Consider the following 144,179-nt stretch of genomic DNA (forward strand, 5'->3'; position numbering starts at 1 on the left):
CATCAGTAAATCAAATCATTTGGAAAATGTTGCTTAACAGTGGCTAAGTCAGCATTAATGCTGACCTCTACCATGCACAACCACTCCCAGTGTTTTAAGATGAAAAACGTGTCCTCCGTGATGTATCTGATGTCTCATTAACTAAGAACTTGCTCCGTGGTTCTAGAGAAAATTTCAAGTTTAGTCTTTGATTTTATTTATTTATTTACTATTTATTTATAAGTCTGTGTGTGCACGATGCATGTGCTGTCTGCATGTTCAGATGCCTATAGACAAGTGGGGTCAGCAGAAAACTCTCCTTCCAGCGAGGGGGTCCCAGGAATTGAACTCACGTCAGCAGACTAGGCAGCAAGCATCTTTACTCAATGGCCCACAATCACTTCTCTTGAATCTTCTAAAAATGCTTGAGAGAAATGTATTGGTGGAATAGAAAGGTTTGACCTGTGTATATTAATTTTATGGAATTGCTTTATTCAACTTCATTGTATCTTTACTGCTTCCATCCCTTTGGGGGGTTGCTGATAGTGAGGAGCCCTGGAACTTTTGTCTGCCCCCATTTGTTGCATGTGTAAGATACACTGAGAATCAGGACTTTGAAACTGGCATTTTACAGTTTCTGGAAGCTCTGAGGTTGGCAGGTTTGTCCTACAGCACAATTGCATGGGACTTGAGGACTAAGTTCTCAATGAGGGAACTTGTCTCTGATCCTTGATCCCCGTGTCCCCCATGATGACTTTATCAGTATCTGTTCTTGCCTGTTATGGTTTTTACTAGGCACACTTCTTAAAATCCTCTGATGAGATTTTGTGTGTTAAAAAGGAGAGCTGGGGCTTGCGAGATGGTTCAGCAAGTCAAAGTGCTGGCTGCAAAAGCCTGATGACTAGAGTTTGATCCCCTGAGCCCACATAAGGTGGAAGGAGAGAGCCAATGCCACAAAGTTGTCCCCTGAACTCCACAGTCCCACATACACACACAGACACAATAATACTAAACTAAATTTAGAAAACGAGACCGAGGGTCTGGGGGTATAGCTCAGTTGGTAGAGTCCTTGCCTGGTATGCTAAGGCATGAGACCCTAGATTTAATCCCAACACTACAGACTCTGGGCTGACCTCAGACTCATGGGAGATTACATGTCCTGGGAATCCATGTGTGCAACTACACATGGCTTATTGTGTATTTCCTTTGAAAGTTTTCTTCATCATCTCAGACAATAAGAGCATTTAATCATGCAGTTTTACCACACAAAAAGGATGGCAAGACTAGGCTGGGAAGGTGGCTCGGTGCCAACATAGAAAGTCAGGCATGTCATCAGCTGTCATCCCAGCACTGGGAAGAGGGACACAGGAGGATGCCTAGAGCTCACTGGCTAGCCAGTTAGCCCAGCAGAATTGGTAAGGTCCATATTTAATGGGGGACCTTGGCTCAAATTCTAATGTGAAGGAAGATTGAGGAAGATACTCGAGGCCTCCACATGTATGCACACACATCCATGCATGCTGCCTCCACATGGACACATCAAAATACACACACACACACACACACACACACACACACACACACACACACACACACAAGAGAAAAAGATGCAGGGACAACTTAATAGTAATTCAATGCCCAGTGTCTGTGTAGGTGGCTCTCACATTCTCTTGGTTGTAAAAATGTAATGTTAGAATCTAGGCTCCTCTCTGGTGCTCTCACGGGCATCTTACTGAGACATTTGTGTGTGAGCCTTCAGCTAAAGGGTCAGCATCCCTCACTTGGTGAGATGATTTTACACCAAAGGGGTATCAGAGGCCACACTTCCTGCTTGCTGCTATTTCCCTGCCTCCAGCTTGGGAGTCAGAGACTGTGAAACTTCCCCCCTCCTCAGGAAACTGTAAGAACAGACTCCCACTTCTGCACCGCGTGGGCTCTGATCTTTCTTCAGAGACCCTGCCACACTGTCTTGATGATATGGCCTGGACTCTTCTCATAGCCCCTGCTATTCTGTTGCCTCTCTATCTGTTCACAATGTTACTAATCCACAGCAGTCTCGCTCAGTGCCCTCTTGAATCCATCCTCCACCAGAAATCTAACACTCCCCTTCTCACAAAATGGATGCTGAAACTGCAGATGTCTCATCCATAAATGGAAGGAGAAAAGGCCACCTAAGTACTCTCTTTATCAAAAAGGAACATACCTCCCCCAGAAGCTTCACAAGACCCCCTGATATTTTGTTGGCCAGGCTTATTCATGTGCCTACCCCTAGGCCAATCAGCAGCAGCAATCAAGGGATTGTCTTGTTTCATCTTGTGGACCAAGTTTTGCTGCCATTCTTGTGGGAAAGGAACCGTCCATGCTACTGGCAACAACAGTAGGCACTGCAGACATTAAAAATGTGAGGTCAGCACCAGGTTCACAGCTGTCATCACTCATCAACTTTTTCGCTCACTTCTTCCACGTTGTTCAGTCTGTTTTGTTTTCTTGGCTGGGGTATTTTCTGCGGAATATTTTTCAGTCAGGGTGGTGCACAGGTGGTTGACACTTTTATAGTGTCTTATCTGAACTATCTTGATAAGAAACTGAATTTTGTGTAACAGACATTTCCTCTCAAAATTCCATGGCAATGACTTTGTGGTCTTTGGCATTTATCTGACAGACATCAGTATAAGTTTCATTTGGAAGCGCCCTGATTCTTCTTCCCCATAGTCCCCTACAGAGCAGAAGGGCTCATCCAATGTCAGGTGCCCAGGACACAACCAGCTGGAAGTGAAAGCTGTGTCACAAAGATGAGAGAGCACAGTGGAGGGGTTGTTGCCTGCACAGACTCCTACCACAGTAACTCCGAACATTCCTGGGTTCCTGGCAGCACCCCTCTCATCATGAACTGGAAGACTGCCAAGCCTTTTCTCCAGCTGCCCTTAAGGGCACTAGTGTCTGATGTGCCCTCCTCTCTCTGCTTTGGTCAGTGTCACAGCCCCACTCTGTCATTATGTCCCTTGTACTCCTTGTGGAGTTTGGAAGTTGACTGTGAGGGCATACTTGCCTGTCACAGAGTGTAGATATGTCCTTGTGTTTGCAGAATGTCCTTGAACAAGATTTCCATCTTCCATAGAGCTGTGGGGTGCAACTCTCCCCTCCTTCCCATTCCCTCTGGTATGGAACAGAGACCAGATTCTCCTCTGTCAACCTCTGCTGTGGTCCTGAGCATCCTGTTAAAAATATTTTGACTATCCTTGTCTTTCTCTGTCTTCTGTCTTATCTGTCCTGTTTTGTTTTTATTGTTGTTTCCCCTTTCCTCTGACCTTGGGGAGAATTTATTGAGTTTATCAAGCAGTTAGATACATCATTGAAAAGTAAATGAGTGAGTCCCATTTGCCTTGATTTCTCTTTCCTTTATTCAGTGTGTGTGTGTGTGTGTGTGTGTGTGTGTGTGTGTGTGTGTGTGTATTCTGGAGATGGGTTTTGGATCTTCACACTTGCATAGCAAGTGCTTTCCCACCTGAGCCATCTCTCCCATCCTCTTCATTTTTCCTCTCTCCTCCCTTTTCACTTCTGAGCACCACTGTTTCTGTCAGCATCCTTAGCTGAGACTGCTTTAGGGTTTCTGGACACTGGATTTGGGACTTTCCCATAGGAACTGTGTAAGAGTTCCAGATGCCATCCTCTCAGTCTCCAGAAAGGTGTGACAGTGTATTCAAGACTACTAGGGGACAGCAGCAAAGAGAGTGGACCCATAACTGGATGTCCAATGAATTATTCTTCTACCTCTGTGCATGCTTGGAGAGAAGCTTGGTGTCTTCCACATAGTGTGCCAGCATAGATTCACCTGCACTGCATCCAGGTCCCTAGAAAGTTCCCAAGATGTTTTGGATGACAATGCCTCTGCTGTGGCAGCCATTGGTGTTCTAGAGCTCTAGAGCATCCAACCCAGTGCCTTGACCAGCTTGCACCACCTATGGGTGCATTAACACCCAAGCTTCCATCTCATGTTTTGGGGACATTGTAGTCTAGGGTGGAAGGATTTGAGGTAATTCACATGTCCAGTGTCCACATCTGAGGTCAGCTGAGCACCAGGTATGAGGCAGGAAGCAGGAGCCACACCAATTCTGAACAGCACAGGCAATGAAAATCACTCTGGTGCCGAAGGTAAAAGGCCTTCCCCATCCATGAAAGGAAGACTCAGATGAACCCAGCATGAGTCCCTCTTCTTTGTCCTCCCCTAGAGCTGGGACATACTGACAGCTGAGGCCTCTGTGGGGCTAAAACTTAGACAATTCATCACGTTCCAACCACCTCTCTCTCTAAATCCCTTGTTGTGGTAGAATCTCCTCATTCCACCAAAATTCAGTTCTCAGCATCCCCTAAAAGGGTCCCTCATGACCAATGGCTTCTGACCTTTGCCTCTGTCAACCCTTCTCCCCTTGTTAAGGGAAAGTCCTGCATGTGCTGGAGCCAGCAGGTCACTGGCTCTGAGATTGGCACATGGGAGCCACCTTCCCTCTCACATCCATAGCTGTATTTCCTCCTCGAGACCTTCTAGAAGCATCTAAGGCCATTCATTCAAGGCCAGGCCAGCTGGCTGAGTGCTAGGTGAAAGCACTAGGGCCTGTGACTTCCCCATAACCAGGAATGAGGGGAGGCTGGGGGAAGATGGGGAAAGGACCCCCTACCCACACCCTCAGAATTTGGATAGAAGCTCCCTGGGCTGTGACTAGCCTCTGCCCTAGCCCTACCAGTATTCTCTTGTTTGCTCAGGGACAGGGATGATTGGCTCTACAAAGTGAATCACCCTTGCTCCATCCAGGGTGTAATCCTGTAAGGAGGGCTCCGTGTGCACACGGGAATGGAGCCTGGAGGATGCATGGGATAGGTGCGGTCTGCAGGGGAAGGACACTGAGTCTCCTTGCAGTCTCAAGGACACCACTGGGATCCACTCAGCTCAGAGAGCAATGGATTCTGTACAGCTGCAACATGAGTATGTATGGGTGCATATTCAGGTGTACATGTGTGTATGTGCACTCATGGAAACTGGCATGGAATGATTAAGCAAGGACAGAGTCGGGAACACGGAAGGGAGAGGCAAGCTCACAACGGGGAACTTTAATAACTAACTTTGCTCATATGAAACAGTTAAGCAGACAGACTCTGGCACCTAATTCTCCTACAGCCCGATAAGTTAAGTATTATCTTCAATAAAATGTGGGAAACTGAGGCAGTGGAGCAGAGAGACCTTGGAACAAATTTTGTTTCCAACACCACTTTTGTCATTTGCTTCCAAAACCTGATCTCAAACAAAATAAACTGGAAGGAATCTGGGGAGACGGCTCCATGGCTAAAGGACTTGCCACACAAGCAAAGACTGGCGTTCAGAGCCCCAGAATCCACATAAACACTGGGTGGCATGAAAACCTACCTGAAATTCCAACCTTGGGAGGCAGGGGAAGGGGATCCCAAGGACAAGCTGACTAGCAGATAGCCCAATCAGTGAGTTCTGGGTTCAATTAAAAGACCTTACCTCAATGAACAAATGAGGTAGAAGGACAGCAGATGATGATTTAACCTCTGACCTCCACAAGCATGCACAGATGTGCACAGACACCCACACACATGCAAACATGCATACACACATAAGCATACCACACAGACACACACACACACACACACACACACACACACACTCACACACACTCACATGAATGAATGAACGAATAAAAAAATAAACTGGAATGTTCTAAAACATTGCACCAGCTCAAGAAAATCTTGGAAGAGAATGAGTGATTTTCAAGTATTAGAATGTACTCTAAGCCAGGAATGGCTTCTGTTGTCCCAGCACTGAAGAGGCTGGGGTAGGATAATTGAAAAGTCCCAGCTGTATAATGAGACCCTGCTCCAGAAAAGAAAGACAGAGAGGGAAAGAGAAGAAAGGAAGGAAAGAGGAAAGAAGGGAGTAAAAACAGAAAGAATGTACTTTGAGTAGTCTACTTTTGAGTTTGAAAATTGGCAAATCATCTTTTTTCCTGTTAAAGAAAGTTTTTTTTTAATTTATTTATTAGTTCTAATTAGGAAACAAGCTTGTTTCACATGTAATTCCCTTCTCCCTCTCCCTCTCCCTCCCCTCACCCCCATCCCTCCTCCCCCAGCCTACCCCCACCCCATCCACCCACCACTCCCCAGGCAGGGTAGGGCCCTCAACGGGGGCTCTGCAAAGTCCACCAAATCTTCCTGTGCTGTCCTGGGCCCTTCCCCATGTGTCCAGGGCTAGAGTGTAACCCTTCACATGGGATGGGCTCTCAAAGTCCCTTCTTGCACCAGGGAAAAATACTGATCCACCACCAGAGGCTCCCTGGAGTGCAGAGGCCTCCTCATTGACATCCATGTTCAGGGGTCTGGATCAGTCTTGTACTGGCCTCCCCGACAGCATCTCCAACCTGGTACAGACCCCTTCGCTCTTCATTCCTCCCTCTCTTCAACTAGATTCCAGATTTCAGCTCAGTGTCTATCTGTGGATGCCTGTCTCTGCTTCCATCAGCCACTGGATGAGGGCTCTAGGATGGCATAAAGAGAAGTCATCAATCTCATTTTAGGGGAAGGGCTTTTAGGTTATCCTCTCCACCATTGCCTGGATTGTCAGATCGTGTCATCCTTGTAGGTCTCTGGAGATCTCCCTGGTTCCAGATCTCTTCTCGGACCTATAGTGGCTCCCTCTGATATGGTATCTCTCATCCTGCTCTCTCTCCTCTATTCTTCCCCCAACTCAATATTTCTGCCCCTCCATTTCCTCTCCTCTACTCCTCTTCTCTTGCTCTTATTGTAGCAGCTCCTTCCCCCCTACCCTCATGCTCCCAATTATTTCAGGAGTTCATGCCACTTCCATTCCTGGGGACCATTTATCCCTTAGAGTCCTTCATGTTTCCTAGTTTCTTTGGTGAAGAGAATTATAGGCTGGTAATCCTTTGCTCTATGTCTAAAATTCATATATGAGTGAGTACATGCCATGTTTGTCTTTTTGTGACTGGGTTACCTCACTCAGGGTGGTTTCTTCTAGTTCCATCCATTTGCCTGTGAATTTCAAGATCCCATTGCTTTTTTTCTGCTGAGTAGTACTCCATTGTATAAATGTACCACATTTTCTCAATCCATTCTTCAGTTGAGGGGCATCTAGGTTGCTTCCAGGTTCTGGCTATTACAAACAATGCTGCTATGAACATGGTTGAACATATGTCCTTGTTGTATGGACATGCACTATTTGGGTATATACCCAAGAGAGGAATGGCTGGATCTTGAGGTACATCCATTCCCACTTTTCTGAGCAACTGCCATACTGATTTCCAGAGTGGTCTTACAAGTTTGCATTCCCACCAGCAATGGAGGAGTGTTCCTTTTTCTCAACATCCTCTCCAGCATAGATTGTCATTGGTATTTTTGATTTTAGCCATTCTGACAGATGTGAGATGGTATCTCAGAGTTGTTTTGAGTTGCATTTCTAAAGAAAGTTTTTAAAGTTAGATTTATTCATTTTATTGCATTGCGTTTTGCCTGCATTTATGTATACGTATCATGTGCATGCTTAGTGCCCACAGAGTTCAGAAGAGGGTATTGGATCCTCTAGAACTGGAGCTATGGATTCTTTTGAACCACTATGTGGGTGCTGAGAATTGAACTCTGGTCCAAAACAAAAAACAAAAAACAAAAACAAAACAAAAAACAAAAAAACAGTGCTCTTAACCTCAGAGCCGTCTTTACAGCCCCACAAATTATCTTTTGATTAAAAATATTTTCCAGCCCTTCAGGGGGCCAGCCCACTTGCTAGATTCAGCCAGCCCCAACAGTGTGTGGGCAGTGGGCAGAGGACCAGGATAGTCTGATTCCCAGACAGCTGGCAGCCAACCACAGCCTTTGCTACTCTGCACGTGTTCCAGCAAGAACACAGCCAGTCCCCAAACCTGATTCCTTGCCTCTTGTAGCCAAAAAATCAGGTGAGCCCCAGGGCAGGTCCAGGTCAAGCTGAAGGCCATAGCAAGGATATATGCAGTGGGTGTCGGGAATGGCTGACAGGGACCCTTACCAGTCATAGCATTAAGGGATAAAGGAAGTCAATGTAGGAAAGGGGTGGTTTTCTGTACAGATTCACACCCCTTTCAAAGTGCCTTTTTCTAATGGAACAGCCTATATGTTATGGTTCAGTTATTAAATTCCTCCTCCAACCTCAGTGATTAAGAGCACTAGTTACTCTTGCAGAGATTCTGAGTTTAGTTCCCTGCATATGTTAGTGCATAAGCATCCGTAACTCCAGTTGCAGACGTCAGCCAGACATGCATGTAGTACACACATGTATACACACACGTACATACAGTCAAAACACACAAATCTGTTTTCAAAAAAAGGCTCTTGGAACTGGGTATAGCTGTGCATACCTTTAATCTCAGTACTTTAGAGGTAGAAGCAGGTAGAGTTTAAGGCCAGACAGGGGTACACAATGAGACCCTGTCTCCAAAGGAAAAAAAACAATCAATTAATTAAAACAAAAAAAGATGCTTGGTTTAACACCCCTTTTCATAAAAACTCATTTGTTGCTTGCTTGGGCCCCCAGTGGGCGGCGCTAGTGAGAGATGGTGGAAACCAGTAGTTTGGCCACTATTGGAAGAAGTTAGGTCAATGGGAGTGTACCTTTGAAGGGAATATTGGAACCCCCTTCCTTGCTTTTGGACTGGCATATGCTCCCCACTGTGAAGTCCTTCCTCTTCAGACCGAAGCTATAGGGCCAAGTGACGAACTAGAACAGAAACCCAAATCTCTCGTTTTAAGTTCCCTATCGCATGCATTTTTGTCATAGCAACCGAAAGATGACTAACACAGTAGCCACACGTTGAGTTCAATGGCTTGGGCCTCCTTTTTAATCCTGAGACTTTGAGCATCCAGTTAAGGAGACAGCAAGAGAATCCCAAAACCAACACACCTTACTACCAACGTTCCACCTCCAAGGACAATGGGACCTCTTCTGGGGCAGCTAGGTGGCAGGAAGCAAGAGGTGGTCTGTCTGACAACAATGACTAGTCTCTTTGGGGTACTGTTCCCCATGGATGGTCCCCAAACACGCATGAGCCATCCTTTCTCCACCCAGAAGCTCTTCCCTTCTTGTGTTCCCCTCTCGTGGTCCAGCAATCAGGGGTCAGCTCCAAACCACAAACCCTAAAAGGGCCAACTAGCTGACTTCACCACCCACTCCTCCTGTACTAAACCGCATGACAGCCAGCTCTTGTTCATGCTTCCGCACCCCCGAAGCAGTGGGGCAGTGGGGTTGACGCGTGTTTAAATTCACGGATGATAGAGTCCCTCATCTTCACACTGTATCTGGGGACGGAGGGTGACTTTGGCCCTGGTTGACGCAGACGACCCAAAGCCAGCAAGGATGGGGGCACAGGTGGGAATTCCAGTTTGATGGGTGTTTGGCTGACTATGGAGACAAGCGCTTTTCTTGGGTCAGGCCCTGCCGGGTGACTGGCTAAGGTCTCCAGGCTCCTGCTCCGGAGTGTCTTGGAGCAGCCCCTGGCGCAGGTGACTAGATCCTTGGCGACTCCGCTCCGCCGCCTACAGCCTGGACGCGGCTACTGCGCAGGGGACTCGGGCGGCTACTGCGCAGGGGACTCGGGCGGCGACCCTGGGCAAGAGCACTGCGGGGAGGTGTCTGAAGCCTGGCGCTTCCTGCCTGGCCCTTGGCCCGGGGTGGTGACTGGCTGTCGCGATCGGGGTGCGGGTCCCCGCCCCCGGCTCCCAGTCCCCACCCCTGCGCCCTCGGGGGCGCCCCATCAGGGGAGGGTGGTCCGCCGCGCCCTGGGTCGCCTAGGGGCGGAGAGGTGGCGGGAACCTCCTTCCCGTTTCCGCCGCGGGCAGCGTGCCGGCCAGTGCCACCGGGAGGCGCGGTCGTCCCTCCGCCCGCGCGCCGGGGGCCGGCCCTGCCGCCTGCGCCTTTTTCCCCGCGCTCACCGCGGCGGCGCGCGGCCACTAGCCAACCGCAGGGAGCGCGGTGGCTGCAGCGCCCTGCGCTCGGAAGATGGTCCCCGCGGCCGGACAGCTCGTTCTGCTAGCGCTGGGTACGTAGGCGACACCCGGTGTCCCCGGGCCCGCTCCAGACTGCTCTCTGCGCTGTTCCGGAGTCCGCTTGGGAGAGGGGAAGAGAGGCGGGTGTTTGAAGTGGGTGGGAGCGTGAGAGCCACCGGGAGTCACTAAGAACTGTGAAGCGGGGGACAGTGCTGGCGAGGTGGCCGCCCGGCGGTGAGATCCGGCTTGAACTTTACTCTGCGGCGTCGGCTCGCCGGTGCCCACGCCCTCCTGCCTACCTGGCTGTCGGGGAGCCGCCTGAGCGCTGGTTGTCTGAGTGCGACCCTGGTTGGCCCTGGCTTGAGCCCCTTTCTCTTCCCAGGGGGAGGGGGTCCGGGAGCCCACGTTGTGCACCCACACCCTCTGCCTTCGACTTCAAGCTCTCCTAGGCGTTAGGGTGGGTTTGGGCTTTTTGTGCGGATTAATTTAATTGTTTTGTTAATGAGCGTCCCTGGAAGCCATGGTGTCCCTGTCAGAAGAGGCAGAAGTGACACCTGAGCGTGACCAGTTTTCTCAGAGTTGGTTCTTGGACAAAAACGGGGGTGGGGGAGGGGACACGCGTCCCCGCGTGTCTGAGTGGCAGGAGAGATTTCCCTCTGCGAAGCTCGCAGATGTGTGCTCTGGAGACTGGTCTGTCCTTGATATGTGTGTTCCCAAATTCAGTGTCCACCCTCATATGTGCGAGGTCTGTGATGTTTGACAGGGTGGACTGAACTACCCAGGTGCCCCGGTCGGTCACTGCTGCCGCCTTGTGAATCTTTCCTGACATCTTCAGCATTTAAAAACCCGGTGAAGAGGTTGAGGCTATAGGCCAGTTGGGTAAAGTACTTGTCTAGTAGGCACCAAGCCTGGGAAGGATCCCCAGCACCATGTAAAGCTGGGCTTGTGGCCCCAGCGCTCGGAAGGCAGAGGCAGTAGGGTCATAAATTCAATACCACTCTCAGCTACATAGCGAGTTTGAGACCAGCCTGAGCTCATGAGAATCTGGTTCTAATTAATTATTAATAATTAAAGTCCCGTAAAACAAGATGCTTGCTCCAGGGTCAATAGTGCCCAGAGGGAAGTTTGGAACTCCTCTCTGCAAAATATGCACAGAGCTGTAGCCTGCCACAGCCAAGATGAGGGAGGGTTCACAGGTCCCCCCCCCCCTCAATCTTGTCCTGGAAAGACTAGTCCAGTTCTGCGGCAGGAGGGGATGGATTGAGACGCTCCTAGTTGCACCCTCACCTGAAGTGACAGTGATGTCAGTTTTCCTTACGTTTTACAAAAACCACCTTTTGGGTTTTCTTTTCAAATACATACATTGTCGTGAAACGTGGAGGTGCTGGGAAGCCTGCATGCCCTTTACCCATCCCTCCCCCAAATAGTATTTACTAGCTAGAACACCGCAAGTGCTTGCCTGGTGTTGCCAAGCAGTTCTAATTCCTTCACTCATTTGGCTTGTACACCCACCTGATGAAGGAGCCATCCCTGTTCCCGTTTTACAGAGGGAGAAAGGACAGTGCAAAGAGCCTGGGTGGACCAGACTCATTAAACAGCACGGAGTGCCAGTGTGGAAAGCATCTCACTTGTGCTCAACATCCCAGTCCTCTCTCTGGGATTCCGCTAGGGCTTTGACGAGAGATGGTATAGAAAACTCTAGAACTCGCTATTCGGTTTCTTTGTGGTTGAGCTCTAGGATGGCAAGGTTGCATATCCGTGAAAATGAGAGGCACAAGCGCCTCCCGCCTCCCACCTCCCGCCTCCCCGCCTCCCCGCCTCCCTGCAGCTGTTGACAGCTGTGCTCCCCCAGCCCCTTAGCGCACCCAGCATGGAGCAGCACTCACGCTGTAATTTTCTCCTTGCCTGAGTGCTCTATTCAGCTTCTTCTCTGCTTCCTTGAGACAGAAAAAAAAAATTATAAACATAAGATTAACCAATCTATAAAAGCTAGCTTGTACTGTTCCAAGAGGAGTAGCTTAAAAAAATTGCATGTGGATGGGGGATTAATTTACACCAATGAGGATTTTTTTTTATTTAATACTCTTGAAAAGGAAAAAGAAAAAAAACCACAGCCCCTAGGTCTGTGCCTTCACTCAAAGGCTGCCTCCACGTGTCTTTAATTTTCAGTATTTCTTCTGAAGCTGCCTTCCTCTCTGATTTTTCTTAGACAGCTCCAGGCAAATCAGCCAGTGTTTCATCGATAAACACGGTCCAGAAAGCCTAGACTGGCCTGACAGACCTGACTGTTAGTGCTGCCATAGAGGCTTGGATCCCTATACGTATCAACTTTCTGGAGGACAGAGTGTGGGGAATATGGCCCAGATGGCAACTTTAAAAACGAGATACAGGTCCCTGCAATGACTGCCATCCCAGTCAGGGTTCTCCTCCTGGGCATGGCACCTCCTATGTGTCCAGGGAACAAGACATTAAGTTGTGGGCATAGATTGCCTTCCTGTGCCTTGTTTTTCTTCTCTGTAAAATGGGAATGTTAGGAGGGCTACTGGATAGACTTGATGCCTGCAGACTAATGTCTGGTATGTAGTAAGAGCTTAGTTAACCTTGATGCCACCCATGCCCTTGTTGTTAGTACTCGGAGCGCCAGAGAATTCAGGATGTCATGGCAGGTTATGTGGGTTCTATGACCCACAGGTCACCACCTGAGCTTGCCTCAAGCTTCTCACTCAAGCTGTCTCTGCCAGAAAGCCTACCCGAGTGATTTCTAGTCAGTTTCACCCGGCAGACAGCAAACTCAAGTAAACCTAGACACTCTTCCGTACATTACAAACCATTTCATTTTTTATACCAAGCATTGTGTCTGCTCTTTAGTACTCAGTGGCCAGTTGTTTTCTCTTCTGTAAAGTGGAGATAATAAAGCCAGCCCCGCCTTCTTAGTTGTTATGAAAGCAGATGAGATGGTCAACAGATTTAAAAACCATAAAAATAATTAGGCTGGGGATGCAGCTCAGGGTAAAGCCATTTACCTGGCATGCCCAAAGCCCCACCGCTGCAAAGGAAATAAATAAAAGCTACACTGAAAATAAAATTGATTTTGTGGCAGAGGTGGCCTTTATAACACAGAGATAAAGCCTGTTTTGGCAGCACTTCCATGGGGGAGGGGGGTGGGCAGTGATTGGTGACCTTGTTTTGGATTCGTGCTGAGGGTTCATTAGGGGAGTTCTCCATCATATGGAAATGTCATCTTTCAGGCCTCCACTGTCTACCTTTCATGAGTCCTTCAGGACTCATGCCTTCCATCCTGGGCAGTTAGGGTGTGCTCACTGGGAGTGAGGCCTGGAGGGGTGGAGGTAGATGTTGGTAAGGTTGCTGACCCTATTTTCTCTTCCGACATTTGGTTTCCTCAGGACAAGGTGATCTTTTTGTAAGTAAAGCCTCTTGCAAGGGAGACTTTTCTTATAGGAGCAAATGATGCTTTGCACTATTGTTACTATGGCAACACATGACAAACAGATGACTTTTCCATTGGATGGATCTCCAAGGACCTTTGCAATATGTGTTTGGAACAAGGCCCTCGTCACCACACTGCCCTCTAAAGCAAGCAGGCATCAGGTCATCCCACACTAAAAACCTTGCTAGCATGTTCTAGCTTATGTCCAAACCATCTGGAGGTCTGGTGAACACAGGTGTGGAGCGGGGGGTTGCATGCTCAGCAAGGCTTCAGGTGTGACCTTGTGGCTGGAGGGGTGCCTCAAGCACCCCTGGCTGTGGGGACCTTCTGCCTTAACCAACTGCTCTGTGCCTCAAAGCCATTCTCCCTATGGATCGACCCTAAGTGTGGCTGATGACTCGGGAGCTGCCATTAAAGCCGCTTCAGCCTGTGCTGCTGGCCATGAGTTGGAACCTTGCGGAGAGTTCACAGTTCTGCTTTGCCTACAGCCTGTGTTACCAAACATCAGCTTACAAGCTAACCATTTCATGCCTTCTGTTTTTAAAGTTTTATTTATTTTTAGCCTATGAGTGTTTTGCTGGTGTGTATGCCTGAGCACCACATGTGCCCAAGGAGGCCACAAGGGTGTCACATGACCAAATGGGTGCTGGGAATTGAACCCGTATCCTCTGCAAGAACAGTCAGTGCTCTTAATCTCTGAGCCATCTTTCCTGCCCCATGTTACATTTTGTTGTTAATTTTGAAAATGACTTAATATGTAGCTTTTTCAAATATTCCTGAGCATATGATTTTAAGATATAAACTATATATATATATATATATATATATATATATATATATATATCTCACATATATATAATTGTTTCTACTGGCTTTGGTTTAGGTTATATTTTTGTTAAAATTTTTAAAAAGTGTGTGCGTGTGTGTGTATGTGTGTGTGTGTGTAGATTTGTGCACATGAGTGAAGTGCCCACAGAGGCCAGAACACAGTATCAAATCCCCTGGAGCCAGAGTCACAGGTAGTTGTGAGCCACTCATTGTGTTGACTGGAAACTGAACTCACGTCCCCTGTAAGAGCAGTGAGCTCTTTTAACTGCTGAGCCATCATCTCTCCAGCCCTTTGGTTAGCTGTGTAATGTCTTCTGGGGCAAATGGCAAATACAAAAATCTTTCCTAAAATCAGAAAAGCCAGAAATCTAGCTGGCAGGACCACCTCTCAACAACAACTCAAAGCAAGGGAGTGTGCTCCCTTGACCCACAGGCTCATGTCTAGGCAACCCGTCCCTCCCTCTCCAGGGTGCAACTCACTATGTAGACAAGGCTGGCCTTGAACTCACAGAGATCTGCCGGCTTAAAGGCATGTGCCATCACCCTGCCTAGGCCAATTCTTTTGAAGCATCATGAATTAAACAAGACTTAAGAAATAAAAACTGTTAACCTGGGATTAGGAAAAGCCAGACGCTTATTGAAACCTAATTGTGCTCCATCTAACACTGGTTTATTTGTTATATGCTAGAGGAAGCATTTTTTTTGACATAGAGTCATATCCTAGTCTACTGAATTCTGTGCTCTACTATATCTAATATTTTTGGAGAGATAGAATGAGACAGGATCTTTGTGCTCAGTCCAGAAATGCACCATCCTCCTGCCTCAGCCTCCTGGAGGCCAGAATTACAAATGCTGCATGCTGCCCAGAAGGACTCTGTTTTCCGAACTTGGCTTTTCAATTACACAATATGGTACAGGCTACAGCAGGAAGGGTTTGGACGTGGAGCTCCTTTAGGTTGCTGGTGTTGGCTGTTGATTTCCGTCTTCTGGCACTCACCTTTCCTACCTCAGAGTCCGCCATGGATAGGCTCGCCAGTGCCAAATTCCTCTCTTCTGCGGTTTTCCGGCTCCGTGTTCTTCATCTCTGCCTTGAGAACCTGTCAGCATGACCTCATGAAGTGTCTACCTAGGGCACTCTAAATATACCTCAGTTGCCAAACACCAGCCGGTGTTGTCAGCATTCATCCCAGACAGTTCTTTATTTCATAATCAAGGGTGGGGTGGTTGCATGCAAATTCCCATGTCACTAGTGCCACTCTTCTTTGGGATGTTGTTTTCTTGTTTTAAAAAATGGGTTATGAGCCGGGCATTGGTGGCACACGCCTTTAATCCCAGCACTCGGGAGGCAGAGGCAGGCGGATCTCTGTGAGTTCGAGGCCAGCCTGGTCGCCAGAGGGAGTGCCAGGATAGGCTCCAAAGCTACACAGAGAAACCCTTTCTCGAAAAAACCAAAAAAAAAAAAAAAAAAAAAAAAAAAAAGGGTTTTGGGGCCAGTGAGATGGATCAGTAGGTAAAAGTGACTGCTTCGAAAGTTTGATGAACTGAGTTCAATTCCCCAAACCCACACAAAGATGGAAGGAGAGAAATGGTTTTTGAAAGTTTTGGTTTTGTTTTGCATGCACACACATATGCAGTAATAATAAATAAAACATTTTAAAATGTGAAAAGTAGATTTCGAACTAGGAGGATGGCTCAGTGAGTAAGTAGAGCACGTGTCTTACTAGTATGAGAACCCAAGTCCAGTCCCCAGATCTTATGTAGCATGAGCAGAGTAAGCTTGTGATGTTAGCCCTCGTGAGGCTGGACTAAGCGGCTCCTGTGGGCTGTGTCCAGCCATCCGCACCAACTTGGTAAGTGCCAGGCCAGTGAGAGACCCTGTCTGATGGGGATATGTGGTGCCCTGGGGATGACACCTTGGGCTTCCACATGCTCACACACACACACACACACACACACACACACACACACACACGCACGCACGCACGCACGCACGCACGCACGCACGCACGCACACGCACAGGCACAGGCTCACACGCATTGATACTATAACATAGCCAGCTTGGCAGGGCTTTGACCTCATGGATTACCTCCTATCACTCACTGTTAACAAAGAATCCACATGTTTGTGTTGGGAATATCAACCGATACAACACTTCTCAGAAATCACTGTGGCCATAGTGTCTAGTCAGTTACAAGTGGGCATAACTTGAGGATACACCTGGTCCACTTTTCCTCCTGTGCTACAGAAATGCTTGTAAGGATACAGGAAGAGACACGTGAGAGATGCTGCTTGTTGAATTGCCGTGATGCTGGAGTTGTTTGAGTGAGTCCTCTTTGTCGTCACCGGGGTGATTTACTAGGAAGCTGGTTAATGAGAATTTTCATAATACACTCAAACTTGAAAGGCAAATTCCTGAGCTAAATATATTGTGCACTGCTTTGGCTTAAAAATTTTGTGGTCGTGAGGACTGGACCCGGGGCCTCGTGCTCACATCCTCAGGTATTGGTTAACTTTTTTTATAGCAATCATACATTAAATTTATTAAACTGATAATGTCTAAAATCTAGAAAATCGGAGCTGGAGAGATGACTCAGGGGTTAAGATTATTTGTGGCTCTTCCTGAGGACCAGAGTTCAGTTCCCAGCACACACATCAAGCAGCTCACAGCCACCTATAACTCCTATAGCCCCAGCTCAAGGGCTCCAACATCCTTTTCTGGCCTCTGTGCACATACCCACACAGAAATACACACATATGTATAAATCAAAGAACCTCACCATACAACAGGCATGTTTGTACAGAAATGCTGGATTCATCTTTGATTGTTTCATATAAATTCCCAGAAATTCGCCTTGCTTCCAACTTGTTCCCAGATACGCACTTTCTTCAGTCTTCTAGAACACCACACATTAGATCTAACATTTGACAAGCTTGTCGGAGAAAAAGATCTCAGCTGAGTTCTCAGATTTGCCATTTAGTAGGGTAAATTCATGCATTCATACACTTAACATTTTTCAAGAGTCTTTGAATTGGTTCATCATTCTCTCCATGTCTTTGAACTGGTCCATCATTCTCCCCATGGGGCTCTAGGAGAAAGCATTTTACCAGCGATGTATAACAGCGGTCTCCTCCATTGATTATCCCTTGCTGTTCTGATGAGGGCATCTTTGTAAATCTACAGTCTGCTTTTCCCTGTGATGCTCCAGTTGAATTTTTAGAAGAAAAAAAAAAAAAAAAAAAAAAAAACCTTCCTAAGTCCTAAGATAACGCAAGTATTTTCTTACTTTTCCCTTCAAGTTCTGTGGTGGAATCATACATTTGGTTGAAATATTTGATCTTGAACTTATTCTATGGTAGGGTATAGGATGTGAGAGTATGACTCATCTTCTATTTATTTATTTACTTGTTTGTTTGTTTGTTTATTTTTTGAGACAAGGTCTCATGTAGCCCAGGCTAGCCTCAAACTTGATATGTAGCCAAGGGTAACTTTGAACTCCTGATCCTCCAGCCTCCACCTCCCAAGTGTTTGGGATTACCTCTGTCTGCTACCACACCTGATTTCATATTTCATCTTTTAAAAAACAGCAGAGCAGTTATTTTGATTTACACTTTTTATCATAATCCACCTTGAAAGATCATTATTTAAATCATTTAGTAAAATGCTTTCAAGCACACACATCAAACCGAAATTTCTGATTAACTCCATAACATTTACATTCTTACCCTAACTGCAAACTTTTATTCTGTTTACCAGTATGCGTTCTGACGGGGCCCAAGATCAGCCACGAGGAAGACAGGTCCTATACTCCCATCCTTGAGTTACAGCAGTGAGGTATTTCCCTGCTGTCTACTGTGACTCATAAGAGCTTTTGTTCCCTTCATTTTGTGTTTTAACAGACTTTGACGATTCTAAGATGCTTTCAGTTGATTCATTTAGAGTTTCAAGTAGAGGATAATACATTCTTGAATAATGTCTTCCAGCATTCTTATCTGTTGCTTCTATCTTTTTTTAACATATAGTACCAACTCAAATTTTAAGAAATTTATGCTCACCTGACAGATTTGAATGTGGAAGTCAGAGGACAACTTGAAGTCAGTTTCTCTCACCGTGTGGATCCTGGGGACCAAACTCAGCTTTTTGGGCTTGGTAGTAAGCACTTTTACCCACTGAGCCATCTCTCTCACCCTGAAAAGCAACATTTTTTTAAAGCAATAGATATTCTTGGGTATTTTTCCCATGGGTTTACTAATAGTATTTATGCATTTAACAGTTAAATATAGGGATTAATTTTTGTTTTATATATGTCTGTGTATAAATATAAAATTCACTTTTTATAACCCACTAAGGTTCAGCATCTTTTTTTCTTGGTTTCCAAAGCAAGAGGAGATAATTTGAGGTGAAGTTCAAGTGTTTTTAGGACACTTAATTCAATTATGTTAAAGCAATCTTTCAAATCTTGAAATAAACATTACCATCAGTATGACATTATTCTCTGTAAATATTGCTAGTTTTGATCCACTGTGAGGCATCTGTGCATAGCTTCATTTTTTAAAGGTTTATTTGTGTTTTTATTTGTGTGTGTGTGTGTGTGTGTGTGTGTGTGTGTGTGTGTGTGTGTGTATGCCATATATGCAGTACCCATAGGGACCAGAAGAGGGCATCAGGTAGCCTGACCCTGCCGTCACAGGCAGTCATGAGCTGATGTGTGTGCTGGCAACTGAACTCAAGTCCTCTTCAAGAGCAGCCAGTGCTCTTAACTACTGAGCCTGCTCTCCAGCCTCACACCCCCACTTGTTTCTTTTCTTACAATTTGCCATTAGCTTTGAGTGAACTTTATGAAGCAATGTTTTAATGATTCCATGTTTTTATGTTGAAGGTTGAAATATTGTAGGAAGTGACAATCTCATGAAAGAGTGAAGTAAATGGCAGATGTGGCTCTGGGCCTTTTTTTAGTTACTGGTTCCAGGTTCCCATCTGTGGGGGTTATGGCCACCATAAGCTCATATATTAATGCTTAGTCACCAGGGAGCAGAACTGTTTGAAGGACTAGAAGAATTAGAAGGTGCAGTCTTGTTGGAGGAGTGTGTGGTAGTGGTGAGGGGGGCTTTCAAGTTTCAAAAGCTCATACCAGGCCCAGACTCTGACTCTGACTCTGACTCTCTCTCTCTCTCTCTCTCTCTCTCTCTCCCTCTCCTGTCCCCTTCCCCCACCTGTGGGGCAGGAAGCAGCTCTCAGCTACTGCTCCAACACCGTGAGTGTCATCTCTCACCATGGCCCCACTGTGATGATAATAGACTAACTCTCTGAAATTTGTAAGCAAGTCCCCCAATTAAATGCTTTATTTTATAAGAGTTGTCTTGGTCATGATGTCTCTCCACAGCAACAGAATAGTGACAAAGACACTAATTATTGAGTCAGTGTTGATAATCATGACTTTTGCTTAGAATCTATTCAGCTCCAGTTTCTAAAACTTTAGGATAGATTTACAAGTAGTCTTTTACAGAGTAAAACAAAGTGAGCACCAGGGCCCCCAAATAAAACAGATTTTAAAATTTGTTTCTCTTGATGATATTGGGGGAGGAAATTTCTTTTAAATCATCAAATAAAATTCAAGGGAAATTTTCATAATTGGTGCTCTTCCCACAAGTCCAGGAAAATGATTTTGCTTGTAGAAAGTACTTACTGGAGTTATCAGAACACTGCCTCTGATTTGGAGGGTGTCTGGCATGATTTCCAGCCAAGATTGGCAAATAACATCTAGATGCTTCTTGAAGCCAATGTGTCTATGGAACATGTGGAGATCAAAGATCACCTTTGGTATCATTTCTTAGGTGCCATCTACCTTTTTTTAAGTTCTGTGTTTTTTTTGTTTTGTTTTGTTTTTTGTTGGTTTTTTTGTTTTTGTTTTTCAAGACAGGGTTTCTCTGTGGCTTTGGAGGCTGTCCTGGAACTAGCTCTTGTAGACCAAGCTGGTCTCAAACTCACAGAGATTCACCTGCCTCTGCCTCCCAAGGACTGGGGTTAAAGGTATGTGCCAACACTGCCAAGATTTTGTTTTTTATCTTCTGGTATAAGTGTGTACCTACCTGAATGTATGTATACCACATGTGTGCATTGCCTGCCAAGGCCAGAAGGGGGCATCATATCCCCCTGGAACTAGATTTACAGATGGTTGTGACTGTCACTTTGGTGCAGGGAACTGAACCTGGATCCTCTGGAAGAAAACAAATGCTCTTAATTGCTGAGCCATCCTTCTAGCCCTCACCTTATATTTTGAGACAGAATCTCTCTCACTGTCCTGATGCTCACTGATTACGCTGGGATGGCTAACCAATAAGCTCCAGGGGTCCTCCTGCCTCTACCTCCCCATTACCGGAATTACAGGTGTGCATTACCATGCCTGGCTGTTTTTCAGTGGGTGTTCTTGATTGAATTCAAGTCTTCATGCTTGCAAGGCAGGCACTTTGCCAACTAAACCATCTTCTCAGTCCCACCTTAAGCTTTAAATAGGTGGTATCCTCTCTGAATGCTTCTGTGTCTATTAGATGCCACAATTACACAGCTGGGGCTGGGATGTGAGGCTATTGCTTACTTGTTTAATTTCTTTTATTTTTCTGACCAGTACTTCCAGATGCAAATATTAGGTTCTTGAAGCAAGAGCCTGTCTTCAGTTTGGGTTCTTTGGGGCCTTTAATCCAAGTCTGAATGAGGTAAATCAGCAGTTCTCTGGGCACCAAGAGGATAGCAGTGTCTTCGCCAGTCATTAGTCATCATGCCCAAGCTAAAGCATTTTCCGTTTCATTACTGTGTCCCTGAGAGATCCCAAGGATTAACTGGCTAAATGGAACTCATAACACAGTGACACAGGACCTGCCATCATTGATGAATGAGAGGTTGGCTGAGGTACACCACTCCCTTCCCAGTGCTGGGCATTGACAACTGACGGGGAACATACAGAGTTAGGGGAATTTTGTTGGGTTTAAAGAGAACAAGAGATTGTTGGGTTCAATCCTTCATCTACCCCACAGGCCTAACAGCAGAACAGGACCGATTCACTGACTTGCCACCAAGCTTGACTGGAAGCTTCAGGTTTGAATGCTTCCTGCTAGTGCTGGTTTCTGACCCACTGGTCTTGCACTGGGGAAAGGCGACCTCAGGCCTGAAGGCGACAGTCACTCCTGCAGCAGATTTAAACAATGACAGATGTTTTTTGGCACACTGCAGACTTGGGTGTTATAATTAAGTAGTTTAGGGGGATGAGTCATGGGTCCCTACACTGGGATGAAAGCCGGCCTGGAGCCTGAGCATTTTTCAGGGTTGTGAGGTCAACTCATAGATCATCCATGCCCTCTAGAGGAAACCCCTCAAACACATACACACACCTCTGGTGCTATCGATGGTGCAGGCCACTTCCGATCCATGGTACTCATGTCCCTGTGGCTGTTACCTCCCAAGGTGGGCAGGCCAGGACCTCTCCTCTGCCATCCTCATTAAATCCTGCTGAGTCTTTTTCCAAAAGGAAACAGAGACAGGAACCCACAAACAAGGGAATGTAAAAACTCCCAATGTGACTCTACAGAGACCCCAGCTTACTGCGCTTTTCTATATGCCCTTCTCCTGGATACCAGTGGAGATATTTGTAAATTCATTTTTTTCCATCAAAAATGGCACCTGGAAGATTCTATTTTAAAATCTGTCACTCACAAGGCATAAGGGCAATACTACTGCAGATGCATAAACACATCACTGTGTCCATTTGATGGCTATCGGGTATGCTATCACTTTAATCATTTAATTATCTGCCCCTTATTGATGGACATGAGGTTCTTTGGAAGCTTTTAAATCTGCAGACCTGGAAGTTCTCGCAGTTAATCTGTGAGCACTGGGCGCCCAACATAGGTCCTCTGCAAGAGCAACAAAAGGTTTTTAACTGCTCAGCCATTTCTCCAGTCCCCAAGATTCACACTTTTTCCTGTTGAAATGATTTGAAAACCTGGTTACCTGAAAAGCTGAACAAAGGTACTTTTCCTTCACCTACGTGGTTCTCAGCCAACCTGTCTGGGGTGAGCACTATCATTTTCTAAACATGTGAAGTGTTACCAAGTTGTCTTCTTTGATATGTGTTGGATTTTAGCACGGTTCATTTTCTGATGTCCATGATGGGGTTGGTTAGTTATTTTCTTGTTGGCCTGTAAACAGTTTTCTAAACCATGCATTGTTTCTGCCATCTTGCCTTTCAGACTCATGTGTTCTATTTAGACTTACAAATATGTGGCTTCATTCTTATTTTGTTTTACGGGGGCTTGGAATCTTCTCATGATTTCTGAGTGCTTCTGCTTTGGTGAAGCTTAGGGCTAAGGGTAGGAAGAGGTTTCCTATGGTTCTTCTGTGTCATTTTCTCATGGACTTTTATGATGTTCATTTGCTGGTCTGAATCTTAATTCTTTTGGAGAATGTGTTTGGATTTGAGGTCAAAGTCTAATTTTTTTTTCATTTTTGTCAAATACTGTCTCAGCTGTTCTTTGGTTGATGGATAATTTCTTCTGCATTTATTGGTTTCAAATTCCACTTTGCCAATTCATTCGTAGGAGATGTGGGTCTGTCTGTGGTGTTTGTTCTGTCCCACAATTCTGAGGATTGGGGCTATAATGCACCACCCTTGTAGGGACTAGAGTGTATGATTGCTCCTGGGAACTGGGACAGGACTGAGAACCGGAAGGTCACAGTGTGTCATAGAGGATGCCCTTCCTTTCTCACTCCGGTGACCAGAGTTCCATCTCCTAACGCCTCTGTGGTGTTGGAGGGCTGCTTCCATTCTTCTCTTCCTAGAGTGAGGAAGATCACTTTACCCTGTTACTTAACAGAATCTGGTGGGCATTGCCCTGAAAGACCCAAAGAGCCTGCTTACATCCCTGATGGTCATTCTCAACTTTGGGTTTTCTGGGAATTGGAAGTCATATGGCAGGCCTGCCATCCTCCTTGGGACATTCAGGAGAATGGAGACTGTCTTCCTTCTCATTTCCTCCTCAGCTGAGAGCATATGGTGTCTGCCCTGGCATACTTGGGACCCCAGTCCCAACCTGGTACATCTTGCTGGAACATGGATAAATTGGGAATTCAAAGGAAACTTAAGTGGCCTAAGTTCTTTCATGTCTCAAGTCATGACACTGTTTTCTATGTTAAAACAACTCAGACAGGGTGGTTATGATGCACGCCTTTAATCACAGCTCTCAGGAGGCGGAGGCAGGTAGCTCTCTGTGAGTTCAAGACCAGCCTGGTCTACAGAGTGAGTTCCTGTCTTGAAAACAAAGTAAAGTAAGATAAAATAAAAAATAAATTTAAAAATTACTAAAAACAAACCAACAAACAAACCTCAGATACATTAGTAAATGGAAAGCAAGACTGAAAACATTACGTTTTCCGTGTTTTAACTTGTTTTAGGTTAAAACAAGACTTCAGAAAAATTGTCATCTCCCTCCCTAGCCAGTTAGTTACAGGACTCAGGGGGGTAGACATAACCCTATCTCTTTGCAATTTGGGGTGTGTTGGTGGAAATTTAGGAGAAATTTCATCCCACATGAATGGCTAATTTTCAGAAATTTATGGGGAAATGCTAACCAAAACAAGGTAATAATTCTTCTGTTCATTTCATTTAGAATTCTCTCTCTCTCTCTCTCTCTCTCTCTCTCTCTCTCTCTCTCTCTCTCTCTCTCTCTCTCTCCCTCCCTCCCTTCCTCCCTCCCTCCCTCCCTTCCTCTCTCACTTTATGAGAGGAAAGCCTGGAATATAGCTTTACATCTTCCTTTGTGGGATGTGCAGGCATTTCCCTCTGAGTACTGCATTTGCTACATCCTACAAACTCAATGAGCTAAGTCTTCAGAACCTGCTTAGCTCCTCTCCACAACTCTTCTTTGACCCATGCTTTGTTTAGGAACGTGATGTTCAATCTCCAGGAATTTGGAGCTATTAAATCCCAGCTATTAAAAATATTTTTATCAGTTTTAATTATGTATATATAGGAGGTGTGCACATGAGTGCTATGCCCACAGAGGCTAGAGGGGTAGGATATCCCGGGGCTGGAGTTACAGGCTCTGGGAGCCAAACTCAGGTCCTCCGCAAGAGCAGCAAGCACTCTTAACCACTGAGCCATCTCTCCAGCCCCTGGCTATTTTTCTGTTGTTGATTTCTAGTTCCATTGGGTTGTGATCTAAAAGCACACACTCTGATTTCCAGTCCTTCTCATGGGTTGTATTTAATGTCTCAGAATGTGCTCCCTCTTGGTGAATGCTCCACATAAGCTGGAGAAGGTTGTGTGTCTAGCTGCTGTGTTCAGCATCATCTATAGATGCTCATTATACCAACTGATTGATGGTAGCTTTTTTGGGGGGTGGGGGCGGGAGGAGGAGACAGAGTCTCGAGTAGCCCAAGCTAGCATTGAATCTGTTAGGTAGCTGAGGATGGGCTTGAACTTCTGACCCTCCTGCCTCCATCTCCTTCTCAAATGCAGAGAGGACAGCAAGCACCAGCACAGCAGGTTTATTCAGAACTGGGAACAAAATCAAGGATTCACCATGTTAGGCAAGCACTCTGTCAAGAGAGCTACATCTCCAGCCTGACTGGTGATATTTTTTAGATCAACACTGTTGATTTCTAGTCTAGGATTTTTGAAGTGTCCAACAGCCACAGTAACTTCTACTTCCCCTCTCAGTCTACATGAGTTTTTGCTACATGGACTCCGACACTGCTGTTAGGCACATGACAATATTAGGGACTGTGTGATTTTATCCTTCAAATGACTCAGGGGCTCTTTTAGGGTCTGTCAGAGCTGAGTTCTACCCATATTGCACGTCCCCACAGTCACCTGTGGGTGGGAATTCCAGTGAGTTGAGTTCCCTCCTCTATTATATTTTTATGTTTATTGTGGAGAAAGAAAAAAAAAGGAACAAAGGGTTTTATTCCAACTTCCTGGACTAAGGCTCTATTCAGGTTAAGGTAGCGGGATAACGGACCAGTTCTGCACCAGTGAACCACTTGAAAGCTGAGAGACGCACCCTTAGGAAAACAACATCAACTGGTTATGTAATGTGAGCTTGGCTTCCTGTGAACGGCCTCTTTCCCATAGTGTGCAACGAGGGAAAATAAACAAAACAGCCCTTTCAACTAAATTGGCTTTTCTGGACTTCAGATTAAAGGGAAGCAATGGGCTCGCACAGCTCCCACCCCAGGTGGGATTCATCTACATGATCAAGCAGCCTTTGTGATTTTTGTGGCCCAATTCTAATGCGCCATTGGGTACTTAATTTACCCAACATAGCTATTTCATCCACGGTGTGTTATAACACCAACGGCGTAATAAGGAACATACAGCCAGTCAGCATGAAGCAAGGGAGGCCTCTCTTCAGGTTATCTCGTGGGTTATCACTGTAGTTGGCATATAACTGTGTTGGGCTGGGCTTGGTGATGTTGCAAAGGGAACCATGACCTAGCCCTGTCCTCGGCCATGAAATTTCTTGCGGAAAGTGACTTAGGTGGACAAAGGGGCCTTTACAAAAAAGGTCGTAAGGTATAGAGTGGACCTTGGGCTCAGAAGAGTGTTGCAATAGTACTGAGGAGACAACACCCTGCCTTTGAAGTCCTCGAAGTGCCTTAGCTGTCATACAGAACCCTCTGACCCCACCTGGCAGTTCTGTGAGACATGTTGAGACTCCCAGTTTCATAGATGGGGAATCGGAGGCACAAAAATATTAGGTAGCTTGCTCAAACTCCTGCAGCCAGCAAGTGCCAGAACCCAGAATCAGGATTTGGATCAAGAAGTCTTGTCCTCTGCTCTGCCCCATAACCACTGCTTCCAGTTCTCTGTATCAAGTCACAGAAGGCCATGCAGGCTGAGGCCCTGGGCACTGAAGGCTGTGGGGCTCAGGCACTGACATGGAACGCTGTAGGGACCAAGCCACAGGTCATATGTGAGGTGTTTGGTCATGCGTGAGGAGCCATTGTTTGGCTGACTTGGTTTGTGTGGTCAGGCTTGTAGGCTGCCATTCCCTGCATTTGCACCCAATTGGAGTAACTCAGCTGAAGGTCACCACGCTAGCTAAGAAGGACAGTGGCCCTGCTCTAGGCTGGAGAATATTATAAACAGGCACTGCAGAAGCTTTCTCCTGCTGTCAGGAGTTCAGTTTCAAATGGCACCTGAGATTGTGCCCAGGAATCTTGAGCAAATTTGTTAGTGGGATCCTGTTTGCAGTTCTACCCTGAATTTTTCAAGGGGTGTTTGTTTGAAAGGGGTGTTCTCTTCCACTGGCTTATACACTCTGTCCCCCAGGAATGACAACAAAATTCACAGGGTGTGACCTGCATGCAGGCCTTGTGCTGCAGGCCTGGCCTTCCCTCTCCTCCCCCAACCCCTACAACTTTAATCAATGCTTCCTCAAATCACAGTGGAAGCTAGAAGAAACTCCAACACCTTCACATGAGCACTTGCAGTTCTTCACAGGCCAACTAAAGATAGAGCCTGTGTTAGCAGGTTTGCTAATAGCTACCTTCCTCTCAGAGTCTCCACCCCAGCTATGCCATGCGCCCTGCAAAAGCACAGGCACTGCTGTTGACTTGAGCAGCAGATGAGAACAAAGGAACAGTTGCTGCTCACGCCTACATGGGAGCCTCGTCCAGCTGGTGGCTTTTTTATTTTTTTATTTATTTACTTTTTTTTTCTTTTGGACAGGCTTTGCATATCAGAATAGACAGACAGACACTGCAGTATCTGATTCAGGTCAGGGCCCCGTGTAGGCATTCTACAAATGTTTGTTAAAAGTGTTTAGGTTTTTGGCTTTGGCTTTGTTTTTTTGTTGTTGTTGTTGTTTCTTTTAAGCACACATTGGCAAATCATTGATTATACACAAACCCACTGGTGGGATGGACCTCTTCACAATGAGCAAACGTCTGATGAAACCTGAGGTTTTTACAAATCTGAATCTTGGGACAGGAGAGATGGCTCAGCAGTTAAGAGCGCACACTGATGTTCAGATCTCTAGGCACCGTATCAGGTGGCTTACACTGGCCTTACCTCCAGTTCCAGGGGATCTGACGCCCTCTTCTGGCTTCCACAGGCAGTGCACTCACAGGCACATACCCATACACACAGAAACACACACACAATTTAAAAATAATAAAAAATAAATCATTTTTTTAAAGTATTGATCTTTGGACCTAGTAATCTATTTCTCGCAAGTTAAACTATAGGAAAATATTAGAATTTGTCAATAATGATGCTCATACATGCCCTTGGACATACGCATACTCATTGTCTTAGGGTTTCTATTGCTTCCATGAAACACCATGACCAAAAAGCAAGTTGGAGAGAAAAGGGTTTATTTGGCTTACACTTCCACATCACTGTTCATCACTGAAGGAAGTCAGGACAGGAACTCAAACAGGGCAGGAACCTGGAGGCAGGAGCTGATGCAGAAGCCATGGAGGAGTGTTGCCTACTGGCTTTTTCCTCATGATTTGTTCAAGCTATTTTCTTATAGAATCCAAGACCATGGGCTGGGTCCTTCCCCATTGATCCCTATTTGAGAAAATGCCTTACAACTAGATCTCATGGAGGCATTTCCTCAACAGAAGCTCCTTCCTCTCTGATGACTCTAGCTTGTGTCAGGTAAACACAAAACCAACCAGTACACACATTAAATAAACCTTTAAGATTCTAGTCTTGTATATGTTTGTCATCCTAGCACTGAGGAGGCTGAGAAAAGAGTATAATCAGTTTAAGGCTAACCTGGGCTACATAGTAAGACCTTCCATCTCATAAAAGGTTTATATAGTATTTAAAGGACCTTATCAGGGCATCAGTTTCCAGAACATTATCTCTTTAAGTTATGCACTTAGTTAAGGTAGGCTGTGTCTACTGCAGAGGTAATAAGTTGGCTTTGCTGGTGACTGAGGACAGAGTCCACCCTGCTGGTCTAGCCTGAGCACACAGACAGTATTTCCTTCTAAGATGCCATTGTGCCAGAGCAGGGGTCTCCCCTGACCCCCTCCATCTCATCTCATGGGTGACCCTGTCAACATCCATGGTCTTCATTTGGATCTATGCATTTCTTTATGGTTCATACCCTGTCACTTGTCCCTAACCCAAATGACACATCTTCTTAGAGGGGAGTTTAACTTTTTGGAATAGAACAGCCCTGTTAGTTGAAGCCTTTCATCATTTTGGCTGATACTTCTGAGCCCAAATAGCACAAGGCTGGTGACTACTAAGAAGGAGAGAAGGCCTGCTGAAATCAGCCTTGCTTTCCAATAGGAAGGAAAGACACCAGGCTTCATAGCTATGATGCTTGAAAGTTCAAGAACACAGCTTCCCTGCTGGTTCCTGTCCTCTGTGGGGAATGCCCGAGGCCAGAGAGCAGCCTGCAGCCAGACACAGTCAGTAGGCCAAGGACAGAGACGGGATGTCCAAGGACAGACCTTTTATCTGAGCCCTCAGCCTTGAGAACTGGATTCCAGTCACGTGGGGGTTCATTTCTCATCCCTCATATATGACGTGATACATGTCTTCCCTTGTGTGTACTTCCTCACCCAAGGAAGGCACAGTTTGTGCTTGTGAGTGGGCCTAGTGTCTAACTGGCAGTTTGCCCCATCCCAAGCAGTCTGGTCCTCTTCCCTGGGGTTGCCAATCACCCCCACCCCCACCCCACCGACTGGGGTTGGCCTAGCCAAGGATGCTTTCTGGAGTGGTGACGACCTCTGCCTCAGCTGAGAGTAGCCAGAAGTGGACAAGTGGCCTTCCCATTGGCCTTGAAGATAACATCGTTTGTGGAAATGCATGTTTAGCTCCAGGAAGATGATTTCAAAGCACAGAGCAGTGGTGCTGCTCACTCTCTCTGAGTCTACTTTCTCCATTTTGTGCATAAATGGTTCAGGTGCCGCTTCATCTCTGCTGATTGTCACCTGAGGAGCTATTTTCAGAGATCCTTTGAGAAGATGAAATCAGCATGAAACACTGTTGATATTCAACCCCAGTGCTCTCTGTATTGGGGTGGGGTTAGAAGAATCCTCTTTCAGTTTGCAGTTATACTGACAGGTGTCTGGAAGATCCAGTCTGTCTGAGAAGGGGAGGGATAAGTGACTTTGCTTCTTTTTCTAGTCTCAGCTATCATGGCAATATTTCACAGCTGGCCGTCATTTACCTCCAGAGGCTCTCTTCATCTGTCCCCTTCCTTTCCCCCTCCATCTCTGACTCTCTTCCCACTAGCATAGCAGCAAATTATGGGGGGGTGTTTTTTTGTTTTGTTTGTTGTTTGCTTTTTGTCTTGGCACACTTGGGAAACAGTTTCATCTTCTAGGCCAACTATTATCTCTTGGAAGTGACTGTTTAAATGACTCTGAGAGCTGTAGTTGAATTCAGTGGCATTCACTGAATTCTGTGATTGATTAGTGATGTCTGCTGGGGGATCTAGCATAGAGTTGCTCTATGAGTGCAACCTATTTATATTAACGCTCAAGATGATGGCCCATTTTTCTTAGAGTGAGAAAATGATGTATTTCCTAGGACTGAAGGTATTGTTACTTGTGCTTTTAATTTTTCATGCTTTCCTTGTTTGTTTCTCTGTTGCTATGATTAAACACTGACCAAAACTTGAGGAGGAAGGAGTTTATTTGGCCTATACTTTCTGATCACAGTCTATCACTGAGAGAAGTCAAGGCAGGAACTCAAAACAATCAGAGATGACAAAGGAATACTTCCTAATGTCTTGCTCCTTGAAGTTTGCTCAAATCCCTTTCTTCTATAGCCCAGGCCCACTGCCCAGGGATTATATAGGCCACAGTGAGATGGGCCCTCCTACATCAATCAGCAATCAAGAAAACTCGCCCCAGACAGTCCTACAGGCCAGTCTGATGGAGACAATTCCCAGTTGAGATTACCTCTTACCATATGTGTGTAGGCTTTGGGTTGGCATCTTCTTCCAGAGGGAATCTGGCCTGGTTGTCCCTGGGGATCTCACAGGACAGAGAAGGTGGCAGAAGTCTCATGGCTATGGTTCATATTTTGATGAAAGCTGTGTGGGGTGTCCACTCAGGAGCCTTCTCACAGCAGCTGAAAGACAAGGGGATGACTAGCCCCTATCCCACTATCCTTTGTCACATGGAGTTGGAAGTTTTTCTCTGCCTCTCCTGATCCCACTGGACTGGCTTCTCTCCCACCTACCATGTCCCAGCATGCACTTATAAAATAGCAAACACTATGAGGCTAATGTTAACTATAATTGTTTGGCCAATGACTCAGACATATTACTGGCTATCTCTCTCTTATAAATTAACCCATTTCTATTAATCTATGTATTGTCACGAGGCTTACTGGTAATGCTCTGGTATGTTATTCTTTTGGCAGTTGCATGTCATCTCCTGACTCCGCCTACTTTGTCTCTGTATTTTTGATTTCCTGCCTGGCTATATTCTCCCTGGCCTTTAGCCAAATCAGCTTTATTTATCAACCAATAAAAGCAAAACATATTTCCAGCATACAGAAAGACATCCCATATCAGTTACATCGTGATAACAACAAACATAAAGTGCTGACTAGATCCTGAGAAGGAATGTGTCTAACATCCTCCAGTGTGTGGTGTGAAAGGCCACAGGAGCAAGATCTGTGGCCTTGGACCAGGATGCTGGATTACCTCAGTGTATCCAAGGCTGCTAGGGTACCTGTCTGTGCCTGTCAGCCTCCACATTGGAAGGCTTCTCCGAGAGACTCCTTGCACACACATCTGCCCCGTCTCCCCCTAGCCTCTGATGCCTTTTCTGTGCCCTCTGTCCCCAGGGATTGGGGTTTTTCTCTGCTCCCTCTTCTGACATGTTCTGTGATTAAGACTGAGTGTGGGGATGGGTGATCCTGACAATGGAGATGAGTCACCAGCTGAAGCTTGCCATTGCTTGTTGCCAGGATCCCCCACAGCAGCAGCTTGCTGAACACAGCCTCCAAAGTGGCCCAGGACTGACAGCAGGTGCCCCAGCCTTGCTCGCTGTTCACTGTTCAATGCCAGGTAGCATCTAGGCATAGCTCAGGCTGGCCTGTCTCCACCTTCACAGTCAGGGAGCCAATGGTCCAAGATGCTTCAGGAGCTCCCCTGAAGCTCAGTATGGTCTCTTCCTATCTGGAAAAGCCCACCCAACTCTTCAGGATATAGCAGAGAGGGGCATTTTGCCTGAACATAGGACTAGAGCAACTAGACAATTAGAAGGGAGGGGAGTCCCCTTCATCATGCTATCATTACCAATGGATGTTTTTGCTTGGTGGGGTTTATAATTTAATAAGCTATTATTTAGAACAGTCTCAGGTTTAAAGAAAAATGGAGCAACAATCTAGAGTTCCCGAATGCTTTCTGGTCTCTCCCCCTTTCATTCACTGGTGTGTGTGCTGCAGCTGACATGCCAATGCTGACATGTTGTTACTAAGTTAATAGTGTCTAGAGTGTCTAGCTAAAACTGCCTTAATGATCTATTTTAGTGTGTGTGTGTGTGTGTGTGTGTGTGTGTGTGTGTGTGTATGCAGTGCCCTTAGAGACCAGAAGAAGGAATTATAAACAGTTGTGAGCTGCCGATGGGGTGCTGAGAAACAAACTCAGGTCCTCTATAAGAGCAGTGTGCACTAAGCCACCTCTCCACCGCCAATTTAACTACAATTAAATATAAGTTACAAGGCCTTCGTCTACATTAAGTAAGCTTCACACAGGGTGTTATATGTTGCTAGGGCCATTAAAGCACCATTCAATGTGGGTTCAAGGCCTCAGAAGTCCCCTGTCTCCTACTCCCCTTCCTAACTTTTTAGCCACCATGGATTTTTTTTTCAGACATCTACACTTGTCTTTCTTGGTTCATGTAGGGATTCCCAGCCCAGTTTCTTTTACTTCTGGAACCTTATGGTGTTTAGCCTCCCCTGCCTCTTGGTAGCTTCATGACCTATTTGTTTTCATTGCTATATAATGCCCTGCTCTGTGACCACACCACCATTTATCACTTACCTATGAGGGACATCACAGTGGTGTCTAGGTTCCAGCAGTTAATGGACAGCGTCTACAGACACTCTGGTGAAGGTTCATTTTCACCTCTGATATGCAGTAAGGGGAGCTATGGCTTGACCCCATGGCAGGACACAGGTGCCCAGACTGTCCTCTGGAGTGGCTCTATCTCCTTGGCTTCTCTGAGATGGCTCTGGCTCTAGCTATTCGACTGTACTCCAGAGCACTCCGAACAGGGTCTATCCAAGATCCTTGTCCCATTGTACCCTTCTCTGGGACTTCAACATGGAGTCCTATCTTCTTTTTCCCAAGAGCTCCCTGTTATCGTGAGATTTGAACCTTGTCGGCAGCAGGCATCCTAGTCTTTTCTTTCTGCTCTTCCCCAACAGAAGTTGAAGGGGTGAATGTAGAGAAGGGGTGGGGAAGCTGGCAGGAAGCTCCTGCCCCACCCTCCGTGATGTCTTCCATAAACCTGAAGTATCCCAACTCTTAACTCTGTTTTTCTTTTCAGTGTTCTGAAGTGTCATTAACAAAAGGCACATGACATCATCTGTCCCCAAACTGAGTGGCCAGTGTGCCCAGTTCCCTACCAGTATCTCCAGGGTCCACAAATGAGACTTGGAGAGCATGTAAGGCACCAAACAGTGTTGCTGCATGTGGCCATGACAACCCAAGTGGCCTGAGGACAATACACCAGGGTCCCCAAGCTGGGCTGTGGACTACAAGAGCAGAATTTTATGTCCCTTGAGAATCCAATAGCCTCTGGAATGGCCTTTGCTTCTGGCTAGTTAGCCTCGATACTATACAGGCAGGCTTTGTGCTTTTCAACCCAGATGCTTTTGGTTCATGAAAAAAAGTCAGACAGACAGGTGCAGATAGATGGATATGAGACGGGGTCAGCACTGGGAGGAGCAGGGGTAGCCCATGCCCTCCCCATAGTCCCAGTCTAACTTCTGGGAGACCATTTGCCAGGTTATGTGAGGGACTTGTCAGCTCATGGGACTGTCCTAGCTCCTTTCCACTGGGTGCTGGCTATTTCTGCTCAGGCACTGTTCAGGGCTAACTGGACCAGAATGAAAGGATTCTCCCCTTGGGGGGTCTAGAATGTCTCAGCTACAAGTATCAATCGCATCCTGAGAGGAGCAAAGTCCCAGACACTACAGAAATTTAGTACTCTTGGCCCATCCACTAAATACCAAGAGTGGCCCTTGCCATTGCCACAGTAATGAAACCTCTGTGGGGTTCAGAATACCCTGATGGGATGTATTGCCAGTGGGAAGAAGCCCTGGCTGGAAGGGGGGCTTGCTGGTTAGAGTCTTCTAGTGAAAGGCAGTAAGCCAGCCATTCTCCCAATCCACTCTTCCTTTTAGCCCTGGGCTTTTCTCTCCTGTTCTTTCCTTTCTCTTCTGGGCCATTCCTGCCCCTCACTTATGGGACCCTGCCAGACTGCAGTGTAAAGTGAAACCCCAGAGCTTCAGGGTGCTCTCTACAAGCGGGTGGCCTTCTAGGGATTGTTTCTTCCTCTCTGTGACCATGCTTCCTAATCAGCCACTTAACTCATTGTCCCTTCCTCCCAATTGCCTTCATGCCCAGCCTAACACTACGTTGATCTTAATACTGCCAAGTGACACTTGGATCTGTTTTGGCCTGAAACACCTTCTGCAGGGTGGTGCCAGGGTGTCCTGAGTCTTGGGCAGTGGTGGCAAGAAATGTGTTTGTTGCTCACTTGGGAAATGGAGCAGAGTTCAGGGACTGTTTGCACATTCTTAAGGACTTCCAAGCCCCTGGCCAGGTGGGATATCTACACATGGGCTAGCCACCAAAAAGGAAATATGCCCAGCCAGCTTGAAGCTGGCAATAGGCTAATTATGTTGGTTGGTGTCAGGGTCAAAGGATGATTTGAATTGCCATAGGCCAGGGGGCTGTGAAGTCCCAGTGGACCACATAGATGGAGAAGGGATTTATACCATCCCTGTGAACCTAAAGACTGGCAATGGTTTCCACATTTGCTGGCAGCAAGTATTCTCTGTCTATAGCAGCAGGGAATAGAACAACTCCACTCTCAGAAGGCCAAGAGGGTCTCTTCATCTTTCAATTCAGGTGAAGCAAGATTTTCAGGGTGAGCCAGGATGAAGCAGAACTGAGATTTTAAAAGATATTTTAAAATATAGACTTTTAAGTACCATAGTTAAGAGAAGGGTGCTCACGAAAAGACACATCTGAGAATGGGGGTATGGGCTTCTCTGAGAGAGAGAGATAGAGATAGATAGAGAGAGAGAGAGAGACCTTTCCTTTCATGATTTTTACAGTAGTCATATGTAGAATTTGTGTGTTTTTGAAGTTGTTATCTTCAAATGGCTAAGGAACCATAGTAAGGTCACATGTGGTTCTCAAAGACAAGATCAAACTTGATAAAGGAGAAGTCTAGATCACAGGGCTGTAGGAAGGTAGGCTATCGCCAGGAAAAGTCTAGCTCACAAGGAAGGTAGGCTATCGCCACTGTAAACAAATAGACTTGTTAGAGATTCCCAGAAAATGGAAGAGTAGTACAGCCCTGCCCAAATCATACATGTTCAGACCATAAGCCTGGCTCACTGCTCTATTTGCTGATGTTATAAACCTCTCAGCAATGTTCATTGTGCTGGAATGCTTGCTTCTCGCCTGGCCAGAGGTTTCTGATGCTGGAGCAAAGGTCTCCTATCTATCCAGCCTCATTCTTTGCCTGTTTCAGGCTTCAAGGCCCTGGGCCCCATGCCTGGTACCCCTTGAACCCCATCCCTGTGTCAGCCCAACCCCCAGGCTGTTCTTCATCCTTCTAGGACCCTTTCCAGAGGCACCTTGAGGTCTGAATCAATGGCAGTCAGCTGCCACAGGCTTTCAGAGTACTCAGTGTAGTACAGTGTCTTTGCCATTCTGTCCTGGTAGAGCCTGTTGGTGACTCAGCATCTGAGGACTCCAGCCAGCCCTGATACCTTACAGTTCCAGGAACTCAGAAGGGGGTGGCTGGAGGGGCCCCTGAGGAAGAGGAAGCTTGACTCAGGAGCCATCCCAGACCTAGAGATGGGCTCCCTCCTGGCAGAGAAGGGTGTGGCACAGATCTGGCAGATCTTGCCAAGGGGCTTCCTTGCTCCAGGACACACACAGCTCTGAATCCTGGCAAGTAACTGATGAGCCAGAGCTGTGTCTCAGTGGGACAGGGTGGATTTCCTGCAAGCACCTCTCTGGCTTTCTCACTAGCTGGTTTTCACTGTTTATTTACCTTGGGAGCTTTCCAGCAAGTTAGGATGCACCACCTCCTTCTGCAATCAGGTCGACTCTCTGCCAACCTCCTGTCTGTGATGTCAGTTTTAGGCATTTATTAATTAGGATCTAAACTCTCAATGGCTAAAAGTACTCTATAAACATTCACACTTAACCTTTGACACAGGGAAAGACAATTACTAGTAGCTTTTATAAATCTGAGACTAGGAGGCCTAGGATGTGAGAGGGGGAGAGAAACTGGGAACCCCAGATGGTCCAAGGGCATGATCCAAGTGGGATCCATCACTGGTCCTGGTTATGAGCAGCCAGGAGTTCAGGGAAATCAAAGGACCTGCCTGAAGGAGTGATGGACTCGTGGTAAGAAGTAAGCATCTAGCTGGGCTTAGAAATCTGGCTGGGATCATGTCATGGGAAGCAATTGAGCTAGTGTATTTAGGCAACTTGGACCAGCTGGATGCCATTAGGAGAAAGTATGAAGAGTGAGCCTCATCCACTTGGCAGGAATGCCTCTGATGCTTCAACTGTGGTCCCCTTCTATGAGGGACCTTCTTTTGCTTAAGGAGCCTGGGCACACACTGGTCACACTAGCTTCCATAGGATATGTTCGGGACTCCTGAAAACTACTCAAGTGAGCCAAGAAACTTCCCTGGGAAGATCTGGGGTCCCCAAGCAGAGACCTCTTCATCATGATTTTCAATGAGACAACTTAACACCATTGAGTTGCAGACACATTCATTTGAATTTCTACCCAGCAGTAGGTTTTATCTGTGGCTGGTCAGCCTAGTCACCCAACAGGCAGTACAAAGACTTAAACAGGCACAGATGGATGGATGGATGGATGGATGGATGTTTGGATGGATAGATGTGGCATAGTGGGAAGAGCTGTCAGGAAGAGCGGCTCCACTGAGGCAGACAGATCACCTCACACCCCCTTGAGGTCTTCAGAGACCATTTCTAGTGTTCACTGTGATGATGGAAAGGTGGCTTCTTATGGGAAACGGACTGTGTGGGTTGTGAGTGATAGGCTTCTTTGTCCCCCATCTCTCCAACACTTAATTGGCCACAGTAATAGATACTCAGTCACCACTTGAATGAATGAATGAATGGTCAAATTTTAAGTGTGTTCCATTTCCCTGAAATCTGAATAAGAAAGAAACTCTAGAAATGTAAGAAGAAAGGAATCTAAGCAGACACCAGGCTTTAGGCCAAGTATGGGGATAGTGGACACAGGAAACACCACCACACCACTGGGACAGACAGGTAAGTGGGAAAATCTTAAAGCCACAAGGTGGAATAGAAGGAGTGAACTGGAAAAGGCGTTATTGTTTCCCACATATGAGCTGGATTTCAAAAGGCAGACATGATTTCCACAGGAGGGTGAGGAATACTTTAAAGACAATGTACTGTCCATGCATGTATACAAGTCACATGCATTTCAGGACACAATGTGATGTTTTGAAGTGTGTATCAGCTGTGATCCGGGTGATTAGCAATCCATTGACCTAAGCAACCATTGGTAAGAGCAGTCAAGTGTGGTGGGGCAAGCCTGAGATCCAAGTGTTAGGGAGATGGAGGCAGGAGGAGCTGGAATTCAAGGTCATCCTTGTCCACATAGTAAGTTGAAGGTCAGTCTGGGCTACATTAATTAAACCCTGTCTCTAAAATAAAATAAATGGGAAGAAACTCTCACTCAGTGCCCTGCAGGTTTCCAACAAATCCCCTAATTCTTGTGTTAAAATGATTTTGTCCAGGGGATGGAATCTGTGCCCTTTTACGATGAAGGAAAAGAGAGTTCGACAGTTCCACAGAGGTTAGAGTTGCAAGGACCCCAATCACTGTGCTGAGTTGGCAGCTGGGTTAGGCAGTAGGAATCTGAGCACTAAAGTGAGGAGGCAGGGGTGTTTGGGTGCAGTACCTCTGGGGGCCTGGTGTGTGTGTGTGTGTGTGTGTGTGTGTGTGTGTGTGTGTGTGTGTAGATTTGGAGGTTGCTGTTTGTTTGGGAGAGGCTGGCCTTAAAAACTCACAGTGTAGCAGAATGAGTTCAATCAACTGTGTGTGTGTGTGTGTGTGTGTGTGTGTGTGTGTGTGTGTGTGTGTGTGTGTATGTATGTGTTTGGAGATTTGGAAGGAAAGCGTTGCTGTTTGTTTGGGAGAGGCTGGCCTTAAAAACTCACAATGTAGCAGAGTGAGTTCAATCAACCTTGAAGCAGGATGATTCTCTTTCAACCTCCAGTCCTGCACCACCATGCCTGGCTTTTCAGGCTGTGTTTCAATCTGGCTCAGGACTCCAGCCTGGTTGAGTTGGGGAAGGAACTGGTCCAGAGTGCTGGCTCCTTTGCCCTCTCTCAATGGCTCCAGCAGCCAGAGCAAAGGAGGGAAGGCCTTGACAGAAGAACCGGTTTGGCAACTGCTGTGCTGCCTAGAGAGGTGCTGAGGCCTGGACTGGGGAGGCTGGGATACAGGGATGGATGAAGTGTCTGTGTGGGGGCTGGCTGCTTAGGAGGGCTTGGCTAGGATTGCAAAGTAGAGGGAGGGGCGGACCTGGTCTTCAGCCCTGCTTAGGACAGGAGGAGGCGGAGGAGGACATGAGTTTATTTTTGACCTTGTGACTTGGGGAGCAGGCTCTGGTAGAGGGTGGGGCTAGAGATGGTGTTTGGGATGGTCTCAGTGGTGACTTCAACAGCTCACATCATTGGCCTCTGCTGCATCGTGATAATAGGGATACTGCCACTGCCCCGTGTGTCTCGGTTATTTAGTACAGATCAGAGATCAGATTTCCTTCCTTCCTTCTCTTTTTTCTTTCTTCCTTTCTTCTTCTTTCTAAAGACTTATGTTTTTTAATTGTGTGTGTGTGTGTGTGTGTGTGTGTGTGTGTGTGTGTGTGTGTGTGTGTGTGAAGCAGAGTGCAGGTACCCAGGTGCCCTTGGATCTCTTGGAGCTGGAGTTACAGGAGACTGTGAACCACCAATGGTGTGAGTGATGGGAACTCTGAAAGCAGTGCACGCTCTTAACCCCTGTACCATCTCCAGGACCACGGCCCTTCCTCCTACCTTTCTTTTTCTTTCTCTTTCCCTCCCAATCTGATTCTCTTCCTTCTTGTTACGTAGGTGTTTGCTCAATATTTGACTCATTAATATAAGTAGCTGGTGCCCTTTTAAATCCTCAAAAGCAAGGTCAGTGCCCTGAGTTCCCCGTGGGCTTTAGCCTCGTGACCCTGGATCTTACTTAGTCCCTTGTTGAAGTCCTTCAGGTGGCCTGAGGGAGAACAGGGTGAGCAACTGTTGCTTCTCTGATTTCTGGGGAGTGATATCAGGTAAAGCAGCATCTGCTGCCAGGCTCAGTAGGCACATTGTATTCTAAGGATGCGACATACCCACTTCACCTTTGCCATAGTCCTGTGAGGAGATCCTATTCTTGTTTGACAGAGGAGTTCAAGGCTCAGTGAGCTTAGAGTGTGTCAAAGTCTCCCGGTTACTGACTGACAAGGCCACAAACCCAGGTCTGTGGCAAAGTCAAGGCACACTTCAATCAGAATTAAGAAGTGACAGAAGCTACTGTGTCCAACCCCTCTGCCGTTTCTCCGTCTCCCTGTCCCTGAGGGATGGTGGGAACCCTCTTTGACCTAGAGGGATGTGGAAAATTCCTATGAGCTTTCCATGATGCTGGAGGATGAGCTGTAACACCAATGCCATACAGTCACCAGAAGGTCACCCGGAGATATTGCCTTAGACCTGACAATGTGAAATTAGCAGCTTGAGGGACCCCAGAGGTCAGTAGGACAGGCATCTGAGGGACCCAAGCTCACTGTCACGGGTTAGGACTTCTGGATAGCCATCAAGTCTGTATTGAAGATGTAGAAGTGAGAAGTACCCTGATTTGATATCTCATCCAGAGCCTGACAATTTGTGTAATTCCATGTAAAATTATCATAGAGCACCCCTTGCTGAGACTATGTGCAGGCAGTTATTATGCCTGATCCCCAATTCCAGGCAGAGGACTTACTCAGAAGATGTCAGAATGTGGTCTGTTGCCCCAGCTAGCTGGCTGAGAAGGTGGGCAGCCTCTATCTTCATAGTCACCTGTAAGCTGGAGACTCAACCAAGTCTGCTGTCTAAAGACAATGCCCAAGGTTGAAAAGATGAAACTGGCCCAGGCATGGTGGCGCATGCTTGTAATGCCAGCTAAGAGGCTGAGACAGGAGGATTGCTGTGAATTCAAGACCTGCCTGAACTACATGGCAGTAAAGAAGGAGGAGGGAGAAGGAGAAGAAAAGGACTTTAAAAAAAAGTCCTAGACAAAACTAGGCTCTGGAGTCCTGTCTGCCTGCATTGCCCATACTGAGCATGCCTGGCCTTAGTCAAAGGGGAAAGGGAGGGGGCTTTGTGGTTTGGGTTTTTGTGGGGAGTGTTCTTTGGGGACATGGTCTCAAGCAGCCCATCTGTCCTAGAACTCCCTGTGTAGCTGAGGATGGCCTTGAACCTCTGATGCTGTCACCTCCACTTCCTGAGTTTGGGGGCTACAGGTGTGTGCTGCCACACCTGGTTTTATGTAGTGTTTGGAATGGAACCCATGGCCTGGTGCTCTGCTGGCATCTTCTCACCTCCAAAACAGGAGCATCACACAGGCTGCACACCCCTAGACTGAAAACCTGCAGTCCAAAACTGCAGTGTTTTGAGCGCCTATGTGAGGCTTCAAGCAGAAGATTTCACACCTGACCTTCTGGAATGGGTCACGGTCACCAGGAAGGTACCCTAAAATTACTAAGCCCAATGACACTGAGTCTATTCATAAGACATACATATGAAGCAAATTAATTTTCTGTTTGGACTTTGCTCCTGTTCTCAAAATATTTCAATGTCTACATATAAATATTCCAAAATAAAATTCCAAAATTAAAAAAATATATTGGACTGGGGATATTGCTTGATCATTACAGTGGTTGCCTTGCAAGTATAAAGACCTGAATTTGACCCCCCAGAATCCATGAAAAAAGCCAGGTCCAATGGTGTGTGCTTGTAATCCCAGCACAGGGAGGTGGAGTCAGGCTCCTGGAACTCACTGGAGTTCCAGGCCAGGAAAAGAACCTATGTCCACACAAACTAACAAGGGGCTGGAGAGATGCCTCAGCAGTGAAGAGCATGTCTTAATCAGGGTTTCTATTGCTGTGATGAAACACCATGACCAGAAAGCAAGTTGGAGAAGAAAGGGTTTATTCAGCTTACACTTCCACATCACTGTTCATCACTTAAGGAAGTCAGGACAGGAACTTAAACAGGGCAGGAACCTGGAGGCAGGAGCTGGTGCAGAGGCTATGGGGAGGAGGGTGGCAGGGTGCTGCTTACTGGTTTGCTTCCCTTGGCTTGCTCAGCCTGCTTTCTTATAGAACCCAGAACCAGCAGCCCAGGGATGACACCATCACCATGGGCTGGACCCTCCCCCCATTGATCATTAAATGAGAAAATGCCTTATAGCTGGATCTCATGGCAGCATCTCAACTAAGGGTCCTTCCTCTGATGACTCTGACTTGTGTCAAGTTGACACAAAAATGGCCAGTACCCGACACCTGGTGCTCTTCCAGAGGACCCGGCTTCCAATCCTAGGACCCACTTGGCAGCTCACAACCATCCATAACTCCAGTTCCACTCTGTAACAGGACCCATCTCCTGACACAGCACTGACCTTTGCCAGTGAGTTTCCCACCAAATTCTCCTCCTGCATTTGGAAGAGTGCTCTAGAGGTAGAGTGGTTATGGAAAGAGCCTTGTGTTCCATGGGGCCATCTGTCTAGTGACTCATTCCTGGGTCTCTTGTCTTTCCAAACACCTTGCCTCACTGTCCCCAGACTTCTCCCTGTCCTGTCTGGCCAGTTCTTCCAAGACTCCTCTGAAGCTTTGCCTGGTGTCCTCTGATGCTTGTGTACAGCCCCTCTGGGAGCAGGGCCAAGTGTAAATTGACACCTCTTCCCAGGAGAGACTAGGGAATTTGTGAGGCAAAACACTTACTGGTCTATGCCAGCAGGGCCTAGGACCTGGTCACCGGTTCACAAGAATTCTCATGCCACTGGGAACCTTGCAGACCTGGCCACCAAACTGCAGGGCCTCACAGGAGGTTACTAACCTCTTCCTTGGCTCCTTCTCTGTTCCTTATGGCTCTTCACCTCCAGTGAGATAGAGAAGAAGAGAGGGAGGCTAGCAGCAGTCCCCAAGGGCTCATGCATCCTTCTGTCCAACTCTAGTCCAGCCCCTGCCACCCCTCCCTGGAACCTGCTGTGACCATGACCCACCGTCCACATCTTCCTTCAGCAACAGAACTTCACTCAGTCTTGTCCTTCCAGGCATAGAGGTCCAAACAGACAACCTGTGGGGCTCTTGCTAGGTTCCCACTGAGCCATTCAGTGGAAGAGACAGGAGCCTAGGAGCAAACACAGGCTGCAACAGAGGCCAGGGTAGGACACACTCACCTCAGCTGGTGCAGCCAGGAGCCTAAAGATGCCTCCCTCAGGCCTGGCACTACAGACGAATGTCCCCATAGGAAGTGATGGGCAATTGAAGACAGAGGGTTCTGTCTCAGGCTCAAAGCCCAGCTTGGGTCCCTACCCAGCACTCTATCTCATTCAGGAGTGGGCCTGAAGTGTAGATGCCCCTGCTCTGGGACCCAAGGGAACAGGTGTGCCCAGCCTCTCTCAATAGCCTATCCCACTTTTCCATCACAGATAGACTTGGAGGTGTCCACTCCCATGCAAACTCCAAAGCATGGGTTAGCCTTCTTTATCACCTTGTTTCTATCTGAAATTTCTGAGTGGCAGACAGCTGTGTTACAAGCATCGTGAGTTCACTCTGCCTTGAGGGCAGGCCTGGGTCCTGGCTCACATATACTCTTCCATTGTGTGTGGCTTTTCCCTCACCACCACCCACAGCCCTCCTTTTCTTTTTGAAGTCTACAGTCCAGGGTTTCCCACTTTGGAGCTATTTAGACAGCCATGGGAATGAGACCCTACTAGGACAGCCTTGAAAGTATGCCTGTCCCCAAGGGAGGAGTGCTGGCTGGGTGGCCCCACAGCCTGACTTCCCATCTCCAGGACCAGAGCCAGGTGGTTTTGACACTCAGCCTAGAGGGACTCATGGCTCCTGCCTGCTGCTGAGCCTGAGCCTGGACTGTATCCTTCTGAGCCCTGGTGGTGACAAGCCAGCTCTGTGGTGGCCCCTTGGCTTCTCAGAGCCTCGTGTCTGCCAAGGCCACATGTTCCTAAAAGGCCTTCAGACACCAGGCCATATGCAGTTGGAGCAGCCCAGGCCTGACTTATAGGGAAACTGAGGACAAGGAGAAAAATCCCAGGAGGTGAGTTGTAGCCTCTGGGAGACCTCTGGGCCTGCTATGTTAAGCCAAGAGGGTCATACCAGGTGGAAACATATCTGCTGGTATGCCGTGACCAGCCAGGCACATTCACGCAACAGTGTGCTGCACATTGCGAGTGGGTAGACCCAAGTTTCATTGTAGTATAGGAGTTTGAGCAGATTTCTGGAACTTTAAGTCTCAGTTACCTGGGCATCCCCACAGGCAGGGAGACTGGCAGGAACTTGCTTCTAGGGTCATGAAAAGAACACGATGATGTTGAGAATGTCTGCAGAAACCTGTGCAGGTTGTGGAACTGTGGCACACTGCACCTAAGAGGAGAGGCTGAGCCTCGTTCTGCCTGGCTCAGGCCCATAGCAGCTAGAGTGAAGCCAGGACATCGTGGGAAGTGAGGGGACAGAAGGAAAATATTATTCTTACCTTTCTAGAATCATAAATAAAAACAAAGTGTTGTTCTTTCCTCAGAGGAACATGCGTTCTTTGTAGCAATTAATTACTTCCTGAAATGCCTTCATGAGTTTGGCAATTGGCAGCTGACAGGTGAGAAGGAGAAGGATGCAGGGGCTTTGTGCCAGGTGGGGAACTGGTACAGTTCCCCAGTGCAAACCCGATCTCCTGCCTTTGCTCCAGAGGCTGGCAGGGCCAGGCTCAGTGCTGGGTTTGTGCTATTTGTCCTGACAGGCTGGGTTCAGGCAGGGAGGAGGCATAAGGATCACTCAGTGGTTTGGGGACAGTTGCTGACAGGCTGGTCATGCTCTCTGTCCTGAGGTATGCCAGGCATCTCCATGTCAGCCTTGACTGATTACGGGTCACTGACCGACTTCAGCCGGAGTGGTTTGTGGCAATGCCCACAGCATCAGGACGTGACTGTGCCATAGCTCCAAGGGCACAACCCCCAACCTTTTCTGGCTCTGGCAGGAATGGACCCCTGGGTGTGTATGTGGCAGATGTGTCTGAAGACTCCTATGAACATGTGGACTGTAGGAAGGAAACACTTCCTCTGAGAAACAGGAGTCCACTGTTGAACCTCAAAGGTCACATGGCCTCTGTGCTGCAGTAGAGGGGCAGATAAGACCTACCTTGATTTCTGCAGTGACTGAGGGGATCCGCCTTCTAGAATAGTCTGCCTGGGGCCTAGCCTCCTCTTCAGGGCTGCCTGAGGCATCTCTCTGCCTTTCAGGTCGGGGAAGTTAATTCATGATGATGGCAAAACTCTGAAGAACTTCCTTCTTTGCCAGAGCTTTCTGCTCTGTTTTTGGAAATATCCACCACTGTGACATGAGGGCATATACGGGTCACCTCTTGGCTTTATGGATCACAGAGAGGCCCTGCATGTGGACCTGGCTATGCTGTCTTGGAGTCTGTGTCTCATGAGGAAAGTCAATGGGAGCCTTAGTTCCCAGGGTCCTGCCTGCTGCCATCACGAGGCTTCCATTGACCAGTCATTGACCCTCTCATGCTCTGTACCTAACGAGACCATACCAGAATACACCCATGACACAGCAAAGAAGAGTATGGTGACAGTTCTTCCCAACTATCCTCAGCCAGGCTCCTCACATATCCTGGCTGTGGCGGTGCAATGCTCTTTGGGGGTCACCATCCTCCTTGACTGGAGGCAGCCTGTCCCAGGGAAACAGAAATACCTTACCAGACCCCAGCTATGTCTCAGCACATTGCTTCAGCTACTGCCTAGAGGGATGCCTATCTGTCCCTATGTGAATATGGGGGCTGTACTCAACCTGTGAGTAGCCTCACACCCAAAAGAAAGCAACAACATACCCAGCAAACAGAAAACTCCACAACACATGAAAAGAAACTGAAGCCAGAGAAAATACTATTGATAGTTCCCTGTGTACCACGACCCCACCACGAGCATATGTTCCCCAGTCTTGGAACAAGGGGCCCCTTGTTTCATTTTGCACTGAGCCCCTAAAAGAAGGTAGCCAGACACACTTGTTGGCCCCTTAATAAAATCCTGAAGTCTTTGCCTGTCCTCCAAGGAAGTAATTTTCTGAGGAGATACTTACCCATGCTCTCTGCTTCCCCACAGGTATCGTGTTAGCTGTGTGCCAGGCTCTGGAGAACAGCACATCCCCCCTGAGTGGTGAGTCCATCTTCCCTGGGTGTTAGGGTATGGGTCCTGGGTATGGGTCTCACATCTGGAGAGCTCCCTCCTGGGGACACTTGCCTGTCCTTGAACCCTCTCATCTCCTCTGGGCAGAAGGGAGAATACCAGAAGGTCTTCACCATGGCCCAAGGGGACTGTGTATGTTTTCCCTCGGGGGTAGCCCATTCAGAGTCCTTCACCTGTTTAGACAACCAACGTGGCAGGTAAAATGGGGCCTGCTGAGCTTGAAGCTGTCCATGCTTTACCAACCACGTGACGATTAGATTTCCAAAGCTCCTGTCCGTTTCTGCCCAGTGGCCTTGTGACCTTTGCTTAGTTATTCCCACCCCAACCATTTCTGCCCTCTCTCTCAATACTAATGAGTGTCTCAGGGAAACCCCTCCTGTTTCATAGGTTCCTAGCTAGTGTTTGCACACCGTAATGGTTGTCTTAATGATTTTGATTCCTGCTTTTCTGTGTGTTGGGACAGGGGTGTGTGCCTGTACTCAGGTACTGGTGTTTGTGTGACAGGCACTTACCCACTAAGCCATCTGGCAAGTACCAGACGACATTGCAACACTTACAGCCTGGGCTTGAGGGTACTTAGACATGAGGCCAGGCAGGAGTCACACTTGTTCTGGTACCTGATGGGAGTACCTCCAGGCAGCTTTGGGAGGCTGAGACACCACTGGCTGTGTGACCCTGCTGTGCCTTGCACCCTTCTAAACTAAACTGTGCACCTGAAACATGCAGGCTTTGGGGCTGTGTCAGCCAGGGGGAATGGAGACCTGCTGGCTACTGAGTCACTCTCTTGAGACAAGTTGGAATGGTGGCAAATGCTGATGTCACTATCAGTGGGAAGGATGCCCTTGACTATGTTACCTTTCATACAGACAGTCTGGCGATATCCTGCTTGAGTCTGCTCCCTCGGGGCCCTGGAGTGGCTCCCGCTGAGCCTCTTTGGAGCGCTGTAGGCCCTCTTGGAAGACCTGATCCTTCAGCCAGAAAATCACAGGCTCTACCCTGTCTGAAGCCTTTCCCTTCTGAATTTCCTCCTGAGGGAATTGCCCCTTCTCACACAGAGGCCCCCAAATCAAGTCTGTCCCCTGCTATGCTGCCTGGACTCTGTAATGACTGAGCACCCATGAAAGCTCAGGATGGCAGGCCAGAACAGAGGCATACTGCACTGTACAGAAGGCCCCAAGCCATTTCCCCTCTGGGGACAAGGGAGGTGGCTACTTATCTGAACTCTGACTGCTCTCGGTAGGGTGAATGATTAGAGGTGGGACTGGCTCTCTTTGGTTTTGCACACTCTAGAACCTGGGTCCTAGGACTCAGGGGGAGGGGCCAGGAGTTAAGTTCAAACAGTGGTGACTATGTCATGGTCAACTCTCCAAAGGCCAAGGCTGAGTGACTAAGCAGAGCTTGCCAGCCTTACTTTCTCTTCCTTTCGGCGACCTTTACCGATAGGACTGCTCAGTCTATTCCACCTCTTTCTGCCACCCCCAGGGCTGAAATCTTGGGGTGGGGGCAGCTCAAATGTGCCCAGCAACAGCTTTGGATGACATCCTTGGTAACACGGTCCATCCTTTTAGAGATAGGGTCTCAATGTTTTGGAGTACATCAGTTAGGCTAGACTGGTTGGCCAGCGAGCCCCAGAGATCCTCCTTCCTCTGCCTCAGAGCACTTGGATCAAAAGCACTCAGCAACATCCTTCTTTTTAACTTGGGTTCCGGGGCTTGAACTCAGATCCTCATGCCTGGACACCAGGCAATTTACTGACTGAGCCATCTTCCCAGCCCTCAGTATTAATTTGTGATTTTGGTGTTTTCTTCTGTTGCCCGGTAAGTATAATTTTTTTTCAGGTGAACTCTGTTTTGGAAATTTTATTCATTGTGTCCTGAGCTCTCCCCGCCCTCCTCTCCTGCACCCCCCCATGCCCTAGGTATTAGTGGGCTCCTATACTGAATTCCAGAAGCATCCATTAGGGTTAGGATGAGGAATTTCAGGACAGTAACAAATGGACACAGCTGTCCACTTTGTTGATCAGAACTAGATGCCAATGGATCTACATTTGGTTTAATACATCCCTAGAGTGACAATGGTGCCACAAGGGCCTCTGCAGACCTGGGGTAAAGCCCCAGCATTACAGAACATGGTGGAGAGAAAATTTTAGGTTCCAGGTGCCAATCAAGGGTGGGACTCCAAGCTCAGAAGAACACGGGGTTTGTCCTTTTTTTTTCCCCCTTTGGATTAGGGGAAGCATCAGTGTCATTAGAGCAGGCGAGCAGTTGCCCTGGGCCTTTCTTGGTAAGATCTTATTTTGTTTCATTCTCTTCGATCCCCAAATATGGAGGGTGGAGGGTGCCAGAGGTGTGGGAAACTGGGTTGCATCAGTAAAGGCTTCTCAAGCATTTACTTTGGGTGGAACAGTGGAGAACATGGGGCCTCAGGGAGGAGACCAGGATCCTGCAGTGGGGCCCGCTTGGTTTCAGACTTTCCAAGTTCCTGAGCAGGTTAGTCCTCAAGCGTCTGCTTAGATTGGTTTCCTCATCTGTGGGACTGAGCAAGGGATGGCCTGAGAATCTCCACCTGGATGTCCTGATGAACAAGGAGAGACCATGGAGCCTGGGAGGGAGATTCTGAGGATGCCTTCAGGTTTTTAGGGAGCGTTGCAGTCAGCGATCACTGATGCCTGTCCTGAGCAGGGCAGGGAATGGTGGTGTGATTGCCGGGCAGAGTTGTCCCTCCATATCTACAGGTTCTGCATCTTAGCAGTCAAAAGGCAAGCATACTAAATATGTATAGACTTTGCATCCCCAAGATGTTTACAACAACAATATGGCACTGTTCATACTTTGTTTTGCATATTATAGTAATGCAGAGGTAATTTAAAATATGTGGGAGGGGCTAGGGAAATGGCTTGGTGGAATTGTGAAGATCAGACTTCAGATCCTCAGAACCTACATATAAAATGGACAGTCATGGTGGTTCCCTTTAATCCCAGCACTTAGGAGGGGAAGATGGCTGATTCCTGAGGCAAGCTGGCTAGCTAAACTAGCTGGGAGATCTTGCCTCAATAAATACAGTGAAGAACAATCCAGGAAGACATCTGATGTCAACTTTGAGCCTACACACACACACACACACACACACACACACACACACACACACACTAAAAAAAAATGTGTGGGAACATGAGTGTGGCTTCAGTGTATAACCTACACTATTTCCTGTAAGGACTTGAGCATCTTTGGGTTTCATTATGGACTCGTCCTTCCCTACTGGATACAGAGGCACAGCTGCGTCTGATTCTCTTGGGATGTTGCATCTCAAGGATGCTCTTGTATCTTTAGATCTCAACCCTCTGGTTGCCAAAATCCTATAAAGAATTGGACATCTCTGCCTGGCCCTCCAGGAGCCCACACAGACAAGTGACGACATAATCTGTGAACCTTTCTTGGGAGTGTCACTGGCTGCTCCGTGTGCCATTTCAACCATAGACTACCACAGAAGTGAAATCAGTGCTCTGAAGTTTGGAGCCTAAACTTTAATCCTTATTGGGTATCTGTTTATAAAACTCAAAGGGAAACATCATCTGGAGGCAGGTGAGGGCGTCGGCACCCACAGCTTAGAACACTGGCTACACCCTCCTCAGGACCTATATTCAAAATATATATTCACTCTTGGATGCCCCCTTTAAAAGGGACAGAATGAACCCAGTCATGAAGCTGTTGGGCAGCCCTTTGCCTCGCCCTCAGCAACGCTGCACATTCCCAGGCCGCTCATCTGGTTCTTTTCTCATGAAACTTGCTGTAATGACCAAGAAGGTGTGGTGAGGGCCCCTCTGGGCCCCTGGAAGCCAGGCTCCTGCCACTGGCACATTCCTCAGAGTGGCTCTCTCTACTTCAGATTCCTCATCTTTCACCTTTGGCCAGTGCCTATGGACACCCACCTGGCTTCACGTGTTTAATTTAGTATCTGGAAGACTATTCAAAAATGATGAACACAGAAACTTCAGTGTGGGGGTTCCTTGTAGGGTGTGTCCCCATTCTCACTTGCTTGGGGAGATAGTGGCCAGGTCAGGCATCACTGGGCACTGTAGACTCCAGTTTGTTGAGATGAGAGTTGTAGCTGGGCTGGACAGGAGGGCAAGTCGGATTAGAGGGGAAAGCCTTGGAAGACTTTTCTTGTTTACAAAGCAGGCTGAAACGTGGGTCTGCCAGCCAGCCAGCCAGCCAGCCAGGACTCTCCTCATTGCTCACCTCCTTTAACAAAAGCTTTTCAGAACTTCAAACTGCTTCCCCGTTCCATTGTCTACAGTTTTCCCACATGTGAAGCTGAAGTCATTCTAAAATTAGAAGGCTCACGTGTTTGAACCAGGTACATGGTTCACCTGTTTCAAATCAGTGCCTCGCACACAAGAGGCTTGCTGTGCCGCAGTTCAGGGTAAACCGCACACACCTGTGTGTGGTTGCCTAGTTCTTGCGTAGAGGAGCCGAGGGATGGAATGAAAGTCTTCCTGCCTTCCAGGGTGTGTCCTTGTCATCTACTTCCTCATTTTATCTGCTACTTGTTCGTATATGTGTGGAGTACATGCCTGTACAGGTGTGTATGTACTTGTGTACTTGTACACATTGAGACTAAAGACTGACTAACATACATGGTCTTCCTCAATTGTTTGCCACCTTTTTTTCCTTTTCTTTTTAACTTAAATTAGAAACAAGCTTGTTCTACATGTCAATCCCAGCTACCTCTCCCTCCTCCCTTCCTCCACTACCTTTTTTTTTTTTTTTTAAGATTTTCTCTTAATTTTTGCGTATGTGCCTGCCTGTGTGTGTATAGGAGTTTGAAGAATCCAGAAGAGGTATCAATCCCCTGGAACTGGAGTTACAGGTGATTGTGAAGCCACCATGTGGGTGCTGGAAACTGAACCCTAACTTTAACCCCAGTCCTCTACAAGACTGTAAGCAACTTTAAATGCTGAGCCATCCACCTTATTTTTGAGACAAAGTCTCTCACTGAGCCAAGAGCTTGCTGATGTGGCTAGGCTGGCTGGCCAGCAAGCACCAGGGATCTTCCTGTCCCTGCATCCCCGAGGATTGCAGGTTTGTGCCTCTATGTCTGACTTTTTGTGTGGGTGCTGAGGATCAGGAACTCAGGTGACCAGGCTTTCACAGCAAGCACTTTACTATTTAAGCCATGTCCTGGCCCCTACCTGCTACCTGCAAATTGTGTCTGTTGCTTTTCAAATGGAGACTTCTCTGGGAGAAAAACAGAACACAAAACATGGAAATGGATTGCTCCCCAGACTCACTGGCTAAGAGACAATTACAGAACCCTTAACTCTCCCTGTACCTTGGTTTCCTATCAGTAGGGGCATGGACAGCATTTCTAAAGCATTCATGGAATCCCTAGAGGCATTCAGGATGCAGTGCAAGGACTGGGTGTCAGTCCTTGTCTGACACAGGGTCTCTTGCTTTTTCTCTGCTGTGTGCCAGGCTAACTGACCTGTATGCTTTCAAGGATTCTCCTGTGTCTGTCTCCCATTTCCCCCACATAGAAACACAACAGCAGATCACTTTTGACATGCTCCTCTTCATCAGGCCTTTCCAAAACCCTAAACTCAAAGAGACAGTAGCTCTCCTTCCGTGCAGATATTTCATTAATTTACATAATATATAATTAAATTACGCAAATGCAATAATGAGTACAACTAACTTAAACAGGTTTGAGCACAAACACAATGGCCACTTGGTAAACATATAATCTAACTGGTAAGAACAGAAATAGGCTGTCAACTATGGAAGCCGCCTACCTGAGCTTGTGCTGGCTAATGGCCTTGATCCAATGGTGCCAGGGGAGCTGGAAGGGCAGCCATCATCTTTGGAGGAAGCAAGGCAAGTGATAAAATTCATAGGATTTTCGAATCTAGGCCCGAAGAAGCCTACTATATTGCTGTTTTTAGTGTTTAACATTTATTTCCCACACACTTTTGAGAACATTTTGTGGACCAGGCATTGTATGCAGCCCTGAAGAGAACTAAGTGTGAACCCTACCAGGTTGGGATCATGATTGGTTTGATCTGGTCTGGTCTGGTTTTTGGAGATGTGTCATGTACAGCCCAAACTGACCTTGACCTTTGGCTCGATATGTACTTGAGAGTGGCCTTGAACTCTTGATCCTTCTGCCTCTCCCAAGAACTGGGATTACAGGGATGTGCCATCATGCCTGGCCAATGGTGATGATTGTGACATCCCAAACACAGGCAAAGCCAGAACACACCATGATAGACTTCTCTCAAGAAAGTCACACTTGTAAACTATGAAGACTCAGTGTTCTTAACCTAAGTTCCCAAATGAATAGTTTTCATCCATTGCATTCAGGTGCACCTTGCTAAACTGGGTACTAAGCTGGCTTCCCATCCGATTGGCTACTCTCCCCAGCTGTGGCTGTGATATGGCCAAAGAGAGCATCTCTTAGGCAGCCATCCTGCCAAAACAGAACCCATGTCCTACAGAAACAGCACCTTCCCTCGGTCCACCTGTGCATACTGTGGCTGCTAGATAGAGTTGGCCCCAGAGTCCTGTTGGGAAAGTGCTGGATGCCCCAGCTGGCCCTAGGAGCACAGGCATCCAGACACATGTAGAGACCCAGAGGTCACACATGGGCTGGGTCATTACTCTGTCTTCAATGAAGAACATCCTAAGACCAGCCATCCTGTGTCTGCCTTGGTGAAGTCTGGAAAAGAATCTGATTGCCTTGATCCTTGGAGCTACAGAAGCAGGACAGGAAACCTCTAGGGTGATTAGAAGGCAGTGAGGCCTGAGGAAGAAGGTAGATTTCCTAGTCAGACCTGGAAGAGAGGAGCCTGGTATCCAAAGTCCAAAATGACCTGGGAACCATTCTACATAGCATATATTTGTTGAGCAATTTGCTAGCTTCCAGGCCCTGATGTCAATTGGACACAGCCTAGAATTATCTGAAAATAACTTCAGTTGGGTAATTGTCTTTATTAGGTTGGTCTGTGGGCATGTTTGTGAGGGCTTGTTTTGATTATTAATTGACACAGGAGGGCCCAGCCTACTGCAGACAGCACCATCCCTAGGCCAGTGGTCCTGGAGTATATAAGAAAGCTAGCTAAGCATGAGCCACTGAGCAAGCCAGCAAGCAGTGTTCCTCTATGGCCTCTGCTTCCTGTTCTCATTTGCATTCCCCCAATGATGGACTGTGATCTGGAAGTGTAAAATGAAGTAAACGCTTTCTTCAAGTATTTTCTAGAATGATAGTAGAGTTTGAGACATCTTGTGTTTGTGTCATGGGAGGATGGCAGCATCGATTGCCAATGGGTGTGGAAGCCAGTGTGACCTTTCTGAGATTGACAGATTGTGGCAGGGTCTTCCTATGTAGCCCAGGCTGGCCCTTGAGAACAGCTTAGTATTAGCCCATAAAGAAGAACTTTAACGTTGTGCACACCCTAAGGCCCCACAATGGCCCTTCTAGGGATCTGTGTTATAAAAACAATGAGAGGAGTTAGGTTGCTCCCCACTGGAGCAAAAGGAGTCTTTAAGTGTCTGAAAAGGAGAAGCAGTGGCCTTCAAAACTATGCTGATGAGGGGATGGAGACATGATCCTGGTTGATAGCACTGCTTCAGAGAACCTGACTTCAATTCTAGTACCCATGTGGCAGCTCACAAACCCTGGGAACTTCAGTCCCCAGGCTCCAACACCCTCCTCTGGCCTCTGGGGGCACTACATGCCTGTGGTACACATAAATGCAGGCAAAACACCTGTACACATACGTTTTTGTTTTAAATTTTTGTCTTATTGAGTCAGACATGGTGGTTCATGCCTGCAATTCCAGCAATTGGGAAGCTGAAGCAAGCCTTGGGTACATAAGAAAACCCTGCCACACAAAAAAAAATCACATTGGTTGTTTTTCAGGCAGTCTCATATAGTCCAGGCTAGCCTCAAACTCACTATGTAGATGAGGATGACCTTGAACTCCTGGTTTTCCTGCCTCCACCTCCCAAATTCCAGGGTTAGAAATAAGCTTTTAAAAATTCCACTGATGAAGAAATGAAATGTGCAATGATAAAGGAAGATGCACATGATGTTTGTGTAGGAAAAAAATGAAATTGAAAGATATACCTCTGATTTACAAATGTATGACCAGATGCAAAAAATAAAGGGCAACCAAGCTTACAGTAATCATGTCTAGTTGATGAACTTGTCATGCCTTTTTGTCCTGGTTGTCTAGCAGCTTTGGTGAACACTGAGGGCTAGTCAGGCTGTGCAGTTTCCAGGCACAGCATACCCCCTACCTGTGTCCTGTGCCCTGAAGCCTAGCCCCAGGTCCTGGTGGCAGCACAGCCCTCCTTGTGGCCTTGGCATCCAGCTGAGTGTCTCCTCATCAGTTGTAGCGTACCTTCATGGCCCTGTGGCTCCCAAATCACAGTCTTCTTTGCAGGAACTAATTGCAGGGGTTCCTAGTCATAATGGTTCAGCTTCTAGAATTTTGCTTTACAACATCTTATACCTCAGCAGCAGTGAATGAATCACACAAACTCTTCTTCTTCTTCTTCTTCTTCTTCTTCTTCTTCTTCTTCTTCTTCTTCTTCTTCTTCTTCTTCTTCTTCTTCTTTTCCTTCTCCTTCTCCTCCTTCTCCTTCTTCTTCTCCTTCTTCTTCTCCTTCTTCTTCACCTTCTTCTTTTTCTTCTTCTGTTTTTGTTTTTCAAGACAGAGTTTCTCTGTGTAGTCTTGGCTGTCATGGAACTTGCTCTATAGACCAAGATGGCCTTGAACTCAGAGATCCTCCTGCCTCTGCCTCCTGAGTGCTGAGATTAAAAGCATGCACCGCCACCATCCAGCTGCACTTAGCACTTGTTAAGAATTTGACTTATTATATGTATGATGTTGGTAGACACACGTGCTAGAGCACACGTGTAGCAGTCCAAGGACAACTTTGTAGAGTTTGTTCTCAATGATCACCTTTGCATAGGATCCAGGGGACAAGCTGCAATCCTCAGGGTTGCCTGACAAGCTCTTTACCATTTCACCACCCCAAGATCCTCAGTGCATTATTGTAAAGTGGGCACTGTGTTAGATGACTTTGCTTGGTGGTAGGCTAACTAAAGCAAGTGCTCTGAGCACATTCAAGCTCAAGTGTTTGGCAGCTTAGTTCATTAAATACATTTTCAATTTCTCATGGCCCATCCACCCGGGGGGTCACCTTGTTGCATGGGGAAAAATTATACACTGAAAACTTCTCACTTTTAACAGAAAAGTGGAAGACCTTTTGGCATTCCCAGCCCTAGGGACATCTCTCATCTGTGAAGACAGACTGAGGACAACTGGGAGATGTGGCCTCCCTGTGCCCCAGCTTCGGCCTTGGTGGAGTTCTTCTGGGCTGTAAGGATGAGGCTTTTGCTCTGTGTGTGCACTGGAAGAGTTCCTCATGCATTGTCCCTTGCTACCCACTGCTGGTCTCCATGCTTTGTGTCATTGCTGGAGAAGCAGGTTCTGTGAAACAAGACTGTCTTTAGGAGGCTATTTTATCCCTTGCCATTGAGAGCCAAAGCGGTGGATCTGATACCTCAGTGCTGTGACAGTCATCTCACTGAGGAAAAATGTAGACCCAGGTTCCCATCAACACAGGGCCCATAAATCTGCAATCTTGGGCCTTAGTCACATTTTGCTAGAGCTTGGTGGGAGGCAGGGACTTTATGGTGCTTGCCCTTAAAAACAAGATGTTCCCACCTTTGAGTGACAGTCCCCCATCCCTGGAGCCCTTGCTTCTCTTCAGCTAGATTCTGGAACAAGTCAGGTCTGAATTTGAAGTAAACTATAGGACCCCCAACTCAAAGCCCCCTCTTCCCACTGGCCTATCTGGGATGATGGGAAGTACACAGTGGCTTGGTAGCAGGATGGTGGCTTTGTTTCTGGGGGCTCAAGTTAGAGTCACAGCTTCTACACTGTGGAGCCTTGAAACCTGCAGTTCATAGATTCATCCTGAACTTGAAACGCATAGCCCAATTCCCAGATGGTTCACCCTTTTGTGAACAGGTTCCTTTGGCTAAAGTGTTTCTTGAATTCCTGAGCCTAGGAGATGGAGCCTTGGACTATGACAAGCACCCCTTTGCACCTTGTCTAGTAGATCTAGGAAGGTATTTTGAAGTCTCAGAAGGAAAAGGTGTCACATATCACTCTGAAATCCACCACAAACGAATCTTCCTGATACTGTGACAGGCTATGACATGCCTCTATAAAAAAGTCTGGTATTTTCTATTAAAGTCAGTTTTCAGCACACTTTGCAGCTGACACCCAGTTAAATAAAAGCCAGCAGAGAGAAGGCAGACTCCTGAGTCCTGACCACAGGGACCACTGTGGGCAGTTTCCGACTCAACCCTGGGTCAGTATTTCCCAGCCTTTTCAGATTAATCTCTCTGTCTGTCTGTCTGTCTGTCTGTCTGTCTCTGTCAGTCTCTGTGTCTCTCTCTGTATGTCTCTCTCCCTCTGTCTCCCCCCATCTCTCTCTGTCTCCAGTGTTTTACTCTGTAGCTCAGAATGGCCTGGAACCCAATATGTAGCCTACGCTGACTTTGAATTTGTAGCAATCTTCCTGCCTCAGCAAAAATCTAATTTTAATATCAAAGGCAGGAGCCCTACAAATAGAAGCTGAGCCTTTATTAATTATGTCTTATTGAATCAATATACATAATGGCCAAAGCTGCTGTGAGAGTTCAGCGATATGTCACAATGAACTTGTGTTTATTCATCATGTTAAAGTCTTAGAGTCCCAACGTGTATGGTCCCAAGGTGAACTAACAGATCATATTTGCTATGTGCGGGGTACTGGTCTATTTAGCATCATTTAATGTCTGCAACACAAAGAAGAAGGTAATTTTAGCAGCTGCATCTTACACTTGACAAAAACTGAGGCACAGGGAAATTATCAAACTTGCCCAAGGTCACTAGAAAGTGGGAGATATGGGATTCAAACCCAGATGATTATGGAATGCAGGATTCTGAATACCTTACCTCACCTCTGCGATTTTACCCTCTGCTTGCACACACATTAACACATACACACACACACACACACACACACACACCCACACACACACACACACACGATGCATATAAAATATAATAAAAATAAAAATTAGATATTCATCTTAACACAAAATGTGTGTGCAATCCCATATGCATGTATGTGTATGGATAGCATGTGGATGGGAATACCATGTAAGCACATGTGTCTAGCAGCAATATTTTGCCTTCATTCTTAACACAAAGCTATATAATCTTCCTCTGTCTGTCCTGCTGTTCAGCTAAGACTAGCTCAGGTCTTGTGGTAAATTTTGTTCTTAGATGTCAAGATTCCCAAGTGTTTTCAGGGTTTGATCACCGGTGCTTCCTGACAGAACCTCCTTGCAGATCCTGATGAGACACTGTGTCAGGAGACCTGTGAAACATGGGTGACCCCGTAGATTGCAAAGTCAGTTGTCAGGGATAAAAGCAGTATTCTCCTGGCTCAGCAGTGTCCCTCTCTGCTGGGCACCTCAGGTGGCCACAGTGCAGGAAGTTTCTGGGTCTGTTGGAGAGAATCAGTCCTTCTCATCATCTCCCTCGTACTTGTTGGAAAATGTCTAAGCAGGGAAATCATTCCCATTTGATAACACTATGCTTAGACTCTGGAGCCTGGAGGCCTGTGTAGTAAATCACGTTTTAAAAACTTACCTAGAGGGGCTGGAGAGATGGCTCAGAGGTTAAGAGCACTGGCTGCTCTTCCAGAGGTCCTGAGTTCAATTCCCAGAATCACATGGTGGCTCACAACCATCCGTTATGAGATCTGGTGCCCTCTTCTAGTGTGCAGATATACATGGAAGCAGAATGCTGTGTACATAATAAATAAAATAAAATCTTAAAAAAAAAAAAACTTACCAGCCTGGCAGTGATGGCGCAGGCCTTTAATCCCAGCACTCAGGAGGCAGAGGCAGGCAGATCACTGTGAGTTCAAGACTAGCCTGGTCTACGAGAGCTAGTTCCAGGACAGCCTCCAAAGCCACAGCAAACCCTGTCTCGAAAAACCAAAAAAAAAAAAAAAAAAAAAAACTTACCTAGATTAGCTTTCTGAGTGTCCTTACCTAGAACCTGTATGTCTTCCTTTGTCTGTCTGTCCTGCCATTCAGCCTAGACCAGCTGAGATCCTGTGGTGGTCTCTTCCTGTAAGAGTGTTGCTGGGGTCTGGTCACTGGTCACAGGTGCTTCCTAGCGGAACCTCCTGATGAGACAGTCATGTCAGGACACTTGTGAAACATGAGTGAACCTTGACAGTTACTACATCTTGTTGTAATTTTTGTATATGTGGCTGTATCACTGGGGATCAAATCTAGGGCCTTGGGCATGACAGACAAGCACTCTACTACTGAGCTAGTGAACTACAACCCCCAACCCCAAGCCACTCCCTCCTCCTCCTTTTACAAAGACTGGCATTATTTAGGATCTGGCTCAGGCCAGGCATGGGGGCAGAGGCCTTTAATCCCAGTACTCAAGAGACAGAAGCAGGCCTGAGGGTCCGAGGCCAGCCTGGTCTACATAGCAAGCTCTAAGCCAGTCACAGCCACAGAATAATCCTGTCTCAAAGAAGAAAAGAAAAAGAACATGGCTCAGTCAACGCTTTCTTTTAAGTAAGAGAATCTCCACTCCCCCCTGCCCAAGACTCCTGCTGCCCAGGCCATATGTGTGAGCCTTCCTAAAAAGGAGACATCTCTAAAAGCTTCCAGTATGTGGAGAAACACACTGTCCCCACTGGGGAGCATTTGCTACATGGCTAGTCCAAGCCAAGATGAGTTGTCATAAACAACAGATCATGGATTTTATAGGTTAATATGTTTAGAATGAATATCTTATGAATAAGTGTGCACATTAGTCATCTTTATTTTGATTACTGTGGGTCAAATCCATTCCACCACTGAGATTCTAATTCATAGGTCTGAGGTAGATTTCCTGCCATGGGCGTGGTTTTCTCCCTCCCACGGGAGTCTAGAATGTAGCCACAGTGAAAAGTGGGGCAGAATGAAGACCTTGGAGCCCTGACGCAGATGCAGACTGAATCTTAGTTGTGTAACTTCAGTGACTATGAGGACCCAGTGAATGTGAAGAGATCTGCTCCCTGTGGCACAAAGCAAACACCAGCCACCACACCCTGGCCGGTGTGGACATGAACCCAGATGCTACCCCGGATGCTCCTCCCCGGATGGTACACCAGATGGAGAATATGTCCATCTCTATCTCAAAGCCAGAGGAGGGCAGAGGACATCCTCCACACCACTGCACAGACCTCAGTCAGTGCACTACCCTCCCCTCCCTTTATCTCTGTAATAAGCTGGCAAGGGATCAGGGACCCTCTTTCCTTGCCTCAGTTCCCTTCTTTGTAGACCATCTCCAAACCCTGAACCTAGCGCTATCCTCTTCCCTGGGTCCTGTTCACCCTGGCTTGGGTGTCACATCTATCTGTTTCCCAGCAGCCCATTCACCAACTGGTGCCCTGGCCCTGGGAGGTCCCATGCCAGTTTTCTGATGATTCCATCTACACAGGGAATAGAACACTATAGAGTATTCTAGTTTGCTATCTGCTACTATGATAAACACCATGAACAAAAGCAACTTGGGGGGCGTCTTGGTTACTGTTGTATTGCTGTGAAGAGACATCACAACCAAGGCAACTCATAAAAAGAAAGCGTTTAATTAGGAGCTTGCTTACAGTTTTAGAGAGTTAGTCCATGTTCCTCATAGTGGGAAACAGACCATCATGGTGCTGAAACAGTAGCTGAGAGCATTACATCCTGATCTATGTAGCAGGCAGAGAGCCTGAGATGGACACTCCTCTTCCAACAAGGCCATACCTCCTAATCCTCTCCAAACAGTTCATCAACTAGGGACTAAGAGTTCAAATATATGAGCCTGTGGGGGTTGTTTCCATCCAAACACCACTGAGAAGACAGGGTTTATTTGGCTTCCAAGTCTCCATCACAGCCCATCATCAAGGGAAGTCAGGGCAGGAACTGAAGCAGGAGCAGAGGTGGGAACCATGGAGGAAGATGCCTAGAGGCTGGTTCCCCCTGGATTGTCAGACTACTCAGAACCTGCCCAGGGATGACACTACCCACAGTCAGTTAGTCCTCCCCATATCAATCATCAATGGGAAAAATGCCTCGAAGACATGGCCCTGGGCCAATCTGATAGAGGCAATTCCTCTAGAGGTTCTCTCTTTCTAAGTGACCCTAGTTTGTATCAAGTTTACAAAGACTAACATGTGGTGTCAGAACTTTGTGCCTAGTGCATTGACCCTAGCCCTAGACTCCACCCTGCCATCTCTTCCAGCCTAGTGTGTGGTAGGGAAGGCCAGTTCCCAGAAGCAGTGACCAACCATATCCTTACACCCTCTGTGACACTCTGCTTTCCATGTAAATGTAACTAACCCACCCATACAGGCTCCAGGAATGCTACTGTTCTGTAAGTGGGAAAGTGCTCCTAAAGTCAGTCTTGATTATCTAAAAAAAAAAAAAAATACAAGACACCAGCACTGGCTGAGCTGAGCACTAACACTAAAACAAGCTGGTCTTAGTAATTTCCCTCACTGTGAATAAGCACAACAGCATTTATAAAGGACTTTGTGCACTTGCTATGGACTGGCCTTAAAAGACGATGGGAAGAGTTGCTCAGCCTGGACAGCTAGCACAGGCAGCCTTCCTGGGGTTTGTAAGTGGACATGCTGGCGACTCAAATGGCAGATGAATCCGTGGTCTTCCTGAAAGCTGGAGACTGTCACCCTGCTCTCTTACCTGAACCTCCTCTGCATGGATGGTCAGGGCTGGAGTGGGCCACACCCAAGGGGATTAGCCCCTCGAAGACAGGGGCAGTATTTCCAGGAACCATGCCTCCTGAACGACAGGTGTCTCATGGAGCAGTGTCCTGAGTGACAAGTGTCTTAAGGGCTTTGCAGGAAGCTTTGGGTCAGATCTGTGTGGCTCACTTTATTGCAAACAGGATCCATGGCCATGAGTACAGTTTCTCTGTCTCTGTCTCTCTGTCTCTCTGTCTCTGTCTCTCTGTCTCTGTCTCTCTGTCTCTCTGTCTCTGTCTCTGTCTCTCTGTGTCTCTCTGTGTCTGTGTCTGTCTCTGTCTCTGTCTCTGTCTCTCTCTCTCTCTCTCTCTCTCTCTCTCTCTCTCTCTCTCTCTCTCACACACACACACACACACACACACACACACACACACACACACACACACACCCCACCTGCCAACTACAAAGCAACTGCTCTGGGAGCACATGCTCCCAGCTTAGCCTAAGCTCCTTCTGCATGGAGATTTACCCTCAGGCCTCCCAGAATGCAGGAATCTGTGACAGAGTCAGGTCTGAGCCTATGGTTTGCCTTTTTCTGTCTTGGGTAGGGAGTATTTTGGTGGGCTTTCTTTGAAGAACAGTTAAAGGGGTTCCCATAGCACACAGCTTTTTATTCGAAGCCTTTGAGGTGGGTCCTTTCTCTCTGTTTTCTGCAGAAGAACTAGGAAGTAACAAGGAAGGTTCCAGTTGAGTGTATTTTGGAGAGAACTATAGATGTTAACTTGAACAGGAAGGGTGCAGTGATTCCTGCTGGAGAAGAAATGCGCTAATGCCCACCCACTGGCTACACACTGCAGGCTACACACTGACAAGGGCAGCTAGGAACACCACCCAATCAAAACTGCAAGCTTACTTAAAACATTATGGTAATTTTTTGCAATTTTTGAGTTTTTTTGTAATTTAGCTGTATAGTTCTCCAACATGAACTTTGTAGATAACTAATGATATATACCAAACCAAAAGGACAGACAAATCTGTCTTTTAAGTCTGTTTTTTATAAAACAATAGAAATATGCCAACAGTGATCAGGAGGCATAAGTAAGTACCAGACAGCAGTGATAAGGGTCTGTGGCAGCACCTCAGTGTCCACAGTGTGGTGCATGGAGCTCTGAGAACTGCCAAGACCAGGGTGACAGCCAGCCTGATCTATGTTCACTTTACCCTGACTGGAAAGGAACTAAATAGCTATTTTCATAAATTAAATAATCACACAACAGGAAAACACCATAGCCTCAAAATGTTTGTTAAAGACATAGAGAGCCGAGCAGATGGCTCAGTGGGTAATGTGTAATCATGAGGACCTGAGTTCAGATCTCCAGAGTGCCTGCTAAAAAGAACAACATGTGTGTGTGTGTGTGTGTGTGTGTGTGTGTGTGTGTGTGTGTGTGTGTGTAGGTCAGAGGATAACCTTGTTAGAGACAGGGTCTCTTTTTAACTGATGCTGTATCTTCCAGGCTAGTGGCCCACAAGCCTCGGGGATTCTTCTGGTTCTGCCTCCCATCTTGCTGTAGAAGCTCTGGGATTATAGAAGCTCTTGAGCTGTGCCTGACTTCACCTGGTCTGTGCTCTGAGAGGATGCTTCCAAGCCAATAACTCTGTAGTTGATAGTGGCAGGAGGATGCTGCCATGGCACACGTGAACTCTCTCAGCGCTTACCCACCCATCTCAGAATCACTGTGGTCTGACTCGCTCTCTCCCAGAAGACATGACACACCACTTTATCCCAGGTCAGCTTGTTGTGTGCAGCTAGGTCTGTTCTGGGGCTTTCCTTGCCAGCTTACTGATGGGCTTTCCTTGTGCCAGTGCTCAAATGCTTTAATTATTTCAGTTTCATTGTGTCTATTATGAAATTTGATGGTACAAATCCTCCATGTTTAAAGGAACATCATGTCTTTAAATATATTGTATCTTATTTTTAAAGGTGACCTTAGTGTCATTTAGTCAAGTTCTCCTTTATCTTGAAGGTTTTGAAAGAGTAGTTTGGATCTTCCCTTGAAGGTGAATGTGCTAATGAGAACAATTTTATAGCATTGTGCTTCTTCATCAAGGCAGAAATTCTGCCAAGTAAATTACCTTAAAAGGAAGGATCCATGGAATTCCACAAATAGATCCTAAGGACACCTTTTAAAGATTCTTCCCAAGTGTTCTACAGAGTCTATATTTCAAATCTTTGAAGGCTATCTTTCCCAGGATGTTTTGAGAACGTTTTTACCCTCTTAAATTTTTTATGTATACAACACAACATGGTGAATTATCATCTTCAAAGATGATCATTTTTATTTTTAAATGCGTGTGCGAGCGTGTGTGTGTGTGTGTGTGTGTGTGTGTGTGTGTGTGTGTGTGTGTGTGGTCACAGATGGTTATGAGTCCCCACGTGGGAGCTGGGAACCAAACTTTGGTTCTCTGCAAGAGCAGCAAATACTCTCAACTGTTGAGCAATCTCTCCAGCTCAGCAGTTTCAGGAATTGCAAGCCCAAAGTTATACAGCAGATCATGGCCTCTTTTCATGTTACACAGAGCAACTTCATGCCATGGGTAGAAACTCACCCTCCCCCAATCCTCCATGTTTTAATTGGTTACCATGGTTTTGAAGCAACTACTGACCTTCATCCTAACACTGGGTATTCTTCAAGACCCAGTCACAGATAACAAGCTGACATGGGACAAAGAGGTGGTTCACATCCCTAGGTAGAGAGCAGTTCGTGGCACAGTGATTCTGATACAGGAGGGTAAGCATCTAAGATAAACAGGTTCAGATTTGGAATCTGGATGACATTTTAAAATAAATATTGACAGATTGAAATATTCAAAGATAGAAGCATAAAACTTCTCTAAGAAAATATGAGAGCCTGGGGGTGTAGTGCAGGTGATAGAGGGCTTGCCTAGCGTGCACAAAGCCGTGGGTGGGATCCTCGGCACTGTATAAAGCAGGAGCAGCAGTGCATACCTGCAATCCCAGCACTTGGGAGGTGAAAGCAATAGGATCAGAAGTTCTAGGTTATCTTGTGTCAGATGGTAAATCTCATACCATCCTGGGTTATGTGAGAACCTGTTGCAAAAATGCTTTGTTACATTTTACTGTATCATATCTATTTGTTATATATTATGTACATTATATATTAGGGATTGGGAAGTAGGACATTTGCCTGACATTTTTGAGGCCCTGAGTTTAATCCCCAGGACCAGGGGGGGAAAGAATATTTATATGACCCCCCCAAAAAAAGAGTAACTAGAACATTGAAGAACAAACAATATAGAAAAATAAATACAAAAATTAGTTTTATGAACAGCACCAAAGAAGCCACTACAGAAAAAAATATTGTCAATATCTGTCAGTACTTGAATCCTATAAGGAATTCATACCTTTAGTATATGAAATACTTACTCAAAGCAATGGGAAAACCTTGACACCCCACTAAGAGGATGGTCAGATTATCTGAATGGGCACAGTATAAAAGAACAACTCCTCGGGCCAAGAAAGGCCAAGAAATACAAAACAGATGCCCAGGCTTGAAGCCTCCAAAGAGATGCAAATCAATGTGAGGTAGTGTTGGTGCACACAGTGGATAGAGTTGGAGACAGGAATTGTTGGTGTGTAAGACCTGACAGTTTATGATAGCAGGTTGGCCGACGCCCATCACAAGGCTTGAAGGGAAGCCCTTCTCAGCCACTGACTCACTTGCAAGAATTTACCCTAAGGAAATAAGCATTGGGTGGGTTTATGTTGAGACCTAACTGGTGGGGAGCGGGGATGGGGTGGTTGACAAGATGGCTCAGCAGGTTGGTGCCAAGGCTCTCAACCTGAGTTCAAACCCCAAGGACAGACATGGCAGAAGGAGAGAACAGACTCAGCAAGTTGTCCTCTACTCTCCTCATGTATGCCACACATGCACCTTGCACACACAAAAACAATAATAATGATAATAACCATTTTTTAAAAACTCATAGTTCTGAGGCAATAACTGCTGCTGGGGAAGGATTGGGGTCTCCATGGTATACAAGAGTGGACAGGCATGGGAGCCTGTGGGCTGGAGACCCTGATAGAGGCTGAGAGCAGCTGTGTGTAAATAGCACTAAGACCTTTGGGGATTTATGGTTTGAAGACTTTCCTCAGACTTGGTGCAAACTTCTCAGGTTCTTACCTTTCAAATTCCTTTGAGTTTGGAGTCAGATTTCTGGTGCCTGGTTTTCCCATTGCAGCTTAGGTTTATGTGATTTCAGCAGAGAGTCATGTGTTTGAATTTCTGGATTCTACTGAGTTGGACTGTAATCATCCACACACAAGAACTTAAGCCTTTATTCACTTCTTGCTGCTTTGCCTTTTAAAAGGGTTGTCTTGGGACTGGAGAGAGGGCTCAGAGAAAAAGAGCACTGGCCACTCTTGCAGAGAATTGGAATTCAGTTCCCAGCACCCACATAGCAATTCAACCATCTGTAACTCCAGTTTCAGGGGATACAAGGCCCTCTTCTGACCTCTTCAGGCACCAAGCCCATATGTGGTTCCCAGAAATACATGTAGGCAAAACACTCATACACATAAAATAAAAATATAAGTATGTTTTTAAAAGAAGGGCCTTCACTTTGAGTATGTCTTGTTACAGACAGCAAAGGGGAACACTTTGTATGATGTGACAGACTTAGCCCCAAAGATGTCTACCCCCCAATCCCCAGAAACTGTCACTATGCTACCTCTGTGGCCAAAGGCACATTGCAGATAGTCTGCAGGGCCTTGGAAGTAGGATTGTTTCTGGAACCATTATAGTCTCGAGAACCCTTAAAATAGGAAAATAAGGGCAGAAGGCTCGGTGGGAGATGTGGCAACAGGAACAGAATTTTGTGTCAGGCTGAAGAACCCAGGCAACTTCTGAAAGCTTTGAGGAATCTGGCTGATATGGTTGGTCATGCTTTCATGTTTCCAGCCTCTTGACATTCATATCAATATGTGGCTTCCAGGACTGCAAAATAGTATATGTGTGTGGTTTTTCAGTCACTTAATTTGTAAATTTTGTCGTAGTGGCAACAATAAATAAGACATCTGGAAATAGAGATCACAGACTGACTTTGAATTCCAGCCTTCTGTGCATTTTAAGTGGTCCTAGTAAGAGGCTCAAGGACCTAGAGCCATCACAAATGGATGGAGCCCCCTCTCTGGTCTCTCTCTTCATCTCTCAGGCTCCCTCCTTGCTCTAGAGTTCTGTTTATCCCATTGGGTGCCTGGCTGTTATGACACTGATAAATGTGGGTGGGGCTATGGAGGAAATTTTAGCTGATTTGTTTTGGAGGCATTTTCCTTTCTGGGGTGTGTGCTCAGATGAGTGGCGTATTTCTCCTGTGGAGGATCCTGGAACTCCTCTCCAGGCAAAGAAGGTGGATATGGAGGTTAAAAGCCAAGATAGATGGAGGCCATGGTGCACCTGACCCTGGGCATAGACGCTTCAGGTTACCCATGGGGTGGTCCTAGATCTTTCTAGAAACATTTCCTAGAAGAGCCTTCCTACTCAAATTCATACCCCAGGGCACTGCAGATTCATATGAAGGAAGGAGTTTGAGATTCGGGGCTGGAGAGGCGACTCGGGGGTTAACTGAGAATATTGCTCTTACAAAGGTCCTATACTCCTGTTCCCAGCACCCATGTGGGGTGGCTCACACCTTCCTGTGACTCTGGCTCTGGGGGATCCGATGTCTCCTGCTCCTCCAGCACCAGCACTCCCATGCACATACCCACACAGAGACACAGACACATGTGCCTAATTAAAAATAATAAAAATAAAACTCTTTTAAAAGAGAAGCTTGATGCTCTAGCTTCACCATAGGGCCATAGGCTAAACATTCCAGATCTCTAAAAGCGGTTTGCCCAGAAGAGAGGGTGGGTCCTGCTCCGTGACCTCCCTGGCCCACAGGAAGCAGGAAAGGAGAGCTCCCATTCAGTGCTAGGTAGCAGTATGGAGACATTGGAGGGGGGGGGGGGTTCTACAATAATATTTTACTTTCAAAAACTAAAAAAGCATTTGTATATTTATTTATGTCTTTCCTGAATACATAAGCACAGCCATCGTAATAATCAGTACTCACTACAACTGGAGCTTGAATGTTAAACATAAACATATACACACTGTTCTCAAATTTGTGTCTGCAGGAATCAGAACGCTCCTTAACAACAGACCCAATCAATCTTAGAGCCACTGAGAACAACTGACTGAAGGTTTTCGGCATCCACACAAAAGCCAAGTGTTCTGATGAGGGAATGACGTGAAAGACACCTTTGTCTTTTGAGCATATTTGTAGCACAAACGGTGATTGAGAAGCCTGAGGGGGGCTCAGAGACAGCTTGTTAGGGAAGCATGTGGAAAGGGTGTGAGATTAGTTAGGGATGTGAAAACCCTCCACTTTCTATGAATATGGTTCATAATCTAACAGAACGGCAAGATAAATGAAGCCTGCAACGGCTGCGTAAAGAAACGGGGGAAAGCCAGGCCCTGAGTACACAACGGCCTGGGCTCTGACCAGCCCCCATGCCAACCAGCACCCAACCTCTCCATTTCCTTGTCTGTGAAATGGGAAGGTAATACCTGCTTGTCCAGTGGTGGTAAGATGTAGGGCAGAGACTGACGCAGGCAGCCACCTCATCTCCTCCAGGCCTGACCTCAGAGGGCATGCCGTCCAGCTGCAAAGATGCCAGGGCCATTTTTAACTGACCATGCTCCAACACAGAGCCCATTCATCCCATCCATCCTCTCTCCCTGAGCCCCACCTGGGCCAGGTGTACAGAAGGAAATCTCATATTCAAGTGCCTGTTGGTGTGCCCCATCGGATCATGGAGCAGCTAGGATCAATGTGACACCAGCTCACCCTCTGGTCCTCTCTGTCCCAAAGCCTTCTGTTGGGTCCCTAGTCTTGTTTCACTCCCTCCCACTCTCAATCCCTTTGTTTTTCTCTCCCTCGAATCTCCATCAACAGAAGTGCAGGTACCCACCTCCCCCAATCTAAGGCTTCCTTCTACACATTTCTCTTCTGCAACATCGAGCCAGACTTGGGGTGGGGGCGGTGGCGGGGGCGGTGTGGATAGTCTTGAAAGTCTCATCTGCAAGACCCTATAGATACACAGGCTCCTTCCTTGGGTCTTAAGTGCTCTTCTCAGCACCATGTGGAGTGGTGTTCAGGCCTTTGGACTCCTCAACAGCTGCATGTGGGCCCTTCACAGCAAAATGAGCCCTTCCGGGGAGGCAGAGCCAACAGGGAGGGGGCCCGACTAGTGAGAAGGTCTTGTCTCAACATACACTCATCTCTTTTGAATTTTTAAGAAAATAAAGGAAATGAACTTTTTTTTATTTTTTGAAATTAAAATATAATTAGATCATTTTCCTACTTCTTATTTTGTCCCTCCAACTCTTCCCAGGAATATCTTTTTGTTCTTTCTCAAACTCACAGCCTTTATTTCTTTAATTGATAACATATATGTATGTGCATATGTATTCCTAAATATACAAATACAACCTGCCCTGTACATATATCACCTGTATGTATAGATTTCAGAACTGACCACTTGGTATTGAATAACCAGTTTGGGGCCCTTCCTTGGGGAAGGACTGTTTCTCCTACTCTCAGAATTCTGCAGTTGCCTGTAGTTCTTGGTCTAGGGTAAAAGTACCATGGGATTTCCTCCTTCTGTGTTAGCATGTCTGTGTTACCATGTCTGTCTGTGTTAACATATCTGTGTTAGTATGTCTGTCTGTGTTAGCATGTCTGTGTTAGCATGTCTGTGTTAGCATGTCTGTGTTAGCATGTCTCTTGGTGTTGTCCTTCATGGCCATTTTTACAAAGTCACGTTGATGAGACGTCATGGGTGTAACTTCTCTGACATTTCTAGGAGACAAAGATTTCTCAGCAAACTTCCTGTTCTTCAGGCTCTACAGTCTTTCTACTCTCTTCTGCTATGAACACTTTTTTTAAACCTAATTTTCCAAACTCAGACATGGTGTCCCATATTTGTAATCCAGGTGATGAGGAGGCAAAGTCAGGTGGGTCCCTGGGGCTCCCTGACCAGTCAGCCTGACCTACTTAGAGCGTACCAGACCACTGGCAGGTCCGTTCTCTCTTCCCTTCCCCCACAGAAAAGTGAGTGGCATCTGAGGAACCACACTGGAGTTGTCTTTTGGCCTCCACACACTCTTGCACACATGAATACACACAAACACACACGAGAGAGGGGGAGGGGAGGGAAAGGAGAGAGAGAGAGAGAGAGAGAGAGAGAGAGAGAGAGAGAGAGAGAGAGAATGTTTCCCACAAGCAACCCAAAAGGGACCTGGTGGGCACTGGTGGTGCCATCCTGAACAGAGTGGCTGCTTTTGCATATGTATAGTTGTGCTGACTTCCGGGTTGTGTCACTCTGAGGATTGTGACTGTGTTGTTGTAGCCATGCACTTGCTGTGCAGGCTTTCATTACTGTCTTCATCCCATTTCTCACCAACTTACTAAGTTCTGGTGGGGCTCTGGGATCTCCCAGGGCTTTCTTTGGGGGGAAGAGGCGCAATAGGGTAGGATTTCCTGCAGCCTCCAGACTTGGGCCACGGGATACTAATGATTATATAAAACTCAATACCACTGGGGCCCGTGTGCTTCCCCCAGGCTTTATGAATGGCTTGAACTCAAAAGCATAGTGATAACTCATCTATGTACATGTACTCTTTGTTGTAAAACCCCAGAAGCAGATAAAGCTGAGGCTTGGGGAGCCCAGGAAGCATGTCTGAGCTCAGGGCTGATAGCCTGCCTGGGTGTCCTTCCACAGCTCGCTGATGAGTTGAAGGTAGAGAGGGCGATTGATTCACAGACCCTTGATTATTTACTCTACACGATGCTGAAAGACATTTGTGTTTTTTGGAAGTTCTGCCCCTTGGCACAGAAATAAAACCTCCTTTCTAAGCCTGAAAGATTGATGTCCAACTACAGTAAAGGAGGTTTGCGTCAAAGGAAAGTCTGTGTACTGTGAGCGAACACTAGACCTTCCACTCTGCCCAGGGAACCCTAGCACACTGCATGTTATCGGACTAAAATCCACTACGGAAAAGAAAATCAAGCCAAGAACACTCACACACCAAAATGGTCCAGCTCACCGTGTCTGAAAATTGTTGCATGAAAAAGCCGGTTTTCAAAATTTATTCACAAGGAAAGGATGCGGGTGGGTGGGTAGGAGATGATGTTGTCTTTGAACTATGAAGAACAGGTTTCCGTGACTTTATTTTGCTCTTCCTAAGTTTACTGACACCATATGGTAAAGTCGTATCAGATGAGCTGTTTCTTATACATTCAGTTGGTTCTCAGTGAGGTTTGTTGTAATGGTTCGAACATCTTTCTGTGATTCTATTTAGAGTCTGTGAAGGAAGGTCTCCTTTTAGTTTTTCATCTTGTCTGTTTGCTTGTTTGTTTTAATCTATTTATATGTATCCTAAACCATTGGCTCTCAAACTTTTCTACATGGTAGACACCCAAGGAAAAAACTATTGTCCTAGCAATACCTAGGAACAATTAGGTCATTATCCTGGGTACGGGGGTGGCCCCAGGCCGGGTACTTTTCCAAGGTGATTTCTCCAACTAGCACATAGCTGAGCCTGAGTGTGCCTGGGCATCGCATCCCTGACTGTGGCACACATGGTGTTGTTTCTGGGGTGGTTAGCCTGGGCTAAGGGGAAAGCCTGACACTTGCTGACAAGCATCTAAGCTGTAAGACCCCACACTGTACATGAGAGTGCCCAGCTAGAGATAGGGCTTAGACAGCCTTAAACAAATGCCTCGTGGGCTCTTATTTGTCCCTTGGCTGCTGTCCCCAGCTCTGATAAATAGCAAAGCCACCAGGACCTGTGTCTTACTTTTCTTTTCCTTTGAGGTGTTTGGAAGCCTCAGAAAGAAAGTCAGTTTCCCTCTGATATCACCTGGTGGTTTTCTTGTCCCTGACAAGGTCTGTGCCCTCCAAGGTAGAAGCTGGGGCCTCCTGGCCCTCAGTGGGTGGTATGGGATGGCCACACAGTGGTTCTGTGCTTGGTGACTGCCAGGTTGTGGGAACTTTCCCAGGAGGTCCAGGGAACCAAAGTCCCGTGCTTCTCGTGGTGGAGGAGGGATTTTAGTAAACACTGCGTGGGAAGAGGAATGAAATAGACAGAGAATGAGGTTAAGGAATGGGTGTGTGAAATGCCAGGCTGAGTGAGGCCAGGGTGGCTAGGAGCAGCATTCCAACGCCTACCTCTCTCTAGCAGCTGGTGGGAGCAGACACTCACCTGCCGGGGCAGCTCTACCCTAGGCTGTGAAGCCAGGTCCCACTTCCCGCGGTCAGACAGGCAGTACTGGGCACTGGAGTCCACCTGCCTCCTGGCACAGCTCTGTGCATGGCTCATCCAGTCTTCCCTTTGCCACTTATATCCCTCACACTCGGCTCCTTACAGAGGGTCTGTGCCCTGGTCTGTCTCCTGGAATGGGGACATCCATCCTCCTCTGTGCTTCTCTGGCCCTCTCAGCTCCTAGAGAGAGAAAACAAGACCAAGTCCCTGAGTTAACAAGCCAAGGAAACCTCAGGACCGGTCTGGGCTTTCTGTATTAGGCCCTTACTGCTTTGAGTGGGTGGAAACTGTTGAAATGCAGCCAAATGTTGCTGAAAGGAACAGACCAGGAACTAGTGTAGAGGAGCACACCTGTAACCCCAGCACTCCGTGCGGCTGAGGTGGAAAGCACTGCACAAGTTTGAGGCCACCCTGGGGTTACAAAATGAAGTCAAGGCCAAACTGCGGCTATGAAGTGAGTTCAAAGATGGCCTTCGATACAGAAGGAGACACTGACTCAACAAAAGAAGGAAGGGAAGGAGGGAGGGAGGGACGGAGGGACAGATGGACTATGAAGACTTATTCCAACTCAGCCTTCCCATGCATCCACTCTCTGGTCAAAAAAGGTCTCTGGCGTTTGTGTTGTTCAGTCACAAGGGCTCTCATTTTCCTCCCTCATCCAACTTCTTCGCCCTGCACACTCCTTCCACAGAGAGAGACCGAGACCATATTCACATTCCCCACCTGTCTCTGAAGTATCCACCATTGTAAAACCTAGACATTCATTAATACATACATGCTGTGGGGCTTTGCCTTTCCCTCAAAAGGCTCTCCCGCCCACCATCTTTGTTTCTGTTGGCTTCTGAGACAAGGTCTACCCTGGTTAGCTGTTGTTGTTTGCCAACTTGACACAAACTAGAGTCATCTGCAAAAAGGGAACCTCAGTTAAGGAACTGCCTCCATCAGATTGCCCTGTAGGAAAGTCTGTGGGGCATTGGCTTGATTGATGATTGAAGATTGATGTGGGAAGGCCCCACCCACTATGGTGATGGCACCCCTGGATTGTATGGGAAATCAGGCTGCAAACTAGTAAGCAGCATTTCTCCATGGTCTCTGCTTCAACTCCTGCTTTGAGGTCTTGCCTTGGCTTCCCCCAGTGAATTGAAGCATGAGATAGATTAACCAAAGAAGCCCTTTCTTTTCCAAGTTGCTTTTGATCATAGTGCTACTCACAGCAACAGAGAAGTAAGTTTGAACGTGGTCCCATGTAGCTGTAGCCCAAGCTGGCCTCAAATTTACTGTGTAGCTGAGGCTGACTTTGAACTTCTTATCCTCTTGCCTCAAACTCCCAAGTGCAGGGATTACAAGCATGTACCACCATGTTAGGTTTATGCCATGCAGTGCTGGGGAGGGAACCCAGGGCTTCATATGAGGTGAGAACTCTACCAACTGAGGCCCACCAACAGCCCATCTCTCCTTTGATGGACTTCTAATCTGTAGAGAACCTTCTGTATAGACCTAATGCCTTATTTTTACAAAGATTCAAACAGACCCAGGGAAGGCAGTGACTTGATTAAAATCATCAGGATGACTGTGGCAAAGTCATCCCCAGGCCAGGCCTTTGGTAGTTATTACAGCAACCCTGGTCCACCCTGCCAGGACCTGGTTCTCAGCACTGCAATGGCCATGATGATTGGAGGCCTCTGTAGAGTCTGTCAAAATGGTTAACAAGATTCCAAGGCTGTGACCTGGAAGTAATTACTCCAGCCATGTGGCAGAGTGTCACTGTAGACACACAGCTGAGCCATGGCCAAGTGGAAATGCACCTTTTGTCTGTAAGTAGAAAAGTCCAAGTGGTCTCAGTTCCCCGAAAAAGATTTGGAAATTGGGGAGAATCCTAAAGATGATGTAGAAAAAATAAATACACAAAAATGTTCAAACTAGCCAGGCAGTGGTGGTGCACGCCTTTAATCCCAGTACTTGGGAGGCAGAGGCAGGTGAATCTCTGTGAGTTCGAAACCAGCCTGATCTACAAGAGCTAGGTCCAGGAAAGCCTCCAAAGCCACAGAGAAACCCTGTCTCGGAAAAAAAGAAATTCAAGCTATTTTAAAAAAATAAGGAGAATATGACTCAGTATTAAATTAAAATAAATAACAATTTACAAAAAAATAAGGAGTAAGTTCAGGGGACAATGACAGATTGCATTGCCAGGTTAGAACCAGGTGGTTTGGTGTCAGAGCAGACAGAATCTCGGTGGAACTGGACAGGAGAACCAGAAAGTGAGTCCTGATGGGTAACAAAGGTAGCAGTTAAAATCAGTAAGGAAACGATGAGCTAGTCAAGAAGTGGTTGGGGGTAATTGGTGGACCACTTAGAAAATAATAAAGCACACTTTGAACATAAATTACAGAGGGTTTGCATTTGTATAAACAACCCAGTGGTAGAAACACAGGTAAATATTTTTATAGTCTCAGGGAAGGGAAGGTGTCTAATTACAAGGTCAAGGTGTCTTCTGCATCAACAAAATGAAGACTCAAACCACAAATTATTTGTAGTATACATAACAGGATGCAGAATTGTTGTTCTTAGTAGTTTCAAGAGAGCTTCTTAAATAAACAAGAATGGGTGTGTCCATAGAAAAATAGGCAAAAGATAGAGTCGGCTAATTGAAATCAAAAATGGAGAAGCTGAAAATCATGAGAAAATTCTGCATTCCAAGTCACAGAACTGGTGCTGTGAAGATTTCCAAACAGACTCAGCCAAGGGACTGGAGATATGGGTCACTGGTTAAGAGTACACATTGCTCTTCCCAAGGATCTGAGTTCAGTTCCCAGCACCTACATCAGGCAGGTCACAACTGCCTGTAACTGCAGCCCCAGGAATCTGACATCCCCTTCTGGCCTCCAAGGGCCACATACATGTGCACATACCCACACACAGATACACATGCATACACATATTTAATTTTTTGCTCTATTTTGAGAAATTGCCTCAAAAGGTTCTGAAAGGTGACAGGCAACACTGACAGGAAGGTGAAGAAATAACTTCACCCTTTGAGGTGGTCACTCACTACAGAGGCTGCTGCTTGACCAAAGACCTCAGAAGTCTTAGACAGGAGAATCCTTTGTCACCCTGCTTCTATCCCCAGGAGGATAACGATTAGTATACACAAACCAAAATAGCAAATGCTGGGTGTTTGCCCCTAATCCCAGTACTTGGAGGCAAAGGCAGGCAGATCGTTGTAAGTTCCAGGCTGCTTGGTCTACACAGGGCATTCCATGTCAGCAGGAGCTACTCAGTAAGATCCTCTCTAAAGTGTGTGTGTTGTGTGTGTGTGTGTGTACTTTGGAGGGTCCATGGGACCCAAAGAAGCAGGAATGCCAAGGGGTGACGTCAGCAGCCAAAGCACCCTTCTAACACTTGAGATGGGTGGAGTTTGTTATGGTTCAAATCTGAAACACCGCTCACACGCTCCTGCTTGGAGTGCTTGTTTCCCAGTTGGTGGCAGTAATCTGGGGGCTGTGGAATGTTTGGGAGTTGACTAGCTGGAAGAAGTAAGTCACTAAGCGAGAGCCTTGAAAGATTTTGGAACAGCCTGCCTGGTTCTGGAGCACTGTCTGCTTCCTGATCCAATGTGCTGTGAGCAAACTGTGCCAACACTCTCACCGCCATGAAACTGTGAGCCCCAATAACCTTCCTCCTTTGCAGTTGCTTCAGGCAGGTGTTTCAGCACAGGGACAAGGAACATGAGCCTGCCATGTGGCCCATTTCTATTAACTTCCTGCCAGAGCCTCAGTGGGCACAGAATGAAGTCAATTGTCTTCCTCACTGTTAACTGTGGCTCTCTGTGAATAAGGGGCTCTCAAGTGACCGTGGCTTTTTCTTCACTGTGCTTTTTCTCTTGAGTGTTCCGCTTTGAACTGAAATGTTGCTTGGCACTTTAAAGTTGTTAAAAATGAAAAATGAAGGCAGGAGGTGCAGTTTATAAGAACACAGGGAGACTTCCCCAATGCTCTCAAGACCTCGGTGGCTATGGTCATAGTCTGGTGCCACTGAGAGTCATGTAGACAAGGATCAGAGGAAACAGGCCACTCTGTCCTTTGTTTCCTGTGCCTCCATTCCCTGAAGGCCACCACAGAGCAAGCTAGAACATTCACTGTGTCACCAACCAGGCTCCAGAGGCTACATGTGCAGGATTGGCCAGGCACAGACTCTAGCTCTTCTCCTTATGCAGGAAGTATCTCATAAACAGAACCATGAAAGATTGATCCACTCTTCGGGCAGGAGAAAACAATGACTTCCTGACTCAGAACTGGGGAAAAGAAATTTAGGATGCGTTAAGGTATTTCCTTTGTGAGATTTGCCAAACACTGCCACCTTGACACCCAAGAGCATAGATGATCCTGGCTCCAGAAGCTGGCCATGTGGCTGTGTCATGTGACTTCCTGTCAGAGAGGAGGGTGCCAATGATAGTGCATGGTTATCTGGTCTTTCTTGACTGTCCATCGGAGATGTGAAGATGTCTTTGAAAAATTGAAATAAATCATTCCAGTGAGTTTGACAGGTAATGCCCCAGCCTTGTAGGCTGTGGAGATTTGGTGAGAAGAAATCCAAGGCCACACCTCCTTGTGAGGGTTCTTTTGTTACAGCAATCACAGCACACTGCCTTGAACCAACACAGTCTCACTGGAAGGCCATAGGGAGCCACAGACTCAGACAGAGAGCTGAGGAGCTGTGCTTGGAAACAAGTGATAATCTAGGTGGTTCCTGGAGCCAGGGTCAGGAATTCCAGATTCCACTCTAGAACAGTCAGTGCTCGACATGCCAACCTGCCAGGCACAGTGTCATCCACTGATGTGTTTCTTCTCTAGATCTGTAGTCCAGGGAGAGAGGGCATCTGTAACCAATGTAAACCTATAGAGCAAGAAGTGGTTCTCTAAAGGAAAATCCAGGTGCTGTTAGGAGGAATTTTCCTGGGAAGCCCCAGATTGATCAGCGGAGGCATGGATGTTTGATTTAAGATTTTAAAAATCAAGAGCTAACAAGATGGCTCCATAAGTAAAGAACTTGCTAAGCATGCCTGAGATCCCCAGCACCCACATTAAAAAATAATAATAAAATAGCATTGTGTAGCAGCTCAGGTCTGTAATCCCAGTTTTTGGGGGCAGCGGGGAAAAATAGGAAGATTCCTGGAGTCCATTGTCCAGCCAGCCAAGCTGGATCCATGCTTCAGTGATAGACCCTGTCTCAAAATAAAATGGAGAGCAGTAGAGAAAGATACCAGCATCAGTCTATGGACTCCACATGCACACACACACACACACACACACACACACACACACACACACACACGGGTTTTTAAGTTCGCTCTTTGGAGCAAGCAAGATAAGGTTAGTGCAAGGCCAGGAAAAGGCTATTGCCCTGAGTATAATTTTGCTCTCATATTTTCTGTCAAGACAAAGGGTTAAAACATAGAAGTCTGTACACAGGTCACAGTGAGAGACCACCCAAAGCCAGAAGAGAATTTACTCATCGGGAGTCCAGACAAGCTTTGCCAAGGTGCCCTAGGGAAACTCACAAGAACTGCTCCATCTTCACTGGTGATTTCTAAGAAGTAGCCAATATAAATGATTGCTCAGAGAGTAGGGAAAGACAAATCTGTTTCTGAGTTTAAATCCATGAAAATGCCTGAAGATTCTTTAACATATAGATAAGAAAACTTGATATTCCCAAGAGAATCCAAGACTCCTCCCAGCTTCAGTTCCTTGACTTTGGGTAGAAAATTTTTTCACTAAAATATGCAGTCCTTGTGTGAGACCCAGCATGGCTCGGGAATGATTAAGCAGTTACATGTCCCTGATGTGGCTGGAACCTCCCAACATTTTTCCTTTAAGAGCAAATTTCTGGTGTTAGGGAGATGACTCAGTGAATAAAATGCTTGGTGTACAAGCATGGGGACCTGAGTTCAGAGCCTGTGTGGCCATGTCAAAGCCAGGCTTAGTGATGCATGACTGTAACCAGTTCTGCCTGAAGGACAGCGACACAGGGGTACTGGGACTGACTGACCAGCAGTCCATCTGAAATGGTGAGTATAACGAGAGTGAAGACAATCCATAGTCCATAAGGTTAAGATATCTTTATTCAGATAAACACCAGCCAAACACAAGCCAGAGCGTGCCCAGAGGCAGCAAGCTAGGGAGGCCAGAGAGAAGGCATTCCCCACGTGTCTCGGCCCCTTAAGAGTCCTCCCGCCTCTAACCCCCTCCCCCAGTCAGTCATCCTCAACCTAGGAGGGGGAGCTACAGTGTCTCCCTACAGGTGAGCTCTTGAGGAACAATATTCAAGGCTGTCCTCTGGCCTTCACACACAAATGGACACATGTGCACATGAACACACATGCACACACACTCAAGACACAAGTGTGGCTAGAAATGGACTCACCAAGGTGCCATGTTCTTCGAAGTCTGTATTTTTTTATGATCGTGTGTGTGTGTGTGTGTGTGTGTGTGTGTGTGTGTGTGTATGTGTGTGTGTGTGTGTGTGTGAGAGAGAGAGAGAGAGAGAGAGAGAGAGAGAGATGAGTGCAGGTACACTAGAAGAAAAAAGAGGGCATCGGATCCCCTGGAGCTGTAGTTACATGTTGCTGGATTTTCTTGCCAGGTCCCACCGCCCTTCAGCCCCAAATAAACACACAGAGGTGCTGTATTAATTACTAAACTGTTGGCCAATGACTAGAGCCTCTTATTGGCTAGCTCTGTCTTAATTATTAACCCATAACTACTAATCTATGTATTTCTACATGGCCTTATCTTACTAGAGTATGCCTGGTGTGTCCTATCCTCCCTGTCCGACATGGTGTTCCCTGCACACCCTCTCTGCCTACCTTTCCCAGAATTCTCCTCATCTCCTAGCCCCACCTATCTTCCTGCCTCTATTAGCCAAACAGTGTTTTATTCATCAACCAATAAGAGAAACATAAACAGATGGACATCCCCATCAGTTACATGTTTGTGGTTGTGAGCTATAGAATGTGGCTGCTCTTAATGGCAGAGCCATGTCTCCAGCCCCATTGCCAAACATCCACTGCACTGGGCTCTGTGAGTGGTGTGGGAGCAATCCAAGCATACAAAAGGATGTTTAGGGGTTATGTTCAGCTGCCACAGAGTTCATAAGGAACTTGAGCATTGCATGCATGGGTCTTATTGCTTCTAAGGCTCCTGAAACTCAAGGAAGAGACAGTACCATTCATCGCTCTTCTGATTTAGTGATAAAGCCTGAGGATGTTACATGGCTTTTCTTGTTCAAATTCAAACCCAGACTCCTACAACCCAGGCTTCTCTAACCCTACAGTCTTGTGATTAAGACAGCAAAAATAAAGCCAGGCTTTGTGCCCCCAGTCCTGCCAAGTTTGAAACTTCGGCGTTGTTTCAAACTCTTAAAGTGATCATCTTTAAAAACTACAAAAGAAACAAAAACTACCCATAATCCCCTTCCAACATCTCAACACTTTCCCTTGGAACATGATCTTGACAGAAGGGCTTTCATCTCAAACAGGTCCTCAAACACCAGTGGCTCACTCGAAAGGACAAGGGCTCTCCCCTTGCAATAGTTGTTTTAGCTTGGTGAGACAGAGATGGGCACTTACTGTGTATCCCAGGCTAGCCTCAAACTCACAGCCACCACACCTCAGCCTTCTGAGTGCTGGGGTTATTATAATTATACACTTGCATCAGGGTGCCTGATCTTACTTCTATAGTTTTTATTGTCATTATTAACATTATATTTTATTTATATTTTGGCTGTGTCTGTGTATGCATGTGCGGAGGGACATGTGTGAACATCAGAGGGTATCTTGTCTCCTCCCACCATGTGGACCCTGGGCATCAAACTCAGGTCATCGGTCTTGATAGCACCTTTACCCACCAAGCCTCTCAGCAGCTCCTACCCCTGTGTTTTTAAGGCTTTCCTCATGTCCACCTCTTAGTACCTCAGTCGCCTCATTCATAATTAGGCTCATTATCCACCCACGGAGACTTTGTGTTCAAATTGCACAAATAAGACATCTGTTGGAAGCTCTGAAGACAGAGGGTGGAGCTCGGTGATAGAACGTTTGCCTCAATGAACAAGGCCTTGGGTACCATCTCCTAAAGTTATGAGGACACAAAATGTTCTAGAAAAACAACCATCTCTGCAGTGTTTATAACCCTTGATGCAGAGGGTTTGAAGGGATTAGAGTTCAAAGACTTAGCAGGAGGGAGCATTTTTTCCTCGGGGCTGAGCGAGGGTTTCCTGCCAGCCAGTCTACCTAACAATTTTGGTATTTATAAAGAGAATAGAGACTCACAGAGCTGGCAAAGGCAGGTAGCCCTGGGCTCTAACGGGACTCTTCCTTCAACAAAGCTAGGACAGAATTCCCCGGCTGGCAGGGCTCACCTGTGGCTCCCGGGGTCCTCCTATTCTGATTCTGAGAGCTGGGTACAGGTATACCCTTGTTGAAGTGCATGAATGGAAATCGAAGGTGAAGTGTTTTCAGAACGCTGACTGACGCCCAGGAAATTGAAATTAGAATAAGGGGCTTTCTAGTTTAAAGATTAAAAAAGAAGCAGTCCTTCTGTTTGAAATTAAATGATTAAAATGCTGGGGTGGGGATATTTGGCATCTGTCTTCAAAGCAAAATCATGACCTGCTCCCCCCCCCTTTAAAATTACCAAGGTTTTGGTATAGACAAAAAGAAAAACCTGTAGGCTAAACCCAGGGTCTTGTGGAGCAATAAGAACTGTGGGAAGGGAGCCATCTTTCATCCTGTTAGTCCATAATTTAGAATGCAGGTTAGAAGAGGACTGGCCTTCCCTTCTCCGAGGGATGTATAGTCCCCAGCAACACTTAGGGAGCAGGTAGGTGTTCAGCTGAAATCTGCATATTGTGACATCAGTGAGACACACGGACAGGTCCCATCCCACAGTTCATGTTAGCTCACTGACTTTTTATTTTAGGCTCCTAAGTTTTCTTTGCTAATTAAAGCCATTTGCCTTGGGAATCTCTGTCTCTTTAAATCCAAAAATGCTCCCGGAATGTCTTGGTAATCCCAAATTCATTTATTCTCCAAACAAGTCGTCTGTGTGTGGTGGTGTCCACTAAGGATTTCTTGCCCCTCTTCTCACATATCCACACCCTGAAGTGACAGTCAGGTAAGTGTCAGGAAGAGCCAGAGTGACCACCCAGAAGTTCAGGTCTCAGCTCTGCCATTTATTGAGTGAGCAGGTTTGAACCAATGTCACCACCCTCTGTTTAAATCCCCTCATGTAGCCATGCTGAGCGTAGTTAAGACAATCCATCAACAGCTACTGTTAGTAACATTAGCTATCACCCTCATAGCCCAGCCTCAGAAAATCTAGATTAAAACTGTAAGTAAGCTCAGGTGTCTCGGCTACAACAGGGTCCCAGCAACACATGTCTGTACAATTTTCTTCTTGAGACAGAAGTAGGCTTCAAACTTGATGGCCTCTGACTTTAAAGTAAGCACCTCCAGGCATGGTATCACCAGTGGCAGTGAATCCTTGACTGTGTGTCTCATTTCCTAAAGCTGAGGAGGGGCCAAAGTAGCCAGTATCTTTGTAGGACAGTAGAAGATGGCACTTATCTTTGAACTTGGTTCAATCCTATATATTGGATCTTGCCTGGAGCTAGAAATGAGCAGGGGAAATCCAAGTGGTCCAGTTGTTCCCTGCAAGGTCCCTGGGGTCTTTCTTTAAGCTGCAGAAAGCATCTGGCTCCACCCAACCCCTGCCCTAAATCAGAAGCTCCAGGCCTCTTGGGTCTGAGTGCCACACTACACAGAGGTCCAGTGGCCAGCAGATCACATGTCATGGATGGGACCCCCAGCACACCCCAGCTACTACTCAGTGAACCACTCCTCATGCATCTAGAAATCTCTTTTGCACCTGTGTATGGGTCTGGCTGCTGCTCCCTTGTGGGAATGAGAAATCACCATCTTCAGTTTCCTCTTCTGAACAGCAGAATTGCCTCTCATCTCTCCTAAAGTTGTCCCTGCTGCTAGGAGCTGCTTCTGTTAGTATGCCCTTCCCAATGCTCACCAGGACTTGTTGATTTTGGTCGTATGCTCCCAGCGTTTGCCATCCAGACTCAGGCATCATTCTGACTTCCTATGGCTTTTCATTTGCTCAAAGTTAAAGAAAAACAAGCTAAGTGTCTTGTTCTAGCACTTTCTAACTGTCTGGAAGCTTATCTGAGTGCTAGTTTCTGCACCTGAAAGACTCTAGCCACAGGCTATACTGTGGTCCGAGGTTTGGCAAAATAATGAAGAGCCCTTTCCCTTAAATGAGAATATAGGGCTTGGCAGGTGTCCTAAAGTCAGTTTATAGGCAGGGAACTGATGGATACAGGCTGGGTTGAAATCAGCCAGTACGAGGAAAAGAGTTGAAAGGCCTAGAACATTTGTGTCCTGGGATTCAGTTATAGGAAACACATTTACCTTTACATGTATTTATTTGTTTGTTTGTTTATTACAGGGGTGTGTATGGGGGAGTGCTGCCACAGCACATGTGTGGAGGTCAGAGGACCCCCCTCCCATCATGTGGGTCTTGGGGATCCAACTCAGGTCATTGGGCTTGGCAGCAGGCACCTTTACCAGCTGAGCCATCTTATTGGCCCATCTTATCATTCAAGTAAAGGAAGTCTGTCAGTACACTGAGAACCTGGGGCTTCCCCTTGCCAGCTGGTAGAGCCTGAGAATAAGACACTTTACCAGCTTCAGCAGCAGAAATGACATGATCACTTTTTCATCCTCTGATGACTTGTTTGGCTCCCCTTGAGGCCTACCGGCCGTCTTGCAGGAGTGGACCTCACTGGCAGGGATGCTCCTCTGACTGGTAAAGGTCAGTGGTATGGCCTCACAGTGCCAATGGCATCCTTCTTCTTCAAGATCACTTGTAGAGTCCCACTGAGCTGGGCATTGTGACTCATGGCCTATAACCCCAGCACTTTAAGGACTGAGGCAAGAGAACTGTTCTGAGGTTGAAGTCAACCTGGGCTAGAATGAGACCCTGTCTCAAACAAAGGCTTGCTCTCACCCACCCACAAGTGTCCCACTCACCAATGGGTACATGTAGAGACCTGAGCCATTCATCCCTAAGCCTAGTGTGGCACTTCTTCCCTCTGGGGAAGGCCTCTGCTGTTCCTTTACTTGTGGCCATATCATGTCCTGAGCAAGGTCTGTAGCCAGGTCTGCTGCCCTGAACCCAGCCTCCCTGACCACGGGGCCTCCAGCCTGGCCTCAGCATGAAGTACTTGTCTAGCCTTGCAGGTCGGGGCTGGGGGGGACTTCTTCTGGTGTCTGCTTTTCCCTGGCTATGCAGGGGGCTGCTGGGGGACTCTCGTATTCATTAATTTATCTTTCCTCACAGACACTCTGCTATTGTTGCTTCTGACTGCTAGCCTTGGCCAGACAATCCTGCTAGATGTCATGTTGTAACTGTTGGAAAGTTACTTGGGCTACTAGAGGAAGTGACGAAAGGGCTATAAATGATGTCAGCTTTACAATTGGCAAACACTACATCTGGGGAAAAGTGAAGAAGTCACAGCCTTGTAGGCCCCGAAATGAGCTAAACACATAGGCCAATTAGGACTGTTCCTCAAGACCAGTCAGGGGTGTGGCTGCTGCAACCCTGGAGCTCCTCCACTCCAACTCCCAAAGACACTGCAGATGGTGTCTGTCCAGACTCCTGAACCCCCTGTGGATTGAAGCAGGGATTTCCTCACCCCCTGATTGCTATTCCAGACGTTTTCTGTGAGCTGGGCTGTGCTCTAGGCCCTATTAGTGGGTCTGTGGTCTCTCTTTCACAGCTTCCCCAGGGAACAGTGATGTCTGCAAGATGAGTGTCAGGTCTCCAGGATGTAGGGGCCTCTCACAAACTTCACAACAACAGGAACTGAGCAGCTTTGAAACTCCAGCTGCTAACAAGTGCCTGGTGCTGAGCTGCTCCCCAACCAGAACATTTGCTTTTCCTATCAGGCCCAGAGCTAATCAGACATGGTGCCTGCCCGAGATGGCCCAGGGCGGGGAACTGGGCCAGCCTTGCCCAGCCCTGCATTTGCACTAGAGGGACAGGACAGCCTTTCTTTGCATGCTGCCCAGTAGCCTTCACCCCTTTTCTACCTGGGTAGAAAAGCATTCCTTCCATCTCTGAAATTTTATTGAGTTTTTATAAAGAGGAGAGAGAGGAGGGTGGGGCAAGGGAAAGAAGGTGACCAGTGTGATGGTACACACCTAGAATCCTAGCCCTCAACTAAGGTAGGAAGAGTGATAGGAATTCGGGGCCAGCCTGGGCTACATAACACCCTCTTAAAGAGAAAGAGCTGGAGATGTGACTCCGTGGTTAAGATGCAGTAATGCTCTTCCAGAAAACTCCAATTCAGTTGCCAGCAATTGCAGTCACATGCACACACATTCACACCTTTTCATTTAAAAGAGTAAAAGGAGAAAAAGAAGCTGAGAGACCCAACCTCGGGGGAAGATATTGGGAAATTGGTGTGTCCTCGTAAACTTACTTTGACAAGCTAGAGGCAATGTTACCCTCCCCCACCACCCTGCCCTGCCTTGACATTAATGAGTTAAGTACTTGGCACAGAGCAGAGCCACCCCAGCCTTCTCACCTTGAACATCAATAGGAGTAGGCTTGTCTGTGGATCTGAGTGCACTGTGAGGTGCCCTTAGTGGCTACAAACACTTCTATGAGTCCCAGACTAGGGCAGTTTCCCAGGTACAGTGTGTTTGCACTTGACTTTCAGGACAGGAATGTAAGCTCACAAGTGTGTGGTTTGTGTCTTTGTGACAAGATGAGTTGAGGATTAAGGATGTGCTTTATTCCCTGTGGTGGTTTTTATTGTATATTGGTGGGTTCAGTGGGCTATTTTTGTAGTCCAGAAATTTGTTAAACTTCTGATAAAGTTTCAAATCGGACTTCATCCTTTCCCAGACCTTTGTCCTGAAGAGGACAGAGGGCATCAGAAAGGTCTGGAAGCCTGCACTCTAAGCAGCAGAAGTGGACTGGGGATAAAGCCAATTTGTAGAGTGCATGCCTGGTTTCATCCCCAGGGTTACATAAACCAGGTGTGGTGTCATACTCCTACAATCCCAGCACTTGAGAAGTGGAGGCAGAAAAATCAAGGGTTCAAGGTCAGCCCACTTACACAGTGAATTCTGGTCAGCCTGGGCTACATGAGGCTCAAAAAAAAAAAAAATGAACCAGAAGTGTACACACTAAGCAGCAGGCTTCTCGTTCTCACCCTGTGCTCAAAGGGCAGAGATCAGGTGTCACCTGCCCTCACTGCGGATGTTACATGGAGTTTAGCATGGTGTGGACTCCATGTGATGACACAGGAGAGGAGAACTGGCAGGTGCTTCTGCATGAATTTGAGGACATTGTTGAGGAGACTATCTGCCATTTCTCATAATGTCTCCTTCAGAAACTCTCTGAACATGGAAGCAGGAAAGTTGAGCCCCTTCTGTGCATGTGTCAGTGTATTTCTGTCCAGTGAGGAGTATCCTTGCTTATTCTGCCACAAGGCACAGAGCACTGCCCCAACGCCAGTGCGGGAATCACAATCCTCACTGCAATGTCTTTTTGTGGGGGTACTAGAGCTTAAACTCAGGTCCTCGAGTTTTCACACCAAGTGCTTTTCCCACTGAGCTAGTTCTCTAGCCCCTTTTTTGGTTTTTGAGACAATGGGATCCAACTGACCTTAAACTCAGTATACCGAGTAGGTTGGCCTTGAACTCTCTATCCCTCTGCTTCTACCTTCTGAGTATTGGGGCTACAGGTGTGTGCTAACATACCCAGCTGCAAACAAATTTTTATTAGGGCTGTTATTTAAAAACAAAAAAGTGAGCTTCTTTGCAAAAATGACTCTAGCTAGCTATGTCTGAGTTATAACAAAGCCTTTGGGGAAATTCTTTTATAATCTTAGAAAAATACCCTGACTTCTTAATGAAGACTCTGAGCCCTGACTGAGCAATCTGGAAGTGAGAGTTTTGCAGGGGGGTGAGCTGTGCCACATCTGACCTACGTCTCTTTGCCCCAGCAGACTCACCCGTGGCAGCTGCAGTGGTGTCTCATTTCAACGAGTGTCCAGATTCCCACACTCAGTTCTGCTTCCATGGAACCTGCAGGTTTTTGGTTCAGGAGGAGAAGCCAGCATGTGTGTAAGTATCCCTTAGTCTCCAGCGAATGGTCAGGCACCCAGTTAAAAGAGCATTTACTTCTATGAGGCTGACTAGGGATCCAAGACCCAGAGGGCTGGGCAAGCTAAAGGATGAGAACTCCCAACCAAGCACCCAGGGTGAAAGAGGAATCCCAGGATGCCAGAGCTGGGATCTGTTTTTAACAGCAAACTCTGACTAGAATTTAATTCTCTGCTTTGAGTTCCCTGGGGAAGGTATTAACCTGGGTATCTGAACCTCTATAATGAAGTTTCCATAGCCCAGACACTTTGTATGCAGCCTGTGAAATGACTGGAAGGGCATCATAGGGTCAGTATACATGTCACAGCTTGGTGGCTCCCACCTCTCTGGAGCCTCTGAAAGTACTGTCAAGTGTCATGCAGGCTCTGAACCTCCTCAACACATCAGATATAAGCCAATGACAAGGGCTGGGGTAGTTCAGAGGATAAGGCACTTGCCACATAAGCCTGATGACCTGAATTCAGATCCCCAGAGCCCACATAGAAAGCCGGATGCAGTAGGGTACATGTCTGACAAGGACCAGCACTCAAGGTCTTCCTCAGACCACCACATGTGTGCACAGCAGGGAGGCAGAAGATGCAGTTGGAGGCCAGGGCCCATTGGGAGTGAGCCTTTACCCTCTGGGCAGTGGGAGCCATGTAAGTTCAGAAAGGGATATTTGCAGGTGTTCATCTGTCTATGGTGACTGTGACAAGATGTCCATAGATGGATCTGTCACAAAATTCACCTCAAGTCATCAAACTCTTATTTCCAAAAAAGAATTGGGCATTTTCCTCTGGCAGGTGAGAAAAGTCAGGGTTGCTCCTTCCAACTCTTTACAAGCCTTCTTCAGGGCCAAGGCCCCAGAATAGGACATTCTGCCGGCCTGGGAAAGCTAAGGCCATGGAAAACAGTGACCACCCTCTTCTCTCGGTTTCCCTACTGGATGTTGGTAGCCCAGGGACAGTATTCAGCCTTCAGACATGTTAATGTGACAGGTAGCACTGTGTGTTCTTCTCTGGTGGCTCTAAGTCCTTATGTGCATCTCAGAAGCTGGACTTCACACTTCCCAGCAGGTGCTCAGCTTCTCTTAACAGAAGACACAGTGCTGGCCTGGCCTCCCATGGGCGTGCCCACAGCTCACCCTGCCACAACTGCCCACACCAGCCATGGCCTTCCTCTCTGGCCCTCTGGTTCCCACCTTTCCCCAGTGTTGCCAGACACCAAAGCAGAATGTTGGTGTCCATCACTTGCTACCATCTCTAGGCTGTGTCTCTCCAGCCATTCACAGGGCCCCTGAGAGTTGTGAGTGATTGGCCTCTAATCCTCAGAAGGCCCCTTTAGCAACAGAGATCGTGGGAGACAGGAGGGCCATGCCCTATCCTCTACACGGCATTCTGGGGACACTACACACTCTACACAGAGCCAGAGTGTCTGAACAAGGCAAGTTGTCGGGCCTGGAGATCTGGTGAGTTTTGCTTCCCTACCACTTCTGGTGCATCAGCTCTAGGAGACAGGACCACACCTTGCACCTTTTTTATATTTATAGTAACTGGAAGAATGTTCTACCTACCTAATTCCCACCAGACCAGAAACTCTGAGTCTCTACAGAGAAAGCCAGAACATTCTGTCCCCATTCTGAAGAACCTCCCGGCTTTGAGGAGCTGACACACTCAACATTCTGGTCAATAAAACTGACATACCTTGAGGTAGGGCCCCATCTGTCAGGGCCTCATAAAGAAGCCCCAGCAAGTCGAGAATGCCGTGCAGAGGCGGGCACTGCTTCTTAGCATGCTCTCCCAGAAGAAACGAGTCATTAGGTTTTCAGAAAATCTAAAGTGACATTTCAGACTCTAAAACTAGGGAGTTTAAAAAAAAAAAAAAAGATTCCAATAGTCAGACATTGAGAAAATTATCCTCTGTGTTTGCTTCAGATGAACCTAAGACTGTTCATGTGAACATCATGGAAATCTCACTGAAGCCCAACACCATGGCAGGAAGATATGCAAAAACAGGGGCTACACACCCTTTTACCAATATGGCGTGGGCAGGCGGTGGGTCTCCTGCCTGAAGGAGGCAGAATCCACACAGGTGGCTGTGTGCAGAACCACAGGAGACTGAAGTTTCCCACCTGTGTGGGTCTGAATAGCCAAACACCTAAAGAGAGCCGACCACAGTGGCATTCCAGCACAGGCAGGCAGCCCTGTAGCCACAAGAGATCAGATCCAGGTGGGAGACTTGCTCTTGGCATAAGAGCCCCCACAGGCAGCTCCAATAGCCTCTGAACACCAGTGGTGGGGGGCGGGGGTAACATGCCATCACACCCATGACAGGACCAGAGAAAACTATGCCTTGATTTTGTTCTATCCCAACCTCCACCCGAAACAGACAATAAGGGTCTCTCTGGATCTGGAGGTCAGCTAGACCTGAGTTAAAATCCAGATGAGTGCCCCACACAAGTTGCCTGGCCCCATATAACCTCAGATTTCCCTCAGAGGCCACTACCTCAAAGATGCACAGTAAGGACTCTGGCGATTGCCGTTGTGCCTCTGGGCACATGCAACTATTCACATTCATTGATTTAATTAAATAGGACTTAGTTTTATGGTCTATAATGGCCTTTTAAGCTCTGAATACCTGGAGGTGGCACAGGGTGAATTCTGTAGTCATTGCTGAGAAACTCTAAGAGACTGCCTGGGCACTGCTTCCAGCACAGCATAAGCATACAAGGTTTGCCAGAGAGACTCACACAGGTTTCACCTTCCCCATGGCTCAGGGACAGTGAAGATGTCTCAAGTGACCCTTAACTCTGAGCTGCAGAGGAAGCCCTGGCCTCCCAGCACCATGGAAGAAAGAATAGGACCAGGTGAATCCAGTCCTTTTTGTTGTTTCAGAGCTGGGGATGGAACCCAGGGCATCACAGAGTGCTAAACAAGCACTCTGCCACTGAGCCGCACCCGGCCCTGAATCCATTTCTCCAGAGAGCAAAAAAAGGTGAACTCCGTTCTCATCCTAGGGAATCCACTCCCAGCTCAACCCTGTGGGATGATACATGTTAAGCACAAGATGATACAAAATGTGTTTGGAGACAGTTTCACCCTGGTCCTCAACCCTCAGGCTCCAGTGTCTGCCTTGAGACCAGTGTTGTAGGACTCAGCCAGTCACCAGTGTAGCAGCTGCCTGCCAAAGAACACACCGAAGCTTATAGAGACCATGTGGTTAATGACTCCTAAAACTGTCCCGTGTGTGTGTGTGTGTGTGTGTGTGTGTGTGTGTGTGTGTGTGTGTGTGTGTGTGTAAATACTTTGTGTGCTGTGTGTGCCTTGTGTGTATGCGGCTGCCCTCAAAGGCTGGAAGAGAGTGGTGTTGATTCCCCTGGGTTACAGGCAGTTGTGAGGGACAGTGTGGGAACTGGGAAACGAACTTGGGTCCTCTGCAGCAGCAAGTGCTCTAAACAAGTGAACCATCTCTCCAGCCCACCTTGTGTTTTGAGACAAGGTCTCTCACTGACCTCATAATGAACAAGTTGCTTAGGCTTGCCAGCCAGCCAGCCCAGTGATGCCCCTGAGCCTTCCCAGTGCATACTCAAGGCCCAGCTTCACATGAGTTCTGGGGGTGCAAGCTCGGATCCTCCTGCATAGCAAGAACTTGTACCACCTAAGCCATCTCTCCAAATCCTACTTTACTTTTGAGACAGCATCTCTCACTGGCCTGGAGCCCATCCAGGAATCTGCCTGTCTGCTGGGATTGCAAGCACTCATCACCTTGACTGGATTCCGCACATAGATTCTGGGGATCAAACGCAGGCTCTCAAAGTGCAAGGCAAGCCCTTTCCAACTGAGCCATCTCCCCATCCACTCCCTGCTGTTTAATTTCATCTTTAACAGAAGGGCAGCGTGCCTTGGGTTTGGCACTGCTTACCTCAATGCACAAGGCTCCTTTGGTGCCCTTACCTGGGAGGCAGATCTTACCTGTGCTTCATCTTCAAGATGCAGTCTGTGGTGAAGAGCAGTTACTGGCTCCAGGTGACACAGACAGGAAGTGAAGAAACGGCTTTGAATGCAGGCCAATTTGGCTACAGAGCCTGTTCCAAGTTGTGTATACCTTTGAGCTCCTGTCCTGGGGGTGTAATCTGAAATACAAGCAAAGTATCTTTGCGTACAGAGATAATGTCCAGCCTTGGTTACATATCACACCCGCCACCGTCTGGGCGGAAAGAATTTGGTGAAACTAAAGTGCAGAAATGACTGTGCCCCATTGAAAGTGGCTTTTCAAAGGATTTTTGTTTGGTTTGGTTTTTTTTTTTTTTTTCTTGTATTGCCGGGAATTGAACCGAGATACATCCTCAGCTAGGTAGAACTTGAGATTCTGGTTTGAAGTTTCTCTTCTTACTGGGTTTTTTGTTGTTTGTTTGTTTTTCTCTCTCTTCCCCCTCTATCTTTAAATATATTACAGCTTCGGACATTTATGCAATGAATTTTAGTTAGTGACATACACACACACTGGCACCATGGCAGTAGTATGGACCTCTCTATGTTTATTCTACTTCCTATACCTCCCAATGTGCTTAAAGCATTCCTTTTCTAGTCAGGGAAATTTTTCCTTAAGGAAAACCTCAACATTTGGCAGCTGTGGTTTTCATATTTCATAATGTTTTCAAAGAGCATGATAAGCCAGAAGGAGTAGGAACTTAGGGTGACCCACAAGCTATCCTTGGAGGGGCAAGAGAGATGTCGTAGACGGTTAAAACAGAGGGACCTGAAGCCAAGGCACTGCTCTTAGGAATAGCTCCAAGGCAACTGACAGCCTTAACCACCAGCAGGCACAGCCCAGCCCCCAGCCCTTGGGAGGCCCAGGAGAATGGGGGCTTTCGATGCTCATCTGCAGCCCTGTAGTCTACAGTCCGGCCAGCCACCCTCTCTTCTCTTCCTTTTTTTTGTTCTTATTATGGGGAAGCAACCTGAAAAGGGTCTGAATCACAGAAGCCAGACAACACTTCAGAAGTGTGTATCGACAAGCAACTGCGTCAGGCCCTGCAGACCTCTGTGTGTGTGTAAATGGCCCCATGATGGAGGTGCCACTCTCACCTTTGTAATAAAGCTCATGCCACTCCGATTCTTCTCATAAAGGGAGGTGCAGCCCTCTCTATCTCTCCTGTCCAGTGCCTGGCTCATGGGTATACTTGCAGCTATCACTCTGCAATTGCTGAAGGAAGGGAAGGGGAGAAACAAGGGAGGCTGAGAAAGAACCAATGCATGTTAACTTGGTTCTAGATTCCAAGCCAGTCCTACCTCTGTGCTTCTCAGGCCGGTACCTATGCTAGAATCACCCAGGTGGCCAGACCGAGGGTATGGCCTTAGACCCAGCAGTTTCTAGAACTCCCAGGTGACTCTTCTGTGCCTGCCAGAGGTGAAGGCAGCAGCAGAGTGAGGGTGTGACTCATCTGTGGCCAGGTGAGGTGACACTCCTCCCTCCTTGTGTGACTTGTGCTTAAAATAATCAGCATAATTTAAGTCTAATATTAGAAGACTAGAAATTAAAGAGAAGATGAGATGTCACTTTTGGTCGCCTTCCCCACTCATAAAGAACTACTTTATAGGCATTTTTGTAGATCAAGGCCTGCCCTGTAGGATTGAGGGGCTGGGGAAAAAGGGTGGGCACAGGTGGGGCTGCAGGCGTTCAAAGATGGACAGGGTCTGAGAGACGGTAAGTGAGCCATGGGAAATGGACAGGCTGGTGAGCGTGTGAATGAGTGAGTGTAGATAGCACATCATTTTTGGAAAATGTGGTCTGTGGAAGCAGTGTGGGGAGAGTAAGGGACTGTATTCCAGGCGTCCAAGCATCCATGTGTGGCCACCTGTGCAAATGTCTACCCCTGGGCTAGTAGGGACCATGTGGCCACTTGAACTGGCAGGATGTTGGGGGTAGATTAAGACCCTGCATGGAAGAGATGTCAAGCATCACAGAAAGAAAACCTCTAACTCAGATGGACTTGGGAAAGTAAGGGCATCTGGGCACAGAGTTAGAACTTGAGAAGGGGCTAAGAGAACCTGTCTAATGTTGTCTAGACATGGACAACTCAGACTGTGGGTAGCCCAGCTGATCACCAACCAGCCTGGGGTTTTTGGGGGGTGGTGTCTGTTCACTGTTGTTTTCTCCAATCTGCCACCAGGGGAAAGGCCAGTGACTACCCAGTGAGCTGTGTATCCTCTCTGCCTCCCCCTAAGTTTTCTTTTTTTTTAATTAGACAAAATCCTGTCTCCATCCCACTGCACTGACCCATGAGAATCAATGTAGACAGCCTGTCTATCTAGAGCCTTAGATCATTCTTTTATTTCCCTGTTAGCCCTGCCTGACTTTCTTATTTACCAAGGACACAAGCCCTTTACACCATGTTCAACTTAAACTCCAATCTTTTCAACATTTCAAGATAAGACACTAAACCATAAGCTTACCATCCTAGCAAAGGAGATGGAGCCAGACCCCAGTCTTGGACTTCGTACAAATGTCCTTCAAGTCCCCAGAACAAGTGCAGGGAAAGCATGACTTAACTTTTTCATTACAAGATTAAAGAGAAAACACACAAAACATAAATAACCCCAACCAAAGAGCAAGAAGCCAAGTCTGACTGTACACCACTATTATCTAGGCATTAGGACTCTGAAGCAGGAGAATCATGGGTTTGAGCTAGCCAAGGCTACAGAGCCAGCCCTTGTCTCAAAACAAAACAGCAATAAACTCAAGTATGTGAGTTTCTACTAATAACCACCTTTGGGTGAGTCAGGGAAGGGTGTGTAACCCTTATCCCAGGCTGCCATTAGCCTTAAACCCCTACACCATCGGTCCCTTCACCATCCAAATGCTGATGTTTAGCCCTGGACAAAAGCCATGATCTAAGCAAACATGCCCTCTTGTCCTGTGACTCCACGAGCCTTTCTGAGAACTGGGCCTGATGACTGAGGGGAGAGGACTCAGGGATCCCACCCAGAATGGCTGTGGAACCAGCCTGGCCCAGCAGCAGCAGTAATGGCCCAGAGAGGGCCATTAAGCCCAAGATCCTTTCTGTGCTCTTTGTTCTTTAAAGCCCTTTTACCTGACAACTGCAAGTTACAAGGGAATGCAAGCATAGACTTAAAAATATTAGCTACCTTAGCCTTGGTTAGATATAGATATAGATATATTTGTAGATTCAAATTCAGTGTGTGATATGGAGCTGCTCCTCAAGGAAGCTTACTGAATGAGAGGGTTGGAACTTAATATTTATATTGAGGATTTTAAAAAAGGATCAGGGTGTCACCTCGTTCACTTTCTTGGGGAAAAAAAAGGTCATATGCTTGGAGGAATGACAGGAAAGCAAGTGTCCCATGTCTCCTTATGGTAGGTCCATCCTGAAGAACCATTCAACGAGCAACCCTGTGCGCACAGGAGGTTGCCTTTGGCATGATGGAGCCAGAGAAGCTGGGGGTGCAGCAAGTCCAGTAATGAATGGGCTGGCAATGCACGCGGCAGCACGCACGTTCGCACTTGACCTCATTTACACCTTTGCTCATTGTGTAGAGTTCAGGCATGTTTCACTGGATGCCGATACACAAGATCTCAGAGGAGTTTAGAGGCTTCTCCAGCCCTGATGTGACCAGGTGACAGTGTCAAGCCCTCATCCCTTCCTGCAGGGACCAGGCTATGCACTGACTCAGGAAATATCCTTGGGGTTAATTAAATTTGATGGTGACGACAGGAAAGCCAATCACGGACTATGCAGATAGTGTAGTTTCTTTCATCCAAAATTCTAAATAAGCAAATTTGGTTTTAAAATAACATGGATTGTGGGATAGGCATGATGACACATGCCTTTAATCTCAGCACTTAGGAGGTGGAGGCAGGCAGATCTCTGTGAGTTCAAGGCCAACCTGATCTACATAGTGAGTTCTGGGACACCCAAGCCTGCATAAAGGGTCCCTGTCTCAAGCAAACAAAGAAAAAACACCTAAATTTGGAACTGAGGAAACAGCTTAGTTGGTAAAATTCTTGCCACAAGACTATGAAGACCTGAGTCCAGATGGCCAGCACCATGGAGCTTCGGGGTGGGGGGTGTGTAGCAATGTATAGAACCCCAAAGCTGAGGAGACAGAGGCTGGAGGATCCTTGGAACTCGGTGGCTAGCTAGCCCTGCCATATAGGTGAACTCCAGATACAGCAAGAGACACCGTCTCCAAAATAAGGCAGAGGGTGATAGAGAAAGACACCCAACATTGACAGTTGTGCACACACCCATGCACCTGAACCAGGATCACACACAAGTGAGCACACACACACACACACACACACACACACACACACACACATGAACATGCGCACACAGTGTCGTCACCTATCAAAATGAAGTTCCTGTCCTCAATGCTGCCATTAGCACTCAAGAGTTAGTCTAAGGACAGTGAGAACAGTGAAGAAAGAGTCAGTTTCCCCTCCCCTCAGCGAGCAGCGCCAAGGCAAGGAAGTGGGAGTCACTGCCTCACGCCTGTGTCTCCAATCACAAAGCATGCAGCAGCCCTTTGGGGTTTGTCCAGCAGGCCCCAGAACCTTCCAGCATAGCTTGGGTAAAGCAACCCTTCTGTCAGAAGCAGGCTAACATTCCTTTCTCCCACAGCTGCCACTCTGGATATGTGGGTGCTCGCTGTGAGCATGCAGACCTCCTGGCTGTTGTGGCTGCCAGCCAGAAGAAGCAGGCCATCACTGCCTTGGTGGTGGTCTCCATTGTGGCCCTGGCTGTCCTGATTATCACCTGTGTGCTGATCCAGTGAGTATTTGCCACCCCCAAGTTCATGTCCCCCACCTGCCTGACTTGCCAGGAGCATCTGGATGGAGTATGGCCACATCAAAGGGCCACGAGTTTGTTGTTGTGACATGAGAGTGATGTCAGCTGATCTAAGAGGATAGTTAATATCTCTCCACACAGTGGAGGGCAATGTGTGCAATCGCCTGGAGCATGGGTAGTTGCCAGCAATGGTTTTGGGCTCTTCTAGAAATCATGTCAAATCAAAGACATGCTCCACCACTGCCCTTGAACCCAGAACCTTCTGAAAACTTATGAGCTGGAAACAGCTCCCAGTGCCCTTGGTCCACAACGAAAGTGCTTCCTCCCTGCAGAAATCCTAAAGTCATATCAGAGGCTCCCAATGCTGTTACTACACATAGTGTCACCACTGGCAATGCCCCTTCCTCTTTCTCCACCACCACTCTCTCGACCTCTACATTGTATCCTCCAGGAAGCTATGCTGAGCCCCAGGTCAAGGGAGACGGCAGGAGTGTCTTATCCTATTAGCTTTCCCAGAGCTTCCCGCTGGTCTGGCCAGTATAACCAAAGCCTCTGGAAACACAGTGCTGTATTCCCAGAAGCAGACACCAAGCCAGACTTAATCCCTGGAACAGTTTAGTCTAAGTCAAAGGGCTCAGAGGATTCCTACCTAGTTTGAATTGGCACAGGGTGCTCTTGGTCAGTTAAAGGCAACCTGTCAGCACAGTTCTGCTTGACTCAGGCTGGGATTGGAGAAAGCACAAAGGCTATTTCGATGAGGCTGGATGTGAAAGCAATGCCAGGCTTTTGTCCTCCGTGACTGGCCAGGTTACACACAGACCAACCAAAGACACTGTCCTGGTGAGTTGCTGCTGTTAGGACATGTGAGGCACAGGTCCAGTGACTCTCCTAGACTTGGCCACCTCCTGAAGCATCATGACCTCCAACCCCAGGGTCTTCTGGTCCTTGTCCTTATGTCTGTTGCAAGGCCATTGCTACACTGGCAGAACTTCTCAGCTGGCCCTTTATGGAGACAGCAAGCCTCTAGGTGGATGGCCTGTCCCCTCAGACAGGTAGGGAATCTGGAGCCAAGTGACGCAGAGAGTCTAGAGCAATAGTGCTGACACTTTGTGATAGCCAACAGGTACTTTGAGGCATGTTGGTATCTGTCCAGGTCCTCAGGGTCCTGAGGTGACTGATGCTCTGAGAGGCTAAGTGAGCACCCAGGGCTACCCAGCTGGACTCTCCTGCCAGGCAGGTACAGCTCAGCCTGTCCCTTCTGTCACCAGCTGCTGCCACGTCCGCAAACACTGTGAGTGGTGCCGTGCCCTCGTCTGCAGACACGAGAAGCCCAGCGCCCTCCTGAAGGGAAGGACCGCTTGCTGCCACTCTGAGACAGGTACAGGGAGGCTTGTACAGGGTGGCTTTCATCCTTTTCTTCCTGGAGAGGTACTGCCAGGTGGAGAAAATGGTCCCCATTTTCCAAGCTTTCACAGAGGTGCTGAGACAAAACAGGAGGGGAGTGAGGGGCTGTTTTCCCCTCCCACTCCTGACAGGGGTACTGGCCATGGGTTTGGCTAAACTACAGCCTTCCTGATAGAAGTATCTCCCCCAACCTCCTCGCTACTCTAGCTCATCTTTCTCTGTCACTGAAACCCCACTCCCCTCTACTGTAACTCGTATTCTGTCACTGAAACCCCACTCCCCTCTACTGTAACTCGTATTCTGTCACTGAAACCCCACTCCCCTCTACTGTAACTCATATTCTGTCACTGAAAGTTTCAGAGGTTGATACCCCTGAAGCTGAGCTAGAACTCAACTTGGCTGCTGAGAGAAGCCAGTGAGTGACACTGGATGATGTTGCCTCAAAGTCTCTCCAGAATGGCTCAGGCCCACATTGTTCACCCTGTCTTTCTTTTCTGCCAGTGGTCTGAAGATCCCAGAGGTGGAATTTGCCCAGGTGGCCTATGGCAGCCCAGTGACAGAAAAGCTTCTTGGGATAACACCACCAGCAGTGACCAGGCACCTCGGACATGCTGGCGGACCTTCTCTCACTGCGCAATCGTCTGTGCAGCCTTCTGTCCTTTGCAGGCCTCCAAGACTGTGTGATAATTCTGCCTGCTGGGCTTCCTCAGTACACCCTAGAGAAGAGGCCAGTAGACCACATTTTAAGACAAGTTGAACAAGAACCTCAAAGGGCTAGCCTTGGAGCTAACCTACCCCTGGCAAGTGCTTGGGTTGGTGTCTCCTGCCAGCCATGGCTTCCAGGCTGTTTCTTCTCAGTGGGCCATCTGCCCCCAGCAGAGACTCCTTGGCTGATGGACAAAATGGACAAAAGGAAACGCCTCTTGTTGTATGAAGACACCGTGGCATCCCAGGAGCCTTGACATCTCCTCAAGCTGTTGCCGGGATGTGTGTCTTATTTATTAGATGGATAATGGTTTTATTTTTAATCTCTTAAGTTAATGTCAGGCATTAATGATACATGGACGGCTGACTGTGAAGTTACACCAAAGAGGCACGTCCAGCCGCTTTGATTCAGCAAGACTGCAGAGAGGGGGCCTCCCAGGGGCTGTAGAGACAGCATTCAAAAGTGCACTCTGATTGAAGCAAAACTGCTGTTTGGAGGTGGTGCCCTCTAAGATACAAAGCAGGAAAGTCCCCCAGAAACACACTGTAGCAAAGTTAGCAAGGCCAGTGGCATGGAGAATCCCCCCTGATGGGGGCAAGAGCACAAGAGAGCCTGTGTGGACACCTAGGGAGGACACATGCCAACGCTTGATTAAGTGGATTAACTTCCTCGTGAGCCCAGCCCCAGCTTTAGCAGCCAGCTGTGGGCCAAATCCATGAAGCGGACCAGCCCTTTATTTTCCATGCTGTTGCCTTGGTTTTTGCTTTATTTTTAGAAGGAGAAATTTAACTTTCCTATTTATTTTCAAGCATTGGGATAAATATCCCACTGTTGTTTTTTTGTTTTGTTTTGCTTTGCTTTGCTTTGTTTTGTTCCCATTCAGGACGTTGGCATTATTAACAAAATTGCTGCCAAGCCTCTCTACTCTCCTCTGGAGAAAGAGACATGTTCCCTGAGCACATGAGGATGCTCTGACCCACTGGGCCCACCCTCATCCCTAGGCTGCTCGGTACTGTCTCAAGACAGAATGACAGTAAATATATAAAGCTGCTTACTGAGGAGGTCACTCTGTAACTCAGAAGTGTAAGCCCGCCCCTGTCAGCCCTCCATAGCCTCTCACAATGCATCAGGACAGGGACATTTGACATACTGAATCAGTTTGGTTTCTATCAGGAAGATTTGCCTGTTCCTCATTCTTCTCCATTCCACCTTTTCCTCTGGGTTTTTTTCTTCTCATATGATCTAGGCATTGATCTGGCCCAGGTCTTAGCCCTGACACTCTTTGTTCACAATGCCTGGAGCCCCAAAAGAAGAAACTTGGTCTGTTCAATGCTGTCCTCTAACTACAGAGCTGACACAGCTCTAGGCAGAAGTCATAATTTTCGTTATTTTATTATTATTATTATTATTTTGGTTTTGGTATTTTGTTTGTTTGTTTTTGTGAGACAAGGTCTTGCTGTGTAGCTCAGGTTGGCCTTGAACTCTCGATCTTCCTGCTCAAGCCTCCTGAGTTTTGGGCTTACAGGTGTACACCACCATGCCCAGCAGAGTTTTTCAATCTCTAAAGAAAATAGGTTAAGTTTGCATTCCTTGGTATCATTCATGTGGGTCAAGGTCGAGTGTAGCCTGCTGCTCAGAGACCAATCAACTGCACTGGACTTTAGACCTCTATTGTTGGCTTCCAGCATTCCCAGCAGACCCTGTCTGAAGTCCTGCTCATGGGGACCGACACAAATGGAGGTGTGGGGCTTGTTTTAGTTTAGTGCACACTGTTATTTTCAGATGACAGGTCTTTTTCTGGTCTGTTGGATGCTCCTGGACATCTGACTTATTTCCAAGGGTTTGAACTGATATCAAAGTATTAATGGGAATGTCCCATCCTAAAGATGTTACCAGGAATTGTCATCCAAGACTCAGCAGAGGTGGGGGAAATTAGGACAAAGACATGATGGTGGAGGCAGAGGATCCCAAGGAGGACCTCAGCTTGGTGTCTGAACATTCCAGTTCTCAGGTCCAGCCTATCACAGCAGCTGGTAGCCCTCCTGGTGCCTGTACCCAGATGCAGCTGGCTCAAATGCCCCCTCGAAGTGCCTTCCCAGTTAGGCCTTTTGCAAAATAATGGGTCTGAACAGTCAGAAGCTGAGACTAGGTGGAGACAAGTCTGGCTGTACATTGTCCCTGCCCCAGCAGATGACAGCCCTGCTTTTTGGTGACTTTGATTTTGGAAGTCAGACAAATGCTATTTTCCTTCTTGGGACACCTCACAGCACAGATAGCCCTGGTTAGCCTACCAGCACCCTCCTGTCGGCTCACACTGCACTCCTCACAGTGCTCTGTCAGTTCACACTGGGCTTCCCACAGCACCCTCCTGTCAGTTGACACTGTACTTCCTGGCCCTCTCTTGATGTTCAGTGCATCTATAAATAAGGAGTACTCCTGCTAAGCCACACAGGACAGTGAACAGCACAGCTGTTCCAGTGACTCGGGGGACTATGAAAATACCCAGTGAATGAACTGAAATTAATTCTAGGGACATTGAGATGGCTCTGTGAGTAAAAGCACTTACCAACAACCCTGAGGACCTGAGTTCAATCCTTGGGACCTACATGGTGGAAGGAGAGAATTGTTCTACACACATGTTCTCTCTCTCTCTCTCTCTCTCTCTCTCTCTCTCTCTCTCTCTCTCACACACACACACACACACACTAATTTTTAAAAACAAAATGAATTTTAGCAAGGCTCCCACACCTCTAGTTGTGACTTTAAACACACCATGGGACAATTTTTCTCTGTGGAAAAATACAGTGGTGACTCCAACCTGAAAGATAGATTCCAGGTGGACATACACAGAACCAAGCCCAGAAAAAGGTGGGAACAATAGTCCCAAGATCCCTCTTCTCCCTTAAAAAAAGGGGGAGAGGGAAGAGTTGGTCCTAAACACTCACACTGGTTTAATTGGTAGATTGTTCCCTTCAAGTACAGAAAGCCACCTGGGGTCCCCAGGCCAGGTTTCCTAGTGCCCGTGAGCCTCTGGATGGACCAACAACATTCTAACACCACCTACAGGCCCAGTCCTATGGTGAGTTCTAAGCCTGTCTCTCCCAGACCAAGGGGAGGTCATATTAAACAACACATACATTTTGACATAGGGTTTCACTCTATAGTCCAGGCCAGCCTTGAACCCATGATTCCCCTGCCTCAGCCTCCTGGGTCACAGGTGTGTGCCACCACACCTGGATTATGCTTGTTTTTAATGTTCTGGTGTAAGATTTATTCCCTGAAGCCATCGTTTTTGTCTCAAAGACGTAGTGTTGCACACAAAGTACTGAAAAGCAACTCCTCTCCATAGTGTAATAACTTTATTATAAGAACCTGATGCTGTTTTTAGAACTCATCATTCTGATTTCTGTATATGATGCACTGAAGGTTAATATGTAATGTTTTAATTTATTGTATGTGGTAAGTTAATTTTGGTTTCTGTAATGTATTAATGTGATTAGAAGCATTTTTCCTTAATATCTGAATTATACTTAAAGAGTAGTGAAGAATATAAGATACTGTTGTGTTTTTCAGAAATGTGTGTTGTTACTCAGTTGTATCGTACCTTGTTTGGAAGGATGAAGGAATGAACTCTTTTTTTTTTTCCTAAATACCAAGACTGGAGTTTTCCTTTAGTGTGGCTAAACAAATTTTCTCTGAAAATGTGAATAAGAACAAAATAGCAGGTGATCTTTTTTTTAAGATTTACTCTTATTCCTAATAACATCAATCTATTCATGTGTGTCTATGCAGGTTATATGCACATGAGTGCAGTTGCTCTCAATGGCCAGAAGAGGGCATTGGATTTTTCCCCTATATCTAGTGTTATAGGAGGCTGTGAGCCACCTGACATGTTCCCACATAACATGCCAACACAGGTCTATTGAAAGGGCAGTAAACTCTCTTCAGCATGAAGCCATTTCTTGAGTTCTAGATGATCTTTGTAGGACTCCTAAGTCTGACTACAACTGACCCCTGTCTGCCTAAAGAAATGAAGTTCTAGCTGGGTGTTGGTGGTGCATGCCTTTAATCCCAGCGCTCAGGAGGCAGAAGCAGGCAGATCTCTGTGAGTTTGAGGCCAGCCTGGTCTCCAGAGCAAGTGCCAGGATAGGCTCCAAAGCTACACAGAGAAACCCTGTCTCAAAAGAAAGAAGGAAGGAAGGAAGGAAGGAAGGAAGGAAGGAAGGAAGGAAAGAAAGAAAGAAAGAAAGAAAGAAAGAAAGAAAGAAAGAAAGAAAGAAAGAAAGAGAAAGAAATGAAGTTCTTCCTAATACCTGGAGGAAAACAGTGACACTTCATCCTGTACTGAGAGAAACTGAGGCAGGACTGAATGCAGAAAATGCCTCCAGGTTATTTCCTGACAACAGTCATGATCACCTTGAGAATTTAAGGTAAAGAGTGTGTACATGGCAATGTGGTCTATATTAATATTCTTGAGAACTGTTAGGAATGTAGATCTTGGGGTGCAATGTAAACTCTAGGGTTACCCATGCTCCTCTGCTTCTCAGTCATTCTAATAACACGATCCAGAATAAGAACCTGTGCTGTAGGACTGGAACAGATTTTATATGAGGCTGTTTCTAGGGAAAACTTGCAGAGTCCTGTAAAACAGTGAAACTCAGTTACCCTGTGGGGTTTGTTCTGGTGTCCTTTCTATTGTGATAAAATGCCCTGACACAAAGCAGCTCAGATTCCAGGTCACAGTCATGAGGAACATCAAAGCAGGTACTTGGAGAAGCTTATCACATCACGTCCACAGTCAAGAGCAGAGAGGAGCCGGACATGGCACTCTGCAGGCAGAAAGAACTCAGGAGTTCCAATCCAAGCTGGTCTACATAGCAAGCTCCAGGACAGCCAGAGCTACAAAAAGTAACCCTGTCTCAATCCCACCCTCCCAGAAAAAAAAGTAAAGAACAGAGGGGAAAGCACAGATGCCACCTGCCTGGTGACGCCTGCTGACTTCCTTCACTCTTTTTTTAAACTATTTATTTATTATGTATACAGTGTTCTGCCTGCATGTCTGCTTACAGGCCTGAAGAGCACACCAGATCTCATTATAGATGGTTGTGAGCCACCATGTGGTTGCTAGGAATTCAACTCAGGACCTCTGGAAGAGAAGCCAGTGTTCTTAACCTCTGAGCCATCTTTCCAGCCCTGCTTTCTTCTCTCTTATACAGTTCGGGTCCCAGCTCTGGTGCCACCTACATTCAGGGTGAATGAATCTTCTCATCTTAAGGACCAAACAAGACAGTCCCTTACAGGCATGCCACAGGCCAACCTGATCTAGACAACTCTTCATTGAGACCCTCTCCCAGTGATTCTAGGTTGTGTCGAGCTGACAGAACTAACCAACAGAGAGCTGCAGTGCACAGCAGCCCAAACACTGAGACTGCATTTCTTTGGACCGTCTCTGCACAGCCTGGTGAAAGTACACACAGACCTATCTGTCTCTCTTCTGCCCCATCCCTTGGAACCCACTGTTGGCCTCTAACTGCAGAGAGTACTTCTAGAACTATCCACCTAGTCCCTGTAAGTTTTGGCAAACCATCCCCGTTTCTCTCCGGTGTGTGGACCTTGCATGTACAGCTCAGAAGATCACAGCCATGGAGCAGGAATCAAAGAACTGCTGAATAGCATCAAGACTTGGCTCAAGCATGGTTCAGTGGGGGACAGAGCTATAAAGATCCATGTATGTGACCGAGAGGACCACCTTCATCAACCTACCTTGAAGAAAGATGGGAGCTCCTACAAGGAAGGCCACTGGTTTGTGTTCAAGGCTATGCTTGAGTGGACCACAGCTTTACATGAATTTTATCCTTGGGCATAACAACAGATTGAGTTTTTGCACTGAAAGGGAAATGCAGCGGGGGTGGGGGACAGCCTTTTTGCAGGAACACTGCGTCTGGTGAACATTACACACAGATACAGGAATGCCCAGGATAGGTCCTCTGTCACAAGTCCTGTAGGGGTCCCTGGAAGAGAGGATAGCTGGAGCACTGCCCAACAGCCTACACCTCTAGCATACAACACATGGCAGGGCAGGATTGTGGGTATGGGTGTCATCCCAGGAGGACACTGCAGCACTGAAATGTCCCACCAGAACAAAGAAAGAGTGGCCTTTCCCCTGCACTGTGCACACCTGGTATGGGTGTGCCAAGGTGTGGTATGGGGCTTCTGGGTACCTGTCAGGAAGGGGGCCCCGGAAGTCAAGTCCTGGACCTGAATCCAGGCCACTCCTCTCCACCTTGCCACTCTGGGGTTCTGCTAGTCATTCTGCCTCTTGTGCTGTCTGTTCAGTTCCCATCCACTCTGCTTAGGAAGCAGAGCCAGGACAGTCTCCCATGTGCACAGTCTGGTTCTTAGAGCAAAAACCTAGATGTGATCCTAAATGCCTCGAAGATGTGGTCTAACTCAAGCTCCAAGCCTCCAGTGACCTTCAAGGTGAAAGAAGGCATGGTGGAGGGGTGTCAGGAGAAGTCCAGAGAGCCCAGGACCTGTGGGGTCACATAAGCAAGATGATAGTGTCATCATGTCACATGTTAAAGTGATTAAGGGACAGAGGTGTCAGTGGGTGAAGCACTTAGCACACAAGTGTGAAGGCGTGAGTTCAAGCCCTCAGAACCCACATAAAGCCAGTTACATATCTATAATCTCACCATTCCTAAATGAGATGGGAGAGGTAGAACCAGCAGAAACTTTGAAAGTTCACAGGTGAGGTAGCCTAAAGTATGAAGCAGCATGACTGCACGCGCGCGCGCACACACACACACACACACACACACACACACACACACACACACACACGTATATACAGACACACACATAGACACACAGGCAACTCAGGGACCTGGTATGTGACGCTCACAGCCAGCATGGGTCTTCATTTTCATCTAACTTTCTCTGCTCTCATGAAGTGCTATCTTCAAGTACATTAGAAACACACCCTAAGCATCCTGTGACATCCTTCCACCCACTTGAAGATCTGTAGCTTTAAAAATCACCCAAGTGAATACAACAGAGCTTCATTACAACTGCACCCACGCCTTACTTGGGTGTAGACTCAGGTGCATCCTGGGAGATTTCCATCCTGGGCAGGAAAGTGTGAACCCCTGGGCTCTGGATAAAGCAGTTAAGCTCCCATTTCAATACTGTGGCTTTTTGTCGGCTTTTGAGAAGACACGAATTGCCTCACAAGCATTTGGTCTATAAACAGAAGTTCCTTGAAAGGGTGCTTTAAATTCCAATGAAGGAGAAAAGACAAATCTCAAAATCTGGCACAATGATTGTGCCAAAACCAGTCTTTTTTGTTGTGGTGGTGGTGGTGGTTGGCCTGGAACTTACTATGACAACCAGGCTAGCCTTCAGCTTACAGAGATCTACTTGCCTCTGTCTTCTCTTCTGAGTGTGGGAATTAAAGTTGTGTGCCACCATGTCCAGCCCATTTACTTGGAAAAAAAGAAAACTTTAAAGATAATATCCCTCCCTGACATAATTTAATTCTATAAAACAGATAAACTGAAACTAGAAATGAATTATATGAATTTAACTGACTATAGCAATAACACTAATAACAATAACCTAATGTTTTGGGGTGGGTTTTTTTTTTTTGGCTTTTTGAGACAGAATTTCTCTGTATTGTTTTGGAGCCTATCCTGGCACTCGCTCTGGAGACCAGGCTGGCCTCGAACTCACAGAGCTCCGCCTGCCTCTGCCTCCCGAGCACTGGAATTAAAGGCGTGCGCCACCAACTCCCGGAAACTTTGTTTTTATAGTTATAATGCAGTGGTGTCAAGTATAAGGTGAATATTTCAACTATTAACTATTTTCAGGGATTCTGTGGGATGGCATAGTGGCTTAAGTAAGGCTCTTACAAAAAAAAAAAAAGTGACATCCTGGGTTTGATCCCTAGGAGCCTCTTAAAGGAAGGAGAAAACTAACTCCTATAGGTTGTCTTCTGACATCTATTCACTTGTCATGGCATGCCACACACACAAATAAAATATTTTCAGAAAAATTTTATGTTGGCCCCATAATGGAAAATATAAGATCTCTATTGTTTCTAATAATTAGTTACTATTCCAACTATGTCTCGAATGTAAACTAAGACACCCGCTATAATTTCCTCAGGCTATGCCTGCTCTGTCTGAGGATGGCTAGACGTAACTCTAACCCCTTGGGCCTATCATGCTTTTTGGCCTTATGTTCTGTACCAACTCTGTAACTGTGCTATATTTGTTGTATAGTCGTCCATTCGGTGTGGGATCGCTTTCCCCAGTAGGAACAAGACTTTGGGCCTTAATTCACTACTGTATCCCCAGGGATAAAATAATGTCTACTGTGTAAACTACCTAATAAGTATTTCAGAATGAAAAAAAGGAAAAAGAAAAGATGAATAGGAGCTGAGAGATGACTCAATAGGTAAGAGCACTGGCTGCTCTTCCAAAGGACACCAGTTGAATTCTCAGCACCCACATGATGGCTTGCAACTGTCTGTAATTCCAGCTCAAGGGGATGTGACGTCCTCTAGTGGGCATTTGCACATATATGCACATATGTATACACAGACACACTTTACACATAGGTGAAAATAAATCTTGAGAAAAGGTAAATAATTTTGGTCAAGCAAAAGACCAGTGTGAGAGGCCCATTCACATTGCTTCTAGACAGCATTTAAAGAAAAGTCTAGTCAGATAAATTAGGCAAGAAAAAAATATAATCACTGTCTACAGCTCAAACTTATTGTAAATGATGATTTTTAAAGACCTAGATAAACATTTAGATTTCTTGCACTGGTGTAAGTAAAAACACGGGGGTCGAGGGGACTTTTCCTCAAACCACAGTGACACAGATACCAAAAACACACTATGTAATATAACCTGTGTTATATTACACAGCCCATGTGTATGGACTTCTGAGTAAATCCTGCCTCTACACTGTGCATCCCGGATAGGTGAATTAACTACTCTGGCCTCAATTTCCTCATAGTAAAGTGAGCAGCATATTGGCCATATCTCAGTGGTGAGGTTTTGATCATCATAATGAATTACCACATAAAACCTCAAAGTCGGGTGCAAGGCAAAGGCTTAGTAAACAGTGCTGGCACTGAGTATACTTAGTGACGTAGCCCAGATTGCACCTCTGTTTTGTTGGTTTCAGCTGTATTGATGATCCCTGGGAGCTGTGTTACACACACACAAAGAAAGAACTCACTCATCGCAGGTGAACTGTGAATGAGCTCACGGGCTAGTTCCCACTAGACCACAAGTGTCTGTGAAGGGAACACAGTGAGGACATGGGTAGCCAAGGGATCACAAGGAGCTGTGCCAGCCAGGTGTCATCACGCCACCTGCCTAGGACGTGCATTCAGGCCTGTGCCAAGCCACTTGGTAGTCATTGCACAAGGGGTAGGAACGCCCTAAGAGAACCACAGATGCACACAAAGCAGGCACAGTGTGTGTGCCACAGGGCAGTGAGGTGTGACATACACAATGATGAGCTCAGAAAGCTGTGTGACAACCTTTTGCCCAAGATGTTCCTACAGTGCTCCTCATAACACCCCTTCCAGCTGGTCCATGGTGCCTGCCCTGCAGCCACAGCCAGAGTTAGCAGGGCTGACTACTGACAGCAAGGCGCTCGGCACCAGCCCACCTGCACAATCCTTGCATCACTGGTCAGGTCACCTGAGAGGGAGGAGTCAGTAAGCAAGTGTGGAGGCTCTCCTCTCATTCCTAGGAGCCAGGGGCATGCAAGGCTTGCATCTGGGGAGGCTCGATATTGAGGGAGCTACACATGTCCAAAAGGACTCACTCTTGGGGCACAGCTGGGTTGAGAGTCCACTTCCTGATCTACAATGCCTGGTTTACCCTCATTCCCTCAAGACTTCTCTCCAGACTAATCTGATCCCTTGTGACACCTCTAGACAAAAGGGACACTGGTGATGACAAATGGAGCAGAGTCACCAGCCAAGATCTCAGAGGAGGTTTTATTCTGACAAAAAAAATAAAAAATGTGATGTTCTGGGCTGCAGGAGGTATGGCCTGGTGCTGGACATATGACCTGTCATTTATATAAGCTTTCAGGGAGCTTGTAATGAGAGGTGTGGGGAGGATGAAATAGAGAGGGAGGAGAGTGTCTGTCAGGAAACAACTAAGGGCAGGTGCTTTTCCTATATGTAGGATGGCCCAAGCTTCATTTTCTTCTTTGCATTTTTTGTACTGTGTGCTGCTTCATCATCATTTTATGTGTATGTGTGGATGCCTCTCTCTCTCTCTCTCTCTCTCTCTCTCTCTCTCTCTCTCTCTCTCTCTGTGTGTGTGTGTGTGTGTGTGTGTGTGTGTGTGTGTGTGTGTGTGTACCAGACGTGTGCAGTGCCACTAGAAGGCAGAAGAGGGTGTCAGAGCCCCGGAGCTGGAGTTACAGGTGACTGTGAGCCTCCATGGGTGTTGGGAAACAAACCCCAGTCCTCTGCAAGACTAGCACATGCTTGTAACCTTGTTAATCCATCTCTCCAATCCTGGTTTAGTTTTGTTTATTTGGTTGGTTGGTTGGTTGGTTTTTGTTATTGTTGTTGTTCTGTTTTTGTTTGTTTCGTTTGTTTGTGTGTTTGTGGGGTTTGGGGATTTGTTTGTTGTTGGTTTGGTTTTTTGTTTGTTTTTAGACAGTGTCTTAAGTAGCCCAGGTTTGACCTCAAACTCACTGTGCAGTCAAAATGACCTTGAATCTGATCCTCCTGCCTCTACCAAGTGCTAAGACAACAGCCATGTGCCATCCCATAGAATAGTTGATTTTAACCAGATTGCAGGCTCTGTAGTAAAATGGCCAAGGCTGTCACGCTCACAGTTCTCTAAGAGGGCTGCACACAGAGCAATCAATCAATCCACAGCCATTTCCTTTTGACTGGGCACAGGGCCAGTTTACTACCTCCCTCCCCAAGCAGCATCACCTGCTGTCTTCCTAATCTAGAGGCTGGGAATTGAAGGTGGTTTTTTTTTTTTTTTTCAGTTGATAACTATTTTCCTCTTTATGTGAAAAAGATTAAAGGCAAATGGAGATATCCATATGCAGGCGCTGTCCAGAAGTACTGTATTCACAGGCTTGACCCACCACACCTTAAAAGACCCAAATGTCTCCCAGCTTTCTGCTCTGCCCACCTAGAACTTTGCATCGCCCCTCATCTCTGCATCTCAGAGGTAACGGGCTTGAGAGCAACATCTATGAAAAAGTCTCTCTTCCCCATGTGTCTCCCATGGGAAAAGACCTTTCCAGAACCTTCCTCCAGTGTCCAGTACCCTTCCCTTCAGGTCCCAGCAGCCTAAGCGAATCACTCACTGCTGTGGAATGACCTTGATCTGTTTAAATCAGGAAGGTGTGCCCTGTGCATCTAGAGAAGAGACCATGGCCACTCGCCTGAAGCAGCAAGAAAGAAGCGTGGGCACTCGAGGGTGGGTGAGAGCGCTCATCACCTGCGTGGGCTCCTCAGCTTCATCTGCTTCTGAAACCCCATTTTCTCCCAGAATCAAGAGGTCTGATTGTCTTAGGCTATGTTTCAGTATGTTTGGCCAAAGGTACAGTAACTGCTCCCAAAACAGATGAATGAATGAATGAATGAATGAATGAATGAACAAATGAAGACCTGGAGGGAAACAAAAAGAAAATGAGGTAGGGATAGCAGAAAGGACAATATCCATTCCAGAGACTTGCTAAGCCCATCCCCTGCTGATGTGTGGACAGCTTGAGGGAGCTTATGGTTTGCTCTGTGGCTCTGATCCTGTAACTTGGTTTGGCAATCTATTTCTCTGACTACATTGCTCTCTGTGCTGGGATACCAGAATTTACTCTCTAGCAAGTAGGAAAAAAAAAAGTCCAGTACTGAGACTAGAGGCAGATTGTCGTGGGGGCAGGGTACAAAATGCACACCAGTGGGGCTGAGATGAGGTTTTGTTCTGTCACTGAAAACTGCTGCCTGTAAAACACTTGACCAAGCCCAGTGGAGAGAAAAGTGCTTGAAATTGCTCTCCCCACAGTCAATCACTTCAAATGAGTATCCCAAAGTATTGGGTTTCAAGTTACTGGGGAAGCAGGGAGGTCTGTCAGAACACAGTACAAGGTGTGTTTGAGACAGCTCTGTGTGTGTGTGTGTGTGCGCGCACACACGCGCGCGCACATGCGTGCACAAGCACTCACACTCATGTGTGCTCATACATGGGCCCAGAGGTCAACCTCAGACATCATTCCTCAGGCTTTGTGAGAGAAGGAAGCCGCTCGCTCCAGACTCTGGCTGGAGTCAGAACTTCCGCACAATGATGAGAGCAGAATTGCCTACACAGACAGTGCTGTCTTCCTACAGTCATCTGTGCCAGTTAGGTTTTGTCAACTTGACACCAGCCAGGATCATCCAGGAAGAAGGAACCTCACCTGAGCAAATGTCCAACAAGATTGGCCTGTAGACAAGCCTGTATGACATTTTATTTAGTGGTCAATGTGGAAGAGCCCAGACAACTGTGGGTGATGCACCCAGGGGCAGGTGGCTTTGAATTAAATATTAAAAGAGCAAGATTTCTGGAGAGATGGCTCAGTGGTTCACAAGAGAAAGATGAATGACCCATGGGGAGTAAGCCAGTAAGCAGCCTCTCCTTACACCCATAGCTCTTCAGTTCCTGCCTCGAGTCCCTTCATAATGGACTATAAGCTGTAAGAGGAAATAACCCATTTCCTCCCATAAAGTTATCCTTTAGCCTACATATGTACACTGTGCGCGTGCACGCTCGCGCGTGCGCCATACAATAATAATAAGTAAATATTCTAAATATATATGGAGAGACGTAGAACACACACCAACCTCTACACACTGTCATCCTCACAATGAGAGTCCCCACTACAGCTGCAGCTTCACCATTTTAGAAATTTAGAGATTGATTTGAATGTAAATTGCCTGTCTCCATCCCAAGCCTGGTGAGTCAGGACACCACCCTGCTACTTTACCAAGCATCACTTCAGGTGGTGCTCACAGTCCTCAAAATGTGTCCATCAAAATCCAGAGCACTGACTGGGCCTGGAGAGACGACTCAGTTGATAAAAGGCATCTACATTCAAACATTTACTTCATATACACAGCAATAATAAATAAATATTTAACTATATATACAGAGATACACGTGTGGAGTACACAGAGAATTCTAAATGTCTGTGCTTCACCTGAAGGAAATTCTACATGTGTCTGGGCATGAACATGCCTATAATGCCAGGACTCTAAGACACTGAGGCACTGAGGCATGAGCTCAAGGCCACTGTGGCCTAGACAGCAAGTGCCAGGCTAGCCTTGGCTATATAGCAAGACTGAAAGGAAGGAAGGAGGGAGAAGGGAAGAAAGGAAGATGAGAGGGGGAGGGGAGGGGAGAGGAGGGAAGGAAAATCCACCTTACAACCTTTTTTCAGGTTCACAACTGCCTCCACAAGCAGGGGCTTGCACACCAAATGGTTTCTGACAAATGGGACTGAGCCAGGAACATGTACTTCAGAAAGCTGAGGAAAGAACTCCCTCTCTGAGCCTTGCTCACCTGCCTGTACCAGCCAGGGTGACAGCAGCTGCTGTGCCCACCTGTAGGTCATGAGGAGAGTAGACGGTATGCAAGAAAGCACACTGCAAATTGTCTTAATGCCCACCCGAGGGCACACCACAATGAGACCAACTCACTTCTGTGTTCCAGAAATATCACTTCACAAAACTGGCCCCCTAGAAATGGCCCTGGCACATGCCTGCCAAGATGGCTTTGTGTGAAATTCTCAAGGATTAATGAAAACATTGCTTAAAAATTACATTGGCCAGGTGTCATTATTCTGGCACTCAGGAGGCTGAGGCAGGTGGATCTCTGTGAGTTCCAGAGTTCCAGGCCAACCTAGACTATGTAGTAAGTTTAAGGCTACACAATGACTATATGTGTGTGTGTGTGTATATATATATATATATATATATATATATATATATATATATATATATGATCTGTCTGTCTGTCTGTTTGCCTGCCTGCCTGTCTGTTCATATGCATGTGTAGGCCAGAGGTCAACCCTGAATGTTGCTCCTCAGACACCATCCACCTCTTATTTTGGGGACATTCTGTCAGTGGCCTGGAGGGCACTGAGCACACTAGGCTGGCTGCCCACCAGGACTAGGGTCACAAGCAGACATGCCATTCTCAGCCTTGTAACAGGAACTCTGGGGATTAAACTCCAGTCCTTGTGCTTATGTAGCAAGCAATTTACCAGTTGAACCATGTCCCCACCCCCAAGATGGCTTTCACACAGAAACACGCCGAACATTGACTGTGCTGGCAGAGGACGGTTTCCAGGCCCTTCCCCAGTCCTCCACTGCCAGCCTGCTGTGTCTGGAGTGTCTCTTTTATGGCCTGTGAAAGGCTTTCTCCTTGCAGCCTCACCTCCCTGGCCTCAGACAACAAAGCCAGCTTTGCTGTTAGCACAAAGTGCTTGTTGCTTTCTTGATCCCTGAGAAAACCAGCATCCAGAGAACAATAATGCAGGCCTTTTTTCTGCTCCAATAAAAGAGAGATGACACAGAAGCCCGGGGGCGGCAGCTCACCGGAGTGTGTTTTGACAAAGAAGTCATCACTGTAAGCACACGGTAAACAAGCTCAGTGCCCATCACTGTGGCTCTGGATCCAGCTGTGTGCCTGAAGTAGCTGGCAGGTGCTCAGCCTTGCGTTCAGAAGGCCTCAGAGCTACCTGTAGTGCACTGCCTGGTCCCAGGCCTGGCCCACAAGCCCTCCGAGAGTCTCCACCCAGAGCCCTGGAAGCTACTGGGAGAGACACAGGTAGAATCGGTTTTTCCTGTTGCCAGACATTGTGCAGGCCTGAAGAGGGACCTGGGAATGGGTCTGTGGTTTTGTGGACGTTTTAGAATTGTTTAATTTTGCCTTTCTAGATGAGTTTGATGAGTAGCCAGGTTTAGGAAGCTGTTCTAGAGACATCTAAAGTATTTCTCCTTTTTTGAAATCTTAAACCTCCCAGACAGAGCCTTACCTGGGCCTTACCTATGATTTTCCTAGATGCCTTCTAAGGGAACCCAGGCCAACCTGAAACCATTCCAGCAAGATGCCTGGAACCAGGGGTAGTACCAAAGGGCAAATGTGTGTGTGTGTGTGTGTGTGTGTGTGTGTGTGTGTGTGTGTGTGTTGTATATATGCTGTATGTATATTTTTTTACAAATGCATTCCATGACAAAGTTTAATTTATAAATTTTACATAAGAGGTGAACAAACAGTGTTCTAGAGAGATAACTCAGCAGTTAGGAACAAAGGACCAGAGTTCAGTTCCTGTCACCAACACTGAGTGACTCAAAAACCCTGTGTCTCTAGCTCCAGAGGTCTGACACCCTCTTCTAATCTCTGTGGACACTGTACTCATATACCCATCCCCCTCCTACACACACACACACACACACACACACACACAATTAAAAATAATAAAAATAAGTCTTTTTGAAAAGAAATTAATAAACAGTAATAGAATAGATTACAAGATAATGTAACATAAGTTACATGAGCTTGGTCTCTCTCTAAATATCTTATGTTCTGTACTCACCCTTCTTGGGAGCACGTGAGGACAAGGTGTCTGCCTGATGGGGCGGTGTGGCAGGGGTTTTAGGCACCATGACCGTGTTTGACACCATGAGGAGGAAGATTGTGAAGCTGACTAAGACCTGGTCAAGGATGAGTGAAAGCTAAAAAGTAAAGCTACATCTGGAAGAGGGGCCTGTGCCCCCTCTCCATGGCTCTCAGCCCTCAGAACGGGAGGAAAGGTCAGACCAACAAGGTCCCCATCTAAGCTCTGCCGTGCACCAGCACACGCCCCTGGGCAACTGACAGACAGTTGAGCCTCAGCCTGGGCAGCAGCAACATGGAAATGGTAATCTCTGCCTGGGCCAATTGGGAGAACAGTGTGGGGTAGGAAGGCTGGAGGCATGTGCAGAGCCCAGCACAGCTATGCTGGTTACTCCCAGGCCTCGTCACAGAGTGCCCTCCCAGGTGCTTCTCTGCCTGGCTACTGGCCTTTCAGCCACACAGTGACCAGCAGCCTCAGCTCCATTCCAGCCACTCCTCTGGGTGTAAGGGGGGTAGCCTAGTTTTATTTCTGTTGCTGGAATAAAACATCCCGGTAAAAAGCAACTTAGAAGAAAAGGAACGGTTATTTGCTTCACAATTCCAGCTTGCCGCCGTAACTAAGAGGAAGCCAAGATGAGAGCTTGAAGCATCATGCCCACAGTCAAGAGGAGAGAGAGACAAATGCACCCAAGCTGCCTGCTTGCTCTCAGCCAGGCCCCTCCACTCTTATAACCCAGGGCCCGCTACCTGGGGAATAGTGACACCCATGCTATTGGTGGGCCAGGAGAAATACAAATTGAGACAATCCCCAGATACACCCAAAGACCAATCTGATTTACACACTTCTCTCTCCTCCATCCCTCCTTAGTACCACTACCACTTTAACACATGTAACAAGCATGTTTCCTTCCACTCCTGACTCTTACATCCACTCCTAGTTCTTCCCTAAGACCAGAGGATGGGAGACCCACCTTTCCCACACCCCACATGGTCATTGCCTTTTGAGAGAATGACCGTTGCCTTTTGGGAAAGCAGGTGAGTGAGCTGCCTGTTGTACACCATGCTCTCTGGGGTCTCTCCCCTCACCACCTCAAGAACAGAGCAGTGGCTGTGGTCTCACTTCTGAGCTGGGCTTCCCAGGAATTCTAAGTTCTCCTTCCAGGTCCACCCTCAGCCCTAGGGAACCCATCAGAACTTCTGCCGCTGCTTCTATGACTCAAGGTTGGTTGTTCTAACTTTGGAGGTGAGATTTTCAGGTGTGCATATATAGATTTGGGGTGAGACCAACTCACCTCTTTTTCCCCCACATATGGAAATTGTGTCCATATGCTGTCTGTCCTAGAAGGACTGTTTGTCCTCTGGAATTTAGTTAACTCTATTGAGAGAGGCTTCCTAATGGACTCCAAGATACTCAGTTCCTTTTTCAGCATCTTCTCATTACAAAGACTGTAACTGATGAGCTGGTGAAGCTTCTGTATTTTAAGAAGATTTCTTTGTTGGCATTTCTTTGTTGGGATAGAATTGAGGTAGTGTGGTGGTGCATGCCAGTAATCCAGAACTCAGAGCCTGAAGCAGGAGGACCACTGTAAGTTAGAGGCCAACCTGGACTGCAGAGTGACAACTCTATCTCAAAAAGGAAATAGAATTCAGGAATTCTCCATAAGCTGAAAACATGTTAGGCCCATCTTTCTATGCAATTTTATAACTGCACAAAATACCCTGATCTGATCAGGCTGTGCTGATGATAAGATCATTTTTCAATCTTTTTAGACCTTATTTTTCTAATTGTGTGTGTGCTTGCCTTGTGTGTGTGTGTGTGTGTGTGTGTGTGTGTGCCTGTGCACACGCAAATGTAAGTGAATGCAATTGTCTATGGTGTCCAGAAGAGGGTGCCAAATCCCTTGGTGCTGGAGTTAAAAACTGTGGTTGCACCTTCTAGCATGGGCACTGGGAGCCCAACCAGATCCTTTGCAAGGGCCCCAAGCGCTTTTAACACCTAAGCTTTCTCTCCAGCCCCAGCTTTGGATCTTAAGAGTTGCTTTTTAAACATCACTGGACAGTTTCCAGTGCCCCTTTTCTGACAAACATCCCGGTTTTCCATGGTTTCTATATGGTCAGCCAGTGGGCCCAGAGGCACTGCTCCGTGTCAGGAAGAACAGCAACCGACAGTTTCACTGCCTTTATTATTACACAAGAAACTTCAAGATATACTCTAAACATTTGCTACAACTTTTCTACTTTATTACATTTATTCATGTTTTTGTGCACAGGTGCCTGCTGCAGTATGCAAGCGAAGGTCAGAGGGCAACTGTAGGACTCAGTTCTCTCCTTCCAACATCCGGAGTCCCAGGTATCCAACTCAGGTCATCAGACTTGGTGCCAAGCATCTTTACAACTGCCCCAACTCACTGGTCCCATTTTGTGATATCTAATAAAAGTTTCTGACCAGTCACATGGTGCATACCTATTATCCCCACACTCGGAAAACTGAGTCAGGAATACCATACCTTCCCTGCAGTGATGGACCAGATCCCCCCAAGTACACAAGAATGAACCCTTCCTTCCTGAAATTGCTTCTTGTCAGGTACTTTGTCACAGCAACGGGAAAAATAAACTAATACACTTGGGAGTCACAGAGAATATTAACATAAGAGTCACATAACTGGTCCTGCAAGGGAAACACATTTGAATTAAAAAGTCCCGAGGGTGCTGTCCAGTCCTCAGCCACCTAAGGAAGGACCCAAAAAGGTTTATCTCTACAAACTAGAGATTCATGGAAGAGTAAAGAAGGGGATTGATCTCAGGGACACTTGAGAGCCTCTGCTGCTGGCCGAGGTTGTGTTAGACCAGAGTTGAGGACCAAGGGCTGTGTCACAGAGTCATGGCACCAGATTCATGTAAGGCTTATAAGCTGGGGACAATCTAACAGAAGGAGTTCCCACAGAACCCCAGAACGTTCCTGAAGACAAAGATGCGCTGAGGACTCTGACAGGACCCAGCTCATCCAGGTATGCTACCAAGCAGCAGCTACCAGGGAGGGGCTTCCCTCAGACACCCAGCAATACACAGTGCCCCTCATTCTGGAATGCAACTCTCCAGTGTGTGCTGTCTAAAACATACAGAAGAAGCCAGGCACATAGCACACATTAGTAATCCCAGCTCTCGGTAGGGTAAGGCAGGAGAATGGCAAGTTAAAGGCAAGATTGACTACAGGGCAAGACCCTGTCTCAAAACACAGACAAAGGGCACACTGCAGCAAAAGCCACCCGTCTGGCTTCTGTACCTTGCCAGTATTGCCTGCCATGGTTCACCCTCCTTCAGCCCCCTCCCTACAGAGGTGTGGACATCAGCCCTATGGTTTCTCCAAAGGGCAGCCTGACAGAGAGTCTGTGCCCACACAGGAAAGCTCAATGTGTCCCGCTGCCTTCCACAGCCTCCAATAAAGCCACACTGGGAAAATCTCTCCCAGCAAACTGTGTAGCTGGGGGAGTGTGGGTTGGCCTGGAGAAGTCCCCGGATGGGAAGCCTTGGTCTCCTCCTCCAGCCCACTTCAGAAACACAACTTAAATAACCGCTTTCATGTTGTACTCTGATGGAAGCCAAGGTCTGGGGAGTTCCCAGCTTCTAAGATGAGGCTTTTCTGCTATTTTCAATGGGTTAGTGTTCAGTGGGTTTGACTGACCCAAAACCAAGCTGTCAATCAACAAAAACATATTGAGCACTTAACTGTTTCATTTCTTTGCAATAGTTTTTTTTTTCATATTTGCTTCTTCACAGACACCAGCAAAGCTACCAATAAAAAGAGACAAGTTGGGAAACAAAGATCTATGACTCCAAAGCTGGTGAGTAAGTCTGTAGGTTAACCTTCAAGGTTATAAACCTGAAGCCCAAAAGGTTAGCTTTGGGGTAGACCCAGTGATTTTCAAAACATTGAAATTTGACATTGAGGCTGTAGAGATAACTCAGTCAGTAAAGGCCTTATCTTGCAAGCATGAAGGTCTGAGCTCAAGCTCCAGACTTTAAAAAAAAAAAGTTAGGTGTTGGGCTAGAGCAAGTACTGCCCTTCCAGACAATCCCAGCTTGATTCCCAGCCTTCTCACTGGACAACTCACAGGTGCATGTCACTCCAGCTCAAAGGAATCTAAACTCTGGCCTCCGCAAACACCTGCACTCAGGTCTCTCTCTTTTTCCCTCTCTCTTTGTCTCTCTCTGTCTCTGTCTCTCTCTCTCTCTCTCTTCCTCTCTCACACACACTTTACAAATAAAATAATTTTTCACTTTGTTAATTTTGTGTATATGAGTGCTTTGCCCACATGTCACTACATGCATGCACATAAAACCAGAAGAGAGCGTCAGATCCTGGGCTGGCTGGTTTTATGTCAACTCGACACAAGTTAGAGTCACTGTAGAGGAGGGAGCCTCAACTGAAGAGATGCCTCAATAAAATCAGAATCTAGGCAAACATTTTATTAATTAGTGAATTGATGGGGGAGGGTCCAGGCCATTGCCCATTGTGGGTGGGGCCACCCCGGGCTGGTGGTCCTGGGTCCTATAAGAAAGCAGGATGGGTGAGCCACGGAGATCAAGCCAGTGAGCAGCACTCCTCTATGGCCTTTGCATAGTTCCTGCCCTTCAGTTCCTGGCCTGTTTGAGCTCCCATCCTGACTTCCTTCAATGATGAATGGTGATAGGAAAGTGTAAGCCAAAGAAACACTTTCCTCCCCAACTTGATTTTGGTGATAGTGTTTCATCAGCGCAATAATAAGCCTAGCTAAGACAGCTCTCCTGGGAGTGGAGTTACACGTAGTTGTGGGCCACGGTGTGGGTGTGGAGAATCAAACAGGAGTCCTCTGAAAGAACAGCCAGTACTCTTAACCACTGAGCCATCTCTCCAACCCCCAAAATAAATCTTTTTGTAATGTTTTAATTTATTATTTATGTGTATGGGTGTTTGGTCCACATGCTTGTTCACAACTGTGGCGCAAACGTGGGTCCTCTAGAACAGTCTCTGCTCTTGGACACTGAGCCCCCTAAAAGAAATTGAAGGAGGAGAATAAGAGGAGGAGGCTGAATGTCGTGGCACTTTCCTTTAATCACAGCACTGAGCACACAGATCTCTGTGAGTTCTAGGTCAGCCGGGCTGCAAAATGAGACCCTATAAAAATGAAATAAAATAAGAGATGGGAATCGAACCTATCCTATCTCTGGGGGAAGTGGAGAAAGGACGGTCCCTGTGGCTGGCTGGCAAGCTAGTCTATCTGTGTCCTCCAGGCTCTGTCTCAAAAGAGAGAGAGAGAGAGAGAGAGAGAGAGAGAGAGAGAGAGAGAGATTGAGGAAGATACCCATGTCAGCTTCTGGTCTCTACATGAACAGTATGCATGCACACCACACCCATACATGAACACACACGTGCATACACACTGGAAGAGAGAGAGAGAGCTGAGCACCTGCATTCATCTCTCTCTCCTTCCTTACTGCAGATATGAAGCTTTCTCTGTTATGATAGACTATATCTCAAAATGTGAGCCAAAAGAAGACCTTCCCTTAAATTACTTTTGTCGGGTATTTTGTCATAGTGTCAGGAAAAGGAACTAACACAAAGACCTAAAGTCTCTGGGCCTGGATGCCAGGGGCCACCCCTAGGGAACTAGAACAAGGTTCCCAGGATATGAAGAGGCTACTCTCAGATGCAGAGGTGCCTTCCCCTTAAGAGAGCAAACCTTCTGGGTCAACCTGCTGTCACGTGACAGGAGGGCCTTGCTTGGTCATTCATTCACACAGCTAGGATAGCTGCATGCTATACAAACTACTCTTACCAGTCATGAGTACCACAGGGGGTCGAAAGCAGGGCCATTTGCCTTACAAAGGACTCTGGGCGAGTTTTTGATGACCTCCATCCATTCTGCCAAGATTTTCTCAAAGCTATACCAGCACCCAGGCTGTTTCCACATAGTTCGTTTCTTCCATTCTCCCTCTAAGAACTCTCTCAAATACCTATACTTCCTCTCCTTCCATCTGTCCTAAGCTGACAGCAGCAGCCATCCTATCACACAGACAGACCTCACCTGAAACAACCCAGGCCCAGCAGGAAGGGCCAGGAAGGGCCTTTGCCCATGGTCCACATTCTAGGGAAGTTACCTGAAGAAGAAATTTTCAAATGTCTCTATAGCTAGAGCAGGACTGCTTATCTGCTTGTGTATATTTGCACCTCATGCTTGCCTGGTACTTGTGGAGGCCAAAAGAGGGCATTGGATGCCCTGAAAATTGTGAGCCATTGGAACTGGAGAAATAGTAGGCTGTGAGCCACCATATATTAGTGTTGGGAACCAAACCCAGGTCCTCTACAAGAACAGCAAGTGCTCTTAACCCCTGAGCCATCTTCCAGCACTGTAGGACAGCAATTCAAACATTTTAACATAAAATCGGAAGCTAGGCAAATTTTATACTTCCATGCTGGGGAATGATAGTAGGGAAATATTAAAAATGCACTTTCCAGAGCCTGTGAAATGGTTCACTGTGTAAAGGTGCTTGCTGCTAAGGCTAAGGACATAAGCCAATCATTCCTGGACCCAAAAGGTTGAAGAAGAGAACTGACCCCCACAAATTGTCTTTTGACCTCCACACATGCCCTGTGGCATGTGAGACTCTCCCCCCACACATACACACACACACACACAGTGGTAATAAGTAAGAGTTTATGTATTCATGTGGAGATGGACCTGGGAGGAGACAGAGGAGAGGTGATATGATCAAAATACAATGTATGAAATTCTCAAAGAATTAATCTTTTTTTCTGTAATTATGAGCAGTAAATAGTTGCTGGGAGATAGATTCTTCCATGGAGCTGCCTTCTAGTCATGCAGAGAACTCCAGTATGCATGGAGCGGTCACCATGCTGGGGTGTTTTTGATGATGCAACAGCTTAAGTCACCTGTAAGTGACCCCAATAAAGTCATCAGTTCACTAAGCTATACTTGGACAGATCATTTCTTTGGGCCATCATCAGTGACTGTCTGTGGTAAACAGACATTTGTTCCTGTCTCCCCAAGAAAATTCACACCACTGCCTCCCAACAGCACCATGGGCAAGGAGCCAAAACTTTAAAACCTGATCCTTTGGCAGATATTAAAAATCCAAACTATAGCAGCCCCAGACACTGGCAGGCCTGTACCCAGAGCTCCCTAAGGAGCTATCCCTCAGCCCAGTGAAACAGAGTCAGAACAAACCTCTTAGGAACAGTGCTCCTTAGGCCTGACTGAACATCAGAATCAGTGGGGAAGCTTTTACACACATTATGCTTCATCTCCACCCAGACCAAATCAAAGTCCCAGGGTGGTCCAGGCATCCCAGACTTTCAGCCAGACGAATAGTGCCAATGTCAAGCCTGGCTTCTGCAGCGTTGATGAAGCAAATACTGTATGACCCAACCTCGGGCCAGTGTTTTGGGAACAGCCCACCAGCAGTGAGCAAGATGTGGAGAAGCAAGCCGCGGTTAACCACACCTTCCATTTTTACAGGTGTTCAGCCAAATGACCTCACCTGCATGCAGACATGTTCTCTGGAGCTTCCCAGGCTGGGCATCTCTGTCACCACAATGCTCCTTGTATCTCAGGCCAACTCTTGGCAGAGAGAAGCTTAAGTCTGACCCTACCTGGCCCTAGCTGGCTTAATGCCCTTCACCGGGACTGATTTGATGCAGATCTTTCCCCGTGGTACAGAGTCTCCTTCCTGCTGAGACAGGAGATGAGCCACAGTCCTCTCCTCCTTTCACTCAGCAGTTACCAAGCTCTTTCCAACACTCTGGATTTTAACAATAGTGAAAAGAGGCTTGGGGCATATGCACAGAAGGATGGGGACCTGAGCTTGATTCCCATCACTCATGTAAAAGAGCCTGGCATGTTGGGGCTAGAGAGATGGTCCAGGGGTTAAGAGTATTTCCTGTCATCTCTAACTCCAGTTCCAGGGCATCTGACACCTATTTTGACTTCTTGCAGCTCCTGCACACATGTGGTCACATGTACACACTCAGCTACACACACATAAAAATTAAAAAATAATAAAAAAAGCAAAAGTGGGGCATTTGGGCAGTAAGCACTTACAATTGAGCACTGAGGAGCCATAGACAGGAGGGCCCTGGGACTTAACAATGGGCTAGTCTCACCTACCTGGTGAGCTCTGGGTCAGTGAGACACCCTGTCTCAAAACTCAAGGTGCGGCTGGGGAAATGACTCAGTTTGCTGAGTCATAGGTATGAGGATCTGAATTCAGATTCCTGGAATCTGTATATAAAGCCTGATGTTGGTATAGGTGTAAGTGTTGCTATTCTGAGGGGAAAGGTATCCTGACAGTTGGGAGTCAAGGAATACCACAAAGTTGCACCACACAACAAACCTCACACAAGAATTTTATTGGGAAAGACACACAGGGGTGGCTGCCTCTGCTCAGGCAAGAAACAGAAGGAAATGGGCCTATACAAGGTTTCTTGAGGGCAGGTTTCCAGAGTGAAGATTTCCAGGATGGGGATTGGTGGGATTTCAAGTCCTGAGCTTGAAACAGGCCCAGAGATTGATGGGATTTTTGAGTCCAGGGATTGGTGGGTTTTCAAACCTAGAAGTGAGTCAGACCTTTTACCCTACAATATTCACTGGTAGCACAGTACCATGGGGGAGACAGGAGGCTCACTTTTGTGTGGTGGCTGCCAGTCCAGATGCTGGCTCAGTGAGTATGATGGCTACTCTTGGTTGTCAACTCAACTGCATCTGGAATTAGCTAAAATACAAGTGGCTGTGATTACCTGTGAGGAAGTTTTTCTTAATTAAACCATCTGAAGTGGGAAGACCCACATGTGACCCACATCTTTTGAGGTAGGAAAGATACACCTTTAATCTGGGCCATACCTTCTGCTGGCAGCCTATAAGGACATGAAAGAAGGAAGTTTTCTCTTTGCCTGGTAGTTCTCCCTCTTGTGGGCAAGTCTATTACTTCTTTCGAATTCCAGTGTACAATGAAGACCAGTTGAAACATTCAGCTTTGTGAACTTTACAACCATTGGGCTCTTGGGCCTTCTGTTAATAGACAGTCATTGTTGAACTAGTTGTATCACAGGCTGTAAGCCATTCTAATAAATACCCTTTCTATACATAGATTTGTTCTATCAGTCCTGTTGCTAGAGAACTGCTTCATACAGTGAGAGACCCTTCTCAAGGGAATACGGTAGAGAGTGATAGACTAGGGCACCTCAATGCCTTCCTCTGGCCTCTTTGAACATGCCCCTGAACACACACATGCATGAGCACACACACACAAACCATGAACCCCACCTCCACACAAACTACGCCCAGAACCAATCATGCTGAAGTGTCTGATGCTAGGTTCACACTCTAAATGTGTGCTCTAGCATTTCATGCTCTAAATGACTAGATAGACCAAAACAAGACAAAATACAAGATGGTCAGTTCCTAAAGAACAACAGCCACGGTGGGCCTCTGGACTACACACACACACAGAGAGGTGGGGAGATACAGAGACATACAGACAGAGAGAGATAGAGAGGGCAATGCAAAAAGGCCCCAACAATGCTCGAAGCTAAGGAAAGTAGCCAGTGGATTTCCCACAAAAGGGCTGTTTCAAGGATACACACAAGAGATCACTGGAACTCTGGCTGCTTCTTCCAGGGAAGAGCCTTGGGCTGGGCTTGCAGAGTCCTTGCTGAATTGAAGAGGGCCCTTCAAGCTGAGGACAGGCATTATTAATCTACAGGACTGGGAAGCTGTGTCATACATAGACTGCAGCCAGGACAGATGGTTGCCAAGGGTGGGCTGGAGTTGAGACAGGAGGCAGCATGGAAGGGGTGGGGCAGCCAGGACCAGAGGAAGACAGGACAGCTTTCCAGGAAAGGGGTGAGCTGGAATGGCGTTGAAGGTATCAGTGGGAACAAAGAGTTTGCTCACTGTTCTAGTTGAGATGTGCTCTCCATCTGGCCCCCTGAATGATGGTGAGGACAGAAAGGAACAAATTCAAGGACAAGATCAGAAGAGTTCTGATGGGGGAAGTCCTTCTGTGTATATGTTTGTCTTATTGGTTGATAAATAAAGTACTGTTGGCCAATAGAAAAGCAAGCTAGGTGGGGCTAGGAGTCGAGGAGGATTCTGGGAAGTAGAGACAGCAGTCACCATGTGATCGCCAGGAAGACAGGACACTAAGGCCAGCGTCCTTGATAAGATAAGCCTTTATAGGGCTGGAGAGATGGCTCGCAGGTTAAGAGCACTGACTGCTCTTTCTAGAGGTCCTGAGTTCAATTCCCAGCAACCACATGGTGGCTCACAACAATCCCTTATGAGATCTGTGCCCTCTTCTGGTGTGCACATATACATGGAGGCAGAATGTTGTATACATAATAAATAAATTTTCAAAAATAGGTCTTTATAAAATATATAGATTAATGGTTATGGTTGATAATTAAGACAGAGCTAGCATATAAGAAATCCTAGTCGAGCCGGGCGGTGGTGGTGCACACCTTTAATCCCAGCACTCAGGAGGCAGAGGCAGGTGGATCTCTGAGTTCAAGAGCTGCCTGGTCTACAAGAGCTAGTTCCAGTGAAAGACCCCGGAGGCTCAGGCCCCCAGGATCTCGTCCCAGGACCGTGGCCACCCCAATCACCAGGTGGGGTGGAAACTTGATGCAAACAGCATGAGGTTTTATTGCAGTTGTTTAATGAGCTAACCTCTTGTTAGCTCGGGCCTTTCACCCATCCTCCATGGCAGATGGCTAGGAAAGACTTCTGCATAGAGATCTTATAGGGCAGCATAAGGGGAGTGTCTAGAGTTATGCACAGACTCAGAATCAGTGTGCCTCCAGGCTTAGAGGGTTTGCCCTGTGTTGATTGGTCAACTGGTTGTTATGGCCCATAGCCCCTCACAGGGGTGTTGCTATGCTCTGCATGTCATTATTGTGCACTTGTCTGTAAAGCACACCCAGAGCTGTAAAGCATAGCACCACCAGCTAACTTTTGATTGGTTCCTTGCCACCAGGCAGGCATCTGACCTCCTAGTGACCAAGGCAAGGTCAGGCAAGCACGTGCTAGGCTGTTATGGCTGCCAAAATGGGGAGCCGGTCCCTTCACCAGGACAACCTCCAAAGCCATAGAGAAACCCTGTTTTAAAAAACCAAAAAAAGAAAGAAAAGAAATCCTAGTCATTGGCCAGCAGTATTGTAACTAACATAAGACTCTGTATGTTATTTGGGAGCCATAATGTGGCAGGGGAATTCAGGCAGCTGGAAGAAAGAGTTATTGCTACAGAGTTCTTGCCTGGCACGCACAAAGCCCTGAATTCAACCCCCAGCACTTCATAACCAGGACTGGTGGCACAAACCTACAATAGTAGCACTCATGAGGTAAAGGCAGGAAGATCAGAAGTTCAGAGTCATCCCCAACTACTTATTGAGTTCAAGGACAGCCTGAGATATGTGGCATGCTATAGAAAGAAAGGAAGGAGAAAGGGGGAGAGGGAGAGAAAGAGAGAGGGAGAGGAGGAAGGAAAAGGAGAGAAAAGAGAGGCACGGTGGAAGAGAGGAATGAGAAAGCAAATAGATAGAGACTCCAATAAGACTTATAGATCAACTTAATAAATGGTGTGACAGTGAGGGAGTCCCTACGACTCCTACTCAACCACACTCATTTGAGCTTCCTTAGGTACCACCTCTCCCCACCTCTGCTGCCTCTCTGGTCTCTTGCCAGGCCCTAGGGGGACAAAACACCCAGAAGAGAAAAGATGTTATTTGAGGTTTTGGTTCTGTGTCTTTGGTACCTGTTATCATTAAGATTGAACACCTGAGCCAGGCGTTGGTGGCGCACGCCTTTAATCCCAGCACTCGAAGGCAGAGGCAGGTGGATCTCTGTGAGTTCGAGACCAGCCTGGTCTACAAGAGCTAGTTCCAGGACAGCCTCCAAAGCCACAGAGAAACCCTGTCTCGAAAAACCAAAAAAAAAAAAAAAAAAAAAAAAAAAGAAAGAAAGAAAGAAAGAAAGAAGGAAGGAAAAGAAGATTGAACACCTGACAAGGTCATCCTGGCTGGTCTAGAGTAGACTTGTCTAGGACTGGAGTGATGACTCAGTAGCTAAGAGCACTTACTGCCCTTGCAGAGGAACCTGTTTCCCCTGGATTTCTTTAGGCTTTGCTGCTGTCTCTCTCCTCTTTTGGATGGCATGTCACTGTCATGGTTTAAATAAGAATGCCCCCCATAGGCTCATATATTTGAGTGCTTGATCATCAGAGAGTGGCACTAGCTGAGAGGGATTAAGAGGTGTGCCCTTTTTGAATGGGTGTGTCCTTGTTGGAGGACTGTGTTACTGGGCGTGGGCTTTGGGATATCAAAAGTGTCAGACCCAGTGTCTCTCTTCCTGCTGCCTGCAGATCTGAATATAGAACTCTCAGCTCCTTCTCCAGCAACCTGTGTGCCAACATGCTCCCTGCCATGATGAAAATGGACTAAACCTCTGAACCTATAACCCAGCCCCAATTAAATGCTTTCTTTCATAAGAGTTGCTATGATCATAGTGTCTCTTCACAGCAATAGAATGGTGACTAAGACCGTTAACTTTATTAGTTGTGCCTCCTGACACTGGGCCTGGCCCTAAATAATTTTTAGACTTTCTCTGTTTTGTTACATTTATTTATTTGGGGTGTGTGTGTGTGTGAGTGTGTGTGTGTGTGTGTGTGTGTGTGTGTGTGTGTGTGTGTGTGTGTGTGTGTGTGTGTGTGATGTACTATGGTGGTCACATAAACATCAGAAAATAACTATTGGGAGTCAGTTCTCTCCTTCCACAATAAGGACTCTGCAGATCAAACTCAGGTCATCAGGCTCACAGCAAGCCTCTTCATCAGCTAACCCATCTCACCAGCCCCTCTCATTTTTATAATCTTGACATCTTTAACGAGTATTGGTCTGGTGTTTTGTAGAAACAGCTCTGTCGGTATTGGTCTGTTTTTTCCCCCTAGTTAAACCAGGCTTATTGTGATGGGAGATGTCCTTCTGTATATGTTTCTCTTATTGTTGGATGAATAAAACACTGTTCAGCCAATGAGGCAGGAAGATAGGCAGGGCTAGGAGACTAGGAGAATTCTGGGAAAGGTAGGCAGGCCCTGACAGAGTCGTGATGCTGCCAAGGGAGTAACATCATACCAGGGCATTACCAGGTAAGCCACAGCCTCGTGGCAATACATAGATTGATAGAAATGGGTTAATAATTAAGACAGAGCTAGCCAATAAGAAGCCCTAGTCATAAGCCAACAAATTTATAATTAATATAGCATCTGTGTGTTTATTTGGGGCTGAGCAGGGCATCGGGAACAGCCAGGCCAGAAAGCTCTCGTTACAAAATGGCACCCAACGTGAGGCACGATCCATGACCCTGAGGTTAAGAGTCTCATGCTCTACTGACTGAGCTAGCTGGGCTGGTATCAGTGAGTCTCTCAAGGGTGGTGGGACCCTTCCACGACAAAGAACCTCTCATTACATATGTGGTTTAGGCTGGAGCATCTTCAAGGTAGAGTGCCATTCCCATCTCATCACATCACGGGGGACACACTAACAATGTGCTCAACCACCTGGCTGAGGTCGTGTTTGTCTGGTTTCTCTACTTTAAAGCTACTCTATTCCCAGCTTTGAGAGAGAGTCACAACTTGGGAGAAAGTCAGAGTGTGATTGAACAACAGCTGGTATTAGAGCCCTCTAAAGTTAATCTCACCTGACAGCTGAGAGCCTGGTAATAGCTCAGTCCACAAAACTGAGTGCCTCAGCGGCCACAATCTAGTGCCTAAAGGGTTCCTGGAGAGGTGCTTGTCCTTACTCAAAGACAGAAGAGGCCCAGAGACACCAGTCCAGTGAGGGCATCAGCAACAGCAGTGACAGCCTAAGTCTCCTCAGTGGCAGAAGGGGAGGCTGAGTGGCTCTTGTAGACCAGGCTGATCCCAAACTCACAGAAATCCACCTGCCTCTGCCTCCGAGTGCTGGGATTAAAGGTGTGTGCCACCACAACCCAGCTTTTTTCAGTTTTAACTCTTCATTTGTTTAACTCTGAGTCCACAGATACAGAGGGCTGACTATAGATTCCACACTCAAACAGGCAAATAGGTCTTTAATGTCTGTGAAATGTTTGTCAGTTCTTCTCAATGATGTAAGTTAATGTTTTGGCCTAGTTGAGGTTCCTCTATGCCCAGCAAGCATGGTGGCCTAAGCTGCATCCCCAGAACACCACCAAGTTGTCTTCTGAGCTACACACACACACACACACACACACACACACACACACACACATACATACACACACACACACATATGCACACATACATACACACTAACACACACACATACACATACACACATACACACATACACACACACATACACACACACATACACACACATACACACACACACATACACACATACACACACACACACACACACACACACACACACACACCGTGATACACATGGACAGTCACTTCCACACCCAAAAGCACATATGTACACATATACTTGTGAACAAAAATTCCTGGAAGAAACTATGTCCAAACAGGTTTATTGACAGATTAGAACTTCAGGATGAACAGGACAGTGGTGGTGCACACCTCTAATCCCAGCACTCAGGAGACAGAGGCAGGCAAATCTCTGAGTTTAAGGCCACCTGCTCTACACAGCAAGTTTCAGGATGGCCAGGGCTACACAGAGAAACCTGTCTCAAAACAAAAACAAAAACAGAAGCAAAAACAAAAAACAAAAAAAGAGAGATTCAGAATGTGGAGAGGATGGAATGCCACAGCCCACAGCCATATCATCTTGGGCCATCTTTGGTGCCCTTAACAGCCATTATTGCCTTCCTCTGTGCCTCACGTAACATTTTTGAGACCATTGGATAGGTCATTTGAGATGTACCAACAGACCCCTTTATTCCCAGCCAACCAAAGGGCTAATAATGCAGTCAGCATCCAAGGCCTACAGCAGAGTTCCGGCTTTTCTGTGACCCACCTACCCATGTACCCACAAATGTGTTTGAAAAGTGTGTTATTGTATGACTTTCTCTGTTTCACTACTATAAAAGGGTCATGGAATTGCTACCTCATTGGAGCATGGAGTTTAAGGAAACCTAGTCTGTGTCCCCAGGCCAACACTCCAGAATGAACCATCTCTACTCCTCTGTGGTAAGAGCTGTTTGGCACATACAATTTTTAAAATAGTCTCTAAAGAATAAATACTGGTTAGGAGATGGAGAGGTGCCTCAGCTGTTAAGAGGACTTGTTACTATTGCAGAGGGCCAGGGTCCCATTCCCAGCACCCACATGGTGGTTCACAACCCCAGTACTAGGAAATCTGATGTCCTCCTCTGGCTTCTATGGCCACCAGGCACTCACACTTACTCACATGTAGGCAAAACACACATACATCTAATTTTTTTTTCTTTTAAGAATAATGGTTGCTCACACTCCGCCGCCGGCCTGCGCTGTGTGTCTTCCCGCTGCTCCGCCGCCCCGTCCTTCGCCGATCGCAATGGAAGAAGAAATCGCCGCGCTCGTCATTGACAATGGCTCCGGCATGTGCAAAGCTGGCTTTGCTGGCGACGACGCCCCCAGGGCCGTGTTCCCTTCCATCGTCGGGCGCCCCCGGCACCAGGGCGTCATGGTGGGCATGGGCCAGAAGGACTCGTACGTGGGTGACGAGGCCCAGAGCAAGAGAGGCATCCTGACCCTGAAGTACCCCATCGAGCACGGCATTGTCACCAACTGGGATGACATGGAGAAGATCTGGCACCACACCTTCTACAACGAGCTGCGCGTGGCCCCCGAGGAGCACCCCGTGCTCCTGACCGAGGCCCCCCTGAACCCCAAAGCGAACAGAGAGAAGATGACGCAGATAATGTTTGAGACCTTCAATACCCCAGCCATGTACGTGGCCATTCAGGCGGTGCTGTCCCTGTATGCATCCGGGCGCACCACTGGCATTGTCATGGACTCTGGTGACGGGGTCACACACACAGTGCCCATCTACGAGGGCTACGCCCTTCCCCACGCCATCTTGCGTCTGGACCTGGCTGGCCGGGACCTGACAGACTACCTCATGAAGATCCTGACTGAGAGGGGCTACAGCTTCACCACCACGGCTGAGCGGGAAATTGTGCGTGACATTAAGGAGAAGCTGTGCTATGTTGCCCTGGATTTTGAGCAGGAAATGGCTACTGCTGCATCCTCCTCCTCCTTGGAGAAGAGCTATGAGCTGCCTGATGGGCAGGTGATCACCATTGGCAATGAGCGGTTCCGGTGTCCAGAGGCGCTCTTCCAGCCTTCCTTCCTGGGCATGGAGTCGTGTGGCATCCACGAGACCACCTTCAACTCCATCATGAAGTGTGACGTGGACATCCGCAAAGACCTGTATGCCAACACGGTGCTGTCTGGCGGCACCACCATGTACCCCGGCATTGCTGACAGGATGCAGAAGGAGATCACAGCCCTGGCTCCCAGCACAATGAAGATTAAGATCATTGAGCGCAAGTACTCCGTCTGGATTGGCGGCTCCATCCTGGCCTCGCTCTCCACCTTCCAGCAGATGTGGATCAGCAAGCAGGAGTACGACGAGTCAGGCCCCTCCATCGTGCACCGCAAATGCTTCTAGACGGACTGAGCAGGTGCCAGGCATCTGCTGCATGAGCTGATTCTCAAGTATCAATTTGCCCTGGCAAATGTACACACCTCATGCTAGCCTCATGAAACTGGAATAAGCCTTTGAAAAGAAATTTGTCCTTGAAGCTTGTATCCAATATCAGCACTGGATCGTAGAACTTGTTGCTGATTTTTGACCTTGTATTCAAGTTAACTGTTCCCTTGGTATATGTTTAATACCCTGTGCATATCTTGATTTAGTCCTTAGTCATGTGGCTTGGTCATTTGGTGGCTGGGGAGAGCACGCTGTGGAAGAGAAATCCCCAGCCTGGTGGATCTGTGTGAGCACCGTGCAGTGATGTGTGCAGGGTATTAACAGCTGACTTCCAGGATTTCTCGAGGCTGGCAAGGGTTCCTGAACCAGTTACCATTCCGTCTTGCCGGTCTAACAGGGTGGGAGAGTCCGAGCCTTAGGACCCGGTTTCCGTTCTGGTGTTTTCCCTCCTGACCGCCGTGGGTTGTTACTTGCCTTGAGTTGGGAACGTTTGCATTGACAACTGTAAATGTATTCATCCTTTTAATTTATGTAAGGTTTTTTGTACTCAATTCTTTAAGAAATGACAAATTTTGGTTTTCTACTGTTGAGTGAGAACATTAGGCCCCAGCAACACGTCATTGTGTAAAGGAAAATAAAAAGTGCTGCAGTAATAAAAAAAAAAAAAAAAAAGAATAATGGTTAATCTGATCTCAGTGGGTGTCAGTGATGAGTTCCAGCCACACCCACAAGGTTGAACAGCACAGCGGCTTCTGCCCACTTTCTTCATGAAGTATCCAGGGAAGGCTGCTCCACACCCTTCCGTGGTTCTCCAAAGACATCCATGCTCCTTCCATGGTTCTTCAAAGACATCCGAGATCCTTCCAAACAAGGCTTCCTTGTGGGCAGCAGCAAACTTTCATGTTTTCATTTCCATTTTCAGCCTTCCAAAGACACAGAATATAGGTTTTCACATGGTTTTAACGTCCAATGTTCCCACCAGACTAAGGGACAAGAAGGTTTCAAAAGTGTTGATCCTTGAGAGAAGGCTGAATGGGAGAAAGCCAGAAACACGGCCTGTGATGCCCTTCAAGGGACATTAGTTTGCTACAAACAAACCTGTTTGCTCCAGCACACACTTCCCAGGGGGGTGGCTATCACAGCCATCTCCAGAGGTGATGAAGACAGCCTCTAATACAGAAAGAACATTCTCTCACCAACTGTGGGACCTTGAGAAGACAATCTACCCACCAGGTTAGAGAGTAGAAACCATGCCTATGTCCCAGGCTTACATGCAGAGCAGACAGAATCTCATACTCCCTAGAACATGGTGAGGCTAGGACACCTTCAACACCCACCTCCGCTACCATTATCACGATGTTGTTATTTTTTATAGTCGTTTAGTAATTTTAATATAAGCATAAGCTCTGAAATCAGAAAAAGTCAGTTTCAAACCCCAGTTCTACCACTGTGGCTCAATTCCCCTGTCTATAAAATGGGAGAAATTGAATAGGTAAAGACTAAGATTAAATTTTTTAAAAACTAGAATATATATCCATTTATCATATCATATCCACACATATATATATATATATATATATATAGAGAGAGAGAGAGAGAGAGAGAGAGATGAATGATACACTGAGTGCTGAGAACACTGGACTCAGGAGGATGAGCCATCCCTGTCACATTCACACTCTAATCATATGTGTTGGTCAGTGTTCATCACAATGACTAAGGTCCAGAAAGCTCAGGCCAGTCCCGAGCTCACTTGACCAGACCTGGAACATGTTAAAGGTCCAGATAAAATAAAAACAAATACATTTTTAAAAATTAAGTAGAACAGTCATCTTCCCTTGTTTTCTCTCCACGATAACTTTCAAAACATCCCATTTGCCAGCCGAGGAAACTGAGCCTGGGTGATAGTGACCTGCCCACTGTCATGTAACTGGTAGTTTCCAGAGAGTGAGCTCCTTGACCTCAGGGTACACTTAGCTTCCTGTGCCATGTATCCAAAGCTCAGAAATGCCAGCTTTGGATGGCAGTAAATCAAACTTGAAAGACCTGGCAGGCAGTGCTGCTCCTGACCCCCAGGCACTTGGCATTGGCTGCTTATATTTCCAGAGGTGCCTTTCTGCACGGAGGGGGGAAGAGTTAGCATATTTCTGTTTAACTAATAAACATACTATTCCCAAGGACTCTGCAAGTGATTACTGCCTCCAAATAGCACAGAGGCCAGCCCAAGTGGGAGACACAAGGAAGCATTGAGTGGGGCGGAAACATCTGAATTTTATGGCAAAGAAGTCCTTCAAAATGTAAGTGTTGGTAGCATGATCCCAGAAGGGGGGAAATGATACCTTCCAAGGCTCTCCCACATTCAGAGGCTCTCTGTATTCCAGAAGACCTGAAGGCCCTAGGGTGTGATCAGCCAAAAGACTGGCCTAGGAGCCCTGTGTGTGCACAGACAGGCACGGTGGCCTCAACCCCCAAAGGCTTGGCAGCTGCATTCTACGAGAGGGGGAAATGTTCCCAGAGCCATCATTACCATCAGAAATGATTTTGTTGGTTTAATCACTCCACATAATTCTCTCTGTGTTTGTTCCAAGGGGTCATGAACTGGCTGTCGAATCCTCTGCTCCTACACCGGTGTCTAGCACAGAGCAGTGACTGGATAACACTCTCTAGTGATACATGTGACCCACCAGCAAGGCAAATAGGTCTGTGTTCCCATGGTCATGGGCTGGGAGCCTACTGCCCAGAGTGGTTAACGGTATCTACCCTACTCATATTGGATATCTGTTCGCTTCAGATAACAAACAGTATAATTCATTTATTTTCCCAAAAGCCCAGTTCACTCAGACCACCAGACTTTAATGTTCTCATAATAATTACTATTGTTTGTCATTCAATGAATGGTTGGTGTGTGCCCTATAAATATATCATCTCACTGAGTTTTCTCTTAGATGTGTGTTATGATCTGTGTGTTACTGAGACGAACTGAGGCTCAGATTGGGGAGCTGGCTCAGAGATCAAAGCATTTTCTGTACAAGTCCAAGGATGGACATTTAAATACCCAGGACCCACATAAATGACAGGTCTAGTATATGAGTTTGAGGCCATCCTGGTCTACCAAGTGAGGAAAGGTAGGGCTACATAGAGAGATACTTCCTCAAAAAAAAAAAAGAAGAAGAAGAAGAAAATCCGAATGGTCATTTGGACGGCAGGAATAGGGGATCTCCAGATCAAGCTTGCTAGTAAGGCTAGATACATCAGCCAGCTCTGGGTTTGATTGAAAGACCCTTCCTTAATTAATAAGGTGGAAATGTGATGAAGAATGATATCAACCTTGGGTTTCCACATGCATATACACATACACACCACACACAAAAAAAACAATGGAGAAAGGAAAAATAAAAATAAGAAAGAAAAAACTGGAACTAAGAGATGTTACAAAAGTTTACCTAGATATTCTATCTATCTATCTATCTATCTATCTATCTATCTATCTATCTCTATCTTTCTCTGTGTGTGTCCATCCACCTGTCTGTCCCTCTGTCTCTCCATGTGTGTATTGTCTCTGTGTGTGTGTGTCTCTGCCTCTCTGCCTCTCTCTCTCCCCCCTCTTATTAAAATTCCACAAGGACAAACCTCAGTCCCAATTCTGTCAGGAGACTCTGGGTTATTCAGCCCTCTGCTAGTAAGGGAACTGGCACTGTGTTCAGCCCTCCCTTATAAGAGAGGTTCAAGCACTGAGCCAGAGACTGGCTGAAGCAGTCCTTACCTGTCCAGGAACAAGAGGGCACAGGCTGCTGGAAGAAAATCAAATTTTCAATTAATCTGCGATCTTCCCTTGGTATGGCCTCCCTCTTCTCCTCCTGTCTGCCTTAGGAAATTATATACATTGGTGACTGCATTTAGAAAAGTGTCCAGAGCTCTAATCTCAAGGCACAAATCTCAAGGATTCCTCATGCAAAGCATCTTAGTGAAGACCTCGTTAAGTCTCAAGTCCAATCCTTCCACTAGAGAAGATAGATTCTTTCCCATGATATTTTAAGTAATGATAATGTGTGGGCTCTGCTGTGATGGGCATGAATTAGAGCGCCAATGCCCATGTGTTAGAAACTTGATCCCAGTGTGGTGGTGAGATCTTTCAGAGATGGGACATTGGGCATGGAGGAAAGGAATATGGCTACCTGTCTCCATTTCTTCTGGCTCATCTCACAGTGCAATATCTGCCTTTAGCAAGTACCATGATGCCACAAAGTGATGCAACCAAGGAGTCGTCACTGGGTTCCAGGCAGATGAGGCCACCCAATCTTAAACCTTTGGCCTTCAGAGAAGGCCAAAACTGTGAGAGGAACAAACACCTCTTCCTTATGAGGTGCCCAACCTCCACAACAGAAAATGCTTCAGGCTCCTGGAACCCTCTGAGGAGAGTCATTCAGAATTACTTCCTATTAGGTTTATGGTCCCCATAACAGCTTGAGAACTGCTTCTTCAATCAGCATCCCTCTCTACCCTCAACCCTCAAAACTCACTGGGCCAACCATCCCAATAATTCCTAAAGCAACATCAGCTCTGTCCACCTGGAGAGAAACTAGGTCAGGGACCACCATCTAAAGGGGTCACAGACTCACTAATTCAGGAGTGCCAGTGACTAGTTCACTAGTTTAGGAAGAGTGTTTTCCAGGGAAGGGCTGTGTGGGCTTCTGGAGTTCTACCCTCTACACACCTAGTGACCTCCTCAGAGAAGGTCACGTGATCATCCTCAGATCTCCAGAAGGGCTGACCTCCAAAATCAATCTCACTTTGGCTCCATTGGCAGAGCACTCGGCTTGGGTGCCAAGGAAGTCATCGTTTGGCTGGGGGCGGGGGTCAAATGGAAAGGAGAAGGCATGTAACTGCAGCTGGGTCTAGTGGTGGCATCGAAGTCTGGAAACCGAAGACAGCATGGGGGAGAGAGAAGGGAGGGAGGCTTGTTTAAAAACCATATCACACACTCCAAATTAAACAGGCCATTTTCAAGTCCAATTTCCACCTCTGATCCTCTCTTTAATTCTTACCCTGCCTAAGAGCTTCCTCCCTCTGCACAGTGCCCTTCTCCAGGGGCTCAAAGAATCCCCCAGAACCTTTATGGCCTGAATTAGCCATAGAAACACAGTATCACCTATGCAGCTTTCAGACACCAAGACAGATCAAGACCCATTTCTCCTCTTTGATCTCTCCCAGAACTCGAAACCTCTCTGGTGACCTCCTCCCCCTCCTCCTGGTTCCTGGGACTTAAGTCTTGCAGCCTTACTGAGTACTTCCCTGTCGCTATGACCAAGTGTCTGACAAAGCAATGAGGAAAGAGAGTCTCCTGGCTCATGGTGTGAGAGGTATGGTCCATCACGGTAGAGAAGGCATGGTGACAGGAACCCTGACAGTGGGAGTGCAAGGCTACTCTCTTCCATCTCAGTGGATCCAGAAGCAGTGAGGAGAGTGCAGGCGCTCAACTCGATTCCTCCATTTCCCTCTTTTCCAAACTTGTTTTCAGTTTTATGAATGAGTATTGTGTGGTGCGCTTGTACAGATGCACTTTTTGCTGTGTGCATGGGCACACATGCCATGGAGTTTGTGCGTGTGTGTGTGCATGTGTGGGCTGGGAACAGATGTTAGGAATCGCCTTCCATAACCTTTCTACCTTGTTCACTGAGGCAGGGTCTCTTAATCAAACCCAGACCTCACTGATACGGCTAAGTCCTACTATCCAGTTTGCTCTGGGGAATCCTGTCTCTGTCTTCTGGGGCTGGAATGAGAGGCAAGCTGCTACCATCACCCAAGATTTACATGGGTCTCTGGGAATCTGAACATGGGGACCCACGCTGGTGTGGGAAGTGCTTTAACTGGGGTGCCATCTCTCCAACCACCTTTTATTGAGTCTGGGACTCCAGTCCATGGGATGGTGCCACCCGTATTGATGGTAAGTCTTCTCTCCTCAGCTAAACCCCTTTGGAAATGCCCTCACAGACATGCTCAGAGCTGTATCTCCTGGGTAATTCTAAATCCAGTCAAGGCCACAATGAGGTCTAAGCATTGAAGAAGTCATCATCTATTTGAGCTGGGAACTTCTGTTCTACCCAACAGGGACCGTGCTTTATCTGCCTTGTGTACTTTCAGCTTGTTTGTGTTCCTGGGGAAACTGTTAGCTCCCTGGAGCCCAAGACCAGTCCATATGTTTCTTTTGTTTGTGACAGTGAGTGCCCCTTGTGGTTCTGAATTCTTAGTCTGAGTATTTGAAGCTGCACTGAGCTAAACAGAATTAAATTAAAGATAGACAGCAGCAAAAGATGACACCACCATGCACTGGTTGGGAAAATGGTTGATGCCTTCCAGTTTCAGGTGAGTCATTCATTGTAGGATGGGCCCATGATGTCTGATGAATTATGCACAGATGAGTTCCCATTTCAGCAGATATGCAGATAGTGTACTGTCCAGCTCAGGCTCCAGCCATCTAAATGCTCAGAGAGGAGGAAGAGGATGGCTGAGTGTGTTGATATCTTGCTTGTACAAATAAAACCTGTCCGTCTGTACAGACTTCCAGACCTCTATGTTTAGCTAGTGGCAAGCTCCATTCTCTGACCTTCAGACAGGCTTTATTTGTACTAGCAAGGTATCACCACAGCTGACAGGTTATTTGGGTGAAGACTCAACACTGAATCACAAAGTGAGTCAGGCTTCAGGTTGCAAAAGCCTCAATCCGCCATGGGATTTTCTGCTTTGTAGTAACTCAATTTTGGGGGTCTTCTATCCAGCCCCACAGTGACCACACCAATTAAGTATATCCTGACTTAAATATTCTGTTGTGCAGCAACTACACCTTAGGCCAAGAATCCCATTGCACTCACATCTTAGGCTAGACATCCTTTTGGAAGAGCAATAATAAGCTAGAACTCTCTGACATTATGTCAAGATGGAATGGAGTCAATTCTGTGGGTTCCCACACTGCTTATTAATCCATACCAATGAGGGGTGCAAAGCATGCCCACTCACCTGCTGCTGATGTACCAGGAACCCAAGGCCCTGGGAACTACATGACTCCCCACATCACAGCAACAGCAACAATGCCTCGGTCTCCCAGTTCCAAATCTCGTTGTCTCTACACCCAAGCAAAGAAGGCAAAAAATACAGGTATGATGGTATATGCCAGCAATCCCAGACCCGAGGAGGATAAGGCAGGAAGATCACAAGTTTGAGGCCAGAGTGCTACACAATGGGACTCTATCAAAAGAAAAGAATAAAGGGCTGGAGAGATGGCTCAGAGGTTAAGAGCACTGACTGCTCTTCCAGAGGTCCCGATTTCAATTCCCAGCAACCGCATGGTGGCTCACAACCATCTGTAATGAGATCTGGTGCCCTCTTCTGTCGTGCAGGCATATTTAGAGGCAGAATGTTGTATACATAATAAATAAATAAATTTTAAAAAATGCCAGCATAGGCTTTAAAAAAAGAATAAAAATCTAAAGTATAAACATTGTGATAAAATTTGATTCGGGGAACAATAGCTTTATGTGGGTGTGTGCATGTGTTTGGAGATCAGAGGTCAACCTCAAGTGTCCTCAAAAGTCCCATGATGGCTATTCTTGATTGTCAACTTGACTACATCTGGAATCAACTAAAATCCAAACAGCTGGGTACACCCATGAAGGATTTTTTTCTTAATTAAATCATTTGAAGTGAAAAGATGACCCCCCTTTTTGAGACAGGGTTTCTCTGTGTAGCTTTGGAGGCTGTCCTGGAACTAGCTGTTGTAGACCAGGCTTGTCTGGAACTCACAGAGATCCACCTGCTTCTGCCTCCCAAGTGCTGGGATTAAACTTGTGCGCCACCATCACCTGGCTGAGAAGACCCACTTTTCTTATGGATCTTTTGAGGTGAGAAGAAACACCTTTAATCTGGCCCATACCTTCTGCTGGCAGCCTATATACAGGACAAAGAAGAAGTTTTCTCTCTGTGCCTGCTTGATCTCATTTTTGCTGGCAAGTCCATCTCTTCACTAACATTAGAGCATACTTCAGGATTCTGGCATGTATTGGAGACCAGCTGAGACATACAGCCTTGTGGACTGAACAACTACTAAATTCTTATATCTTTTGTTGTTAGACAGCCATTGTTGGATTAGCTGGACCACAGCCTGTAAGTCATTCTAATAAATCCCGTGTGTGTGTGTGTGTGTGTGTGTGTGTGTGTGTGTGTGTGTGTGCATGATAGCGCGTTCTATCAGTTCTTTTCCTCTATAGAACACTGACCAATGTAGGCCATTCACCCTTTTTTGTTACAGGGTCTCTCCCTGGCCTGGAGTTTGACAAGTAGCTGGTGAGCCCCAAGGATCTACCTCCTCTTTTCTTCATTGCTGAGGAAACAGACAGGCACACCAGTTTTTTTCCTTTTCTTTTTGCCCATGGATTCTGGGCTAAAACTCAGGTTCTCAGACTTATAAAGCAAGCACTCCACCAGCTGAAACATCTCCCCAGCCCTGGGAAAACATCCCTTTGCAAGCTCACTGACAATTATAAAAGAAACACTGTATAGATCAGGCAGAATTGGTGAAGGAGTTCTTGGTGACCAGAAGTACGTGGAATGTTCATTAGAGTTATGTTATAACTGCCATAGCCACACAATGGATTCCACCAACTATGAGGAGACCTGTAGCCAGAGGTTTTCTGTGTCCCACCCAGTCCCACAGCCACTTAGAAAATAATCACTCAGTGGTTTAATATTAATTATAATTGTTTGGCCAATGGCTCAAGCTTATTACTAGCTAGCTCTTACATTTAAATTAACCCATTTTTACTAATCTATGTATTGCCACATAGCATTACCTCATTTTCTACATGTCTTGCTTCCTTGGTGGCTGCTGGTGTCTGTAGCTGGAGTTTCTTTCTAGCCTGTTCCCACAGCCGATTAGCCCCAAATAAACACATAAAGGTTAATTTATAAACTGTTGGCCAATTGATAGGGCTTCTTACTGGCTAGCTCTCTCTCTCTTAATTATTATCCCATAACTACTAATCTATGTATTTCTACGTGGCCTTATCTTAACAGAGAACACCTGGCGCGTCCTATGTTCCTGGTCTCTACATGGCGTCTCTCCCGCAGCTTCCCTCTCTCTTTACTCCTGCCTCTAGTAGCCCTGCCTGTACTTCCTGCCTAGCTACTGGCCAATCAGTGCTTTCTTCATCAACCAATAAACATATATACAGAAGGACATCCCCCATCAGGCATTTCCCTCGACTCTACCTTCTTTTCTCCCTGTATTCAATTTGACTTTCTCACCTAGCTATATTCTGCCCTGCCATAGGCCAAAGCAGCTTTATTCATCAACCAATAAAAACAACACATATTCGCAGCATACAGAAGGACATACCACATTAGAGACCCTAGTCCTGGAAGTTCCAGAGGCTGGGAGGCAGAGACAGAAGTGACAGTATGATGGCGGGAAGTGCTTCTGTGTATGTTTGTCTTACTGGATGATAAATAAAATACTGTTTGGCCAATGAGACAGCAAGTTAGACAGGACTAGGAGTCAAAGAGGATTCTGGGAAATGTAGTAGAGAAGTGGTGATCCAGGCAGGAAGTGACATAGCAAGGACACTCATATTTAAGCAAGGAGAAACAGGAAGTGTCCCTCTTTTCCCCTCCACTCTTCCTCCAGCGGTGTGATGTGATCCACCGGCAAGGAGGGACACCAATGGAAGGTGTCCGATAAGATAAGTCTTATGAAATATATAGATTTATGATAATTAAGACTGAGCTAACAGGTGAGAAGTCCTAGTCATTGGTCAAGCAGCATTGTACCTAATACAAGTCTCTCTGTGCATTAATTAGGGCCCTAACTCAGGCGGGCAGCTGGCGTAGAGCACACACGTGTCAGTGGGGCTCGGTGGCTTTTGGCAGAAAGATTTATCATAACAGAAGTATGGCTACTTTCTCCTGAAATCTGTCTTCTAGATGCCTCCACACCTTTATACAGTCTTCCCTCTGTGTGCATGTCCTACAAGGACACCAGTCACGAGCACAGGGACCTGTGATAACAACATCGCATCGCTCTATTACCTCCTCAAAGTCTTCATCTCTACACCCTGAGGCACCAGGGTTTCCACTTCAGCATAGGACTTTGGAGATGGCACAGCTTGGCCCAGAGCACCCAGTCATGTATTCCTCTGACTATACTGGTAGAAGCTGTCAAAATGTTCCCCACCGCACAAGAGTGTCTGGGCTAGTGTGGTTGAACATTGGTCTAGAAGTTACAGTCCAACAGTCCAACAGCAGGTCCCTACAGTCCAACAGCCAGAACAGGACACAGCCCTGAGGAGTGTCCCACCACTCAGGAGGTACTGCTCTAGCTGGTCTAGACACCCTTGTCACATTCTCTCAGTGTGTGCCATGGGTCTCCCTGTACAATTACTGAATAAGTGGAGGACTTTCTAGAAGAAATAGGATTTCATCTGTACTCTATTGACATGGAGTAAGACTTGTGGGTTAAAGAGTGAGTGGCAACTGACTGGGTGTGATGGCATACATCTGTGATCCCAGCACTCAGAAGATTGGAGGCAGAAGTTTCAGAAGTTCAAGGTTATCCATGGCTACATAGTGATTTCAAGGCTGTTCTGGGCTACATGAGACCCTGCCTTTTAAATTAAAAAAAAAAAAAAAGAGTCAGAAGCTCAAGGTTATTCTCAGCTACCCACTGAGTTTGAGGCCAGCCTGGGCTACATGAGAGACTACAGTGGATGAGAAGAAGGCTTCTCCCTTGGCCTGGTCTGGTCCCTGGAGACCTGAGGCCCCAGGGCTGCTGCCAGCCCAGGCAGCAGCCTGCACGGGAGACAAATAGGAGGAGGATTCCTCCCTCTGCTTTACACTTGCTTCAGATTCTTCTCATATCTGCAGCAGCTTCCTGCAGACAGAAATCTGCAGCTGCCTGCCTGTGTTTGGAAACTCAGGAAGGCAAACACCAGCATCCCAGCTGTTTCAGATCTGGGAAACTGTCTTCTGATAAAGATAGCACATGAATCCTACTACACAGAGCCAAGTATGTGCTGTTTTTCAAAATAGACAGAGTGGGATGTGTTGTGGGGTAAGAAGAATTGATGAGCAAAAGCAAAACTAATTTAAAAATAAAAAAAAAAACAATCCCAGGGCTGGAGAGATCGCTCAGGGGTTAAGAGTGTGCCCTGCCTTCGCAGAGGGCCCAGATTCATCTCCCAGCACCTATGTCTGGGCAACTCACAACTGCTTATATCTCCAGCTCCGGGAGATCTAACACCCTCTTCTGGCCTCTGTGAATACCATACACATGTGCACAAATCCACACACAGAGACAGATACATAAACATTAGGGGAAAAAATTAGGGCTGGAAAGATGGTTGAGCCATTAAGAGCACTGGCTGCTCTTCCAGAGGTCCTGAGTTCAATTCCCAGCACCCACATCATGGCTCACAACCATCTATAATGAGATCTGGTACTCTCTTCTGGCCGGCAGGCATACATGCAGGCATGTATACATTAAATAATTCTTAGGGATGGAAGGAAGGAAGGAAGGAAGGAAGGAAGGAAGGAAGGAAGGAAGGAAGGAAGGAAGAAGTCTGTCAGTCTATCCTCTTGTCAAGGGACTTGAGACTTGGGCAAGTTTACCTAGAACCTACTGGGACAACAAACATCAAGGAAGCTTCAGAAATGCCTCCATGGCCTTGGCTGACTCACCAGACCTTATGCAAATGAGCATGTCCACCCACCCACCTTACACAGCTCTGTGAGCAGGGCAAAACGTTAGTTCCTTGCTGACTCTCAGGTCAAACAGCCTCACGGTAGCCTTCATTTGTCAAAAGGACAAGGAAGCAAAACGCTGAAAACTAGCCATGCCTTTCCCACTCAGCACCTTCCTCCCACCAGGGGCTTTCCTTTGCAAAGTCAGTGGAGCAGGTACAGAAGGTGACTCCCCAAACCTCGCCATGAAGAATCCTTTGCTTCCTGCTGAGGCAACATCGTGATCCAGCCCCAGGGCCTTCCCAGCAGGCCACCGAGCATTGCCCTATAGAAAGTGTGGCAGATTCAGACAGGAGACTGAGCCCTGTAGCTTAATCTAGCTCAGGTGACACACACTCCCCACCATGTCCAACTACACACAACCTCAGAATGGGTCTAGTTAGCTGATAAGTGTTATACTAGAACACTTTTTTAAAGAGAAAAAATCTGGGGCTAGAGAAAAGTCCAGTAAAGTGTTTGCTGTGCAAACATGAGGACCTGAGTTCAATTCTCAGAACCCATGTTTTGTTTTGTTTTGTTAAAAAAAAAAAAAAAGGTGGGGAGGTTAAAAAAAAAAAAAAGAGCCAGTGGTAGTGTCGAATGCCTTTAATCCCAGCACTCAAGAGTCAGGCAGATCTCTGTGAGTTGGAGGCCAGACTGTTCTACAGTGCAAGTTCCAGGACAACCAACACAGTTACACAAAGAAAGCCTAACTCAAAAAACAAAAATTAATTAATTAATTAATTTTTTTTAAGAAGCAGGCACTTGTTTGGTTTGGTTTGTTTTTGTTTTGTTTTGTTTTGTTTTATATTTTTTTATTAATTCAAGTTAGGGAACAGGCTTGTTTCACATGTAAGTCCCTTCTCCCTCTCCCTCCCCTCACTCCCATCCCTCCTCCCCCACCCCCAATCTACCCCCCACCCCATCCACCCACCACTCCCCAGGCAGGGTAGGGCCCTCAACAGGGGCTCTGCAAAGTCTGTCAAATCTTCCTGTGCTGGGCCTAGGCCCTTCCCCATGTGTCCAGGGCTAGAGTGTAACCCTTCACGTGGGATGGGCTCTCAAAGTCCCTTCTAACACCAGGGAAAAATGCTAATCCACTTCCAGAGGCTCCCTGGAGTGCAGAGGCCTCCTTATTGGCATCCATGTTCAGGGGGCTGGATCAGTCTTATACTGGCCTCCCAGATAGCATCTGGGGTTGATGTGCTCTCCCTTGTTCAGGCCAACTGTTCCTGTGGGTTTCTCCAACCTGGTACAGACCCCTTCGATCTGTAGGGGTCCAGATCAACTAGATTCCAGATTTCAGCTCAGTGTATATCTGTGGATGTCTGGCTTCCATCAGCCACTGGATGAGGGCTCTAGGATAGCATAAAGAGTAGTCATCAATCTCATTTTAGGGGAAGGGCTTTTAGGTTATCCTCTTTTCCATTGCCTGGATTGTCAGATGGTATCATCCTTGTAGGTCTCTGGAGATCTCCTTAGTTCCAGATCTCTTCTCGGACCTATAGTGGCTCCCTCTAGTATGGTATCTGTCATCCAAAAGCAGGCACTTGTAATTGAAGCATTGGGGAGGCAAAGACAGAAAGATCCCTGGAGAATTCCAGATGAGTGAAAGAGCCTATCTCAAGGAAACAAGGTAGGGCTCCAAGTCTCCATGAGTAAAGGCACTTGCTGAGCAAGCCTGACAACCTGCAGAGGTGGAAGGAGGGAACTGACTCTACAGTTGTCCTCTGACCTCCGTGAGTGCACCATGGCATAGGCACACACATACACACACACACACACACACACACACACACACACACACACACACCACATAGGATAAAGTATGAAGTCCTGTATGTGAACACATGCCAAGCAATGGTATGCCTCTTTGTATAAGGACTTCAGAAGAAGGGGGGCTCCATAATGGGTCCCATGAGCCCTCCTGTCCCTTGCAGGGGACTTCCCCGAGTCTGCTCCACACTACCCAGGGGACTTCAGGTGCCTGCACTCTCTCTTGAATGTGAGACTTCTCTTCCAGAATGCCAACGATAACATTTAATATCCGCATCGGTTTAATAAAAAGGGCTCATTTTTCACCCCAAGAAATCAAAACAAAAGGATGCCAAAATAGAGTCAACATCCTTTCAATTAAACATCCCAGCACCACGACTAGCTTTCAGAGGCCTAGAACATTATTAGTGAGTTCTAAACAGGAAGGGGATGGGTAGAGTCTCCTCCAAAGTTCATTTTTCAATCATTGAAGAAAAGCTGCCTACTGGCCAAACTCAGATGCTATTATCCTAATTGGGATAAAAGCCCAGACCTAACACATGATAGCCGTAAGGAATGAGAGGAGTAGGATGAGTCAGCCTGACTTGCTGGGATAGGAACCGAGAAAGAGGACCAGACCTGGGCAGAAGTCCCAGTCTTGCAAGAGAACAGGTAGAGAGACATTCTACCAAGCCCACACTTCCTGCTGTGCCCAGCCCCAGCCTCAGGCCTCCTGAGTATAGATGAGGTGGGTGGCTGTGCCCCAGCCCCAGGCCTCCTGTGTATAGATGAAGTAGGTAGCTAAGGCCCTGCCCCACCTTGTAAGGATGACAGCATAGAAAACTGTCAGAAAGCCATCATTTGAGGAAGTGCTGGGAAGGGTCTAACTGCACAGAAATGCAGAGAAGGCAGTGGCTGACTGAAGTGGGGGTCAGGAGCTCAAGAAGAAGACAAAGCATCCAGCATGGGGAAGAAAGAAAGGGAAGAAAGAGATCTTTGTAAATCAGAGTCACTTCCAAAGACTCATCCTAACAGTTGGTAGAAGTTTTTGACATCGTGGGTCAATTCCAGAAACCATGAAGGCCTCGAGAGACTCTTCATCCTTCTCACCATCTCTCTCTCTCCCTTCACTATTGATGGGCACTTTGTGCAGCTATGAAACCCAACGACATCATTCTCTAAATTAGCACATTCGGGAAAAGAGAGGCGAACCTTTGAGATGGTCCAAAACCACCTGAAAAGCATCGTTGTCACATAAGGGTGAGTGGCTACAATTCTGACAGGCAGATGGGAAGGAAGAGTCCTGATCCAGTCTTCCCCACACTGGAAACCAGGCTCCTGGAAGACTCCTGCTTCCCGAGGGCAGTTGACCAAGAACTTAGGATTGTGTTCCGAACCACTGAGCCAACTCTCCAGCCCCAAACTTCACATTTTCCGTTACCAGCTCTCCAATCTCTCTCTCTCTCTCTCTCTCTCTCTCTCTCTCTCTCTCTCTCACACACACACACACACACACACACACACACACGCACACACACACAGTAGAACAGCAGTTCTCAACATGTGAATTGAGATCTCTTGGGAGCTGAATGACCTTTTCACAGGGGTTGAATATCAGCTATCCTGCATATCAGATATTTACATTACAGTTCATAACAGTAGCAAATTACAGTTATGAAGTGGCAACGAAATTAATTTTATGGTTGGGGGGTCACCACAACATGAGGAACTTTGCATAAGAGGGTTATAGCATTAGGAAGTTTGAGAACCACTACTGTAGAATAAGAACAGTGAATCTAGTTACGCCATGGCCTGAATGTCATCCTGTCTTAAAACTTCCTCCATCAAAGAAATGAATACATTGCTTTTGAATTCTGCCTCAACCAAGTTCTCAGGACACAGACATAATGAAGCCAGCTCTTTGCTAGACTATAACTGAGTAGTCACTGCCCAGGGTCACCTGCTCTTTGTTCCCTTCTAAAACCTCATGAGCTAAGCCTCCATTGTCTGTATTTTCTCTCAGTATTCTGGTCTTCCAGACTTTCACAGAATGCCCCATCAACCTCTGCTCACAGCATCCTATGGCTGTTCTAGCTCACAGCTCCAAACAGTTCCACAAGCCAGTCCAAAAGCCTATGTAGCACACGCTTGGATTCCTCACATCAGCCACTCCTAAGTTCCAATACTCTATATTACTCTATATTACAATACTCTATATTACAATACTCTTTCTCATTTGCTATGTTAAAGAGTCTGCTAAATAAGGAAAGAAGAGAGCTGATTTTGCCTCACGCTTTGAGGGTACAGTCCATTTTTGCAGGAAGGCGTGGCAGGAGATCGCACGATATCTTTGACCAAGAAGCAGAACTCCATGGATGCTGATGCTATTTTCTTCTCCTTTTAATTTAGTCCAGGACCTGAGTCTATGGGATGGCGACACCTATACTGAAGGTGAGTCTTTGTTACTTCAGTTAACCCGATCTAGAAGCTCTCTCACAGCTGTGCCCAGAGGACTGTCTCCCAGGTGAGTCTTGTTCTTGTCAAGTTGGCAATATTAACCATCACATAATGTGTTGTTACTAAAGACATACCGTGGAGCAGATGCTTAGAAAACAGCCTGGCCATTCCTCACACAATTCCACAAGAAGTTACCCTGTGACATGAAGCATAAATCTAATTAATCTTATCAATAAAAATCAGGAGTCGGATTTCGGGTTAAAATCCTGAAAAATTCAGGGAAGCAGGGGAGCAGCCACCAGTGGCTCCCTACCTCTATGGTTCCTCTGACCAAAAAGGCCTAGATCCTCTCTTCATCCCACCTTATCTCTTCCTGACTCCTTTCTGTACAAAGCTCCAGACCTCTCTGTTTAACTAATAGC

At 46.9% G+C, this 144,179-nt stretch overlaps 2 protein-coding genes across 2 annotated transcripts; both read left to right on the top strand.

Annotated features, from left to right (window-relative positions):
- Positions 1-9,394: 9,394 nt before the first annotated feature.
- On the top strand, positions 9,395-99,362 carry Tgfa (transforming growth factor alpha). Its single transcript, XM_027428628.2, is given in 8 exon segments — positions 9,395-9,406; positions 9,493-9,783; positions 9,830-10,076; positions 44,982-45,035; positions 84,361-84,478; positions 93,141-93,290; positions 94,577-94,686; positions 95,214-99,362. Coding segments are annotated over 8 exon segments (990 nt in total). The 3' UTR covers positions 95,222-99,362.
- Positions 99,363-126,561: 27,199 nt separating this feature from the next.
- Positions 126,562-128,454, top strand: Actg1 (actin gamma 1). Its single transcript, XM_035448594.1, has one exon. It carries the CDS (start codon positions 126,622-126,624, stop codon positions 127,738-127,740), a length of 1,119 nt encoding a protein of 372 aa, XP_035304485.1. The 5' UTR covers positions 126,562-126,621; the 3' UTR covers positions 127,741-128,454.
- Positions 128,455-144,179: the final 15,725 nt, after the last annotated feature.

This window comes from Cricetulus griseus, chromosome 8 (genome assembly GCF_003668045.3).
Source record: "Cricetulus griseus strain 17A/GY chromosome 8, alternate assembly CriGri-PICRH-1.0, whole genome shotgun sequence".
In the NCBI taxonomy this organism is placed as follows: Eukaryota; Metazoa; Chordata; class Mammalia; order Rodentia; family Cricetidae; genus Cricetulus; species Cricetulus griseus.

What these genes read in the sequence shown, in the direction of transcription:
- Actg1 (XM_035448594.1), top strand. Translation starts at nt 126,622, where the DNA reads ATGGAAGAAGAAATCGCCGCGCTCGTCATTGACAATGGCTCCGGCATG.